We start from the raw sequence: 135,245 nt of genomic DNA, 5'->3' as shown, positions 1-135,245 counted from the left end.
CTTTCTAAACTGATATATTTGTGTGCTTGCACTGTAGCACGTTGAGTTGTCATTTTCACCACTATTAACATTATTGAGAGGGAATGTCGTTGTTTTTCTCAAGTGTCCTTTTTTGTCACTCCTTTCCTGAATCATTACAAATACGTTTCTAAAACATGGAACTGTAAAAAAGAAACCTCCTACCAGTCTAATCTAATAATATCTCTCTGATGGGGCATGGTTCAAGACATTTACAATGACAGAATAAGTGTCACAAGTCAAGACAGGAAGTAATGTGGAACTCCTATCCTATATCCGAATGTATAATCCAAATATTTAGGACTAGGTGGTGTCTTTTCTATATACACTACAGAGTGGGAAATAAATTAATAGCTGCTGTACTTATTTTTCTTTTGATGGGTAGATAATCCCTTAGGGCCTTGCCTGAGCTTGGTAGCCCATAGTCTTGGAGATGACCCCTATATCTGTGACTATAGCTGCTAATGTATGACTGCAATCAATGGAGTCTATAGTAAGTCGATAGTAGGACCACTACTCCCAATTAATCTCCTTCAATGCAGAGGAGTGATGAGTCTTTGGAATGACCAGGAGATGACGGCTAACTAACAATCCCAATACATGCACAATGTTATGTGGGATGTATGCTATTTTGGTGATCTTGTATTAACAACTTTTCATTCACACAATGAGGTTCATTGTAGCCATAAATAATAAAGAATACAATCATATGAAGCAAAGCGGATTTCCAGGCAATACATGAACCATATGCCTACCATATGACATAGTAAAAGAAAGTACTGTGAAAGAACCAGCAGCTGCCCTATTATATTCAAACCTCTACAAAATCAGGAGCACCTTCCATAACCTAGTTAAGAATGGGAAAATTTTGAGACATGATTAGATAAATCCAATTAAATTGCGTGTTGCACACAGACTAAAGGAACAGAGGCAAATCATTCAGATCATTCAATCTCACCAGCCTGATATAAAAGCTTGGAATCTAAATAGGTTTTCCACAAAGGGCATTACAAAAAACTCCTGCAGTGTTTTTGTTTGTTCTGTATATAAACATGCATACATGTATCTCAGTATCACATAAAGACATTATTCAGTTAAATGGTCATGAGTGTTTTCTCATCGGATTCATGAATTAATTCCACTGTTAAGGATTGCAAGAGGACTCCAGAAATCCTTACATATAAGCCCGACTTTTGATAATTGTAATTTTTCCCCATCTAGTGGCCACAAAGAGGAATAACGCTACCAGTCAGCACGTTTTACTGTCGTCAGTCTATTCTCTGCCTTTGCTGAGTGAACAAATATTATGTTCAGTTTTGAAGGGTCTTCTATCAATGCAGTCTGTTTGTAAATCTGAGATCAAGAAGTCAAGTAGCACTGTTGCTGTGTGGCAGCAGGTGTATAATTGCAAAAACCCAACTGTTTACGCTGGTGCACTTTCAGTAGATATCACATCTTCTGTCTCCTTTTGCATCTGTGTGCATAGCTACATTCAGCTGCATCCCTCTGTACACATCTCACAGTACACTTACAACATGGACAACATCATGGCAGTGGAGCACCATGTACACTATATGGCCAAAAGTATGTGGACACCCCTCCTAATTATTGAGCTCAGGTGTTTCAGCCACACCGATTGTTAACACGTGCATAAAATCAAGCACATAGCCATGCAATCTCCATAGACAAACCTTGGAAGTAGAATGGGCTGTACTGGAGAGCTCAGTGACTTTAAATGTGGCACTGTCATAGGATGCCATCTTCGCTAAAAGTCAGTTTGAAGCGAAGCATCTAGGAGCAACAACAGCTCAGCCATGAAGCCGTCACTATGCAAACGTACAGAGCGGGACCGCCGAGTGCTGAAGCGCGTAGCACGTAAAAACCGCCTATCCTCTGTTGAATCACCATCACTACAGAGTTCCAAACTGTCTCTGGCTGCAACATCAGCACAAAAAATGTACGTGGGGAGCTTCATGAAACGGGTTTCCATGGCCAAGCAGCTGCACACAAGCCCAACATCACTATGCGTAACGCCAAGCGATGGCTGGAGTGGTGCAAAGCATGCCGCCACTGGACTCTGGAGCAGTGGAAATGTGTTCTCTGGAGTGATGAATCACGCTTCACTATCTGGCAGTCTGATCGACGAATCTGGGTTTGGCGGATGCCAGGAGAGCACTACCTGTAAAGTTTGGTGGAGGAGGGATAATGGTCTGGGGCTGTTTTTCAGGGTTTGGGCATGGCCCCTTAGTTCCAGTGAAGGGTAACATTAATGCTACAGCAAACAGACATTTTAGACAATTGTATGCTTCCAACTTTGTGGCAACAGTTTGGGGAAGGCCCTTTCCTGCTCCAGCATGACTGTGTCCCTGTGCACAAAGCAATGTCCATAAAGACATGGTTTGACAAGTTTAGTGTGGAAGAGCCCAGACCTCAACCCCATCGAACACCTTTGAGATGAATTAGAACGCCGATTGCGAGCCGGGCCTTCTCGTCCAACATCAGTGCCTGACCTTACAAATGCTCTTTTGGCTGAATGGGCACAAATTCCCACAGACATACTCCAAAATCTTGTGGAAAGCTTTCCCAGAAGAATGGAGGCTATAGGTTATAGCTGCAAAGGGGGGGCAACTCCATATTAATGCCCATGGTTTTGGAATGGGATGTCCAATAAGCTCATATATGTGTGATGGTCAGGTGTCCACATACTTTTGGCCATATAGTGTATGTCTGATTATCTCCTCTGACCTTCAGTACAGACAAGTGATGTTACTCAGAAACACAACAGAGCTGTAGTCTGCCATGATTTTAATGGACCCACAATTTTAAAGATCATCCTCACAACTCACACTGTAGCTCCCCTGCTTTGTAAAAGGAGGCTTGTTAAGTGTACCAACCCAGCTTGTGTGTGTGTATGTATACCTGTGTGTGTGTGTGTTTGTGTGGCAGGGAGGCTATGGGTGTAACCTTGCTTTGTGTCACCTTGTTTGTGTCACTTCTCTCTTGTGTGATGGTATGGATGTACGGAGAGAGCCAGCTGGGGACAGAGAGTCTCTACTGGCCGCAGAAAGGTCGCTGTGAAGGTCACACTGTGCAGACATATTGTATTACACAGCATTCTCAAACGATAGCAGTGGTGTCATCCTGCCTAATGAGCGCTAGCTGGCACAGTGACAGTCACAAGCTGTTAAAATGTGTAATAATTAACTTGTCTGTGGTGTTACGGTATTCATTATTAGATTACTGATAAATAAATCTCTCAATAATTAAATCTTGATTAAGGGTGTGCGTGCGTGTGTGTGTATGTGTGGGTGTGGGTGTGTGTGTGGGTGTGTTGCCTATAAACAGCAGAAGCAGCAACAGGGCACCCACAGCGATGTCCATATAATGTATCAACAAGCCTTTCCCTGCACTGTTTGTGAGGGATGCCTGCCATGTCCCTAACAACAAAGTGGTTGAATTAAATGTCAAATATGCATGATCTCAAGCCCTGTTACACTCTCACAGATTATCACACAGTCGCATGCACTCTCCTACACTCCCGTGCACTCTCTCACACACTTACACTCCTCATTCATCCTGCCATACTCTCACACTCTCTTGTCCTTGCATTCAGCTGCGTATTCTTCTATAAAGCTATAGATATAATACGTGGTACGCATAATTGTTATGTTTATATCAGTAGAATATAATGCAAGGTGCGAGACATTGGTTCTCATTTTACTTAATAAATGTCTTTGCCATGGTGTCCATCCCCCGTACTTTTTCTAGTCAATGTCTGTGAAGGGCTTCATGTTTGTTGGGTAAACATTAACTTCAGTGGTGAAGTGAAAGGCACCCAGCTGGAATCTGCATGGCTGGGTATGTGGGCTGTGTGAGAAGGCTGTGCCCCCGCACCATTTTGTGTCTGCACTGGCCCTACAGCACGGCAGGGCCCTGCATGCATGGCCAATGTCAGTTTTTGGTTGGTAGTTCTTTCAGTAAAGGGGAATACAGAAAGAAAACAGAAGAGTTTTCTTACCTATCCATTTGGTTAGATAGTCATTTCATTGAAAGTCAAATGGAAAAAAAATTTGTGTGACCGTTGGCCGTTTCAGAAACCACCACACATGAGGAGGCAGACCCCTAACGCCCAGATCAAGTGAGTGCTGGTGTAATGCTGAAAGGGTCAAAGAATGAGGCCCAGGGGATAATGGCAAAGAATGCATAATGTGGAAACATTTAAAGAATGGTATCCTGGAATGGACACCATGCTAATGACGTTCTCTGATCTTCCAGAGGGATCATTTAAATGCTAATGAAATTCTTCGCAACATAATTAGGTGAGGTGAGGTATTAGGTGTATCCACCAGTGCTGCACTTGCTACACAGATGTTAAGGATTTGTAAATCAATGACATTTAGAAAAAAGTGTGAAAAGAATTGATTGAACGATCAGACACAAGGACAACTTCAGAGAGGTGTTATTCACAACTGTGTGCACTTGCACATTGTTTTAATGAGCATATTTGATGTATGCATGAATGGAAATGGCACTCGCTTAAACATTGATAAGTAAATTCTCATTGAGAACACAAACATAATTGAATGCGTTGTACGCTATGCAAATTCGGTTCTGAAACACTGCTTTAGTTTATGATGTAATTTTACCCTCGCACCATTGCATACATGTTCAAAATAAGGATTAACTTCACGCAATTAAAAAATAAAGCATCGAACATTCCAGTTTAAGAACAAAGCAGATATTCTTCGTTAATGAAAGCTGAGACGTGTATTTACAGCCGTGTGAATTTCTGTTGCCAGCTTAGACAACAATCATCCAAACTGGTGTTTCACACAACATGCTGAGTGCACGTCAGTGGGCATCTCCTGGTGGCATGAGCTGACACGCAATATGAGGAGCAGAGTGCGGAGCGATGCAAAGCCTATTTAGGACCCAGCAGCCCGCTCTCATACCCTCAGGAAGCGTGCTGTAATCTCACACGGACAGAGGAGGAACTGCCTCGACATCTCACGCGTTCACATACGCACACACCCGGAGACCGCACCCACACACCCCCCGCGTTCTCATACGCCAGGGACCTCGCTGACATCTTTCATTCGAACACACACACACACACACACACACACACACACACACACGCACACACACAAATGTAGGAAGTGCATACGCCCTTCACCCAAGAAACAACACACCCATACATCCAAACACGTACTCGTGGACCAACAGACTGCATCCTGCTCTCACATCTACACACAAGACATGCACATGTGCACGTGTGGAGAGGAATCAACGGCACTGACCTTTGGATAGATGCATTAAGACAGTGACTATCTGGCATTCGAATGGTCCGTCCAGCCAGACGGTATTAAGTCTGCTGGTATCAAAACATGCCACAGGTTTCTCAACAATGAGGTCATTAATTAAATCACGACATAAACTGAAAATGAGTTTGCAGAGGCCAATTCAATTACTTTCCACCATGCGTGCTTACTGCACTTGCGATGCAAACAAGGGAGGGGACCGTTACATGACTGATTGCTGCATACTCCCTTCACACAAGAATCTAATTTGAGACAATTTCAGTGTGCACCCACTATGATAAGACAAATGTACACTGCACCCATTTTCAAAGCAGAATGAAGATAATGATCAATGGTCTGTGTTGTTAGAAATTACAGACAGGAGCTTGCTTGGTCAGTCAATCATTGGGTTAACCTATTTAACCCATTATGAACAGATTTAGCTAAAACCACATAAGCATCATGTTCATCTAACACACTGCAACATTATGCTTCAGTAGTATACACTGCATTTATTTAAGTGCTAAATGAAGTTTTTGGAAAGTTATCTTGCCCCCTCAAAATCTCTAGCTTTCTTCTGATGTCAAATGGGTGTGGGTTTGGATCAACAACCTCATCCTGGCCAGGGCCTTCTTTGAACTCAGAGTCAGTTAAAATTGCAATTATTTCTTTTGTAACTCATTTTGTATGGCATGCCATGAACACAAAACCTTTGTTTGGAAATTCTTTTTACCTGAAGTACTCCTAACATGACGTTAGATGTAAGTAGAAATGCTAGTACGGGGGAAAAAAGCGGTTGAGAGTGCAAGACAACATCCCCCCAACACTCTTCCCTACAGCATTGCATTGTTGTCATCACACAGGGCCACTTCCTGAACATTTTTACTGCAACTTGCCCTCTTAATGACACATGCAGACACATGCGTGTGCACACACAGAGACACACATACACACACACACGCACACACATACACACACACATACACACACACATACACACACACGCACACACATACACACACACATACACACACACGCACACACATACACACATACACACACACATACACATATGCACAAACAAAGAACTTTCAAAGATGTTACTATTATGTTGTTATATCATTTCCTGCTTAAGTCTCACAAAAACATTTCACTCTCTGTAACCCTACACGGGCCCATGCTGCGCTTCTGGCAAATCATGAGCAGTCTTATCAGGGGATGTACCAGACAGGAAACAGCACTGTGAAGTATAAACTATACATATTTCCTATACTCTTGTCGTGTGAAACAGACACTCGCTTCACTCAGGCATGGTACAGTTTACATGCATAAAACGTTATTTTAACAAGAGGTTATATTCTCCTACAGTTGGATTTGTCTGTCATGGCAAACCTGACATTTTCGTTTAGTGTATCTCCTAAAAGACAGTACCTATATGCACGTGAAGTCACATTCAGTGCTGAGAATAAAATTTGTTCTTAGTTTGTATGTCTGTATATGTGTATATACATGTGAGCGTGTGGGATCTTTGTGTGTGTGTGTGTGCCTGCATGCTTGCGTGCGTGTGTGTATGTGTGTGTGTGTATGTGTGTGTGTGAGCGCGTGTTAGAGGCAGGCCCCTGGCAGGTTGTGTTGTTGGTATCTACACAGCAGCGCTTGGTAATGCCGCACGCATGACCAACAGGCCGTTTGCAGCAGCAGTGAATGCAAAACAGGATTTAGTGTCTGAGCCTTAAGAGCTTATTTTTCTCCTTATTGACTCAGGTGACTGACTCCTGCGAGCCTGTTTGCATTCAAAATATCCCACTCACTTCCATGGGGAATGCTGCATCACCCACTATATCATGTCCTATGAAAGCAGGGCTGATCAGCTGATTGGTTAAAAAATGTGATATTTGAACTTCATCTTGCCAATGGCATCTTCACACCATATCTGAAACATGAATGCACACTCAACAATCCAGGCCTCACTGACCTTTTAAGGGCAACCTCAAGGGCATTTTAAGGACACCATCTGACTGATTTTCCACAGCCCGGTGGCCCAGCCATTGAGAGCAAAGCAACAGAGAGGGGTTTCTCTTGAAAATAAGCAGTGCATTGTGAACAGAAGAGTAAGACACTATAGTACAGTATACCAGTGTATCCTAAAAAAAAATTATCCTGAGTTGATAAATATCAACTTTGCCTTTAGTTACCACATATTTTATGCATTCACATTTAATATAAATGGTGTGTTAATATAAATACTGTCATCATATATAGCTACACATTTAAATAAAGCCTTTCATCATCAAGATATTCAACAAGCAACAAAATTGAAATGACTTTTCATGGTATGTTCATTTAGGGTATGGTTTCATGAACTAGTCTCTGAACTCACCCACATTGGACCCTACAGTACATTTCACCTGTACTTCAGAGTAAGACAGTTTACAGCGCTCAATCCATTAAATGTGCTGATCCATCTGGATCACTTCTGAATACGTGCCCATGACAAGCTGTGTTTGTCCCGTGTGTTTTTCTGTACATTGTCCAGTCAAAGTTTGCTTCCTGCATTTTCTCCGGTATGTTTGCCGAAAGCTGCACTATACAAGCTTTTCCTGGATGTGGAGTTTGTGTCCACAGGCTCCCAGACTGCTGGCTCTAACCCATGCCCGGCCCAGTAACTCCCCTTGTGCTGGAATGCTGTCATTTCCTGTTTGCTCCCCCGGGCAGGGGGATGCAGTCAGCTATATAGAGACTCTTCATCACACAAACAGCAGCTGGAGTCCTGACTTTCTCCCCCGTCACAATACCCACTCAGGCAGAGAGGCACACAACTCACAACCCAGCTCACCGGATTCACCTGCAGAGCCAGCCTATCAAAGGTCACTCTGGGTGAGGTCAGTTCAACCTAACCAGGTGTAGAAATAAACTCACAGCCTGAAGACATCTCCTCCATTCTATGTTCTCTTAATGCTCCTGGCTTCTCCCTCACCAAATGCAATGGAAACATATGCTGGGACCTGAGGCATCGCTCTCTAATGAAGCGAGCGATAAAACTTTGTTTATGCTGAAGTAATTAAATATGTGTGCACTATGTGTGTAGGCTGAATGCAAACAAAGCATTTCATTCGCCAGACTGGCTCCATGGGAGTTGAGTTTACCATCGACATACAGTAAGATTGCTGTAGATAGCATCTGAGTCTCAGCGTTCCATGTCAGTCCTTCCAAAAGGTCGAGACAGCATGAGAAGGCACAGCGTATGAACTAACGTTTAGAGCCCCAACTACAACTCACACTAACGAGTAAGTTTTTCTTTACCGTAAGGCAAATAACGTGCATATTTTAAAATCATATTGCTCAGGTGTTAAACTAAGTGCATTTACGGACAACAACGACACGGTATGCAATTATATGAATAAAAAGGATAAATGCATCTTTTAAACAAAAGCTTCCCGTTTCATTAATAACTGAAAATTGTTGTCCTGCACAATACATAAATACATGTTAACTAACATAAATAACTTAGCAGTCTTCTTTCATGAAGGTCACAAGCGCTGTACGAAGTTCTTTCATGCATGAGTAAAAATGGTTTCATCTGGAAACGAGTTGGAATCGATGAATATTACGTAATTAAAGTATGTGTCGTCGATTTATAAATCACTTTTTACAGTAAAGTAATACACTTTTAGATAATGTACTGTATGTGACAGTACGCTGGAGGTCAACGTGCCAGAGAATTCATGTGAATGCGCTTGCGCATACTCTAGAGCTTGTATGTGAGGTTTCCCCATTGATAGGCGCAATTCAGCCGGCCATTGGTTAGCGTCTCGTAGCACTGCCAGAAAGGGGGCTGGCCGAACTTACAGAACCTTCATAGAGAAAGTCAAGACTGACAGATCGCCTAGAGAGGAGAATTGGGACGGGAGTAAGAACAGAACGAACAGAACACCCCACTCACGTCCCGTTTCCATCTCGCAGCACTTGATTGGCTGTAACGCTAAACGCGGTTTTAGTTTGGCTGGTATCACGTCAAACATTCACATCGGTGTTTTATGACGTTTCCTTTGCTCATAATATATTTTTCATCCGTAATTATCCGGTGGAAACAGTAAGATTAGCCGTGGGAAGAAGCTCCCTGGTTGTCCGAGCCAACGACACGGTTAACAGTGGAGGAAACAAAGAACATGGCGAGAGTCGGGATCATCGTGATCACAAACATCTTCTACAAACCCGCTCCTGTCTGTCAAATATGAAATCGTGTGTAAAAGAGCCGACGCTGTAGAGTCGCTGAACAAGAAGTCAATGACTTCGGTGCAGCTCGGAGTAGCGGAAAGTTGATCCGCGCGCTGTTCAGCAGGGGTCATATAGTTTACCCTTCACTTTTCCATTCTCCACGGACACGGCAACTCGGGTGAGTATTTCCACAACAAAGCCTGTATGCATTAAAACGGAATACAGACCACGACAATGTCGTTGCAGTAATGTCGTTTTATTATTAAACATATCACTGAACGGCGCGCGTCTTTAGCATGGTATGATACTGTAGTTTGTGAAAATGTTTCTCGTGTTCTGACAACTCCCAAAATATGTCTTACGTTTGTAAACATGTAACCGTACATTACCTTTCTCCAGCGTGGATATAGTTGGGAAAAATAAATGATGCGGCAAATACGTAAACCCCTTTTAAAATGGATACAGCTTACGTTTTGGACAAGACAGGAAGCCAGTGCTGTAGTCCTTACAGATGTCCAGAGGCCGCTGCTACACCACTACGCAGTGAAACATCTGCTTAGCTACCTAGCTTCTGTGTATCCAGGAGAAGTTGACCGTTGTATAAGTAAGCTACAGCATACATCCTCAGTGCAAAGATGACTTTGTCATTATTCTTAGGTCTCCCTTGTATTTTAAAATTCTCAAAAAGTACAAAATATTCGTTTCTACAACTAATTTGTGCAGGTGTATTGGTTCCATGTGTCCTTGGGATAACATTGTATAGTATTTCCAGTGTATTGGACAAAGTGCTTCATGAAGTTATGAAGGTAAGCTTTTTTAAAATTAATTGGTGGTACTGTTGTCTTAGATATTTTTGAATGGCTTTAAATATTTTAGCATTCAAAGTAGAGTCACCAAAAGGATGATAATTGGTCCTAAACCTGAGGAGGTATCTCCACACTTTAGAGGGATGAAGGACCTTCATGTCACTTTGATGACATGCCAAACCATCATAGCTCAACTCTTTTCCCTCACCTGTGTTTTGCTCCACAGGACCTCAACAATACAGAGTATGTACTCAGTCTTTTGTGCAAGCATCTCTAATACAAAATCTGTGTATTCAGCACAGCTGTTCTGCTTAGATGTGTACAAACATACAGCCACCCCCACTCCCCTGACTCTCTCTCTCTCTCTCTCTCTCTCTCTCTCTCTCTCTCTCTCTCTCTCTCTCTCTCTCTCTCTCTCTCACACACACACACACTCACACACACACACACACACACACACACACACACACACACACACACACACACACACACACCCACCACATTCACATCATATGCACCTGTACAGAATGAATGTAGACTGGCGCGTTAATGCACAGAGGCTACACTGTCTCAGATGTTCTTCAAAATGTTTTGCAGCAAATATGGCGGGGCTCCTTGGCAAAACTTTGACATGCAGTCAACCTTTAGTAGTTTGCAGTGTTAATCAGTGCACCAGCTCTACGGCTCACTGGTCCCCTGCCTTTGCTTTAGATCGTGCCTGGAATATGGCCGCTCCGTTTGACCACTGCTCCAGTGGGCAGGAGCGCGTCCTCGCACAAGGTCAGAGGGTTTGCGTCTCATCTGATCGCCTCTGCACGGTTCTCTGGGATACTCGGAAAAAAAGGGGGGGGGGGGGCGAAGTTGGAATGGAAACGTTTCCTCTTAGGGCGGAGGGAGGAGGGGCCTGTCCCATCTGATAAAGAATGGAAACACATGTGACTAAATAGTTGAGCTTTTACTAAATAAACTGCAGTGGGAAAGGACAAACAGTAGTTGTGAAGGTTATGAGCTACTCAGTAACCTTTGCTGCGGCTCAGAACTGTAGACACAGCAGTCATCATTAGAGAAATTCAATGCTGTATGGAATGTCACTAAAGCGTACACAGGGGCAGTTTAATTGTCGTGTAACGTGCCATGCTAATCATCCAGAAACTCAACAAATTCACTGGTCTTCTAGTGAAGGTAAAACTATAGTTTTACGATAATGGTACAATACCCGAAAGCTACTTTATGTTTATCCTGAGCTGTGCCTTGAAGAAATGTTTTCAGTATATTAAATGCATAAATTAATGGGTACATAACTTAATATATTAAGCCATTAAATGTTTATATTGTACTTTTTAAGTCCATATTTAGGTTCATAGAAGTGCCTTTTGTGTGCTTAGTTGTGTGATCTGAAATGACAAATACTGTACATGGATCTCCCAAAATCAGAAATCCAGACTTGGAATGGTTTTGCAGTCAAAATAATGTAGCCATTTAGAACTGGCAGTTATGAATAAAACTTTGATAATCTGTTAATGGTTTTGAGTTTCACCAAGTTTCACCCATGGCATTAAGTCTTGAGAGAAAATGACCCTGTTTGTGCGCTGTTGAATGGTCTGGGAGATGATACCGTTCAGTGTGTTCCTGTCAGTTTTTTTCCTCCCCCAGAGGTCCGCTGAAGCAAGGGCAGTCATGAGAAATGTGGCTCAAGTTTGATTTCAGGAAGAATGCTTTGATGATTGAGGCCCTTGATCTGAGCAAGATTCTGTGTATTGGGCTGAAAGTGAAAGCATTTTCCAATTTCAGGGAGCGCTTGGAATAACAAGCTGCGGCTCACCCGCTCCTGCGGGGGACACCGCGGAAAGCACCTTACATGTGCCTCCTTGTACTTTCTGTTTGTGCACCTCATTTTTGAAACCCATACGCTTCGCAAAGTGTGAAAACAAGCGACTCCTCAGTGAAAGTCGTGAGAGAAGCGCTTCATTTTGGTTGGCTTTGTGGTGCCGTGACCTTGGCGTGACCTTGTTGTGATGTGCGTTAGGAATCTATGGCGACAGTGACTCCTACAGTGCCTGAATGAAACAGACTAGGAAAGAATATGCTTATAAGTCCAGTCTCCTGCTTTCAAGCATGGGCTTATATGTAACTTGAGATGTGTACATTTGAAGACGTATTACAATGTTTTTGGCACTGGAATAATATTTTGGTCTTTAATTTCATACTGAAATAAAAGTGGAAGTGATTCACAAGTTCCCAAATGTTGGATTTGCTATATGCATTTAACACCAAATCATAATGGTCAAATATTGAATTCCACCCAAAGTTTAGATACCATTTGTTGTCACTGATTGGGGAAATTTGTCTGTCAGCACTCAGAAAAAGAACTGTAGTTATAAGTGAATGATAGTTGCAGCTCTCTTGTAACTTCTCTTTAGAATTTGCTGTTTATTTGAGATTTGGGCCCTCCTGCAGAGAAAGAAGGCTGAAAGTAAATGATCAGGCATCCTCAAGACATTTTGAATATGCCTGGATTTCAGTAACTCATCGTCATACCAGTATTCCACGGGAAATCGCATTAGTTGCTGTTTCCAGGGATTCCAATATTAAATCAAGAGTGATCACAGAGTCAACGCTGTCAGACTGAATCAGGGAATTATGGGATGGTGCAGGGCACCCTTCCCCCTTGCCGCTTTACTGTGCTATATGGTTGCCAAGTGCTAAGAATCTTTGGAATGCAGGATTGCAGTGTTCCGATAAAGTTTGCTTTGTTCCCCCCATGACCTGACCACTGAGGAAAAATACGGGACCCTGGGAATTTCAATAGGACCAAGCCAGGGATTTATGAAATATAGTGCCACGCAGTCTGATGAGGCCTGGGGAGTTTGTTATTATTAGACCATTACATGCTCAGGATTACACGCGGGGTAACGGAAAACCAAGAGGGCTGACAAGAAAATCCGATAATCAACAAACCGGCAGTGCGCTACAGTGGGTGAAGTCCTGCCTGCTTCACATGCAGGGGTAGGTGATCCTCAAGAGAAAAGCTATCACTTGATTGCAGGGCTAATGAGCTGTAATTCACGTCATTGACAGGGGCAGACCCTCCTAAGTGAATGAACCTGCTTGCGTCATCAATAATGCTCCGCCAGCTCCCGGTAGTTGTCCCGCTGCACACTGCAGTTCTGTGCGGCCCAGTCCGCCATACCGTTGTGTCACCTCCCTTCCTCCAACACTCTGCTGTTACTTGTCCCTGAAGCCAGCTGGCTAGGAGCGCAGAAACGCATGCATCAAGGCAGGCAGTGGGTCTGTGTGCTGGCACGGTGAAAGAGCAGCTGGTAGTCCCAGGGTCACTAGTGAAAGGGAGAGGTCACCGCAAGAGTCAAGGTTCACCGCAACGTTTTTCCTGAGGGTTCTGCGGTAGTCCCTCAGCGTCCCTGAACGGAGCACTACAGCAACCCGGCTCCTGCTCAGTGCTGAGTGTGCTGTGAGCGGAGAGAGTAAGGGAGGGAGAGATACAAGGGTGTTGGATCTTATTATATGGCTATAAATACATTAAGGTCTAAAAATACACACGTGCAGATATGGAATCAGGTCTTTGGTGCGCAGTGGGAGATAGGCTGCAGAGTGGGAGTCAGCCCTCTGTGGCTGCTGTGGCCAGCCTGGTGACAGTGACACAGTGCGGGTGAACCGTCCGATGTCACGCAGCCACCATCGTCAGTGTTCTTCCAGGGGGGCTGACAGAAGCAAGATGCACATTGGGGGTAGGACGAGGGGAGGGGGCACAAATCGCTATCTCAGCACCTGCCGCGGGAATTGCACGACTGCAGTTTTTAGGCTAAACACTGCGATGCGGTTGCGTGATTGCGCTGGGGAGGGAAGTGGGTTTCTGCTCTCCAGGCTGCTCCCGGTTGCCGGCGAACCGGTTCTCCTGCGAAGCTTAATCAGATTAGAAGCCTGTGCAAGCGTAGCGGCAAAACAAAACCTGTGTGTACTTCACACCAGGCAGTGTTTCCACTGTAAATGTGACATTTTCAGTTTGTGGCGGTTGTGGGCAATGTCAAACAACGCAGGAGCTCAGACTATCGAACCAGCAACACTAACACACAAACCAGTAGAAGAGACAAAATGGCCATTTCCTTACCAGCCACATTCACAGTTAACATACCAACCAGTGCTACTAACACGCAAACCACTATAAACAAACCAGTCACACTTACACAGAAACCAGTAGTACCATTACTTAAGCCAGTAATGTAAACACGGTAATGTACACGTTACGAAGTGTGAACAAACAGCGTAGTACCATCCAATACACAGGAATCAGGAACACTGGCACCTCGACACAGCTAACACTTAAACACGTAACCCAGCAGAGGGACAAAAAACCCAGCCACTGAAGGGCGGAGCTGGGTGACGTGGATGTCTGGCCATGAGCTGGTGAGTGAGTAGCAGGTGCTCGTGGTGGGCATGGACAGCTGGCAGTAGGGGCAACTGTAAACATCCTTGACTGGAAGCTGGTGCAGTAGAGGGGGCTTTCAGTCGGATGTTTGCAGCCGCCAACTGCTATTCCCTTCGACCAGCCCTGCTGGCACACTGGAGGCCAGGGGCTCCGCAGCCTGAACACGGAGGATTCGGTCTTTATGCTTCGCTGATCCACACCTTCACACTCAAGACTGATTAACTTTCTCATGACAATTCAATTATTTACAGCGCCTGGCTGCGATTGACTGTGACCTGATTTTACAGAGAGCATTTGTTGATTTAAAACTCTGTTTTTGTAATTTTTACGGTGTCTCGGAGTTCTTAGAACAAGTCAGAATGCTCAAATCCACACACCCCCTTGTTTGGGCATGATTAATTCCTTGTAAAAATGTTGTTTGGAATGTTGGCTGAATTGGTTACTATGAAGTAGCTTGTTGCTATGTGACACATGAGGAGGGCAATCATTTATTTTTGGCTGTTATGGAGGAAGCAGCCCCAGGAACGGTGTAGCTCGCTGGCTCGTTGACTGGGTTAGCAGCGATTGTACTAACAATGTTTGACCACCAGAGGGGTGTCCATTGAATAGTTCCTGTTCAATTGTTATTAAGGGAAGCACCATGCACTGACAATTATATCATGTTATGCTGGTGTAAAAAAAGATAATTTGCTCTTCTTTGTATTAGCTATCTACCTTAGCGTTTAAATTGGCTCGCTAGCTAGCCACATTATGAGCTGAATAATTAGGTATGAGGGAGTTAGATGTCAACCTTTTTTTGGCAGGTTAATTTACTTGGCTAACTACCTAGCTCTGTGGCCATGATGGAGAACAGTACAGCACCAAGATTTGAATAGCCTCTGTGTGTGCCCCTTGCTGGTGATCCGGTTCGAGGCCGGGTGGGGTGACTGCTCTCACCCTTCGCTGCAGTCTTTCACATTAAAATCTAACAGGTTTAGAGATTCAAATGCCCTTTGGCACTGAAGGACTAAAGCAAGTGTCCGTACAACTGGAGTGTGGGGTTGCGCATCCTGGTGAAGTTTCATCTCAAGGCATTCGGTTTTTTAGGTCTGCACTTGTCAAAAGCACATGTATTTCCAGATGGTCCACAATGAGATGCATCCACCCTTAAAATGCAAAAGGTAGATGTAAGAAGTAAAACGATGCTTGTTTCTTGCTTTCTTGGAAAATTCTGGGAACACTGGTTGGTGGTTAGTTCAGCTACTTGATAGCTTGTTAGTCACTGAGCTTGAAGCTTGTCGTCTTTGGATAACTGGCTGTCACTCGACAAGTAAGTCAGTTTTACATTCTGTCTGCTTTTCTTGCTGTTAATTCTGTGACCACAGTTTATCTGTGACTAGTGTTGACACTTGATATTAAACAGGATATATAGCAAGCTGAAGACAGTTCTCTGCTGTAGGTGATCATTTGTGTTCTTTCATAAATTGTTGCATTTAGATGTATAATTATCACCTCCGTAGTTCATAAAATATTGATAGACTAAATTAGCTGCTTAAATGAGCTTGGATAGATAGAGCAGATAGTCATATGCACTGTATTCGAAAGCAGCCTGTTCCTCACACATCATGTTCTAAAATTAGGCCAACTCTCAAAATAACCAAGAAAGTGACAACACTTGGGGCACAGCAGGGATGTATAAATAATCTGCCGTCTGCCTTTGGCAACAATGCCAGGTGAGCGGGAAATCAAAATGTGCGTGAACTTAGACAGCATGAGCGTTTCACAGAGTGTGAGGAAGTACTCCTCTGAGTACCTGAAACACTTCCCACCTAAAGGAACTTCTCATGACTAAAACTATCTCCTACTAAGCTTAAAAAAAATGGAATGGTTTAATTCACTTGTTAGCTTCACCTGCTAGTTTGTACCTTGCCTGGCCAACCTTTGGAACTTTGTCATGCAGTGTTTCCAATATTGTTGACTCTATATGGCTTTTCACTTGTGTTGTATTGTACCTCACTTGTAAGTCGCTTTGGATAAAAGCGTCTTCCAAATGAATAAATATAAATGTAAATGTAGTGTTGCTTACTGTTGCTTTTGCCTCCACTAGAAAGTTCAATGACCCCTCGCTCATTCCCACGAGTGCTTTACTGGACAGTGATGAGCGTCTTCTAAGCTCTGGGCATGCTGTAGGAGGGCCAGGGAGGGGGCTTTCTGCCTGCGCTGGCTGCCTGGAAGGGCTCGTCCTGAGCTGTGCTGGAATCTTTGGGTGCCAGCTGAGGTCGGGGGGGTGGGCCCCCTGGGGGCCCTCAGAGGGGGAGGGCGCCGATGCCTGTACGTAAATGTCGAGTCCAGGGGAAATTTTGGACTGCCGTTTCTCTCAGATTACCTCCCCCCGCTTACCGAACAGCCATTCCTCCCCCAGCACCTTGGGGAGAGGCGAGGGGATTAGCGCGGGCCCGAGACGAAGGCTCGGCTCTCTGCGGGCTCTTTGGCGTCATGCGGCGGCCACCTCCGCCATGGTGCCCGTCACCTCGCGGCAGGCACAACGTCTGACTCACGCGAAGGCAAGATCTGGCCGGATCAATAGCAATTGACTCAGCGCGCTCTGGTCGATCCGCAGAATCAGCCTTCACCGATGACCTTCAGTGGGCTCAGAAAGGCGGCTCTGTGTGGCTCAGGCGTACGCATCACCACGGATGCTGCATGTACAGAGATGCCTTGGTCAAAACAGCAGGTTTGATGTAAAAATTACTCTCCCAGAGCTTAAACCCATACAGACACGAAGACCTTAGAATAGAGTGCGGATGTAACACCTCCTGACGCAACATCGCAGACAGCGGCACCCGGCGTCGATTTACGCATTGCAAAACGGCACTTTTTTTTCAGCACTCTGGACAGGTTGCTTTAATCGTGTCATTGTCCACTGCACGGTCATCCACTACATTTGGATCAGGGCTACTGATGTATTTGACACCGGCGGCCGCGGTGGCCTGGACCGTGGCTTGCGTGGTTCATTGGGGGCACACCTGCGGTGAACCGCAGCAGGGCCGAAAGGGTCGGTCGGGCGGCCGCGCGGTCAGCGGGGTTTGCGGGCGACGCAGCTCTGTGCCAGCTCATCCGCAGACTCGGGGAACGGTGTGTGACACGGAGACAGCCTGTCTGACGCCCAGCGCCGCTCTCTCATTGCACGTCAAGGTGAATTAGATGATGACGAACAGGAGGGGTGCCAGGCGAGCTGTGCGGTCAGCACAAGCGCTGGAGTCTGGACTCTGTAAGACTTCATCCGCGCTGTCTTTGTCCCTCTGATAGTCTTTACTATCACACAATTGGTTACTGATGCTAATATCTTGGGCGTCTCAGTCTTTACTGTGTGGTTTTTGTTCAGTGACAGAGTACCAGTCGGTCCTGCCAGTAGGGTTTGGAGGGACTTGTGGGTGGCGTAAGATGGAATGGTCCAAGCAGAGGAGGTGGCAAACAACAATGCATAACAAAGGGAAAAACTGAGTAGCCTACAAGCTAACAGTCAAAACAGTACAAGTGATAGATTAAAGACAGGTTAAATCATAAGTACAGTGATCATCATTGTAGTAACAGCACTGTGAGCAGTATGTCTGTACCTGTAATAACAGTAGTGATAGCAGTAATGTGATTCATTGTAATGACAGACGAACGTGTAGGTGCTTTCTGTGGATCTCTGAGGCTGTGCTGCGCTTATTGTAGCCAGTGTGGCTGTGAGTTGTTTTTGGCTCTCGCACTCACTCTCTCTCTCTGCCTCTCTCTTTCTGCCTGCAGCCCGGCTCCATGTCTCTGTTTTCTCAGGGATTACTAAATGGAGTAGGGGAGCCATCTTCCAATAGAGGATATGTGTCTGAAGAATGTGAAAAGCTCTATTCAGGGTGGCCTGGGCTGGCAGCAGGGAGAGGCAGTACCGGGGGAGAGGCGAGGAGGAGGAAGAGGAGGAGGAGGAGGAAGGGAGGGGCGTAGGAGCTGGGCCTCGGCCATGACTCAGGGCCCGATGACGCTAATCCGTGGGAGCAAGCGCCTCCCTGAGCCCAGCACAGCTGTCATCATGCCCTGCTGTTTATTTACCAGGGCAGGCAAATAAACTCATGCTCGTTCCGACATTTCTTCTCAAGCTCTCCTCTGAGCCCCCGCCATGGGTCCTGGCGTGAAGGAATTTATCGGCTATTAAAAGAGTGTGCCCAATAACCGCTCGGGCAAACAGGCGTCTCGCCTGACTCCTTCAAGGGCCTCTCAGCTCCATGCCTCTTGAGTGTCAGAGAGCCGGGGAGCGTCCCCGCTGTAAACCTGCTCCGCCCTGCAGGTCTCCTTCAGTAGGGGGCAGTGCTCTCAGGGATTCTTCCACAAGTTGGACTTTTTCTGCTTCTCTCACTCTCATTAATCAGCACATGAAATGAGCAATGACCATTCTGTGAGTCCTTCCCACTACATCTCAAAAGACGCACTTCAGCTTGAATGGCAGAAAAGAGACATCTGGTGAGTAATGAGAGATTGCTCAGTGCAGGCTCTCATTACTCACCAGATGAAACTCTCGTCCCCATTTTCATTTGAATGTATCCCCGCAGGTCAAGGAGGTGTGACATTTGTGGATGGACAAAAGACAGTAAACTGGGCAGATGCACCAGGGCTGCTGTTAGAAGGCTCCTCTGGTTGTGTGTCCCACAGCCTCTTTGTCATCAGCGTGACCTTTGACCCCGAAGCCCCTGAGCCCCAGGAAGTGTAAACATCCTACACTCTCAGCTGTGGCAGTGCAGGAGGCTGGGAGCGGGGTGTTTGCGCTCTCTGGCTCGGGATATCAGCAGCCACAGGAGGAAGTGGGCAGGGCACACTGTGTGATTATCTCCCGGGCTCCTCGCTGATTACCCTCGGACTCCGTGCTGACCCTGTTTCAAGAGTCCTGACCGCCCTTTTGAGGAGACATCCACACACCCCGTCATCAGTCCTTCTCTCACCCCGAACAGGAAACACACTCTCCCTTATGGAAATCTGATCATCCCGCCTTCATGTACCATTTGTCAAATATTGTCAATTCATTAGTTAATTTCAATAATTATGTTATATCATTAAGATAAGAACTATAGAATCTATTGGATATCTGTGAATGTAAGTGTAAATTATCTTACCATTTGCACTTGATATTGTAAACATTGTTTCTTCTTGCTCAAAAATAGCACCACACACACACACACACCCACGTTTGCAGTAACCAGCAGACTTTAAATAATGTGTTGAGGCAATTGTTTTTTCCCCATTTTAACACATCTTCTCATCATATTCAGTGGCCGCTGATTTTGTTTAAAATGTAACACTTGCTTACATTTAGTGCTCAAAGTGCATTTTGGGCATCAGACATCAAACAGCATTAGAGGCAGTTTTAAGAGTCAGAATTATTTGATGAGGGATTGTCTTTCAAGCCACTTAAAGGCAGCTTCAGCTTCTTCCTCTGATGCCCATAACTCTTCCTCGCTGAGCACATACTGGCCCCTGAGTGCTCTTTCTCCCCACCTCATTTCCTGTGCTGTGATATTGTGTTTTCTTTGGCAGCTTTGTGGTGATGTGTTTTCTTTGGCTTTGGTGTCAGTACATCATGGTTGTACTATTAACTGACTTATGAGGTCTGAAGCTGGTATTTTAGCAGGTGACTCTGCACACTTGGGATGTGTGATTTCCTCACTGATTTGAGACCATATTTATGGTATAGTAGTATAGTAACTATAGTATCATCTTCATCGACAAGGCATCTGTACTTCTCAGATGCTGTCGAGACAAGAGCTAGAGAAAGAGATTGAGGTTATAAGTCAAAGCTCTGTCCTGACATCCTGCCCACCCTGCCATGGACACATAGTAATTGAATAACTTGCATGGCTTCTGTTTGTTCAAAGTAACACAAATTCATGCAAGAGCTGGATGAACATATCGAGTAGGACAGGATCACAAGCTGTATTCATAGTAAAAGGAAAACCTTTATGTACAGTGTAAGGTTTCAGGCAGCTATGCTGCGTGTACCTTTGTTGAAGATGATTTTTTTGACCAAACTTGCGATTCTTTGTTTTTGCTGAGATGTGTTGGGGAGGAAGGCTGTGTTAGGTGTTAGAGTTACAGGGGGTTAAATCTTCATGTACCTACGCAGCTCAGGAAGAGGTGAGGGCCAAGCCTTAGTGTACAGTAGACCCTTATAGTCAGACGGGCTGCCTTTTAGCACCGGAGAAGGGCATTGTAAACCGCTATTAGCTACTCAGCTCTGTTTAGTTTCTTTTAAATTTAGTACTTTAAATTACTTGACATTTGATATACCATTTTAATGCCATTTAAGTAATTTAAATGAAATAATTTAAGCATCAGACATGGGCATTGTAAGAAGCTATCAGCTGTTCAACTGTAATTGTTTAGTCTCTTTTTAATCTAGTACTAAAATACTTGACATTTGATATTGCGCTTTAATGGCACTTACATAATGTATCCTGTGTGAAAACAGCTCACTTCCTAGATTAGAGTAAGTTCATACAGACTCAGACAGGCACACAAAGAGTTAATGCCTCTCCCCTGGCTGGCTGTCTGTCTTTGGGTTCGACGCCCAGCCCAGAGACGGCATTCCTTTGACGCTACTCGCCCCAGTCCGACAGACTCCAAACCTGCCCATCTGGGGTGAGCTGACATCAGGCTGAAGGAGCTGCTGAAAGGAAGTGCCTATTTATACACTCCCAGAGTCAGAGAGGATCACCCTTCCGATTGTTGTTTGGTTTCCTCCGCGGCAGGGCCGCCGCGTTGAATGCCCCGCTACAAGCCTGTCCCAAACTCCGAGACTCCGCGACTGACGGCGGCTCTGTACGTGTGGACCCGCAGCGGCCAGTTTCCCCCGGCAGTCCGAAGTTTAACGTGAACATAAAGAGCTTAGCGTGGCCTGTTTTTGCGCGAGTATCAACAACAAAAATCCCGTTTTAGACTGAAAAGCCCTTTGTTTTGCATTGAAACTGCGCGTGTTTTTCAGAGCACTAGAGGGCAGCACAGCTCCTCGAATGAAATTGTGCGATTAATCACAAGTCGGGCCTTTCATTGCCAAATAATACAAGAACAGCTTTCATTACATCACACCCAACTATACCCTGCCCAGGTACTGCAGCATTGACATGACTTCACCGCATCCAGTTCTTAGCATTGCTGAGCCTAAATCCCATCTTGAATTCTATTAGTAAAAATTAGGGAAGAAAAACACATGTACTGAACTTTACTTGATGAAATGAGGTTCTCAGCAGGTTAATAACTCTTGTAAGCAGTTGCTTCCAGGGAGCAGCAGCTGTTTTGGTTTGGCTCCAGGTGAAATGAGGAGGGGCTGCTGCTCAGCGCGGAGTGAGAGAAGGGATCTGTTGTGCTCCCCCGGCCCACGTGATGCGGAGGGGCCCCCGTTTCCCAGGAGGCGAGCCACGTCGCCGTCTCCCAGGGAGCACCTCCGGGCAATCTGACAATCTGCACAGACAGAGAGTGAGAGAGAGAAAGGGGTGGGGGTGGGGGTGAGGGTGAGGGCTGGGAGAGCCAGACGCTGCCAAGGAAGTCTACCCAGGGAGGTGTTGTTCAAGGCAAGGCCTGCTATTCTTAGGTTGGTGAGATCACATCAGGGAGGTGTGTGTGTGTGTGTGTGTGTGTGTGTGTGTGTGTGTGGGTGGGTTGGGTGGTGGGGGGGTGTGCATTAGCCTGTATTGATGATGACAAGACAATAGGCCAGGAGAGGGATGTGCCCTGCGGTGAACACCTCTCCAGCAGGTCACCATTCTGTGTGGGAATCGCAGGTATGACCAGGTGAGTTTGAGCTGTGTGTGAATAGAGCTTGACCTTGCAGACAGGACAGGAGTGGGTAGTCTGTTTCAACATCTGACACAAATATATGTACATAGAATAATAATAATACACAATAATAGTATATATTCAAGAATAGTAAGAAATAGGAAGGGCACATAAGTTACTTTATAATTTCCATTGACTTTCTAATCTGTTATAGAACTGAAAATGAGGTAAGTCCTCTCAGTAATTCCTCCATTTTTATTCATGCAGTCCTCAAGCTTCCAAAAAGTCACCTTTATGCGAGTTGTGTTTTTTTTTTTGTTTTTGTTTTTTTTTGTGACATCCCTTGAAGTGTGCTAACTAGGGGTGTAGGGATGTCCTTCTGCCCCCTACATGTGTGTAATGTGTGGTGTGTCAGAAATAAAAGATTCAGTTAAGTTCAGTCTCTCTGAGTGTTGTAATTTTTTTTTGACTTCTGAAGACATGTTATTGTTAAGGCTGATCCTGTTTCCATGGTGATGTAATGGACTCCTCCTGCTCTGTCCAGGCAGCTTCTTTCCACATGGCTAGGAGCCACCCCAGCAACAGAAGGTGCGATGACTGGTGATGGGCCAGGGTAGGGGTCAAGCTGGGATGGGGATTATTACATTACATTACATTACATTGCATTACATGCATTTAGCAGACGCTCTTATCCAGAGCGACTTCCAGCACAATAGAACGAAAGTGTATCCATTTAAGTTAAATGAGCAACAGTGTCAGACCAGGCTAACAACACTCCCAGACCAGGGAGTGTGAGCATAACACCATTCAAGTCCTACCACAAGCTGACTTGTGCAATCTGACTGGGCAATGGAAGCCAGGTGCACTACGATACATCAGTTACTAGAACACAGAATCCAAAATACATCACAATACTACACGTAAAATACACATCAAATGCTAGTGGTAACAGGTGTTGGGGGGCAGAGATTTGAGGTGGAACTGAGATGCAGCCTGAGTCACTATCAAAATAGACTTGGGGAGTCAACCCTCTCAACTAAACAGAATACCTGGTAATGCAATGCCTGCTCAAGAACAAAAGGAGGGGATCCGTGTACTGGCAGACCCTGATGTCAGTCTCATCCACAGTTACCCACTCTGTCCCACAGCACAGAGACAGAATTGCCTGTTCCACGTCAGTCCAGTCTTCTCGTAGTGCTGTAGTCTTGGGTTTAGCGAACTAGCCTGGAAAAGAATACGAAGTAACCTGTACCCAGGTACAGGGTAACCAGGCCCAGGCCTACCCAAGTTCAAGCAGTTTGACAAGTTCAAGCAGCAGGGCATTAGAACACACAAATCCTCAGTGATATCTGAGGCTGATAGACTGTAAACGTTAATGCCTCATGCTTCTCTTAATGCCACCTGGAATGGAAGCTGCTCATAAAAACATGGATATGACTTCATCTTCCAAAGCCCTCCACCTTTATCTGCAAGGCAGTATTTTCACTTTGCGTCATTACTGCTTGGTATTAAGCTATTGAAATGGTTCACCATTCCACATGCATCATTGTATCTGATGTTTTTGCAAGATATGCCAGCATTGCTGCAGAGGGTGTTTGATGGAATAATGTTGAGGTTAATTATGAAGAAAACAGAAACACAGCTTGGGTCCAGGGGTGTAGCCTAAAACAGGTGTTTTTGGAAAGTTGAAAAATATGTAAAAAGCGTCTTGCAAAAAAAAAAAAAAAAAAAACTCCAAGGCAAGCTGTCATTTCAAAAAAATAATTAAAATGCCTTTATTTTGCATGCCAAAAATGGTAACCAACATGTTGCAACCTGCCTCAGTTTTCATCGGGGTCATGATGAACAGTGTGCCATGGAGTTTTTGAAGATACTCGCTTTTGACATTTTTGAAAAACACGTAGGAAAAATATGCAAGCAAAGTGCCCTTCCTTATGTCTCATCTACTTCTGAGATTAATGAGGGTCTGTGTGTTGCACCGTGGTCCGACCAGCAAGCAGCACGTCAGCACTTTTGGGTCATTACTTGGCCTGGTTCATAAACCTGGGACGGGATAATGAACAGCAGGGCCGCGCTGTGCTGACCTCCTTTCGGCCGGTTCCTAAACTGAACACATTTACAAATGCAGGTGTACAAATGCAAGTGGCTGCAATTTAAAAGGCGACTTTCAAAGCTCTTTGTTGAAGTGGGAAGGAGGTCCACCACGGCTTCAAGTGCCACGCTACAGCTGACAAATGTGCCTTCGTGTAAGAAGACAGACACAGCTGACATGCTAAATTCCCCACAAAAGGGAAAATCCACCACATCGCTGTTACTACTTGTGTGTTCATTTGTATAGCTCTGCAGTACCTGTGAAGAATAAATTGGAGTCTGGTAAGTGAGCAAATAGTCCAGCACTGCAGCAAAATTGTTATTTGCCGACATTAACCATTTGAAACCACAGAACAGGCGAAGTGGAGTGAAACCTAAGTCTTAGAGAATCTGCTGCTCTGAAAGCCCCCCCCCCTCTGGAGCACTATAGAGGACAGGCATTACTGTGCTCATCTTAATCTCTGCCCTTCCTCCTATATAGAGGACAGGCATTACTGGGCCCTTCTCTGTGCCTGCCTCCACTGCTCTTGTCTTTCCCCCTCTCCTGGCAGCTGATTCATCTTGCTGTTGATGGTGTCAGGTTATCTGCAGCCCCTGCAGAATGCTTGTCCCGAGCCAGGTTACACCCTGCCAATCTCTCGTCCTGCACTTTATCACCATTGACTTATGTCACTGAGGATGGACAAGGGAGATGCTGCCCACAGCAAGGGAGGAGCAGACAGTTCTGTTGGAGTGACACAGCAGGGCGTGTTTCTGGATGTAGCAGACTGAGCCGTGCATTTGGGCACGGCTGCACAGTGCATGGAGGCATTCCCGTGCACGGAGGCATTCCCGTGCACTGCGTTTCACACTGTGGTGCCCCAGTGGGAGCTGGAAGCTCTCCGAGACTAAGCCCTCTAAGGGCTGTCAGAGTGCATTCAGTATGCAGGTATGCAGAGACCTATGGGAAAAGGGTGATATCACACTCTCAGCACAATCACTTTTACTGGAGACCGATCTGGCAATCATCTCTGTCTTGGGAAATGTGCTGTGGACACAATAGTAAATTAGGCCTACATTCCTTCCAAAGGGGAGATGAGGGGTGACATTATCTGAGGATGAAGCAACTGGAATTTCATAAGGGCTTCATAATTTTTTTTCCTGATATCTAATTCCAGCTCTTTCAATACTCCTGTCAGGGCTCAGGCAAGGACTCAGGCGCGGACCACGGGAGCTTCGGGTTCCAAGCGTCTTTATTGAAATCGTCAGGAAAATCACAAATCAGAAACAGGCAGCGTTGAAAACCGGAAGGCAGTCCGTGGACAGAATCAGGGTCGGGAACTGGAGCAGGCAGGGTCAGGAACCGGGCAGTCAGGCAAGCAGGCAATCGTGGCAAGGCGGCAGGCAAAAAACGAGGTCTGGATCTGGAAAAACACGCAGACAGAAACAACGGCAGGGACATAACAGGTGCTACACACTGTGACAAACTAGCAACAAGACAGAGACACGCAGGGAAGATAGAGGGCTGGGGTGACGAGGACATGGGATGCAGGTGGGCAGGCAGGCAGGTGAAGGCGATGAGGCAATCAGGCGGGCGGAGACCAGGCGGGGAGCGGGGCAGGGCTAGAACACAAGGAAAACAAAAGCACATGGACAGGGAAAAACAAAAACACCACAGCTAAGGGAGCGGAGCACTGACAACTCCAACTCATTTATCCTCTGACAAATTCATCATCCATTGGTGCAAGCACCCTAAGAATGTGAATTGATTCAAGATATAAGGATATTCATTTGCACCTGTTGAAGACAGCCCTCATATAGATTCGGGATTAAAACAGGTTTTAACTGTACGTCTTTCGTGAATGCAAAGAAATGCTACACAGCTAAGGCGTTGTTCTGAAAGGATGTACCACATATTTAGCGGATGCCCCCCATTTAACTCAGTAACGTCTCGTGCGTTACCTCCCTGATTCCTTTCTACTAATGAAACTCTTGGTGAGCAAAAGGTCATGTCTATAAACTGCGAGAAAGTGTTATTAACTCCTATTATGTTTTTATTTATTTTTACACTATGAGATTATCGTGGCCACCACGACTTGCAATCTTTTCTCATGAGTAATGTGTAATGCTTTTAACTCGTTTACCAAAAGTACGTATGTGCATGGATTCCTTTACAACGTTTTGCTCTCAGAAAAAAAGATCTGGCCCAGATACCAATGTAATTACTGTGCAATTGAACTGACAGCGACACAATCGTTTATTTAGCAAGCTTCCATTGTTTTCTCCTCTCTATCCCTCTGGTAGCTCTACCTTATTTCATTTTGTTTCGCCAAAATAATGTTTGCTCACAGGGAAGAGCCCAGCTGTTATTGCAGGGACAGACTGATTACCTTAATCTCCCTTTCCCGGCTGCTGAACGCTCGGCGAATCTGTCTCACGGGTCGGGTCGCATTCCTCAACCGTACTTGGCGTGTACTCTCAGGTACCCATGAGATTTCCCAGTTGATTCTTCATCGCAATTACCACGTCCTTAGTGACCATTTAATCTAGGTACCATCATAAATACGGAAATCTATCTGGCTAGACCGAATAAAAAAACACCGAATATTCAATGACAGTGTGGTGGTTTCCAGAAGAGGCACGGGAACAATGTTAAGACGTCCCTGTCGACTTCAAATGCGCGTCTGTTAAGTTGGAAGAGGAGTGACGACACTGTCGTGCAATTCGTCGGGACCAGAGACAGCTCATTTATTTCGATAAGGCAAAGCCACCAACTGGTTGCGATGTATTTTTAGCAATGAACGCTTTATAGATGATGGCAGAATTATTTTGAGCTAAAAAGCATAAAGCATAGAGCTCCTTATTCATAACAGTGCAGATAATGATGATAAAGTAATATGAAAATGCATGTATAGACATGGAGATGAAGAAATGATCAATTAAAACGTCCAGCATCATACAGTAGAGAGAATAGATCAAAATAAATTGCCCCTGTAATTTTATTTATTAATTCTCTCAGGAAGGTCACAGGGATCATGCGATAGGGGGGTTGTGTCAGAGGGTAATAGTGAAGTAGCTGTTGTGGTGCTTATTACATATATTCATAATTCTGGAAGAAGTTCTGAGAAGAAATTAAGCAGTTTCAGGGTAGTAATTACAGTGCTGCAGTAATCACTGGCTCTATGCCTAGACATTCACAGATACAGCTGGCCAACATACTTGTAATCTCAACCTAGATGTGCTCTAATATGCTAGCTATACTGATACTTTATGTTTGATTCCATCTGTCCTTTACAGTGGAAATATAGAATTAGTCTAAGAATAGAGACCCATATGGACCTTCAAATTAGAAAGGACAGAACTCTCTAGTTTGGCTTTACTATCACCGTACATTGAATGGGTGAATAAAGAGTAATCTTGTATCACAGCAAACTCTTTCTTAGCATCTTAAATGTCATAATTTCTTTATCTTATTTTCCTCTTTGTATAAATATGCATAACAATTGGATGTTGGAATAATTTGTTTTTTCTTTAGGTTTTTTTGTTTGTTTGTTTGTTGTTGTTTTTAGATGCCCTTTATGAAGTTAATGTATAATTATTCTATGTTAATTATTGGGTTGTTGAGTCTACTAAACCTTTGACACCAAAACAAAGGTATTCATTCAATATCCACTTGGTGGCACAGTGAGAAAATTGTAATTAATTAAGGCAGCCACTTCACACTCACACCCACACCTACACACACACACACACACACACACACACACACACACACACACACATTTTAGTACTGGGGTAAGGTGTGTGTGTGTGTGTGTGTATGTGTGTGTGACTGTGTGTGACTGTCTACTCTGCCAACTGACTGAAGCAACACAACGGAACTAATCTCTCCTTTCAACAAGATCGTACCTTAAAAAGTATTTCGCAGAACACTGTGCTTCAAAAACCTGCCACCAGAGGGAAGCAGTCAACGACAAATGATGCCAAACCTTTCCCAGCACGCATCAGTGAGGTAAATCCCACTTTGTTTTTCGCAATGTAGTCTATTGACAAGAAGTCTCATAAGTTTTATCAGATTTTTTGACACATTCACTAAACATTATTAGAAGTAGGAACTAATATCTGGGTCACTGGGCTGTTATCCAAATCACTAAGGAAATAGCTGACAGCCTAAGGTGTCTAAGGCCTGAGGTGAAAATTACTTGCTGCGAGTAAAACAAGTGTAGATAAATCCTCAGCCTTCTCTACTAATCTTCCAATGTCAATTCCAATGTCACAAACACAGACATACATACAGGTATACACCCTTCCCCTTCTACAGCTGCACAAGGAATGTATTTTCACGACCACGGTACTTTAACAGTGTCTCTTAGATACCAGCAGCATTAATAAAACAGTACCACTGATCACTGATAGAGATGACTAAATAAGTCAGTGTAGACCCGTAATTAAGAGTACATAATGCCACCCTCAGGGCTGATATTCCTTACAGAGCTGGGCCCCGATCTGGTGCTCATCTCTCTCACACAAATGGATTTTCATGGCACAAGCTAAATTTAACCCTTCACATGTCAAGCCACCTTCTGCAGCGCAGAGAGAGGGTTTACAGCAGTATCTTGACAGGTCATGTTTTTTATCTGTTAAACTGATCATCATAAAATATACATGTCTAAGACACCTATACTCCATCTAGAAAATAATCAACACATTGTGAGTCATTGTCTTGGATTTTTACAGCCATACATTTCTAACCTTGGAAAACGTTACGGAAAAACGCATCAATGGTAGGGAACACCCGTATGAAAATGAAATATACTGTAATACATTGAGAAATATATTGTTCGACCCAAGTTTTACAAATACATTTAAAATATATTCTGCAACGCAGAAATGTATTGCAAGACACCAAAGTGGAAATAATTTACATATTTTCAATATATTAATTGAGATAAAAAATTCTCTAAAATATATTCTCAATTTATCATTTTTTTGTACGTGTAATCTGGGGGACAGCGAGCTTCAATGCCTTGCCAAAATAGGGATGTCATTATGCTCCTTCTGATGGATGGGAGTAAGTTTGGCTCAGTTGTCTTGAATGATTCTGTAAATAATGAGCACAGTTGTTGTTGTGAATAAATAGCAATGTGCTGATTCAGATTTACAAAACCACAAAGAAGTTTTTCTGTTGATAAGCAGGGCATTATTTTGAGTCATCCTGTTGATTTAAACCTCTGGACTGAACAGTCAGTGGTTTAAATCATCGCCTTAGTTGTGCCAGAGCAAGTCCCCTGACCAATGAGTTGATGTAATGCTTATGCGAACGCCAATGCCTCGGTCAGTCATGAATCATGACTGGTTAACTAAATGACAGCAAAAATATTTAAAATTCAATGTGTATACTTTATTCAAAGGTGTATACAGAGACTGAAAGGACTCTTTTGATTTTTGGTACAGTAAATGATAAAAAAAATCATAAATGCAATACTGTGAGTATCTACCCTTTAAAACATTTTCAGTTGGCTTCCTCAGTTAACACAGCTTGATTATTTATTCAATAGATTGGTGTTGGAGATGAACACCAACCATACTAAACACATACTTGGGGAAACAAACAAAAAAAAAACTTGAGTAATGTATTTGCTTTAATCCTTTTTAGCAGCACAAATACACCTCCAACAACACTTTAAGATCATAAAGGAATTAAAGCAGATTTCTGTCAAAAAATGGCACACCTGTATCAGAGCACAATTAATAATTATACCAAATTAGATTAACTGAGCCCAGCTGTAGCAAACACCAGCAAACACAAATAGTCCCCAAAGCAAGACTGACACCACTGTCATGAAGGCTTCGGTTTTCTGGAGAAATGGAAACGATGAGCTGCCATTGGCCACTAGATGGCAGTGTTTGCTTCACCGTTCTCCTTAAAACTCTAATTGTGCTCTTGTTTTCCGTCCTCATTTGCACTTCTAACCTCTGGCTAAGGTCCCGTACAATATTTCAACAAGATGCACACACAGAGTCCGTTATCAAAACCCTAATTAAATCTACCATTGATTAGGAGCAATATTTTTGTCTACATAGCTATCCTGCAAACAAGACATCAGTCTTAATGACATACATTCAAAGAGATTTCTCTAAAAACAATTGAATAAAGTTTACATTTTCAGTGTGTGTCATCAACACCAAACAATGAGCTAGTAAATCATGAATATAATTCCAAAGGTTAAAATATTTGCTTTTGTGAAAGATGGCATCTATATGACCATAAGAAGTAATTGATTTTTTTTTTTTAATCTGGCAGAGGCACTAGTCCCATTACAGACCCAGTCTGAGCTAAAACTGCCATTTCTTGTATTGCCTGCGGTTTAGTTATAAAGATCTACATCAAGTACTCTTGTAAAGACAGCAAAAGCCAGAAAATCAGCCATTAATATTTTATTGCCTATTTTGCTCAGTATTCATAATTTAACATAAAGCATACCCAAGGGCTTAGATTCTAAAGAACAGTCCATTTATGCTGAAGAAATGATTCACAACTGATTCCACTCCTGCTGTGGTCGGGGCTGCCGGTGATTAACGTAGTTATGAATTAATCAAAGCCGTGGAGGTGATGGCACTAAAAGCGAGCTGAAATTAACGTGGAAGATAATTACCGCAACAACCCTGCAAACCTTCCTGAGGAGTGCTGAATCAGCCGGAGTCCAGCTGGCCCCCCTCAGACCCACCGCTGTTTGTGCAGGATACCAATCATTTAAACGTCTGGGAGCTGAGAAGAGTCATCCATCCGCACTAAGAATGGAGATGAGCGAATTTCCAAAGCGGGCCTCACTAGAAACGCCACACTCTGTCAAGGTAGGGAGGGGGTTGCCCTCGAAGCTCACCATTCCCAAGGTAAGAGCGGAACTAGAGGACGCATTCAAGTCCTGCCACATTCACGCGGTGTTCGCACACTGAATGAAGGCGAGACTGAAGGGCTACGTTGGGGGAATTCAGAAGGATGCTTTAATGGCTTGTGACATTCGTGTTGAGACAGCTGCCATGCAGCTAAACAAAACTGTGATGAACGTTTATTCAGGTGTGAATGGGTATTCAGAAGCATGCAACACGCCAATGACCCCTATGAAATCTAGAGCAGCGCTTCCCAAACCTCTCTTGGAGGACACCTTGTCCTGCATGTTTTAGATCTCTCCCTGCTCCAACACAGCTGATTCAAATGATCAACTAGTTATGAACTCCTGAACATGCAGGACAAGGGGTCCTCCAGGAGAGGTTTGGGAAACGCTGATCTAGAGGATATAAAATCTCATAAAACAAAAGGAATATCTAAGTGGGAGAAATAATGAAGGTTCGACTGAATTGCTAGAAGATTAAACTCATGTATTTTTAATTCTCCTTTTCCTTCGAGACCTCTGCTTTTCGCTGCACATTGTGTCACGGAGCCCATTCTGCGATGCGTGTGGCCGAAAGAAGCCACATTGAACACAGATTACATGGACGCACTCCGGCAGCAGTCCCATGAGGCCGTGCGTTTGAGCTTCCCTGATGCCTGCTCTCCACCTGCACATGGAGGGAAGCTCCATCCTCTCCGGCCGAGCCCTGCCGTGCCACAGCTCCCCTGTCTCCTTGACACTCCTTCCAACAGCGGCTGCTGAACTCTCGACCCCTGAGTCCGGCAGAATGTTCCTCATTCTGTACACCGGAAGAACACGACCAGAGTCGCCGGGCTCCACTCCATCGAGATGAATGAATAGTTATGGCAGGTAGATGTGCTCTACTTCTCACCTGTGTATGATGTCCTATCCTATTGGCTAATGAGCCACACCCTACTAATTGAAGCCTGATTAAATACAGGTGTGGCTGAAGCAGAGCAGGAGGGAAGGCTTGTTTTGTCTCTGCTGTCGGTGTAGGCTGGTTTCTTCGTCTTTGGTTTGTTGTATTTTAAAATAAATTATTGTTTGTTTTAACCTTTTGTTCTTTTCTACTCATTTGTGAGCGAAGTGTCGGCCAGCTTCTCTACAAACACAGCTGCTTTACATGTTAGCAGCAAGCCTACGCTGTGTGCACATATTTAGCATAGCATGTTATCTTGACCAACGCCTTTACCCTGGCCAGCTTACATGATATTCCGCAGACGTTCACCGCGTTGGCATTTAGAAAAGCAGTGCCATGGGTGTGATTCAAAGCCACGATTCTGTGTTCTACGGTCCTGTGGTCTAATCACCGCTGCACACAGCAGCGGGTCTAATGCAGACCTGGCCTATCTTCTGCACGCGCTCAGTCCCCACTCACCACAATTATTCTGCTTCAAAATGGCCCTGCGGGAGCCTGTCTGCAGCAGACAGAGAAAATGAATATGTCCACCTTAATCCATTAGTTCTGTGAGTGTTTACCCTCAGCGTGTGCTGGCTCACTGGAGATTGTTTACCTGTGGGAATATATCAAGAAATGACCTGAACATTAGACATTACATATTGAAAAGTTCACTGACTGGAGTGAAACATAACGTGCTTAAATAAGCACAGAGAAACAGTGTGCTTCGTCTGGTGTCAACATCTCTCTTCACTGTACCTGTCAGATAGAACTTGTTTGTACATAACAAATCTGATGTATTGTAAGCCATGCCATTGGGTAATTTGTGTGTTCATCTACTCAGTCCTATTTCTGATAAAAAGGATTTTTTTTTCTGGGAAAGAAGCTCAGTTTTGTCATTTAATGAACTCCAGAGAAAAAAAATATTGCCTGTGTCTCAAGTTCAATTTAAACCTATCATCTGTTTTCAGCTGCACAACAAATGCACATTTTTCACCTCTGAAATGCTTGTGTGGTTATCAGAGCTAAACAATTGCCCAGTCGTGCTGGCAAATTACCTTTTATGTTCACATTGTATCTACTCCAAACCTAATACAAAATGGTTATAATATGTCATCTTACAATAGCTACTGGAAAACAATTTAGGTAGATTCAACTGAAGGAGTAACTACTTATATTTCATGGATTGCACAAGGATTTTGAAATGTAAAACAATATATAAATAATCTCTAAAACTGTCTTTTGCTCCATGTAGTTTCACAAAGGCATACACACAACCATTTTGCCGGGTCCTTAACAAAAACGGAATAACACCAAATAATGCAAAACAATCTGAAATGAAAACCTGCACACAGGGAGGCCGACACTGGCAGCATAACAGCAGTGTACAGGTTTTCTTTTCTGATTTTGTCTTTTCTGTCTTGATCTATCAGTTGTAGTTTATATATACTATATGCTTAACTACGTTACTTGTATGCCAGACTATATATTTCAGTCGCAAGATGAGTTAAATGGTGCGTATATCTTCATACATGAAAGATATTACATCTGACATAGCATATGTAATTGACATCCTTATTGTCCTACCAAGTGTGCTTGGAATTGACAGCGTGTAAACTTTATCCAGTGTTTTTTTCTTTAAATTGTTCTGAATTAATGGATAAATGACGGGGAAATACGAGGTAATAATCATGTCGCTTCTCCTGGTTCAAATAAATAATTTTTTTCTGGCATTTAGACATAATGGAAAAGACAGAAGTAATAACGTCAGGTGTTATGTATAATAGCAGTCCCTTTGTTTAATATAGAAGAAAAGCGTATGCAATTAACTGAAAATTTGAAATGACTGAGCAAAGGTTAGAGATATATTAGAGCACCTCAACTTCAAGCAATAAATGAAATAAATGGGAAGCAATTTCTGTGCAAATGTTGCACATTGACAAATGCACCTTATATCTCCCTTCCATTGTGAGCGCTTAAATTGTCTCATACTTTTTCAAATTGAAGTCTAAATCATCGCTTAATCTAGTTCAGCTGGGATCCATTTTCGCGGCTATCCTTTAATTTGTTTGTCTTCGTCATCTGCAGAGTTTCCTAAGGGGAGATATTTCTCCATCAATAAACATCAATCATTCCCTCCGTTTTCCTCTCTGGCATCATTATACGTTATTCCCGCCTCTTCGCGCGCATCTGCATTACATTAACTAGATGTAAAAGAACGGAACCCCCAAGGGTTAACACATCCAAATCTCATTTTGGTGCTATTATCTAAGACGTCCAACTCTTGACAGCGCTCATGATTGAATTTTTTCTGCGTCCTCCACTGCATACTATCGGTCAAAGTCACACATATATGAGAAATGGGACGTAATCATTGTACTGTATAGGCCTAATGTCTGTTCGTCATCTTCATTATCAAGTGCTGCAGCTAACAAACTATTGAAGATCCTCTTGCAGAATACACCTCTACTCTACGTATTCTCGTAATATATACACTTATCACTGCCACAGTGATCCAAATTAATGATGTAACCAATGCATTCTCTTACGGAGAATATTTGACGTCACAGGGAATAAAATCATCTAGCTATGCAAACTATTATATGTTGACAAATAAACAGGACGTGTTGAAGTTTATAAAGCGCAAGAAGTCAACCAACATTAAAATATTTTATTAAAATGGCATCATTTGTTCACAACATGCAAATACTTGTTCATGCTGTCCAATAAACCTTAACCTAAGCAAGTAAACTGCGTTCCTTCGGAGAGGTTCATGAAGTTTGCCATGGGGCCATTATTGGACAGTAATTCAGGCACATTTTCAAAAACCGCTATATCAAATAAATAAACAAACAATGGATATGCTCAGCCCCTCATTTACAACCCAAATGCATCATGGTCCGTTTTCTGTCTCACTCTCTTGACAAATGTCATTTTCGGGGGGACAAAAATAAGGGCGCTCCCATGCGGCGCAGTTACTCCTGGCAGCTTCCAACCAGCGCGGACATCCCTAAAAGTCTGCTACAACAGATCTGGAGTAATTCTTCCGTTTATAGCGCCATTACTAACGCATTTGTTTTCTTCGTAATTCGACTTTCGTCTTTGATTATCCAATTGTATAGGACGAGGGAAATCATATTTTTGTGACGTTTTGTTTGCTTGTGACTTCGTTTTTTCCCATCATTTTCACTGATGTACGCCGTTGTGAAATATTCCAACCCCTCTGTGCGATGGCTATAGGTGGAAATAATCGCGAATAAGTGACGTGCGATATGCACGTTCCCAATATGAGGCAACTTGTTCACAGGGACAGCATCTGTAGCGAAGAACAGACCAAACGGGAGCGAGTGGTGAATGGGCTGTATTTATAACACGCGGAACTTCTAAGAAATCAAGAGCGCAAGAAGAGGGACGGCATTTAGGACAAAATAGATGTGGATGGTTTCTTACAACGAAAACCACTTCGTGATCGTTACTTGTCGTGGATGATGTGACAACAGGACAATGCCGAGGAAACGACACGACATCAGATCCGGTTGTAGAAAGAAATAATACTTGAACTCTAGTGGACCTTTGCACCATGAAATCTGTCTTTTACAGCCACTTCTTCATCCTCCTCCCTTGGATTTTGATCGTAATCATCATGATCGACATGGACACCAAGAAGACTGTCCGACGCACAGCCCATTTCTACCTCTCTCACTTTGGCAAGCCGCAGCGCGCCCCTCTGCCAACGATTTATGCCATCACCCCCACGTACGGCAGAGCGGTGCAAAAAGCGGAACTCACGCGTTTGTCGAACACGTTTCGCCTGGTTCCCCAGTTCCACTGGATCGTGGTGGAAGACTCGAGCGCTCGCACAGAGCTGGTGTCGCGCTTCCTCGCTCGCTCGGGGCTGCCGCACACTCACCTGCACGTTCCCACGCCTCGCAGGTATAAGCGGCCGGGGATGCCCCGTGCTACCGAGCAGAGAAACGCAGCTCTGGGCTGGCTGCGGCTGCATCGCTCGCCCAAGGATTCAGGAGTAGTGTTCTTTGCAGATGATGACAACACATACAGCGTGGAGCTATTTGATGAGGTACATATGAAGATACTTTTATTTAAACAAACAAACAAACAAACACGGAACCGTTCTTTCAGATAGATTATATATTATGAATCATTAGCTGCATTAGTTCGCCGCGGCTTATTTCTTGCTGTTTTCACTTTTAATTCAAATCGCATTCCAAATGGATGAATTTCATTAGCACGTTTCCTTTCATTCGTCAGAAATAATTTGAGTATGTTTCAAGCGATGAAAGGGATTTTCTTTTGGTCTGTTTATGATTTCATGTTTATGATTTCCTGTTTTATCCTATGGATTAATATGCTGCAACTGTGCACGACTGTCATCCGATATGAAAACATGAAGGATTTCCCCCGAAAAGCGCGCATATCGTTAATGTCCCCGCAACTCAGATACTCCACGGTTGAAATACTCGCCGGGTTCTTTTTAGCAGACAAAGTTATATTGAGCGATTCCCATTACGCTCTAAATGAACACCCCGAGCCGGGACCGCAGCTAGAAAGAAAGCAGTCTTATCGGATTTTGATGATTGCTAACTGTAGATGAAGTATTACGTTCATGTATTGACAAAACTAATTGCTAACATTGTGCTGGACCGGAAACAATCAATGTGATTTTACTCATTAGACTTTGTATGGAACCTATTATTTACCTAAAAAATTGGCTATACATTATTGTTTAAACGCATTGAGTGATTTCATCAGTTAAACAATAACTCACGATCAGTGACCTTCAGTGAATCTTATTCCTAGATCTGCCTCCCATTCATTCTGTAGATAACCAAATTTATAGTGGGTGACAGCTTAACCAACATACTCGAGAGTGGAATTAAAAAAAGAATCTCCACTTGTCTCTGCTGTCTCTATCTCCACTTCGGGGATGCAGAAATCTCCTTGCATCCACAGCACTGAGTTGAAGATACTTATACGCTAAAAATAAACAAAGTGCAGTCCACTGCTGTAACATTAGGGCTCCTCCCCAAACGCATAAATCTGACACTTTCAAGATGAAGCATATTCAGTGAAGATTTCTGGCGGTGTAGATAATACACGCAGAAAATAGTAGCTGTTCAAGAAATGCAAATGCTGGTAAAAGCCTGGTTATGTTCATGATGTTTCCCCACATTCTGTGAAGGCTACAAATGGTGGAGCAGCATATTTCATGGCATGAGTAAATGGAAGTGGAGGGGGGGGTTAGTGGTCAGCTATTAAATTGTACGGTTGTGCATGTGCATTTGGCCTGGGGCAGCCTTAGTTACAACAGAGGAGTAACGAACGGACACGTGAACAGACTGCCCTTCTCTTCTTTGCCGCAGGGCTGATGCACTGGGTCAGTTTAGGCCAGTCTGTCAATCTGAGCTTTATTCTGCCTCTCCAACACTGTCCAGCCTGCTGCTAGACATGGAGCATCCTTTGCGGGGAGTGGGGGGGGGGGGGGGGCAGTGTGTTGCCTGAAGACTCTTTTTAAGCCCAATCCATTACTGCACCGCAGCGGCAAAAGCCTTCGTTTCATTCCCACTTCATTTCTGATCTAATTCAGCTCTGTTCTGCACCCCCAGCCAGGCGTATTAACAGCACAAAGAAAAGCCTTGATTAGAATAGCGCACAAGATGTTGAGGAATAATGAGCCCACATTTTAATACAAATATCAATAAAGCCTTAGCACCACAGCGGAAATCATGTTTATTATTTGTAATTGAAGATTAGCTTGAATCTATTTAGCCGACCCTCTCCAGATAAGAGCTGAATTGTCCTTTTAAACAGATGAAGTAGATGGCTGTATAAACATATCTGCCTGAAGCTCAAATAGACAGAGTGTGACTATCTCAGACTTGCTACACCTCCAAGGAAATTAAATGCATCTAATATTCTTTTAATTTAATGTATGATCCCTTATCTGCTATTACCACATTGATTCCCATTTAATGTAAGCATTACGGAGGAATGACCTTTGAACTGTGCTTTGCAGATCACTGAGAATGGATCTAAATGGTTTATGCAAATATATGCTTTATGAGTCTTGGTGTTGCTGCAGTTTGTTGTCTTGAGTTTGTGAGGACTACAGACATGGAGTAGTGCGTAGTCAATAGTTACACACCCTGACATTAGCTAACCTTGTGATGAACACCATCATAATTGTATAGGGAAGAAATACGGGCTCTGAAAACATATCTTACAGAAGGGATGTCACAGGATCCCTTGCTAATATATATTAATATATATCAATCATTAACCATACTGTCAATCATGTTGCTCTCTACAGATGCGGTCAACCCGGCGGGTGTCAGTGTGGCCAGTGGGGCTGGTGGGAGGGCGCCGTTATGAGCGCCCCCTGGTGGAGAAGGGCCGAGTGGTGGGCTGGTACACTGGCTGGAAGGCCAACCGGCCTTTCCCAATTGACATGGCAGGTAAGAGCTGGCAGCTGTTGGGCTACAGCAGCATTGCGGATAGGCGAGGCTTAAATCACACAGCGCTGCGCTGTGGATGAACAAGAAACAGAATTTCCTTGACACAGCGACGTAAACTAGAAGATCCTAACAATTAGCCTTGTCGCCGTGAATCTGAATTCTTTGGCCGAGGACAGTCACAGGGTTTATGTTACTAATGACACAGGGCACAGTAAATTATTCAGCAGGATTTTCAACAGAAAATTACGTCCCCTGACAGCCTCACAAAGCGGTTTTCACACTGACAATCCAGGCAGGCTTCTGTGCTTTACAATGTCATAAAGCCCGTCTGAATATTTTATCTACTGGGGACTTTTCAAAAAGGCTATTTAACAGTCCATAAGAGTCAACTGCACAGTACTTAAGGAGGCCCTTTGGAATATAATGTCATTGAGAGATGGGGAAGAAAAAGCAAAACCTCTTAGTATCAAGGTGAGCAGAGATGCGGAGGGCTCCCAGGACCTGAGAGGGAAAAGGCCATGGCTGTCACACCTGACTGGCTTAATTCCTGTCAGATGTGACCATTGTGCTGAAGTACGCAGGGGTCCTTACAGTGTCCTATGATGGACTGCTCGGCCATTTGGCACAGCAGGCTAAACTCTCTTACCAGACTAACTAGAACGGCGTGTTCTGTGGTTCGCAGTAACCACAGTAGCTTAAAGCAAAAGTTTTTGTTGCTTTTTATGTTGGAGACCGTGGGCTTTTTTTTTTTTTTTTCATACTCAGGTAAATGTCCTCACCGGGTGACATGGGGTTGCCTCTGGGACGCATACTGTCCCCCGACACCTGTCTGGATCCCAGCACAGATTGGAATGTAATTAAGCAAATAATCAGCAAGGTATATCAGCGCAGCTTAATATGAGAGAAGGTGGAATAAGATAAGTGTATGAGCCTTTATTCTGTACGTCAGTGTCGCGGAGCTGTGCACCACCAAGCTCCAGACATCCCGGGCCCCGAAGCCAGCCGCAGGATGCTGTTAATAAATGCCTGATAACAGAGGACTGGCTCATCAGCAGCCTCATGTCACCCCGCTTCAACTCCCAACCCCCCCCCCCCCCCCCCCACCCCCCCACCCCCACCCCCCTCCTCCTCCTGCAGAAATTAGAGATCACACTCTCATTAATGGTTCTTACCCACCACTATTACATTGAATGCATTAACTGCCGAGAAGGGGAGATGCACCTTATTCTAGCGTAAGGCTTGCATCGGCTGAAAAAGGGATTTTGTCTCCGGCAACATGATTACCATCCATCTCTTGAATTTTGAGCAAGACCGTATACTTTAGTAGTATTGTGTATTGTTTCCACAAGCCCTGATACAATTCGCCAGGCAGCGGAGAATGAAACAATATACTGTAATTATTTTCGTTCTCAGTGGATCTTTGTAGGGGGCTATATGAGCACAACACAAGGAAACATTCAGAACAGCCTTTTCACTACACAATATCCTTTGTGTCTTCTGACAGTGTCAGAATAAAAACCTCAGTAGCGGTTGCTTATTTAAAGTATTTCTAGCACAGAAACTGCAGCCTCTGTAAACAGCCTCCACAGCCACATCTGAACCACATGAACAAACCATGCAAGGAGCACAGCACTGACCGATCAAAGAAATGGTTGATGCAAGTGACACATAAAGCAAATGGCCGTGCAGGTTATGAAATGACTAATAGGTACAACATCGCTGATCACAGCAGAACCATTCCAGAGCTCTGACGTTTGTGAGACAGTCATGCTTTGACGTGCCAGGATATATACTACCAACACAAACTACGCTTCTCATCCAGACTAGGCTCGGTCACCACAAGGATGGGAGTTTGACCTCCAAAAGATTTCGGCCTTATCATCACCAGCCATTATCCTCATTGCGATTTTGCAGTCACACAGACAACTAAAGCACTTGAAAGAGGATTTCAAGGGTCCTTGAAAACACACCACCCTAGCTCAAGCTAAAAGAAATGCCTTTCTCATGGCAACATTGATAATCCCTGAAGCATCATTACAGTTTCACAGGCAAGACAGTCAATTTGAAAGAATGTAAAAGAAAGTGTGAAGGATAGACTCCAGCAGAGTGTGTCTTTATCTTAAATACTAAGCTACGATAGTGGTCTCACTGGTTAGCCCCTGTCATTGAACAGCTGGCTTTTTAGTTTCTGTTGCAGCCGATTGGTCCATTGGCCAGACTGTGGATTGAAAACAGACGGCGGATTCCCGGGGGTTTGAGCAGATAGCCACAGCAGGCGAAAGGGAAAGAAACTGAATCCCTTTAACTGTGTTCTGTAGGCTTTGCCGTGAACCTCCAGGTGGTGTTGGAGAACCCCAGGGCCCTGTTCAAGCGCCTGGGATCAAAGCCCGGCATGCAGGAATCGGATTTCCTCAAGCAGATCGCCAAGGTGGAGGACCTGGAGCCCAAGGCGGACAACTGCACCCGGGTCAGCCTTCGCGCCTCTGCTCCCATCACGGCGTCCGCCTCTTGTCCCTGTGTGTTTGTGTGGTCGTTACCATCGCCGCTGCTCTTTCTCCTCCTTTCGTCACCGTCATCGTCACTGTCGACGTCGTCATCGCTCACTGTCACAACGATCATCGGTTGTTTTCATCTCTCAGGGACGAATTTGATGGGCTGGATCGGATCACAGGCCACAGTACATCAAACTGACACAGAATTACATGGCAATCTCACACAGAAAAGATAAATAACTGTACGCCAGTCCTTAAACTATACCTCACCATACCAGGTACCTATCGTATTCGGTGGATGAGTGTAGCTGTATACCACTTGTATTTATTTATCAACAATATTATCCGCTACAATAATCACCAGTAACCGTGCAAGTGACAAATGCAGATCAGGTTTTTTTTTTTGTGTGCAGCTTCTTCCAGAAGTACTTGCCACTTGAAAAGTGCAATTGATAACCAGCATTAAAACTACATTTGAGAGATGGACATGGCCTTTTCATAGTGGGTGGGACTGCAGGAGAGAGTGTAGAACAGGTGTTCATTGAGAGATTTGTGGTCCCTTGGCTCCCAGATTAAACTCCAGCACAAAGATTGGAGGACTCAGGGAAACCATCTGAGCGGAGCTGATAAGTGCAGGGTGCAGTCTAGCCCTTTCACACAGAATAAATTACACTTAAACCCAGCTCAATGTGTTTAATATTATAGAACCAATTATTTAAACATTACATGACACTGATTTGACAGAGTAAATAATTAGTCACGTAGAGTGGGAGACCATCAACCACAAATTGGTGCACACACATACACCCACACTCTTCCCTTTCTGCCACGGATTTTGAACTTCGTCTGTGGTTAAATGCTGGTGAGAGCCGGGCCTCCCTTAAAGCGCTGCTCACGGCGGCGTCAGGCGCTGCAGCGGCACGATGCCGCTCGTCATTAGGCCTGCAGACGTCAGCGGCGTTGGGCGCGGGAGAGCGGGAGCAGCTGGGCTCGGGTTTGCCTCTGGGCCCACGGCGGATGAGCCGGTGCTTATTAACGTCAATCTGCCACGCTCCCCTCCGCGGCCCGGTGTGCGCGCACGCGCATGGGAAGCCTCCGCGCTGGTCGGTGCCGCCGCAGAGAGCTGTCGGAATGCGTTTGTCTCCGCGCGCCAGTCTTTCACACCGCATTCTGCTCCCCTTCCTAGAAAGTTCTCTGCCCCGATCCGCTTACCCGCAGCACTGCTGCCGACATCCTAAAGGCTGTCCTCTTCTCCCGCTGCCAGAAACTGCCAGTGGCCTTCCACATTCTCCTGTGTTATAAGAGAGGGCGTAGATATATATACGGGATGTATAGGAAGGCTACAACAACTGACAGCGTGAGCCCCAAGTATGTCTCACGTCCCACATGATTAGCACAGAACCTGAGGTGAGCGCGCAGCCCTGGCACTGCATCCAGTAATTACCAGCAGGGGGACACCCTTCAGTGCTGCAGACCACGTTACGCAAGGAGGGTATTCCTTTTTCACAGCTCAGTGTGTGTTTGGGATATAACAATTCATAGCTGAATGAGGAGAGGCGAAAGGACAGAATTAGAATACATAGGAAATTGTGGCTATTTTTCCAGCCTATTCTTTTTGTGAGGTTCCTATTTCTGGGAGTTCCTCGAGAAGCATCACAGCTGGGATGAGAGCTACCATTGTGCTTATTGCAATACGGAAGAAAAATCTGACAGAAACGTGCACCCAAATCTAGCTAACTGTTCGCCTGTGGTGGAAACTGACCGCGAACTGATCAGGATACATTCACAGGCTGGCGTGCCCTGGTGTCTTCTAGTGTCTGGGTTTTTACCGCTGTGGTCACCTGATCTCTGTAGGAGTGTTCTGACCCCTCCTCTGCGCTGGTTTAGATTTGTAACTCTGCTCTCCTTTCCCCCCCGCAGGTCCTGGTGTGGCACACCCGCACGGAGAAAGTGAACCTGGGAAACGAGCCCAAGCACTGGCAAGACTCGGTCCAGATCGAGGTTTAGCGGGCTGAGCCAGTCCTGCCGTACCCCTTCGGGACGCCATATCCTCACCGTTCCACGTTTGCCAAAAGAGGAGGGAGGTCAGAGAGTTCTTCTTGTCTTCATTCGAGTGTTCACGTGGTGTGCAGAACAGTCCTCGCCGCTCTTCTGAAACGAACGACACCTTCGACTTCGACTTCATTTCGGTGGCACAGGGGAGGAGCCGCGGCACTGCGCATCTTTATTTCGGCAGATTCTGTGCCGGTCGCTACGCCCAGGGTGGAGGGCTGCGCTGTCAGTTTTACATACAGTGAATAAACCTGAGAACAGTTACAGCTGTCTTTATTCTGAACGACCCTCCTTTAAAATAATGAAAAAAAAAACAGAACAGGGACAAAGGAAGCTTTACGAGACGTCAGAGGAAAGGATCACGCGATATTTCATGGCTATTCACTGTTTAATGCACAGAAATAACATTTTTTTATCTGTACTAGGCACCAGAAAATGTAAACACATTACAGAAATAAACCTGGAGGACGAGGTATGAAACCTTTCCTTACTGACGGGCAGAGAGACCCTGTCTATGTTCGTAGAAACTCTGCTGCAGCATTTAATCTAAAGTTCGCCTGGATGTGTGTTCGTTGCTTTCCTTTCCCTCCCAGATTTCCAATTCACACCCGGCAATGCCCTGTCTCCCAGTCTTCAGTCATCCAGGTTTATTTTGACCTTGCTAACTGTGCTTCTCTGTAATGCGCACAATAAACAATCACAATAAGATGAACTAATTGTTTCAACTGAAGAGGTGGTCAGTGGAACAAAGCAATGGTCACAGCTTCCTTGGATATCTCTATTTATGGTAACATACAGTACATTTTCTCATATGATATCATCAAGGGGGATTGCCGGGGCACGGGAGCTTATACACATGAGAGAGGAATTCACAGACATGATAGCCATTTCTCTTCCATTTAAATACTATTATTCACTATTGATTTGGTAATGATATATTAGACGCCTTTATAATTGGTCCAGCAGCTTCTTCGCTGATATGCTTAAAAAAACAAAAGAAAAAAGAAAAGAAAAGAAAAAAGAAAAAAAAGTTGTTTTTAAATAAGATGGACAATGCTGCCAGTCTGTATACAGCTTCACGCTCCGGCCACTCAATCAATACACACCGACCGGGCGGAGCCAATATTCTCCCGAGCATTAACGGTTGGAAACGAGAAAAAAAACGCGTGTCAGTACGTGGATAAAACTCGGGCTTGTGGACGGCGTGGGAGGGGCTGACGGGCCCGGGGCTCCACCCACTGCCGGCACCCCGCCCGGCCCCCCGACGTTCACTTCCACAGCTGCGTGCTGAGGGTCTGGCCCGAGGGCGGCCCCGCCCAGCCTCCCATGGCGGCGCCTGGCTGTCCAAAGCCCATGGCCCCGCCCGCGCCGTTCAGGCTCATTCCAGACATCTGCTGGTTCATCTGAAACACACACACAGGGCCTCAGCATCAGAGCAGCCCCCTGGCATCAGAGCAGCCCCCTGGGCTGTGATGTTACTTCCATCTTAACAAGTACGTTTATTAGCTGTTTAAAAAAATGCTGGTGCTGTAGCTGGCTTTACGCAGACAAATTGCTCAGATCTGTTAATGACCTCTGCCGCCCGCCTTCACGCTTGATATGCAAGTCCGTAAAAACCATAACAACAACAACGCTCAGCTCTTTTGAGACAAGGGGAGCAATGCTAATAAGCCACTTAATTTCTTCCTTAGTGTGGGGCTATTATGAGCATGCATTAATATTTGAAATTTTCACACAAGATCCTATTCACCAGCAGAGGAAGAACATATCGGTCGAGGAACTCTTGGTAAGACTCCAGGTTTTTAACTCTGCTCAAGTGTTAAAATGATGAATGACGTGCCTCTGCTGATGTGATTCACCTAGCATTGAAAGATACACCATATGGACAAAAGTATTTGGCCACACCTGTTTTTCAGGGTTTGGGCTAGGCCCTTTATCTCCAGTGAAGGGCAATCTTAATGCTTCAGCATACCAAGACATGCTATGCTTGCTTCCAACTTTGTGGCAACGGTTTGGGGAAGGCCCTTTTCTATTCCAACATGATTGTGCCCCAGTGCACAAAGCAAGGGCTATAAAGACATGGTTTGGTGAGTTCGGTGTCGAAGAACTTGACTGGCCCACACAGAGCCCTGACCTCAACCCCATCGAGCACCTTTGGGATGAACTAGAACGGAGATTGCGAGTCAGTCAGGCCTTCTCGTCTAACGTCATTGCCTGGCCTCATAAATGCTCTACAGATTGAATGGGCATAAATTCCCACAGAAACACTTCTTGTGGAAAGCCTTCCAAGAAGAGCGGAAGCTGATATAGTTGCAAAACCAACTCCATGTTAAAGTATATGTATTTGAATACAATGTCATTACAATGTAATGGTCAGGCGTCTGAATACTTTTGTCCGTATAGTGTATCAGACTCTCTGTGCTGGTGTTGAATCTGTGGCAGAGGAGAGCCGGGCGTTTGGGGACACCCACCTGGCTGATGTTCCACTGGCCCTGCTGGCCGGGCTGCATGGCATACATGTTCTGCGCGGGCACCACTCCCGCTGGCATGCCGCCCGCCTGCGGCCCCATCACCCCGGGGGCCAGTCCCATCACCCCCGTCTGCGCGCCTCCCATGAAGCCGTTGGGCATCGTCATGCCGACCATCATGCCCGCGTTCTGGCCCATCATGGCCCCGCCCTGGCCCATGACGGCACCCATCATGGTGGTGGGGGGCATGGCGGCGCCCATGGCTGGGAAGGCCTGGAAGTTGGAGGGGGGCTGGGCGGGGAACTGCATCTGAGAGGGTCCCATGAACATGGCAGCTGGAAGAAACGAACAGCAGCAAAAAGAACAACAACAACAACGTTGGACGTCCGCTCCGCGGCTTTCTCCTGCAAGCGAACTACTTCTTCAAAGTTACAGAGGAAGCCAACAAAACAGGACCGGCTGAAAGTGCTCATTAAAGTCCAGCCGGGAGGAAAAGCAGCGGACTGCATCTATAAATGGCAACACTTTCATTTCATTTTGTGAGCCTGTGAGAATGTCTGCTTTTAAGTGTGACGGTAAAGGTGAGGACTCCCGGCAGACTCAAATCCTGTTCAGCAGAACCAAAGTGCAGAGACGAGCGGCACTTAAATAATTGATCCGTCCAAATTTGAAGACTTTTAATTTGACAGCGTCACAAAGCGTTTCCCTGCTCAATATTACTGTCTGTGTGGACTGTGGAAATTCCACCGCCTGTTAGAGGATGTGACGCACGTCTGATAATGACAGCCAATTGTTTTATCATTATGTTATTCAGCTGGTGCTAGAAAGTGCTCCCCAGGACAACTTTACAGCATGCAGCTCATGTGCACAAATTAATAAATAAGTGTGAACAGTGGTAAAGTAAGAGCTGATCATTAGTCAACATATGTAACTCCACAAAACAATATTTAATCACACACAAACACACACACACATACTATATATGTAATATACCCATAAAACATGTCTATAAATATGTCTATGTGCATTTGTATATGCATGTGTGCATATAGGGGCTTTTCTGTGTATGTCTGTCTGAGTGTGTGTGTGTGTGTGTGTGTGCACATGTAAGCGTGTGAGTGTGTGTCTGTGTGCATTTGTGTGTGTGAGTAAACACACGTCTGTGTTTGTATATGAGTGTGTGTCTGTCTGTGTCTGCGTTTCTGTGTATGCAAGTGATCGTGTCTGTTTGCATATGTGCAAGTGAGCGTGTCTGTATGAGTAACCCTGTGTGTAGGTATGTGTGTGTGTGTGTGTGTGTGTGTCTGTGTTTGTGCCTGTGTGTCGGTCAGTGAGCGGTTGTCTGTGAGTGCTCGTGTGTGTGTGTCCGCAGAGTCAATCGTATCTATATGACTATATGACATTTCTATATCATATATATATATATAGTCACAGTACCAGGGGCGGGCTGCTGGCCCATGCTGCTGGTGCTGTACAAAGACAGGATGGAGTCCTTGGAGAGGGGCTTCTTGGCCGAGTCTTCCGCTTTCGAGCCGCTCTCGCTGAAAAGGTCCAGGTCTCCCTGGGCGGGGGCTGAACTTCCAGCTCCTGCTGTTGCCGGGGCAGCCGGGGCTTTACTGGAGCTGGCCTGAGGGCGGAGGGGACAAAGCCAAAACGTGGCACCGTCACGCGTGTGTCACCGCGGAAACACCCGGGACTGCTGCATCACTGGCTGCGCACCTGTCAAAACCCATTCCCTTCTTCGAGAAATCACCTGTCAGCTGGCAGAGCATTTCTGAAATGCAGGCCCTTACTGCGTGACACGGGCATTTGGAAAAAACAAACAGCGCATAAGCAATGAGGCCCAGTAAGCGTCTTGAAAAAATGCATCAATTATACCGCGATTGTGACGAGCTGTCTGGGTTGAACAGCAACACAAAATCTCCCACTTAATGAGTGAATTGGGCAGGAATCAGACAGCAGGCACGCAGCTGCTGCAGTTAGGTTCATTACAGAGGCATGATGGGACACGAGAACAGCGGAGTCCAGGGAAAGCTGCCATTCAGCACCAGGTTCTTAGACAGCCTCTCCTCCGTGTGACATCATAGACTGGGAGGTGCTCTTATATTTTAGATTCTTCAAAGTGGCCAAAAAATGCTTTTTTAATTAAAAAAAAAAAAGAAATTCATACATAGACAAATATAAATATTTAAACTGATGCCTAAGAAACAAATTTTAAGCATTTAAGTCTTTCTCTTATAGATCAAAATGTCTTTGACTGCATGTTTTCCATTATTTCACGTGTGTCCAAACTTTGGACTGACTGGTACTGCATGCATCTGCAGAAATGCTTATTAGTGTGCACTGTCCCTGTCAAGTAACTATAATGAATAAAAATGACTACTTTATGAAAATAAAAAGGTAATGGTGCAATGAATTGTTACTGCTTCAGTTCGTTGGTAATAGAGTGCTGTGGGGCAGGCCACGAACGGACCTGCTGTCACTTCCCCGGGGACTGATGGTACCCTACCTCTTCCCGGCTGGCTTCACATTTATACTGGACCCGGACTCGGGAATGCTCCACCACACCTGGCGTGAGCTGCCAGTTCACTCTGTGGGAGCTCAGAATCTTATAATGGAAGGCAGCAAGGCAAAGACCCATAATGCAGTCTGATAAGGGACATGCAGAAAGGAAACAGCATGTTTAAAAGCTTAGGTACAGCAGATGTGCAAAGTGAGGTTTAAAATACATGTATGCGCCACATGTCAAATACGCAAGACAGGGTATGACAGGCCAGGCATTATACTGACGCGATGAAAACCAATTCACGTCAACGTGCGTGTGCGTTACTCTGGCGATGGTGACAAACAGAGGAACACTGAAAGGGGTCCCGACAGAACGATTTCCCGCGATGACATGTGTGTCTCTCTCTATCTCTCTCTCTCTCTCTCTCTCTCTTTCTGTCTCAGCGTCTAATAGAATGTGATCTTTAAGGCTGCTCAGGGGGAGGTAAAAATCTCTCAGTATGAATAATGGAGAGGGGAGGGGAGGTGATGACAGATAGAACAAAACCTAAGCTTTACACTTAGAGCAAAGCTCATCCCAGCTGAGGAAGGTGGAGTATTTCCCATAATCCCTGTGCACTGCCTACCTGGTGCCCCAAGTCTCCACTGGAACATGGGTGCAACATCCAAAGGAATGATGTCATCAGAAAATTTGAATTTTCATTTAAAAAAAAAAAAAAATCTGAGTGGAAATACAGCCTACTTTCAATCTGTAAATAAGCGGGATCTGAGTTAAATCAATGGACCCAGTTTCCCTTATTCAGTCGTGATGATATGATAACTGAAGTAGACAACACGCCTGTTCAGAGTGGGCTGTGAATCACTCTCTCATAGCTGACTGCATGCTCTGCAGGCCAATCCAAGCACGGCTACACCTACCCATTAACCCCCTGCCACCCAGAGTCACCAGAGGGGATGGAGTGAGGAGACTGGGTGATGTGCAAAAATTCAGCTTATTGTAACAGATATTGACTACGTCACACAGCCACACCTTGCACATCCCACACTGAGTCCTGACCTTCCTGTCAGCAACGTCCTCTCTCCTCCTTTTGACCCAGCGGCCATGACTCTGTACGTGCAGTCGCCCCACGCCATTTTACAGCTAGCTTCCTCCATCTGCTCGGTGGCAAGGGCCGGCCGCCTCTGATTCCTCACTACAAACGAGGTGCAAATTGCCGAGAGACTCTGGACGTCTCTCCCCTCCTGCAAGACGGATGAAGGCGGCCCGTCTCGCAACCGGGCCACGGCTGGGGGGGTGGGGGGGGGACTGGGGAGGGATCCACTGAGGCAAGGACCCGGGAGGGGGGGGCGGAAGGCTGGTAATTAACTGGACGGGACACACTGGGGGAGAGGCATTAAGACCTTTCCAGCAGACGCTGAAAACAAACTGAGGCGAGGCCTGGTGCATATAAGGTTGCTTCAAGCTGCGCATAATGCGCAGTTTACCATCCTGCGAACGGACCAGCTGTGACATCTCATTCCTCATTCCAAATCTCACCGGCGCATCATTAGCTGTCGCGGGAGTCTATTTAAAGCCCTCCTGTTTAATGCCTCTGGTAGCAGGGAAAGCCAGGGCATCTGTGACGGCGTTAGTCGTGAAGAAAAGTTTACAGGTAAGGAGAGGAGAGGGATCCTGGAGAGTCAGGATGTACTTATGGGCTTACTAATGTGTCAGGAATGCACCAGGCTGCCACTGAAGTCACTGGCTAAGCAAAACTGGGGAAGAGAGGGAGAGAGAGAGAGAGACTTCCCTTAGCTGTCCAGCTCCCCAGCACAGTGCGCTGTGTTATGTGATCATGCCACAAGGGACAGAGGATGAGTCTACATTCCAGTGAAATATCCATCACTGCCACAGACATCGGCCATTTCGCCCACTGCCTTTTGCTCACTGGTTTCAGTAAAACATTAGTTTATGTGGCAAGTGCTTTTCGCTGGCGGAGCTCCACGGTAGCACTCTCCCGCCGGCGGGCGCGGAGGCCCGGGCAGGGGCGCGGCGGTCCAGCTCCTCAGGCCTTCGCTGTTCTTTAATGCTCAATCTCTCACGTGTCCCACACGGGTCTTTAGAGCGCAGGATTGGGGTCTCTACTGACATGTGCTATTTCGGCCCGCAGTGTAGCGCAGTGGTAAGGAGTAGGTCTTGTAACCAAAAGGTTGCTGGTTCGATTCTGCTGTTGTACCCTTGGGCAAGGTACTTAACCCAGAACTGCCTCACTAAATATCCAGTTGTATAAATGGATAACACCTAAAGAAAAAACGTAACCTGTGTAAGTCGCTCCAGACAAGATCTTCTGCTAAATGCCAATAATGTAAAAAATAATGTAATGCGCTGCCTGCGTGTGGTAGGACTAGGCTGGGCGTAGGGCTCGGCCTTCAGGCAGGAAGCGCTCTCTGTCCTTGGCTCTGCCCCTTCCCACATCAGCGGCACAAAATCTGCAGCCCTGTGCTACTTGTGAAAAGCAGCTTCTGAAATGCAATTTGAGCTCCACTGTAAAGTCTGGTCTGAGGCAGGGTAATGCATATGTGCTATTGACTCTGTGTTCTTTCATACTGGGGCACTTACGAGCCAGGTCTGACGGTTTTAGCCAAAACTGTAAACTTAGAGCATCGATTTACAGAGGAAAAATAAGCTGTAGCTCTTTCCACTGCATCCTTTAGATATGGTGGGGAGGGGATGGGGAAAATGATTCCTGTTTTCTGGGCTCTGGGCTGCGTCCCCCGCTCGGGCTACGGGGGAGGGGGGGGCGCGGCGTTACTGCAGCGAGGCCGAGGCGATCCGCAGATGGCCGAGGGGGGCTGAGACGTATGGCGGCCGCTGATAGGACGCTACAATGAGCCGTTGTCTCCCCCTCACAAAGGCTGCCTGTGTCTGTCCTCGGCGGGGGTGAATCAGCGGCCATGCCGTGCCCGAGCGCTGAGAGAGGTGTGTGTCTGCGGTGCCCAGAGAGGTGCGCGGACTGAATACTGAGAGGAGTGGGCTGGCGGTGGAGGGGGAACGCGTGTGGAGCGCGGAGAGGCCCCGGGACGGTGTGCCGTCACAGAGAAGCGTGGACAAAGCGCCATCACGGGGAAGTGCGTACGAATCACAGAGTGGTGTGAAGAGGATGTACTATCGCAGGGAAGTGTGGATAAAGAACTGACAGAGAAGTGTGGTGTGCTAATAGGGGACGGGGTGGACGGTGTGGTACGAGACACAAGCGCATATGGACCAGAGCTGTGTGTGGAGGACGTGACAGCAGAGAGATTTGGTTAACGACCTGGTAGCAGAAAGCAGTGTATGGATAGCGTAGCTATGAAGGATATGAGTAGACGGTGTGCTAACGGAGAGGTGTGTAGATGGTGTGGTATGAGACAAATGTGTATGAAGCACAGACAGAGAGCACCGGACGACCCATCAGTTTACCTGAGAGAACTGTGCGCCGGACGACGGGAGGGGGTTAGAGACCATGGGGCCGAAGATATCCAGGTCATCACTGAGGGGGGCCGTGCTGGCTGCTCCGTTGCCACCATTAGCAGCACCGACCGCTGGGGTGTCTGGGAAAGAGAAATGGATAAAAACTAATCGTCGCACAGCTCAAACCTCCGAATGTCCCACCGCCAACAGCACCGCTGCATAGGCCAGAGCACAGGTCTGGTTATGCAATGTAAATGTTTTTGCTTCCAAAGTACTGCCTTTCAGTGCCGTTCCTGTGGATTTATGTAATGATTTCACCTTTTAAAAATGATTCACCCCTCATTCCCGGCTCGGACCGCTCTCAGTGATTGCTATGTACACGCTTTAGCAAATAGAAACCTATTCGTTGTGCCAGTGAAGTCACTTGAATTGAGTGAGGTGCAGCTCCAGCGGCGTGCCGTGCACTGCCTCCCTCCCGCTCTCTGTGCCCGGGCGCCCCGCCACGTCCGCCTGCGCTCTGGGACAGCGACGCCCAGCCGAGCGTACGCGGCTGCCGGCACTTCCGGGCCAGGTCGGGGCCGGCCGAAAAGGTTAGCGGGAACCCGCCGGGCAGCTCCCTACAGGCCCGGGGACGCGATCTGTCCGAACACGGCCGCTCGCCCGCTGTGGAAAAGTTCACGCGGCCGGCGGCGACGATCAAGCCACCTTTTCTCGCTTGCTGGCAGAGACCAGAGGTGGCAAACAACTGCCGCTGCGCTGACCGGTCCCTGCAGCTGGAGCACTGAGCTAAGCAGGACAAAACACACAGTTGCTGCTAGGCGTGGGGGAGGACGGGAGACAGCAACAGCACGGCGATGCTGCAGAATCCCCGACAAACACGACTGGCCTTATCTTCAGCTGCCTTGATGGTGGTGGATAGTGTTTGGATCAAATTCATTTCACAGAAATGGATGGAGCCTAGCATGCGACTGGTTCCATCAAAGTGCTTTCTGACTGCCGGCCAGATTCTGCAGTGATTACCTGAGCTTGTGACCTGTGCTGTGACAACATCAGAGGGGCTTGAAGAAAAATCCTTGAAAAGTCGGTGCTGTGCTCAGAAATTTATGCTCTGTTCAAATGCTCCTTTATTTCGTAGGGGTCTGCACAAACAGCAGGAATAACCAGTCTGAACTGGTGGAGGGGAAAAGGGGGTGAGAGGAACAGGGCAGAGAGAACAAAAGAGGTAAAGAAAAATACAGGGGAAAAGCAAGGAAAAAAGAAAAGTAAGTTGGGTGAAGGACAACAAAAGGGACAGGAAAAAAAGGAGCGCGAAAACAAGAAGGTGCGAGTGTGAGAGAGACAGAGCGAGACAACGAAAAAAAGAGAGAGAGGGAGAGAAAGAGAGAGAGGCGCCCCATTAACACCCCTGCCATGCTCCTGCCTGCTCTCTGACAACGGTCCCTGTTGCTATGGCATTGCTCGGGAAAAGGTCATTTTCTCAGCCTCTTTCATCTCCGGCGACGGCGTGATGGGCCACTTGTGGCGCTGGCTCTGCCTGGACTGGGAAAGCGCATCGCGGAGATGAAATCTGGGGCCCATCATCTCCTGACCTCTCCATCAGCACTCGCCTCTGGCCAGGGCTCCAGCCATAAATCCCCCCCCTCCCCCTCCCCACGCCGCTCTGTCCCCAGGCTCCCGAGGGCACTCGCTGTCTAAATAATACATCTGCTCACATCCGTCCCTGAAGCTCTTCGTGTCATCCCTTGTGTCATCTCGCCCCGAAATGTCATCGTGAATTAGCCCAACAATGACAGAATGGCCGGGCGGATGATGAGCGCGCGGCGGCGGGCCTTGGAGCTCAAAACCTTTCATTTGCGAACAGGATGGGCCCCCTCTCTTCTCTCATCCTTAACCAACGCCGCTCCGACCAGATGCTGGCTGGTGAAGCCAGACAGATCAATGGGCTAATGTGTGCGACCGAGAGCTCCCTGCTGCTCCCCCTACTCAGTCTGCAGCCATTAGAAAGGACCGGGAACCTTAGATTGCCGCGTACTAAAAGGGTGGAAGGAGGAACTTAAGCGGCCGTTCCTGAAACAGGTTATTAAAGCAGTCAATCACCTGGGCCTCCGGTCTCAGAGAGGCTCTTCTCATATAAATGCACCCCTAATGCCGACTTCTCTGTCGATGTGATCTGCACTCAATGCGTCTGAAGTGCCAGTAACTTTAAACGTGTGTAAAGTAACAAACACACACACACACACACACACACACACAGACACACACAGACACACACACACCGCTTCAGGCTCCACTCATTGACCATTCAGGCAAATTCATGTCAACCATGTGGCTCAGTTCTTCCTGATGTAGTCAGGGGGAAGGCAGGAGGACCGCAGTCTCTGGGCCTTGTTATTTCAGACCTACCCAGGCCTAGCAGGTCGATGGCTGGCTCTGAGCTTTTCATGGGGCTGGCTTTGGACTCTGGCTGGCTCTCGTCTCTCTTCTGGGGCTGCAAGAAAACAAAAACAAAAAAAAAACACAAAAAGTTGAGAGGAAGTGCTTGGTGGGTGTTTTTTCTTTTCCGGAGAGCGGCGGTGAGAAGCTGTCGGTGCCGGGAGAGAGGATATGTGACAGAATGGTGCTGGGTGAGGGCCCCCGCGGTTCGGCAGTCTCCGCCTCTCGGCGTCCCAGAGCAGGGGGCTGCGGAGGAGCTCGTCTGAGGGCTGCCGCATGGCAGAGCCGCGCCCCTCTGAGACGCGCGCCGCGCAGCCCAGCTTGTTAGCGGTGCTCTCGTGCGCACGGGGTCACTTCCAACCCTGTGAGATTACACGTCAGACTGAGAACGAGGGTAAAGATGTCCCACTGACACAAGCACACAGGTGGACATGGCCATCAACTCTGACCCTCCCTGAGGCAAGGACGCGAGGTGGTTCAACCTCTCTAACGATCTGAGCGCCGGGTGTCAGTCACACCCCCACAATGGCTTAGGACCGAAAAGCATGACACTTTATCTGAAGAACGAAAACAGGACAGCATGAAATTACATGAAATTACACCTGCGTATCTTGCCTGTTCTCGACCTGTATATGTGCACCGCTAGGCTTTTCTCCACCTGTACACCTGCATATCTTTGCTTACCCGCCTATGCACATGCAAATCAGGCCTCCTCTCCACCTACACGCCCAGCCTCCCTGTAACTTGAAATACCAAGCGCCACGCTGCCTTTCTGCTGCTTATTGACTAAGACGCTTTGGTCCGGTGCTTCAAAAGCACTTCAGAGACCTTCTGATTCCCGATTGGCCACGTGGACCGTGCAAACTGCAGCCTTCTGAGTGAAACGCAGATCCCTAATCCGTGCTGAAAAAAAAAAACCTGATGATTTTCTTGGCAGCACAAAGGAACAAAGTGGAGACGGATCTTACGACAGCATGGTGCATAACCAAACCCAGTGTCACAAGAGAGAGAGGGGAAAGTGGACAGTTTGTTCTTCCACTTTGGACACGCAAGATGGTCGCGCGGTCTTATTTGCATCAAACGCCGCTTTTTTTTTGGCATCTGCCTTCCTGGCACAATAGACGGCAATAATAAAGACAATTCCGTCAGGCGCCTGCGGAATCCAGCCGAAGAGAGAGTAGCTGCTCTAATGAGCTCGTTTGCCATCTGCTCCTTAAGTTTCTGTGGCTGGGAACGAGTGTGAAGGATGCAGCACACCTTGACGGTAGAGCAGAACACAATATGTGACATCGGCACCTCGGCTCCAGGCCATCGATCGAGGGCACATCCGGTCCGCACAAGTTTATCTGCATCTGGCGGCGTCCATCAGACGCGGGGACGTCTCACGTCTCCTATTTACACTTCAAGGTCTGTTACTGTCACACCTCTTCCTATTCGTGAGTGAACGACTTCCTCTGAAGTAAAACTACCCTCCGGAGAAGGTGAAGCCACGACTTCAGTCTTTCAGACGGAGTGAATCTGACAAAAGTACGCATTCCCCGCAAATCGTTTCACTTTATTGAATAATACATGAATGCTATGATCTTGTTTTGTTTTCTTCTACTGTTGAAGTGGAAGAAATGCAAACCGCAGAAACGTCTGCTAAACTGACTTCCAAAATCTGAACACCCTCTGTCCTTGCCACAACCCCCCCCCCCCCCCCCCACCCCCGTCCTCAATTCCCCTTCTCTGTCATTCTCAATCCAATTTTCTTTCTCTGCCTCTCAGAGCTCAATTCGAACATCTTTACTGGCGTGACACAGAGCACATCTGTGGAGTCTAAACATTTCGGACACGCAGAGTGTAAGAACGGCGATATAAAGACAAGCAAACGTAATGAAAATGCTTTCTCTCTCCTTTTCTATCTGCCCTCATATTTCCTTCTCCCCCGTCTCTTTCCACAAATCTACATCTCTCTCCCCCAGGTCCCCCACTCTCTGTCTAGCCCATCTCAGACTCCTTCTCGTCATCTCAGGGGGCATGAAGCTGCTCAGGAAGAAAGCCATGTCTCTGGAGTGGCTTCCATCAAGGTCACCCCTAATTCCCATCTCTTTGATGCGGGGGTGCTTTGATTTAGGTCACTGGAAGAACCGGATTGGTTCTGCCCTGAGAGTCAGCTCAGCTTCTTCACCCTAACACAAACAACAAGCATTCTCAATCCAAGTAAACAAGTATATAAAATATATCAACAAAAAACAAACAACAGCAATATGAAAAACAAGGCTTCCCTTTTTTCTGTCCCATTTATAATAAAGTCCAATGTATTATTAAAGGTTCCTGACTGTAAAAAGACACTTGATTCCATACCCACCTGTCCCTGCAATTGAGGTACCAAAATATCCTATCACCAAAACTCATTAACAACTTAAACAGAGAGTAAGGCTCTTAACTCGAGTTGGGACAGACTGCAGAATGCAGTTTCCTTTGTGATTAATGGTCTCCGACATTATGGAGAACCGAGAACAAAAAATTCGATTATTCATTCGTGACAGCAGTATCCAGTCAAATATATCAGCCAGAGGCGGAAAGCGGCTACTCTTTCCCCCATGTACACACATATGCAAGGCAACACACACCTTGGACAAGTGTGAGCCCCACACCTTGTGCCCCTAGCACCTGCCACACACATGCCTAACGGTACAAAGTCAAAGCAAAACGAAATTTGCTTTCCTATTACAGATGAGAAAACACCTCGCTGCAGTTATCCACTTGTCTCCTCCTTCCCTTTTAATGGGAGCAGGAAGCTTTGTGAATGATGGGTGGAACCATCTACTATCAATCACTTATCTGAACGAATGAAAACACTTTGCTCTCCACCACAAGGCCCTTGGACTGGTTAAAATCAGTGAGTCACTGAAAACACATGGTGACTCCATCCATTTTGGGGTTCAGGAAGCCCTTCCACTTGAAGACTCGCTTCCTCATAACTACATCTTCAGCAAAAAGCTCCTTTGCCTCGCGCTTGGGCATGGTGGCACATACATTAGCTTGCTCATGGACAGAACCGGTACAATTGTGCTGCAGGCTGGTGGTGGAAAAAGAACATTGTGTGAGTCTGAATTACATTTAATATCTGCAATTTGGCTAGTTTGTAACTGTCGTCAGACTGAACTACCCCTCAGTATTGTCCGAGAAGTGCATTTATCGTAGAGCTATCGGCATTTGCACTCTGGAAGGCAATGCAGCCTGCTAATCCCAAACTGCTGCAGGCACAGAAGCAAATTACCACAGAGTGTTAGCAAAACTACATTCAGACAAAGGGAACTAGCAACAGAGCCCAACAGACAAAATATTAAAACGCTGACCATGCAATCTGATTGGTCAACTTGGCGCTCCAGCCATGCTGTTATTCATAATAACAGAACGGCTAGCCGTATATATTTTAAATTACCTAATCACTTTACATATTAATCCGTAATCAATAACAAACTGTCATTCACTCAAATGCCATGGTAATGGCTGCCTGGTGTGGTTAGGTAGCAGCACCTGAAACAGAACACCGATTTTTAAAAATATCACAGTACCTTCACTTACAGCAGTTACCATACATACTATGAATAGTACTGAACATGTGCTGCTAGCTACACAGAACTAGAGTATGTGTTGCTTTTCCTTCCCCGACCACTAATATTAACTAAGATAACGTACATTCCTGAATTTGAAGAATCAGTGCTTTAAAGTCTCCCTATATCATTACAGTCAAGCTCGCTTTTGCTTCATGGGGCTGTATGCCCCAAAAAGTCATTTTGTAGCCTATGGGGTGTCAGGGCTGTGGGTGCACAAATTCTGCATCTCTGCAATTTCCCAGCCAGAGATTTAAAAGTCACTCATTTGAGCCAGTTAATGTGTCACTGTTAGCAAGCTATACAGGTTATTGTTTCAGTGTTTTACAAATGCCAGTTAAGGCTACTACACAAAGTGAGATCATATCACTGAGTGACCACATGCCAGAGTGCTCCCTTAAGAGCTACTGGAAACCATCCCTCGAGAACAGGAAACAGTGGAACAAGGAAGCCAGGAAATGGACCCGCATTTCAGGAAATGTACCTTTACTGTTAGTGGGCAAATCAGCTTGTATAAAAATGAGAGGTAACCTGGGTAATTAAGTTAGCGGCACCACTTGCTAGCAGCTCTCGATGAAGTAGGAGGTATGTCTTGTTTACCCAGCCACTACCTAGCTAGCTGACTAGCTAGCTACTTTGGCTACTTTGGCAGCCTACTGCTTACATATCCACTCTTTATAAAAAGCTCACAATAGAATAAATATAACTGGAAATGACCTTTAACCTTAGTACATTACATCAGTTATTTACTGGTCTCATTTTAATTAGCCAGGTAGCAATGTAATGCAGCTAAATGAGAATGTAGCTAACTAATTTCTTTGGTGTAATGAAGACAATTTATTCAATAAAACTTATAGTTAATTATGTCTCTCTTCTCATATGATATTTAGGTATTTGATGTCCATTTAAAATAACCATGTGGATCCTTTTCATAAAAGCAACAATACACTCAAGGGTGTGTGTTATTGCAATTGCTGGCTTTCAGTGATGCAGCTTCACCTCATACCTAGCAAATGAATCACCGTTGTGCCAATGATTACAATACTGCACACCCACAAGTGTACTACTGCTTTAATATCAAACATCTGTGCCTTAGTCAAAACCGCATTAATGCAACTGGAACTTGCAACATAATCTGAGAAACAACAACATCAACACAAAATCAACATGCACCAGGCTCTGAGACCAGGCTCAACAATATCAGCACAATATCAACAGTCTAAATCACTTTTGGCATCAAGCAAAAAGGCCAGCTTGTGGTACTTTTTACCTCTCGTATAAAAGTGAAAGCACAGTTGAATTGCTTGCATATATACAAAATGTACAAAATGGACATCTAGATGTTTAAAGCGTGTTGTTTTTTTTGGCAAGGGGGGGGGAGGGGGGGCTGACATCATTCTCCACTCTTCTGATGACTCTGCTTTCACCTACAAACCTTTCTGTATGAATGTCAACTCTTATATTTTGTCAAAGAAATTAAGAGTTAAATAAGAGCATAAGAGCTTCAAAGGTAATCATTTCTCTCCATTCTCGCCTCTGACATTAGGTGACACTTGCCACACCTTGTTTTGTGTTGCCTTTATGTTATTTTTTATGTCACTGCAACAGACAGAGATTGATCATTATATTGCTTTGGCCAACGTGATTTTATTCCGGGTTATTTGCAGTCCTGCTCACGCATACAGATCTCCTGCAGTATCTGTGGCAATCCCCATGACTGAAACAGGACTGAAAGCAACAGAATAAAAACCCAGAACCCATATTCATCTGAGGCAAATCATTCAGAATGGTTTTCAGTTTGAATGCATCTCACATCTCCGTGTCTGTCTGGAAGATAGCGAGTCAAACACAATACCAAACACGAGGCAGAGTCTCGGCACTCTGTGCTGTGACAAGCTGACTGATGTAGACCACAAACCACACAGTTATTCAGCTGGGCAGAACCAACATTTTGCACCATACACAAACAGTTTAATCAAACCTTAAATCAGGCTGTGGTGGAACCGTGCTGCACATTTGTTAGATTAAAATACGTGGACAAGCAGGCGCACACATTGGGCTGCTAGCTGGAAAGCATGCATTACTGGGCACATGTGACACTTTCCTATTGTCCCTGTAGCACTGACTAACAGAATCAGTTCGTGAATAGCATGTCATTGCCTCCCCAAAATTCACAAACACAAGCAGATACAGCAGGCTGCTTTGCTGCTATTAGGCAATGACGTGACTGGGAGACTACGGCTCAATGACGAGGTGAAGGAAAGCTTCAGCAGGCGAAGTTACACCGCACATAACACTGTAATAATTACAATGCCACAGAGACAACAGCCTGGTGGAAAACTAAGCATCGGACTCTGTGACTCATCTGATGTCACTGAATATTTTAGCAGGGACTCCATGTGACAGTCTAATCTCCCTATCTGCAGCTGAACTACTGCTTAAATAGCCCGCTGAGCTTCGGAGAGATGGCGCTCAGTATCAGTATGTCATTCTGGATGCGTCACAGACCTCCGGAGTGTCGGAAGGCTTACTATACCATTAGAATATTTCACTTTTGGGAACCTGCAAAGCTTGATTATATGTGGCTAAATCAAGTTCTTGGGTATCTCAATTTAACCACCTATCCCTCGTGAAATCTTTCCTCAGCTGAAACCAACCTCTTCTCGGTCCCTGCGCGGGGAGATGCCGAAGTGCACCTCTACCTCATCTCTCTGAAGTCATTAAAAGGCAACCAGACTGCATAGGGGGTTCTGCATGGTGACTGTAATCACGCTCGGTCCCCGAGCAATCCTCCCTTCACACATTCTCGGCTCCCCAGACAAGCTGCATTTTGTCATAGGAGCGGAGCCTCAGTGCCTCAGCCACGGAAGAGTGCACTTCTCATTTCCTGGCGCTAGATTCATCCGACGGCTGTGGAAGCGGAGAAGATGCGAGCGAGAGTCTGGGGCAGCTCTCTCCCATTTACACACGCCGGCGTGCATATTCCCCTCTCTGCTCACTGATGCAGGCCGGGGTGGCGAGCGAGCCGTTGAGCTTAAGAGCGCGGCTATGTCACAGGTGCCCGCCCCGATACGGCTTTATCTGTCTGGGGGAACAGCGAGCCAATCCACAGTGCCGAGTAATCAAAACCTGTTTGCTTTGATTACTAAACGGTCTTAAAAAGGAATTTAAAAACGACGCGTCTGCCCCAAAAGCGAGTTTCAAAGATCCAGAGAAGCTGAGCGGGGCACAGACGCACGGACACGCCGATGTGAGAGAACGCAGGTCTCTATGTGCGCGCGCCCGGCCGCAGACGCTCACCAGCCGCTCTGACAGCAGGGAGCCAGGGAGCTGCACTCAACCTGCTTTCTCATTTCATTCCAGATGACTGATGGGTACACAAGGGACGCCGGACAGTGAGGTTAATGACAGACTTCACAACGCAGTGCTGACAGAGGTCTGAAACTGTAAGCAGCCGCAATTCGCTCCTTGGTAATCCTTCAAAGATGCGGGAATGTCATTAGACAGCATTGCAGAGCTTGCTCAGTTAAGCCCTTGCAGGTCCCCAGCTCAGGCAGACCCACACACGGTCTCAGCCTAGACCACCGCAGGACTACCACAGCACACCCCGCTTCTGGGACTTCACTGCGCCTCAGACTCTGCTGTGTTGGGATTCTGCTTGCCTTGTCTGTGTACGAGTGAGATGAGACGGAACTGCTGTAAAGTGAAAAATACATTGGTTGACAACCCCCCCCCCCTCCCCTCCCCCCCGGTTAGGAGAGACAGCAATCAGATCTTGTCTTTCATTTCCAAGGAGAGCTGTGCGACTCTCTCTCCCCAACACGGCAAGAGGAGCTGCCAGCACCGACATCAGTAAGGGCTCTCAGAAGCTGCTCCTTTGATGTCCTGGGTTTTGTAATATAAGACAAAAACAGTGAGGTAACTCATTCACAGTGAAACATTTAAATGTAGGAGCTGACAGAATATGACAGAAAATAAAAACTGCTTTTCAAAGGAAATATGCTGCATCGCTTTCCTGCATTTTGTACCAGCAGGACGGCTCTTACAAAGCAGCCTTTTCTCACTGACATCTAATTAATATGTTGTTTGTTCACAAGGCGTTGTTAAAAGCAGCCAACTCAGAATCTGTTTTGTTCTTATTACAACTGAACTGCAGACACTTCACCCAGAGTAGCAGTAATTGGATTTATGTCCTATTACCGGTGTGTGTGTGTCTGCACGATGCACGGGCTGAATTACCCAGAGGGAGGGCTGCGAAAACTTCAATACAGCCTCGAATCAAAGCAGCTTTGGTCTATCAATGTGCATTTACACAGTGAAGATGGCTTACAGGTCTGAAAGATCCGATATTCTCTTGTCTACCTTCTCTAACGGTGTTATAAAAAAAGAAAACTGGCTTGTTACCTTCTGTGATGAACTCATTGATCAATTTCATTTGGCTCCACCCCAAGTAGCATACATAGTACATCTATATTTTTATATTAAGCCGATCTCATTATAATTCCTAACCCAAACCTTGCTGCATTGTTGGGAAAGCAGTGCTACAACTCTGACCTTCAGTTTAAGGACAGGACTCAAGTGGAACAACAAGCTGTGCCTCAGACAGATCCTAAACTGAACAGACTACAACACAGAACCAAAGTGCTTCAGTGCCTCTCAGTCAAGGCAGAGTGGTGCTGATAGGAACTTCCAGGGAGTAATTATTGTAGGGAGCATTCTTAGAATTATCTCTGAGATTTCACAGAACTTCGTCTGGTCTCATAGAGCTCACAATTCAGATACTATTATTGACTCTCAGGGCCATCAATCATCTGTTTAGAGATGCCAAGCGCTGGCTTCCTGCTCTGAGGGAGGGCTCCATTTAATGTGAACGATGTTCGGAGGATGCTGGTCACGTGGTGTGCCCTTCACTAAAGCAGCTTCCTCCTCCACTGACTCCCTGCTGCCTGCCTGTGAATGAGCATAAACTGGAAACAACTTCACAGTCGGTTTCAGGGCAAGGCTGCATGTGCAAAATGTATGTATGTATGTATACGTATGTATATGTATGTGTATGTGCATGCGCATGTGAACGTATGCGTGTTTATACCGTACATTAAAAATTCCACTGGAGACAATTAGGCAGCGCATTGTCCTCTATTCTACAACACAACATCACAATAGGAGACGCGACACAAAGAATTACTGATCAGAGATTCAGAGACTGTGTTCAGCGACCCGGCCAATCAGAAACCACGCCGGCGTTTAGAATGGTAATGACGTCACATGGGGCGATTCCTCACTGGGTGCCGGGCAGGTGTCGAAGGTCACGGAGCTGGCTCCGCTGACGCAGCTGTAATGGAGTGCCTCGGAGGGAGGATTACTCATGCGCCGCGGGCACACAAAGGACCACAGGAAGGCATCCCACTGTTCCCTGGCTTTGGTATGCCCACCGCATTCGAGGGTCTCGGCGGCAGACAATGAGAAATAAACAACACCGGAGACAACCTTGAGAGGCATCTCTACCTGCATCAGACAGTTTGTGCGGGTGACAGCAGGGGGAAGAAAGTGCTGCGAAACCCTGGTCAGCCCTTGCCGAATGTGTTGACTGCAAACTTCATGCCCTTTGTTTCCCCACAGCTTTTCCCCTGATGGCTGTGATGTCAGCAGGGGTCTGAGACAACGAGACGGTAAGGGGGTGGGGGGGAGGAAAGGGACCGTTCTCGTCGCCCGCTCGCTCCGTCTGGCCAAAACAGCTTATTAAACTCACACCGTGCTTCTGAGGCAGGAGTCGATTCAGCTGCCCCCGCCGCGTGCCACATTACTCAGCCGCCCGCCGCCTCCCCCCTCACCCCCACACCGCCAGTATGCACTTCACTCCATTAATTACCTGCTGTGCCTCCGGTCTCGGCTGCCGCACGCCACCGAGCCACTTAGACAAACTCGCACTGTCCTCGTGGGGGTTCGTTTGACTGACGCGCACAGGGCGGAATGACGCGTCTCACCCAGAACACACAGGAGACCGTGGGGGAAAGCCGCAGCACTCCCTGCCCGCCAAACGCTCCCTGTCCAACAGACGCTCTCCCCTTTCCAAAGCAATACCCCAGCCATTCCAACCACGCGTTTTCGTAAACGTGCAGAGTGCCCTTTTCCAGAACATTCTACAAGAAGCACAGGCAACTTCGTTCTTCTGCAGCTTTTGTCGTTGAGGCCCATAAGCTGGCTGACCCCGGAGGGCCCCAGCTACGGCTGCGCAGCCAGAACAGGGCTCACCCATCTGGACAGTCGCTACACCGAGCTGAGTCTGGAAAATGACCAGAGATGAAGAGGGTAAGAATCCCATTTCCCACATGAGCGCCTAGGTGAGCCCAACACTGCCCCCCTGCCCCCCAACACCACGCAGATGATGTGGGTCCCTAACACACGGACATGCCCCAGCTGTGCAGTCGACCCCCCCCCCCCCCCACAGACACACTCACACACACACACACACACACACACACACACACACCATCCATCCCCAATCCCATCACAGCAGCACGCGCCCCAAGGTCATCATTAGCTTACATCGGACAGGGGAGAGCCAATGATGAACAGAGACACAGATGTCCATTACGTTATCCCGCAGTGCCGTTGCAAGCATTGAGCATCTGACGCGACCAGACAAAAAAAAAAAATGCACCATGCAGGCGCCCGTAATACAAACACGCAAGAAACATGCACGCTTGACCAAAAGCACACCTTTTACCGAATCTAAAGAGTGACCAAAGCCCTTCTCCCCTGGTGGTATCTTTAAGTTCGAGATGTCTCAGTTCTACCCAAGGCAAACACATTGACTGCAGATGACGTCACCCACGCATGAACTCAAATGCAACCACATACGACTTCCAAGCACTTCCCTGTTCAGGATTGGTCTGTGCTGTGGCACAGGCCTGGGTAATGCCACGCTGCTAGGGGAGGAAGCCTCCACGATTTACCCCCACCTATTTATAAGAGAACGACGCAGGTTTACTCAACAGACACTCCAATAAAAAACATTACAACTAAACCTTTCCACAAGTGCTGAGAAGAAAAAAAATGATCCAAGGCCCAAGTCCTAAATATCTCATCAGCATTAAATATGCATTGGACCTTGGAGAAGCTTCAAAAGGAAAATATCACCTGCCAGCGGTATACATACATTATGAAAAGGGCGAGAAGAGACACGGGCCTTGTGCAATGAAAAGGGCAAGAAAGAGTTGTTCCCCTACAACCGCCAGCCCTCCCTGAGGTGAGAGCTCTCTGTGTATTTACCGCTAACAGCAACAGGGTCCCCGGCCAAAACACAAGAAGCCCGCAGGCCTGTGGAGGAGGGCTCTTACGCTCCGTGCTCATATAGGTAAGCCTGAGGACCATTCTCCTCTCCGCATTCATCAAGTCATTAGCGCTTTTACACACTCAAAGCCATTCAGCCAACAGTGCCTGCGTGAAGAGGTTGTAATATTCCACGTTCCGGTTTCCCGCCTGTGAACCATACGTTACAAAGGCAGTTGTCAGTCTATAGCGGGTTTGTAAGTGAGCAAGGTCTCCTCTGCTGTGGGTTTGTTAGTGGATGGTTTCCACTCTGTGGGCTTGGTAGTCCAGTTTCCACTCAGTGTGGGTTTGTTAGTTAGCAAGTAGTTTCAACTCCGTGGTGGGGTAATTAGTGGGTAGTTCCGACTCTGCTGTGGGTTTGTTAGTGGGCAGTTTCTATTCAGCAGTGACATTTTACACAGGACGAATACAGCCACTTCTGCCCCGCTCAGCCTGGCATCAAAGGCCAGGCTGGCATACTGCGAACAGGTTGTTTTAATGTGGAAACGCCTCAAGCCCGCCTCAAGTTCAGCTGACCTACAGCGCGGTGTGGGTCATTAGAAACACACGCCTTTGGCTGCAGGGTGCTGGGGAACACAGCCTCAGGTTGATAAAAACAGAAGTGCGACTTTAGCCGCCAGCGTGAGTCCCTCAGCTGGCCTCTCCGGCCCGACGGGTCGCTCCCAGTGGCACAGCGGGGAGGCCGCTTCTCGCGCGTCTCGTGGCCTGAGGCGAGTGCATTGCCGCTTTCCCATGCAGGCGGCAGCTCTTCCTGATAACTAATTCAGGCTGAGACTTGGGCTTCCTTTCGGAAAGGCTGCCGAGAAGATGACCCGAGGACAAGCCTGGGTGTTTAAGCATGAAGAGGCTCTGCAGAGGCACGCCTTCTCTCCTCTCCAGAGAGTTCCATCTGCCGCGCCAGACGATACGGAGCAAGGCACCACACACACACACACACACACACACACACACACACCTGGTGGCACACCGTGTGTGTGGGAGACATTTCTTGGAGGAAAACAGCACCATATGAGAGATCGTCTGGCTTACTAATTTGTACTGCAAATTCGAGCAAAGAAAAATTTCCGTCGCACCATGCTTAACCATAATATTTTATGATTAAGGTGTCAAATGAGGATTCCACTTCAAACCCACAAAAAGAAAACGTGACTAGGGTGCACTGTAGACTGGTGAAACAGATCAGAGAATCCACACAAGAGATGGAAATCCTTGAGGGCAAAGCTCACTGCTGGATACAACTGGGCTTTAGAGGCCGCTGGTCACAAACATCCACCTGAACAACTTCCCCTGTGCGAAGTCACAACAATCCAAATCATTCTTGTGTAACGATACCCGATTTGTCACACAAACATATACGTGTAATCTCAGATGAGACAGTAGCTTAATGGGTCCTTAACCTGCTTGGCTGTTGTGTTCATGTGAGTGTTTAGGCTTTTACCAAACCGGGGGGGGGGTGGGGTGGGGGCGGATGGGGGGGTGACATCATCTCCACCGGCAGGGCCAATGACTTTCCATCATCTGCCTCTGCGAACGCAATTATTTTAAAAGCTCTCCCTCCCGCTGAAGTGCCACGCGACAGGACGACGGCGTGGGCGTCCACACCTGCGCAGATGTCTGAAAGCCGGGGAGAGGGCGGCCTGACTTGTGACCATTTTTTCCATTTGGAGGACCGCTGGAGTGAGCGCGAAATCGGTGGGAGCGACATTTATCCGCCGTTTCTGATGCGAGCTGCCTGTCTGGACGTGGCACGAGGGGCTACGGCGTTGCAGCACAGACAGCATCAGCCAAGAGAGATTTCTCTCTCACGACCTTTTGGTGAAAGTGGGATCCAACCGTGAGTAAACCAGAGCACTGCAAGATGACCAACAGATACACCTCTCTGCTTCAGTATAACTTCACTTGAACCCACTCTGAAAGGTTTGGCAATGACACAGTAGTGGTGGCATAACATACTCACATGTACATTTGGTTGATGCTTTGCACATCAGTAGTTTACCTCATCATACAATGATATGCAGATCCACAAATACAACGCAGACTTTCAAATTATAAAAAGTACAATTTTCACAACTGCCAATAACATATTTGTGAAAGACATTCCCATTTTAATAAATGTTAAAAAAAAGTTTTACTGCTGTTCTACAGCAGTGTTTCTCAAACCTACTCTTGGAGGCCCCCTGTCCTGCATATCTTCTGTCTATCCTTGCTACTTGATTAAATCAGGTGTGCTCAGCTAATCGAAAGTGCCACTGATGAGTTCAGTCAGGTCGGTAGAGCAGGGAAGGATGGAAAACGTACGTAGCAGGGGGCCTCCAGGAGCAGGATTGAGAAACACTGTTCTACAGTATAGCCCATGCTGTTTCAGGGGATACTGGTCCCTGTTCATCAGATTTATTCACTGCATACATCTCACGTATTAAATCTGAATGTCTGGCCATCTGGATGTCTAGCCATCTATTTCACAGACGTAAATAACACCTCTTTAGCAAAACTGACAGAATGGAGCATTTAGCCGGTTCCCTTGATGTAAACTGACCTCTTGAATTCAAGAGTAGTCTTATTCAACACAGAGGAAATGCTAACCTCTTCTATCTCCTCAGACAGATCAGATGCTGAATATAATCTCATATCCATTCACTGAAAATATGGCCACAAAAAGTAGTTACATCAGGCAGAGAATACATATTATACACACGCGCACATGTGCACACGCGCGCACACACACACACGCGCGCGCACACACACGCACACACGCGCACACATGCACACACACGCACACACACGCTCATCTTCTTGCTCCCAGCTCCTTCCTTCAGTGGTTCAGGACATCACTGCTCTGTCTCTGTCCCTCCATCTCGCCTTCCCGCTCGACATTCCACTCACACCCCCCCCCCCCCCCCCCCCCACGGCCCCGAACATGCCGCCTTAATCAATCCGCCATCCGACTCCAGGTCAGCAATCAGGGCACATCTGCTTATCCTCCTCATTCCCAGCATGCCTTTCCCGATGCGCGAGGCTCTGATGGGGTCAGGCGGAAGGGTGGCCGTCACCACCGTTCCCATCTCCCCCCCCGAAGTCCCCCACCCCCCCCCCCGCTGGGGAAGCACGAGGCTGAAACAAACGCTATGAATATCATTGCAGGTGGGCCGCACCCCCCTCGCAGATTACATATGCCAACCGCGGTTTGATTTGCATAGAAATCTGTGCTGACATTAGCCAGCGACGACAGGAAGAGTGAAAGCAGTCCGGGAGGAAATGGGCGCCAAAACCAGACGTGGCTGAGATTCCTGTTGACAGGAGCCGAGTTAACAGAGGCACATCAGGAGCAATTTCACCATGACATTTATGATGCGCTTAAGGATGGCTTGGAAGCACTTTCCTGGCCTGCCGGTCGGCAATATTTCAGCCTGGAACGTGCGTGGAAAAGGGTATTGGAGGATTTGCCCTTTTAGAGCCAGGGGACGCAGTTGTTGCGCTTTACAGATGCGTATACACACATGCGCACATGCACACACGATCACACATAAACCGCTGCCATCAATCTCTTGGAAAGGCGCTCAAGGTGAGAATAAATCCTGGGGGAAAGTTTCTGGTTGGACGTTCCAGGCGTTTGTGCGTTTAAGCATTTACCAGCCGTTTACTTTGTGCGTGGCGCACATGCGCTTCATAAGCGCAAACAAACCTTCTCCCTGGGGCTGACTTTCAAACACTTCCAGTTAGACATTCGCCTTCACTTTTAATGAAGACTAGGGGGGGTGAGCTAGGGGGGGTGATCATTTATCAGAGAACGACCTTGGGCGCCCTGTGCGGCTCCCCGTCACAGCTTTAAATGAGCCAGTGGGGGCCCACAGAATGTAATGCAAAAGGTGCAATGTAAAAAGGATACCAGTGAGGTAACATTTTCGAACCCGACTCCACCAGAGTGCTTGCCATGCATGGGCGTGCTGGTCCATGACTGACCTCTTCCCTGCACCCCCCTCCCCCCACACTCTGCCCCCACCAGAGCAGGAAGTCCGCCATACATCAAGCACAGTAAAAGAGGGGGCCGTTCGCTACAGAAGGTTATTCGTAATAGGGAAAATGAGTCCGGCAGTTAGCGGCAGTCACAGTTTATGAGCAACCTAATTATAACTTATTTCATAGCGGCCGGCCTTTGCACATTCTTTTTCCCTGTACGCTTTATAAGCCAGTATGTTGGGTAGGGCACATATGGCACTGTGTGGGTTTATAATATTCTATAGTAGTTCATGTGGGGACAACCATACAATTGTTCTAATGCTATGAATAAGTGCCCAAGAGGAAAAAAGGCCTGATAATTACACAGTGTCTTGAAATCCAGAAGACATGCAATTAATCTGCATTATTCAGAATCACTCAGGAAAAAAATTCAACTTGTCTACTGCATAGAGGCAAGCCCTGCAGTGCACTCTGAAAAGAACGGAGGATGTGAACTGAAACGCATCAATGGATCAAGTGTTCTGTGGCCAGAAATGCACATACTTGGACGTAAACATGCACTGGTGTTCTCTTTCATTGTATCTCTTTCTCTCTCTGTTTGGCATAGACACACACTCACTTTACACACACACACACACACACACACACACATTCACAGACAGAGAGAGAAAGAGCACCACAACAAGACAAACTGAAGAAACTTCCATCATTCAGTAGTGCGTGTCTTTGTTTTTGGCCCACTGCAGGACCAAAGATCAGAGAGGTCTGTATAAAAGAAGGAACCCATTCAGAAAGGGCACCTGCTGGTGAAAACATCTGACATTCTAGATTCGCACATTCATTCATTTCAATAATCTGGATTTAACGCCCCATCTGACATGCAAGGCAACATTCTTATTGAACTCTCTCACAGACTGGCACAGAAAGACACATCAACTGCACACAGGAATCTGAAAGTAAGACAGTTTGTCATGTTGTCATATATTCATTTTCAAAAAAAACAGCACAGTTGTGGGTAGCATTTATAGTTCTTACTTTGTCATAAGATGCGGGTTTGTTCCCTTTGTCTACGTCCTTTTCTCTCTTCCTCTCCTCCTTCTTCTCCCTCTCCTTCTGTTGGGAACCAGAAACGGTTGCATTTCAGTTGACGCATGGAAACTCACATCAGATAAGGGAAGAAAAATGTTGATCTTATTTAGAATTAGCCCAATTGAAATTGTACGAAACAAATCTTTGTGAATAAGTGAGGGCTGTGCTGTTCTCGTTATAAAGGTTCTCGACGCGTAACAAATACCTATTCTGTGGGGACATGAGGAGTCAAATTAGGCCTCTTAAAATGGATGCGTAATTATGAATAATGAAAACCTCATTAAAAGTTCAAACACTGTTATCAAACCAGCAGCCTTTTCTTATCCAGTGACAGCAAATTAAATTTTAGAGCCCAAACAATGGAATGTAATGGGAAGAAAATAATCTATTAACATTTCCTTGCCAACCGAACACAAATTAGAAAACTCAGAGACAACAAACACAAACCCGTTATATAAGGATACCATTTGCGCACTTGACACTCGAGATTTAATGGGGATTTTCACAATCCTATTTCCCTCAACTCTTACAGGGATTAGGCGCTAACAAAACCCAACCGGTGCCATTTCTGCCCAATCCCCCCACAGCAGGATGGACAGGGAAGCACACAGAACTGGGCAGGCAAAGCAGGCCCTCACTTACAGCCTTTGGCTGGTCTGAAAGGCCAGAGTTAATTCAACAGAAAGTGAATGCTTGACAGAAGTGAATCAACTGGCGGCCTCAGGTCTCAGAAGGACACTCCCCCTGTAGATCAGCACCGTCGGCACCATTCCTTCCCTGCTTCTCTGCTAGCAAGGTGCTTCGCCGTTGGGGGGAGAGCAAAGCATTGTGGGGTTGGAGGCCTCCACAAAAGCCTCCAACATGAGAAACATGAGAAACCTTGGACTGCACTGTTGTTCATTCCCCCACAGAATCCTCTCAGATCTTTGCAGATCAGGCATTTAAACAAGCCTGGTTTCACTTCCGTGAGTAATATCGGGCGGATAGGTCCTCTGGGTCCTGGGCCTGCTCTCTGAGCCGAAGTGCATCCCATTACTTTAGACAGGGGTCCTCACGTCTCCCAGTGAAACATACAGGAAGAGATCTGAGGAGAAATGAAGGAGCAGCCTAACCCGGGGGGGGGGCGTCTTTATTCAATGGAACTTTGTCAACTCCATGTGATGTTTAGCAGGAATCAATTCCCACTTCAGGGCAGACATGGAGTGGGTTACTTTGACTATTTTGATAGTGAAACTTGGTTTAAAAATCCAACTTAGATTTAAAACATTACATCATCTCCCCTGTCAAGTATTCAGAGAGAAAAATCCATAAGATACGTGCAACTGTTGTTAAAATACTCCACAGATTCTTGAAAAACTTTTAAGCATGCCGATACATCGATGTACCCTCCACCAGAGGAGACAATCAAGGAAATGTCTTGTCTGCTACGGAATTGGAATAGTCCTTAAGGTGGCAACTAGTTATCGATTTCTGAGTCATGGAGGATGTGGGGATGTAGGAATCATATAAATTACGCAATTTAGCATTTTTGGAATGCAGCCCTGGTATCACTGATGCTTCTGTGCTCTGTCCGACTGGCCCTCCGTGACATGTTCCTTTAAGAGGTGAGCCCTGCCCACAGCACATGCTGGTCTTGGTTAACGGGTATCTGGACAGGATGTAGACAAGGCTGTTGTGGCAGCCCTACTCACTGTGACCCAATGGTCTCCTGGCTGAAGAGCTGCCAGGCAGCCACAGAGGACAGGACAGCCGGCCAAAAACCAAAAGGGAAGTATGGTGCATAGGCTCAGGGTAGACGCTACGACGCCAGAGCTGCACAGTATGGTACAGCACGGCACAGCAAAGCACAGCACAATATGGTACAGCACGGCAAAGCACAGCACAATATGGTACAGCACAGCACAGCACAGCACAGCAAAGCACAGTACCTCCAGCTTGCTTTTCTCTGCTGCTTGCGAGGAGGGAGAGGACACAGGGGCTGCGGCAGCATCAGAGGACTTCTGAGCAGTCAGGAGGGGGGAGAAACAGAGACAGAGAGAGGAGTAGAGGGAGCTGAAGCACATGAAGAGAAATCCGAATTTAAAAAGGCAGAGGTGACAGAGCCCTCGCGGTGCCTCTTTGTTCAGCCGGCGAGAGCTCTGGGAGCAGGGAGTGTGGCACGCTGGAAACCCTCGAAAGACACAGCAGCAAAAGAACACCAAACACATTATTCACCCCAGCAGATAGGAAATAAACTCTGCTGCCTCGCAAAGGAAACAGGCTTTTCTGTGCGAGGCGTTTAGACTGATGTTGGTATTTGGTCTGCGCAGAGCTGATCGCGTATCAGACGCGTGCGCATCTGGCCCCACAAGGCCAAGTGAGCGGTGGCCGGACACAGGTAGAGACAGCCACCGGGTCGTCTCTCAGTTGTGGCACTGTGCGTGTGTCTCCAGGGCAAGACGTCTCTCTGCCCCGAAACCTGGCAGGGGAAGCGTGGTTCACTTAATGAAACAAATCCCCTTCCCACTGGGCCAGGCGGCACCAGTGGGGGGGTCTAAATCTGAGCTAAAGCAGCCCTTTGCCATCTTCTCAAAAAAGAAATAAAGCAACGCAAACTGCCCACCCCATTGGCATGTGTCTGCCCAGGGCACAGAGTGACAGCCAACCAATGGCAGGGGCCAGTCCGGTGTGTCGAAGGTCATTACTCTACATTATGGATTCTCTCATCTGCCTGCATATGCTAGGTTATCCTGAGATTTTTCATTCATTAGAGGCCTGGACTCCCTGGGGGAGCACTAAGTAATACCCTTCAAACTCCCCCCGCCATCTTTCTCACTGATAACACAGGATGGCATCGACTGTATCAGGGCAATGACCGCAGTAAGATGGGAACACTGGTGCATCCCAGGGAGCCCAATGCTAATATGATGAGAGAGGGGACAGCTGGGCCTTAAACCTCGTTAAATCTGCAACCTGGTGATATAGCAGCTTGCACAGAGTGCTTTCCAACTGACACACAAAGGCATCGCTCGATTTTTCTTTTTGGTCAACTTTCATGTTAGCAGGCCAAAAACTCAATATAACTAAGTATTTAAACTCTGCGCTCCACAATTTCCCCTGCTGAAGCCCTCATCAACGGACCTCAACGAGGAACACGAACAATATGAAATGTCTCCACATCAAAAATGACTGAACACATTGACGAATGCTCGATAATTCCTTACCGCCTTCTTCAGGCAACTGAAGTAATAAGGTAATGAGAGAGGTCCCCACTGGAGACGCACACCCGGGCCTCGCTGAATGCATTAACGTTTGACACATTTTACAGTTTGAAACATCAAGCTTAATTTACTTATTAGCAAATCTTCAGAGAAGGTTTTTCTTTCATCATCATTTAAGTGGCCGCCAGAGTTTACTTTGATCTTTTTGTCAGCTTTCCAAATAAATGAGAACTTCATGCTTGAGCTCCGAAATAAAGAATTTCAGTTTTTCTGGTGCTGTCCTTTAAGTGATTTTCCTTCATGTACAGCCATGATATATAAACAAATAAGGCAAGCCTGACAGCAAATATCCCAGGGCACTGGGCTTCTAGGGTCCGCGCTTGCTGCACAAGGTGCTCAAACTAATGTATTCTGGAGTATTAAAAAAAGACAGGACAAAACACTCCACCTTACAATGAAGCAAATTTTCAGGACACTTATGACTAGTCTGAAGTAGCATAAAACTTGAAGCGAGGAAGTTTCCAAACACTATTCACATTCGAGGCCTGCAGAAGTCAGAGGCCACTCTCGGTTCCATTCCTCGGCTCCCTGCAGAAGCAAACATGAAATCTTTTTTCAAGTGCCTTTTTTTATCACTCTGGCTGGAAGTGGAATGCCCGCTCTCGCAGGCCCACATTTCAAGCTTGGTGCCAGATCTATAACTGAGACACGGTGCTGACTGGACTTCAGACGCTCCTTTGTAATTGGGCTGAGAGAGGTACACCAAGGGAGAGTAGCAGAACGCAGACAAACACAGGTCTGAAGGAGCAGTGGGCTGATGCCCTGCTTGGCGGTGTCTTCTAAAATCTGAGAGCCCCCGCTGGTTGATACCTGAAGTTGTTCCCTGTAAGAGATACAATGAGATGCACTGCTACGGCACTGTCTCCAGCAGCTGTGACTGTAGCAGAATGTTTGGTGGTGTCACTGAACTAACGGACACTCGAGCAGAGACAGACTCCAGCTAACATATCTGAGTCAATTCCCCTCAAACAAAGGTGCCTGGTGGAGGACAGGTGACATGGGCGCACTCCACACTCCGTCAGTCCTGGAAGGCTGGAGGACTGTGCCTTACCTCTTGGAGGCTCAACTAAAATCAGTGTGTGGATGATTCATTTCATCTTCATGCTGTAAGTCATTTGCCAGCAGAAAGATGAACTGAAACCTGCAGGGCTCCGGTCATACAGGAACAGGAGCTGCTGATCCCGGCTGTACAGAGAGCAGGTCTGACACAGGGCACGAGTGCCACGCAAATCAAGACGCAGATGACAGCCGTTTGACTTTCCTGCAGAGATTCGGGTGGGCTGACAGCTTTTCTTAAACGGTTGAGACCCACCCAGCTCTGATCCCCCCCGCCCACCCCCTCCCCCAAAACCACCAGAGCTGTCTCCCCGGGTGTGAAATGAGTTCTCCAGGGTCCTTTGCTTTTGAGCCCCTGTGAGGCCCTGATCCGTGACCACATGGGGAGCCTCATAACCCACCTGAGCGACCCCGCGTGAAGCCATCTCCCCATCAAAGACGGGCGCCGGCAGCGTTCGGAGCGGTTCTCGCGCCGCCACCCGCAGAACAGGAAGCACATTTGCATAAACAATATCACACATGGCCACATCCAGCTCCCCCTTCCCCACTCAGACGCCTCAGCCGCGCATTTAAAGGTCAGGTGCGGTACTTACGCTGGTGCCGTTGGCGGCATTCTTGTCGTAGTACTTCTTCCGCTCGTACTTGTCCCTGATGAAGAACTCGACCGCCCTGGTGACCGTGTTAAGGAGAGAGGACACTGGAGGGGATAGCAGGGAGGTCTGCTACACTAGCGAGCAACGCGGCCATGTGGCTTGGGTTGGGGGCTGGGTTTTCAGCGTAGCTGAGAGGAAAAGCCCGGGTTCGCGCTTCGAGCTCCATCAAGAAAGTTGCTCTGCAGTTGGGGTGTGAGTCAGAAACTGGCTGCACGGAAGACACCTTTTTTTTTTTCTTCTTCTTTTTATAAAAACCCTGCAGTTGAAAGCTTAATGACATCCAGTGCTACCTGGGCCTGCCAATGACAGCTTAAATCCGGCCCTCTTCCCTACCCAGCTTAATTGGAAACTGTGTTCTCCCTCAGCTGTCAGATAAACTGTCAACTGATCTGGGGTCAGCAGTCGTGAAGGCCAGCGCCGCGTGATTAGTGCTGTGCCGTGCCTGTATCCCTGACGTGAGGAGAAGGTAGATAGGTGGCCGCGGTTTGCGGGACATGCTCCAATTGCCGACCACCTGCATCGCGCGCGCACGCACACACACACACACACACACACACACACACACACACACACACACACACACACACACACACACACACACACACACACACGCTGCACGCTCCAGCAGCATTATTGGATTTGCACCTCCATGAAACTTTAATCACAGCTCCCTTGTTCAACTAATAAAAAATGTATAACTTGGAAGGGCTGTGGGAGACCATGCAGAGACACGTCTCCTCCAGCAACAATATTCAATAAATTGGCAGACATCTGTGAGGACTAGGGGGGTTGGGGGGGGGCTTTGTCACAGAGCGGAATAAACTGTAAAATTATAACCGCATGTGCCGAAAAAAACAGATTAGCAGCCAAGCATCCAGCACCATTCAGACCCTATGCAACAACGTTTAGGGAGCGTTTGCTTTACCAGGCCGGAATTAATTTCACTGATGTTATTCTGAGGCGTGAAAGAATGGCTCTGGCAAACATCTTTACGTATGCTGCCGATTTGCATCAAGAGGCTTCAAAAACGGGGCGCTGGGGCAGTGATTTACATGGGAGCAGAAGAATCAGACTAGAGGGGATGGCTTCACATCTCTCTCTTTCCGGGGGACCTGAAGACAGAAACGTGGCTGAAATGAAATGGAATTCATGCAGGACGGGATTGGCAGGAAATTGAGCTAGTTAATGGCTAAAGGCCGGGAGCGGACCGTGGCGCCGGCTTTACCAGCTTCGATTCTACGGCACATTGTTGTTTTTCTCTCCTTGTGATCCTCACATCAACGTGGTGATCCTCACTCTGGCCAGATAATCAAAATTCAATCCCGGGGAGGATCAGGCAGCGCCGCGAAGCATGCTGGGTACTGACAAAAGAACCTTCATTAGGGAAATTCCGTGCCAAACTACGCGGGGCCGAAACAATGAAATTTCATTACGAGTCTGCTGAGGTGAGCTCAAACTGCCAGCGTCCGGGAGACTCTGTTGTGATGCTTATGAATATTTTGCCACGGCGCTCGGAATACAAATGAACCCTGTTTATGTAACCGCGCTAAACAGTGAAGCGAAGTTAAAAGCGTCTTTCTGGAAAAAAAAAAGAAAAAAAAAAAACACAATTACAGCTTTTCGGAGGCAAAGACGGGGTGACATCAGCAGGACTGCCACAAAGCCCCAATTAAAACAACACTGAAAGCCAGGTGGCACAACGCTTCCGAGAAGAGCGGGAAACGGAAGATCCCGGGTCCCCGCGGGAAGCCGAGGTGAGAGGAGTGAGCTTGCGGCGCTCTCTCTCTCTCTCTCAGCCCCTCATGACCGCACACAGCGCATGAGAAAGGCTGAAGGGCTTCCTCACGCACTGATCTCCCTCAAGTCAGGACTGCTGCCAACCCTGCCAATCACCTTGTAACTAAACTCATCACTACTCTCTCCTGATACAACTGTAAGCGCACACTCATTCGATCAAGGCTACTTTCTCCTGATACTAATCTAACTGCATACTAATTCAAGGCTACTTTTTCCTGTTACAGCTGTAACCACACACATATTCAGTCAGTGCTGCTTTCTCCCGCTACTACTGCAGCTATACACTGATTTAGACAGCACTAGTTTCTCTTTTGGAATAACTACTGGAACAACACACTCATTCAACATAACACTGTCCTTTTATTTTTGGAGCCACAACACTAATTTCCTTTCTGACTACCATATAACAAACTACTTTCCATTGCAACTACACAAGCTGACACAGAGGTCTCCCCGGTAACTAGCCTTGCAATCAGAATCTTGAGGACGAGAGACAACCACCTGTGTGTGAGCCCGGCTCCTTTCCGAGTGTCAGAGGTGGTGTGGAGATGCTGAATACTGCAGGAGCCTGAGAGCTCAGAGGGGGATCAGAGCACAACCGCCCTGACTGTCTCTGCAGCTCTACTGCGGCAGCATGTCAAAGGTCTGCCTGCAACACGGCTCCGGGCGGGAATCACGAATTCAACAATAAAAACTTAGTAAAAACCCAGTAAAAACTTTTGTTTGCACTCTTCAAGCCTATAACTACAGAAGCAGTGAAGCTCAATGGGATCTCCCCTTAATAATAGCCATAAATAACCAAACTGGGTGGCAGCCGAAAAAGGGAATGTTTCGCCACAGCACTGTCAGGTACGCGGGGCGGTGTGGAGCGGGGCAGGATACTGGTCTGTCTGAGGTCGTCTGAAGTTGTCTGGAAGGTTGGCCTCGTAGAGCTGCCGCGCTCTGGTGTTGCCCATCTCCTGCACACTCTGCGGGACGAGACGGCAGGCAGAAAGCAATGAGACAGCAGTCACAAAGCAAAATAAATAAAAAGACACTTCCAGGACAGAACCGGAGAGAACAGGACCGAGGGAAACACTTTTGGTCCATGCGTCACAATTTCTTCACATTAAATGTTAAAAAAATAAAGAAATAATTCATTAATTTTAAAAGGTTGGGCTTATCTTTAGCTCAAAGTAAGTAGCCTGGAAAATGCACACTTCTATTTTTGACTGCAAACGGTCTTTGAAAGAAGATCACCTGAGTCAACGCTGTCAGGTCGACACAGGAGAATGGGACTGTGCAGGAAGATAAAATGGAACTTGAAACGCTCCCTTTCTTACAACACTCCTGACAGCTCCTTCTCGTTCTATTACTGACGCTAAATGAGACTCGCAGTGCAGCTCCATAGGCAGAAATGCAAACGCACACACATGCGGACACTGAATTGCGGGGCTACTGTACCTGGATCTGTTCTGGGGTCCACTGGTCCAGGTTGACGGATTTGACACGCGATATGTGCACCCCCAGGTTGCGGTGGATCCCGGCACACCGGATGCATATGAACACTCCCAGGTTCCAGGACGCCCATCGTGGACCTGTGAGGAAGAAGCCAGAATCAGGCCCTGCTGTACGCATCCACATCAGCAGTCCCCTCCGGACAGTATGACTGCACAGTCTCCTCCAGACCATACATCTGCACAGTCTCCTCCAGACCCTACACCCTGAGTAGTCTGCTCCAGACCCAAACAATCCTTTCCAACCCCTACACTCACACAGTCTTACACCTGTCCAGTCCCTTCCAACCCCTACATCTGCACCATTTTCTGTAGTCAATACAGCCATACTGGCTACTCCATACCCTACAGCTGTAGAGTAATCAGTTTCCCTGTGCAGTCTGCTCCAGCCCCCGACACCCGTTGGCACCTCAGTGGTGCTGGGTGCACTTCGCCCCGCGTGAAGCTCCTGACAGACTGCACTGTTCCGACACCCGCTGTTCTGCAGACGCCTTAAATCCGGACTCGATCGATGACCCGGCTGAGTTCAAGAGTGACAAAACTCCCACAACAAAAAAACAAAGTTGCGGTGCACCAACAGAAGTAATTACCCGGAGGCGAGCTGAAGTGGGGAACTTTTCTGAAAGGTTTGCGGGCCAGCCAGGCTTACAGCGTCGGGGACTAAACACTCCGTCAATACTGTTTGCACAGGCGGGGGATGGTGGGGGGGGAGCAGGAGGGAAAATGACAGCTCGCTGTTTGCCGGCTGACGGGCAATAGATCAGCGCGTCGAGGGGAAATGGATTTCTGCAGCTCCTGTACCCTGTCGCTTTATCTACAGTTGTCAGCCATATTGGGACAGATTGGATCGTGAGTGCGCCTTCTGCCGGCGGAACCGGGGCGGCAGCGCAGACGGGGCCTCCTCGGCGCTTTCGGCGAGCCGTGGCGTCCGTGCTGAGGCCCCGGTGCAGTGCTCACTGTCGGGGGGTCCACGCCGGGCAGCAAATGATCCTCACACATGACCACGTTCACTAGAATAGATAGCTTATACAGACAAAGCAGCTCTTCATCAACATAGGCCGGCGCATATAGCAAGCTGCACCGATCTCGTTAAGAAATTCCTAGGGGAATGTCGCTCAGCTCCGACATGTTGAATCGATAACCCCCGAGAGTCTGTCTGCAGTTCACAAAGTCCCTGCAGTAATGTTGAGACTCACTTTCCCCTCTTAGCTTTGGAGTAGTTAGTTATGGAACTAGAATGGCTGCCACAATATTGCAGCTTTCAGATACTGGGAGGGGCGCTACTGTTATACCCTTGAGCAAGGTGCTTACTGAAATGTGAGTGGGCAAACTGCCAGCTCGATTAATGGCTATGCAAAAAACAAAACAAAACAAACAAAAAACAGTATTAACTACCCTTCAAGCTTAGCCCTGAGGACAAAGAGTTTACTCCATTCCTGTCGATTCCAAACATGTCGTCAGTTTAAGTCAGTACCCACTTCATCATCGATCCCGAATCTTAGAATAAACGATAATAGCTTTTTTGTTTAATGACCATCCATGTGTTTATTCCTTGGTGGCAACCCCATTTGGGCAGGCTCGTTTGATACCCGCAGAGCACCGAAAACCGCCGTCACCCCTCCGCTAAGGGGGGAGACCGGTCCCAGGGCTCCGCGGGGCCTCCCGGGGCCCGGTCCGCCGCCAGCTGCCGGTGTCACCTTGCTTCCTGCGCCGCTCCAGTGCCAGCGAGCTTCGAGGGCGCCTATCCATCACCAGCGAGATCCCAGCATCTGCTCCGCTGTCAGTATCGATTCGCCAGATCAGTTATAACAGACAGGTGACAGAGGCGGCCCGTCCCGGCATTAATCACACATCTTTGTGAAGGTTATACACAAGAGGGCCCTGCGCACACAGACGCGCCTTCAGTGAGAAAGGCTCCTCTGATGAAAGAGGCACTGTCTGCGGAGTGCAGAACGGTAACTTCAAGGATGGCTGTCAAAGTCAGCACGCCGCCTGCTTCGCTCCCCTTTGCTCTGGGGTTTACGCTGCAGTGCGAACCTCGAATACAGCAGGAACCCGATGCTAACAAACTCCCACGCAGGGGCGACTGATTAATATAAGAACTGATAACGTCTACCCAAGACTACCGTGACTGGCCAAAACCCTGCCATCGCTTGCTGTCGTTTCCATTGCAGTAACATAAACGGTTTCACGAAGGCACACAAAATGATGCTACGTAATGTAATGTGTGGAGCACGTATTGAAAGCCCGGCGACTCAACACCCCCAGGCTTCGCTCACACACGCCTCATCAGTAGTAGCGAATAATCCTCGCTGTCATCGCGCGCTCTCTCGCACACGTGTGTGTGTGTGTTACAGGAGCGAGGACACTCTCCGTGTGATGGAGAAACAGGCTTCACTCCACAGCTGCGCTGACGCAGCAGCTCTCCTTACAGGCTGGTTTCGATGAACACATTCACTGTAGACTGCAGATAATCGAGGGCGGGGTCTTCTTCTGTAGATATGTTGCTAACGGGTAAAAGACTCTCCACTTTGTCACTCCATTCCACCATTAATGTTGCCTTTACAGATAAATTTTATAGACAAATTGTTTTTTTTTTCAAAGTTTTTTTTCCCCCCATTGTAGCCTCTGGGCTGAAACGCCAACCTTTGGTTGAAAGATAGCTGGCCAGAAAACCAGTTCCATCATCATCTGTTCACTTCTCTACTTCACAACTACCAGCAGTGAACTACATGTCCGAGTCACACACAAGTTAATGCTCACTGGCTTATTACGCGATACTAACAATAGCTGCCATCACTTGTTACCAGTGTATGTGAATGTGACCTTATTCCAAGCAATAAGGGACACCTGCGTCTGTATATGGGCGCTGGGTAAAAAAAAGGGCTCATGGTTCAATTCAAAACGGGGCGGCAGTGTAGCATAGTGGTTAAGGAGAAGGACTCGTAACCGAAAGGTTTGCTGGTTCGATCCCCGCTGGGACGCTGCTGCTGTACCCTTGGGCAAGGTACTTAACCCACAGTTGCCTCAGTAAATATCCAGCTGTATAAATGGATAACATTGTAAAACAACTGTAACCTATGTATGTCACTTTGGATAAAAGCGTCTGCCAAATGAATAAATAAATAAATGTAAATGTAAAATACACCTTGTTCCCGTTAAGCCTGCTGCACTGTTTTGCCCCAATGACTTTTGAGTCAACCTCAGTGCCTCAGCCAGAAACGAAAGATTAAGAGTGCTGAAGGTTGCTCTGGACTGGCCTGTCCAGCAGGGGTCGCTGACACCTACATGCCCCATTCATCTCATCTGACTCTCTCACCCAGGGCTGAATGGAGGCTCGGTGTCTTGCTCAACAGCGGTTGTCCACCTGGGAGACGAACCCACGGCCTGGGCTGTCTGAAGTCCCCGCAATCAACTGAGCTGCCGCCGTGCTGAAATGTGATCGGAAGCAACACTCTGCTGTTGAACAACACTGAACAAGTGTCACCTCTGGCTCCCGCATAGTTGATATTAGGTAAGCATACCTCTAGAATCAACAGTGTCTGTTCTCCCCCACCCCCCCCCCCCCTCTTCAGAGGAGAGCAGCAGATATCCACAGCCATATCCAAATGCGCGCACACACACACACACACACACACAAATTTACAAATTAATAATTCAAATATGAGATGATTATAATTATCTTCCGTGCAAACAGAGGGGAGTAAAGAGCAGATGATTAAGGGGCCGCAGTGAGGGGTTTTAATAAAACGTACCGTATCACTGCAGGAAGCAGCATGTGGAAAAGGAGGCGTACCAGCAGTACACCTGCGAGTACACACAATAAGGAGTTTAACAAACTGAAATGAATGAGTTTGTTAAGGATGAATTGGGTACTGCGGGCAGATGGGAGGACGGCCATGTAGAGGTAATGGGCCCTGACATCGGCTGTAATGAGAGGACATTGCTGGTGCTCTTACTGAGCAGAGGGCTGGGGGGCTACGAGGGGGGAGTGTGTGTGTGTGTGTGTGTGTGTGTGTGTGTGTGTGTGTTCATTCCTTTGCATCATAGTGTCTGGTGTTTCACACATTAATTTAACTTCCAGACGCCTGTGGCAATGATGGAATACATAATATTACATTATGAAAAGCAAATATATTATGGAAAGTTTAGAGAGAGAAAAAAAAGATTTTTATTTTCTAAAAAACAACTTGTCTTTGTCCTATCACACACTTGTGCATACCCTCCATGGGCAGCTATGCCAAACCTTACAGGTTATCCACACTATTAAAACATATTTCACATAAAAACAAAACACTTGCAGATCCAAATGCTTTCCGCTCTCAGCGAGCTCCAAATATGGCTATGCTGATTAATCACCCTAATGATGGACGTACGTTATCATCCAGGACATCCTCCCCATTCTCAGTCACCCTGTCCTAAAGGTTTCAGACCTTCATATTGTATGCATCTGTGTGTGTGTGTGTGTGTGTGTGTGTGTGTGTGTGTGTGTGTGTGTGTGCACAGCGTCTAGTGTTTCACTCATTAACTTCACTTACAGAAGCTTGTAGCAATGATGGAATACATAATATTAAATCACACAAAAACAAATACAATATGGAAACAAAAGTTCTGATTTTTATTTTTTTAGAAAGTTGTAACCCACATAAAAAAAAAAAAACAAAAGTCTCTGCTCTCCATGTTGTGTGCATCTGTGTGCTTGTGGGGGTGCATCTGGCGCATGTACGGTTGCGTCGAAGATTAGAATTATCATCTCGTATTTGAATTATTAACATGTGAATATTTGTGTGCGTGTACGTGTCTGGCTGCATTGGGTGCACACCTGTGTTGCAGTGTGCAGCGTGGGTCAGCGAGGTAATACCCCCCCCCTCCCCCCCCCCACAGAGGTGGAGGATGCTTCGGTAAGCAGGAAGCAAAGCGGCAGGAAGCAGGGCAGCAGGAAATGAAGCAGCGGGGCTTCCTGCCCCGCACGGTTCATCACCCCTCAGAGGGCCCGTCCGACATTCAATGAAAGTCACCAAAATGAACCGTCACCAAGCCCTCAGGAAAGACTCGATGTATTTCTTCTGTACGTAAACCTAAAGCGCCTGCCGTGTCTCCGGCGGCGCGGTTTACACTTTGTACGATCAGTCCGGGAATAAAAAGGGAGGACGGTGCGTTATTTTAAAGCAAACTTCAAACAAAGGATCCACAATCCTTCTTGTCCTTCACATATTCAGCTACCTGAACAGAAGGGTCGCATGTTTTATTCATTTATTTATCTACTTATTTATTTATTTGGCAAATGCTTTTATCCAGAGTGACTTACGAGGCTATCACAGCAAGATGTAACTGAATATGATATACTGAATATAAATATCACAGAACGAAAAAAAAAACCATCCACAAAAAAGAGCTGGTAACGGCAAATAAGCATAAGACAGTTCTAAAGTATAGCATATAAAAAAAACAGTTTAAGCATATATATATATATATATATATATATATATATATATATACATAGTGACCGCCTACTCACTAACTTGCACATATGGCTCAACAACGATCTACAACAGCAACACTGACTCACGTAATTGTGCCAAACAGTGCATTGAGAGGAATAAAGTGATCCTTCAGCGTCTGTCTTTGAGCTGTGCTAATGTGCAATCTGAGAGCTAGCTGTGTGCATTAGTGTTGTTAATTGCTATTGGTGGGGGTCTAATGTATTGTAACGCTATGGTTCTGCCCCCTGCCTGTGCCAGCGAGGTCTCATCTAACACCGCTCTGCGGAAAGGGGCGGCTGCAGCGCGCGCACACTGACCTCAGAACAGCCCGCTGTACTCAAAGAGGAGGAGATTACGGCGGATGGGCTGCCACGGTGAGTGAGGGCCAGGGGAGTGCTGCTGCCGGGCTGCAGAGAGGAGGCTGGGAGACGTTCGCCGATTCTCATTTGTCACTGTGTCTACTGCTGTTGAGACGCATGCACACAGCGCCCCCTAGAGCCATGAGGGTGGAGCAGCAGGGACTGATGAGCTTGCCCATGAGGAATACAGGGTAATGTTAGCTCTGTGATATTGCTGAGCAAACTGCAGGGTTTAGGACAACGTATTTGCAAAACATGCCATCGTCCGCGCAGCAGAAGTAGACCTGGGAATGCGCGAACTCTTTCGCGTTCGGACAGTGGCTAAGCCAAGCTGCAGGCATCTAGCTCAGACTGAAGAAAGTACAGGAGCCTGCGGCTGACCGTGAAGGGGCGAAACATTCACTATCTACTTCTGAAGGGGTGCCACCCATCTGCCACGCCAGCACGCCAGCACATAACCACAACCATCACTGTCCGCTTACTTAGCACTGCACTCAGTACAGCACTCTTCACTCAGCACTCTTCTTTGTTGAGGCCTCAACAAAGCCCTCTTAGCACACTGAACTCAGTACTATCATCTTAGAACGCAGGCTTCAGGATAGTACTGTCAGCACAAAGACGTTAGTGCAACACTCTCAGTACAGACAATTCAGTACAGTGTTCTTAGCACAAGGGCCCCAGTAACTATTCTGGGACAGAGCTCTTAGCATACAGGCCTCAATACAGTACAAACTGAGTCCATTAAAAAAAATCAATACTAATATTTTATTCATTGACGCATCAAATGATTGATGCATTTGTTCCCATCCTAATTTCATATCTTAACGACGCGGTGTTAGACATTTCTTAAGGAAGAACAAATGATGAGTCCCCTTCGCTCTACTGTTACTGTGAGAGCACATGACCCTCCCCATGGGCACAGCTTTCCCATGTGCCTGCCATGTGGGGCGCGCCAGTAATGTGCCGAGAGGTCATGTGTGATGAGCGGCTCGCACATGTGCAGCTCTCCTCCTGAACACAGTCTGGGTGTTGTGGCTATAGGGCTGAGAAACCAGGATGGTAAAAAGGTCAGAAAAAGCCTCATCTCTGCTACAGCGGAACAGGGAGTCTTCCAATCTGTCTTCCAGGAATGTCTTGTGAAGAAGTCAGGCAACGATGCCTTAGCGATTTGTGCTGGATTTCTTGCATGACGCTGACATGCGGGATTCTTTCCCTGGATTGTTTCTGAAAAATGACAAATCACAGAAAACCGTGTTCCTCTTAAACTAAGCTTTGGCTCTCTGCCTCCACCTAGTGGTTATAGCAAAAAGTACACCAAGGTTGTGGTTGTGGGTAAAGATGCTGAGAGTGAGAGGAACTCCTGTGGGTAAAGATGTGCTATGAACCTAAACAAAGTTTGACAGGAGAAAGTACGGACAACAAAAGCACAGACAAGACAGAAAAGGAGGACAAAAAGTCAAAAACTCAGAAGACAGCAAACACCAACACTTAACATGTACTGTATAATATACTGTAGATTGTGGTGTGCCTCTCACAACCTGAATGGGTTGCAAAATTTGAGGTCACAGGGCAGCAGTACTTTTACATTCAGGTCGCTGTCCTCTCTGTCCCCAAAAACATTGCTCAGCAGACTATGGCAGTAATGTTCACAACACTGCAGCTCCCTCACCCCTTATCAGTCTCCAGCGGAAACCGTTCTCACTGACGGAAACAGGATGAGGCATTTTCCTGAGTGCATACGCACGGGTTCACGTTGCGCATTCTGACGAGACTGCATTCTCCCTGCTCTGTGTGCCTCTCCACTGGTAACACACAGACGCCTGACCGTGACACTCCAGAAAACAGCCAAAAGGCCCTGAGCAGCTCTATGGAGGAGTGCACCATGTTCCCAGATAAATGCGGTTTAACTGCAATTTCACTTCTGGGTCGTGCTTTAGTGAAACATCAAAGGAGATCAAATCCTCAACTTTATATTTAACAGAATGTTCAGTAAAAAAGAGAGAGTATTTCAATAAAACACAAGCACAGCCAGGCCTAAATCCTCATACTCTGGCACAAAAACAGTCTCAAACTCTCAACTACTTCACCTTACCAGTGCCAAATCTTTGGCGATGCCAGGTTTTTGTTTAATTCAATGCGAGATTTTTTTAAGAGGGAAAAAAGCAATAAGGCTCGAACAGCAGCGTTGGAAAGAAAAAAAAACGACATGAAGAGTTCACCTTGAACGACACTGACCTTCACTGCAGTGACTCTGACAGAGAGCCTTATTCACCCACCGAGCTCAGCGCCAAAAGAACGGCGCTTGAAAGGTGACGGCACCGAGAATGTTTGTCAAAAGGGCCTCTGACAGGATTCTGAGAGGTGGGCCCCGGCAGTGACGCACTCATTGGACAGGAGGCCATCCTGAGCCACCGAGAGAATAACGCCGCACCGCTGTACGCCGGCGCACAGCAGGGCCGTGAATGGGAGGAAATCAGGAACAAACGATGAGTCACCTCGCCTCGGCCGTCAGAAGAGCTCCCGGCCTCTCGAGAGGGAACGATGTAACGTTACCACAAGGCTCTTCTTACAAAGTCACCGAGGATGAAAGCGGCACAGAGATTAAGCACAGTACAGGAGAGGGACCCATGTATGAAGGACCGCACACACAAAAGCCACCTGCTTTCATGAATTTATGAAAATCAGAGATAAAGCGAACCTCTTTAAGTGGCGTAACCTATTCTTTTATGTTTGCCATGTCATAGGTTTTTGTTGTAAAGCTGAAATAGAGCATAAACAATCAGCAAAACATTTAGGGACGATTCAAACACCACAAAGGCACTAGTATTCACACAATACACTGAAATATCACTGACACTCAGCAAGCCAATTACCAATACAAATCCAAAAGCCTTCTGTGATTGTTTGTCCACTTTATAGGACAAAAAAACAAAACAAAATGCAAACTTGCTAAATGTGTTCACTTTTGTAATGGCTGATGGTTCGATGTTTTGTTCGAAAAAAGGAAGCCCTGTTGTAGCGGAAGAACTGGATCCCCATAGCGCTGTACAGAACACGTTTCAACAGAACCCTCAATGCCAGACAGCACGGGGCGACAACAGCGGCGATCGATTTCTTTCCGCTGCCCGTAGCGCAGTGGAAAATCATGATGGAACGGCCGGGGTGGAATTACACCTCTCAGGTGCGCGCGTCTGCCCTGCGCTGAGCCTGTCCAAGGAGAAGTCAGAGCAAAATGACTGACCCTAGGCCTGTCTCCCACACTCAAAAGACCATCAAATCCACAGGCGAGGTCACAACTGGCTGTGCCAGCTTCACTTCCACAATGGGATTCCACAGGATTTAAACAGAACAAGGATCTGTGGCACATAAACTAATAAAAATGCTGCCGCTTCCTCTATGGAGGCCAGCTTTTGCTCTGACTGTGAGTTAGGAATCACGATCCCGTCCTCGGAGAAAATGAAAGCAAGTGGTGCTTTGACGTAAGAAAAAAAAGGGGGGGGGAGATAAAAAGCCCTTTCCGCACGCCCTCGGCGCATGTCTGACTCAGCTCCGCCATGCCTACACATCCTTGAAGACGGGAACCAGGATTAAATGCGCCTGCATCATGGTTCCGATCCCCCCGGGGTCGCTTTCGCGCATTTCGCGTGCCCCTCCCCACTTTCAGATCCGGACGGGCAGGACAATGTGAGATCAGCCACTGCAGGAGACAGCCAGCCAGTCTGAGAGATTTGGTCTGGCTGGTGTTCAGTTGTTTGGGGTGGGTTAGGATAATCTGAACACCTGGCTCTCCACATGAGCACCATTATGCAAACGCTACTGGAATACGGGATATTGGCGTATTCGCTAATTGGGTCACATGCACATTGGACTCGTTTCCTAGGACGATTGTTAGAGACATAATCTCTTTATTTTCCCTAGAAAAGAGGGCTTTTTCCCATATTGTGTTTATGTCCCATCATCTGACTACTGCTGGACTGAAATCAGAAGCTCCTGTTACTTTCTGCCCTTGACAAGAGATCTAAGATGAGCCTGTCCATAGCCAATCTGCACCCCAACCGTTTAGTGGAAAATTCTGAGTCTGACCTTGGATGTTATGGGCAGGAAGTACCTACACAAACTGCAGTACCCACATTCAACTATTCAACTGTTGCCTAATTTAGAAAGGGGTTGTTCAGAGAAACAAAAATGCAGCTATGTAGTACACACACCAGCATGGAAGAATTGATTTAAGGTGATCTGTGATTTCCAGTCAGGGCATCCTTCTGCCATGTAAACAGGCAAAGCCATCTAGATACATGGCTGGCTACCTTCGGGGACTGTACTTCCATTTTGGAAATATAAGAAGTACTAAAAATGGCTGACACTAGCTGTGGACGTCTGCGTCAGGAAATCAACTGCTGCATCATGCCGAAATATGAACACTTAAACACATCGCTTCGCCCTAGCTGCTAACATATAAAGAGGCTAATTATTATTAACTGTAACAGCAACAAGACAAAAAAGGAACACAACCACAGAGAATTACACTTCAGAATGTTTTTTTATTTTCAAGGAATACTTGATAATACATTTTCATTCCCTTTTGAGTCTTCAGATACTAAAATTACTCAAAATGCCCAGCCTAGTGTAATTCCCAGAGTAGGGTTTTCTGTTCTGCAGTCTACAGTTCTACTGAAATGTACCACGCTCCCCCAACACAACAAACCCACACTTCTGAAGCAGGAGCACAGCACGACCAGACAAGCAAGTACTCACATAGCGGGGAGGTGTTATCAGTGACAGAGCAGAGAGCAGTGGGGCAGAAAGTGAGAGGAACTCCTGTGAATCACATGCCCGTCACATGACACTGAGGTGCCCCTTCCCTAGTTGGTTCACAGTGACAATGCAGTCTGGCTTTCTATCCTTTCTGCCCCTCGACTGCACCTTTGTCATAATAGGAAGCAGACCTGTGTAGGTACCCATTTCAGAGTGGCTTCCCCACAAAGCTACTTCAGCCCTCCCCCTCTGCCACAGTCTAACCTGTCTTGCATAATTGTACAAAATGCTGAAGTGTCTTGCACAAACTAACCTGCTATCCTATCCCTGTAGGGCAAAATTCTGCACAGCGTATATGTGGTGGAATGTGGCCACAAACAGAGGTGTGTTGGTACGCGTACGTCAGACCGAAAGAGACAGAGAGAGATATAAAGAGGGAAAGGTATGTGTGAGATGTGTGTGTGTGTGTGTGCATGGCATGCTGCGTGAGTCTGTGTGTGTGTGTGTGTGTGTGTGTGTGTGTGTGTGTGTGTGTGTGTGTGTGTGTGTGTGTGAGAGAGAGAGAGACAGGAGGAGGGTTATGCGAGACTATGTACATATTGTGCTGCGTGAGCATATTTCTGTGTGTGAGAGAGAAACACATGTGTGACGTGTGTGGCTGTGCGCACACTCGTATGCGTATGTGCGTGTGCACATCAGGCCTACAGACCATCGGGCCCGCTGCAGCCGGGCCCCAGGGCACATCTACGTCAGCAACGCTAAAGCCTGAAGGAATGTGAAACATGTGAGCGGTGAGACACTGCAGGCGACATGGGCGATAATGGAGGTTTGTGTGTTGTGCACACATCCCTATGGCTTTACACATAGGTGCACCACCCTACCCACTGACAGGAGAGATAGGGCTTACCACAGAGATAGGGCTTACCACAGCCCAGCTCTGCGCCTCCTCATTCCTGGAGACAGGGCTCTCCTTGAAGCTGTTTTGTGCATTAGCTGATTAACGTAATATTTGCGGATCAGCGGGCACAGACTGCCCTTTCACTCGACTGGACGGGCTTCAGGAAAGTGCCCTTGGGAAATCCTGTGTAAAAACTGCCCAGCAGCAGCGGATCTCTCAATGCTGACACACCAGCATGCAACACATCACCTGACATACTGAAAAACACCTGCGTGGACATTAGGACAAAGGAGCAACATCTCTGTTCAGTGCCTTGCCTTCAGTCGCTGTTTCTTTTCACCCCAAGAATCGCACCACATGAACGTGTTTTCCCTCCTGACCAGCCATGGACTGTCCATCAGCTTCGCTGTCAGAGTGACAGAGCCCTGCCTAAGAGCCACCTGTGGTGCGACTTCTGATCACAGGTATAGGAAAACTAGATTTGTCTGCCACACTGCTGGATTTACACAGAACTATATATCCCAATCAAAAGGCAGGTCTAAATAGACAGGTTGACATTCTGGAATCATAGCAGACTTTTTCTCCCTAAAGAACTACTTTTGAATTTAAACAATGATTCTGAATCTATCCTATCCATCCTGGCAGACAACCTCTTAGTTACATGTGACTGTTTGCTTACAGAACCTCTGTAGTTGTTCTATGCTGCATCTCATCCTGACAGGGACAACCGATGCTTCAGAGCCATAAGCATGCCAGATTCTGGCAATAATCTCTATTAGCCTTCTCTAAACATATTTGTGTGGACCTGTCTTTCTCCCTCTCTGTGTGAGAGCACATAGAGCATATGAATAAGGTCATATCTTGTTTATTCCCGGGTCTCTTCACAATAGAACGCATGCCGCCTTCCAAAGTATCACCTTATTTCAACCCAATGCTGAAAGCAAGCTTGACCAGTGCAGCACTGTTTAACAAACAAGACCACAAGGTGTGGATGCTGACAGTTCAAGGAGAAGCAATACAACCAACAAATACCAGAGAGGGGAATCTCCTGCCGTGCAGTCTACCACGACACCGCGTGTGTCCGGAAAACATTTTGCTTGGACAACAAGTCATCTCTCAAAGCAATGAGGACACAGTTTGAGGCAGACAAGTCAGGCAGCCTTTCCTTTCCGCACTCAGAGTCGGGCACCACTGCCCACTCAACTGGACACGTTCAGTGCAATAACGCTGGCATGGCCTTGGCTTAGCGACACACTGCACACCAACCCTGCCATTCCTTGAAACTCATGTGAAAGACCTGAAGTACTGTCCTGGTTATTCTGCTTACATGAACATGGTGGGACTGTTCTACCATTCTCTGTGTTACAATACACCCAATAACGGGGAAACATCCACCACGGGTCACAAGCAAGGTTCTTCTTTCTTCTTCCACCTTTCTTTCATGACAACCTGATATTTACTTTCTAGTGTACCAAAGGGTGGATGATGAAGAGACAGACGTTATGTACTTTATGCACAGCGCATTTTGCAGCATGTGCCTGCCACATTCTCTAAGAGAAGAGCAAGGTCAACCAAGCTACTAATCAGCCTGGGGTGAGTGCAGTGTGGTAAATCAGCTGAACTCACAAGGGGCAGACTGCTGTCTGGAGTGCCTCGCTCCAGCAAATCGCTGGCCAGCTTGTTCATTCTAAACTTGCCATAGCCGCAACCTACACAGTCATCTTCACTGACCTTCGTTCTTCTCCTGCTGGATAGTAAGGACCCCATGTCTTTGGGAGGACTGACCGAAAAAATGCATCTTATGAGCAGTCATTCAGCCTCTGATAAGTAGGCTGAAGTAACAGCCCAGGGCCAGATGTACACAGTAATACAGACAAATAGCAATACGGTCAGTCATCCTCATGTGTAGTTAAAAATGCTTGAGCAACACCTGCAATACAAGCCATAAATCCTGATGTTGTGCTACCAATTTCAAACAGTTCTAAATTCCACCGCAATGTGTCCAAATGGCCCTCTATAACATGAGTGGTAGGATTCTTGGCAATCTGACAGTACAAACATGCATCCACTTGAAACACATGGCACATGACACACCCTCCCATTGCATCACACATCCCCTGTTAACTCCCAAGCCAAGAGGCATTTGGGAAGCAACAGCGCTCAAAAAGAGGTGTAAAATGTTGTGTGCCAATCATCTGTAACTACCATGGACACGGGTCCATACTTATAAATTTTAACTCGTGAAAGTTCACCCTAACCCTAACTGACACTCCAAAGCACAGAGAACTGAGACTAGACCTCAAACTAGAGTGGACTGGCAAGGATTTAACGTTAAATAACGGTCATACATGCCTGATTCCTTTAATGATGAATTCACAGCCTGACTTTAAATCACAAAATGGAGGCACATTGATTGGGAGGCACACAAATATTTCAAAAAGTGGACTTGATAGTGGGATTGGCTAATTTTCCCGATATAGACAACCACAGGAGGCAAATGAATGAATCTGACAGGGTGGCAGGAAAGCTATCTAGACAGCTAACCTGCAAACTCTCTCGGGTTCCAGATACTAACTAGCCAACTTACTGTATTTGCCCTTGTGAAAACCAGAAACATCGAAGGCAAAAAACACACTAAAAGGACTAGCTAGCGAGCTAACTGGACAGCCCATTTCAGTCATCATATATCTAACAGATGTATGCTAGCTAGAGCAAACTATAGTATATAATACAGCTAGCTACATAATTAGCCAAAGTCTTCCTATCAATAGCAAGCATCTAGCCGGCAGCCCGTGACAGACACGGGGACCCAGGGGTGGGTAGCTTACAATCTACCATCCTAACTGAACATCTCATATGTCCACACTGTTCAGTGACAACGATCGCGCCTCTGCTATCGTTACTCAAGCATTCCACAGATAATTTCAACGACTACAGAGAGCTAGCAGGCGATGTATTTTTCACTTCAAATAAAAAACAGATGTGAAACCAATGACGATCTTCCTATCCACATAAAGCAGCTAGCGAGTTAGCTTTCAGCTGCTGGTAGCAGTACATTCCAATAGCTGATTTGTCGATAAATAATTCAAATCGCTTTTTTCACTTGTTGCTGTTGACACAGACATACGTGAAATGTATCATTTTAACGACGGGGTACTGTCAGTTCAGTCGTACCTTTTGCTTCACAGTCGGCGCAGTATTTGTTATCCTCTTCCCTCAGCATTTTGGACAGGATGGCCTGGTGTTGTTCATTGAGTTTTTGGGCCTTTTCCCTTTCTGATCTCGTAGTCATCTTTCTACCAATATTGACCGCTTCTGTAACGAAACACTAATCTTTCCCTTAATGACCGTGGCTCAGAAGAGGTGTTACAAACAAGACCATTCCCCGGGGCACCGTAACTACAGTACAAACCCGTGAAGCCAGAATCAGCACTAAATATGGCAGAAATCGGGAAGTACCCGGAACCGGAATCTGCTTGTACTTGCAGAAGCTTACTAGCTAGGCTGCGTTCCAATCCGCATTTTTGCTCACTTGCCCTAAGAACTTCCCCTCAAAATGGCGCCGGGTCACGTGATTGAGAGTATCCCAATTCATAAAAGGTTTCACTTTCCGTCGCTTGCTCCCTTTGAGTGTACATGCTTGTACCCTTTATGTTTGGCGTGATATCCCAAGATCCATAATCGTCCTCTGTGTCAGAATGTGCGTTTGCGCGGACATCTTTTGCGAATTTTAAGACTTCTTTTCTAACGCAGCTGTACTGACAAACTCATTATTGTGAAGACAATTTACCACTGATGATACAGAGTTTTACTGTATGCATGATTTTTTTTTGTTTCACAGTCACAAACGGTGGTAACATTGGATCGAAGGTTTTATTTCGTTTTAATGAGAAGTGAACTTTGTGACAAACGACATTGCATTTGCGTGTATTCATTTATCAGACGGTCTTGGACCTATTTACAAAAGGTTTGCGGCTGGATTTCATGGCTCAGACAAAGCTGGATCACGTGATCTGGATTAGTCTGTCACGTTAGGGTTAATCAACAGAGGTGCGATACCTGGTCGTTTCGCGCGGGCTCTGGGTTGAAGACGCAGTGTGGGGACATGGCCAGGTTCAAGTGTTGTACATTATATCAGTGCCACAATATCAATACTGACAACAGTCTTGCGCAACTCTGATGTTGACAAGTGCGTGCAACCCACCCCATTGACACAGCTGTATCCATCGATGATAGCAAGAGGCGTGTGCGCTTCTCTGATAAAGTTTTATTTTGTTTGAACGGGACAGATTGGAACGCCCATTCTGTAATTATATAGAGACTATACAGTTTTGGACTGATTAAAACTTTATTCCAAGTACAAACTAAAAGGGGAAACAGTAGATGTGAAAGATAATTAAATATGATTTCCGTATCTCTTCTCTCGTGTTCATAACCCAATATATTTTATAGAAAATTTCACAAGATAAAAATATATATACATACAACAAAACCAACAAAAAGACACGATTCATCTATACTGACCTTTAAGATTTCGGGCTTTGCCATCGTTGAATTATAAAAACAAAAAATCCTCACAAATCTTTCAACTATTAAATCTTTATGAGATTTTTATGATCTCCCTATGGCTGCTATGCTATTGGCAGGATTTGTTCTGTTGTAATTTGGACAACGTGCTGCATCATGAGATCAGCTTCCAATCTGAAGGTGATTAAAAAGAGGGAATGGCAGGTATTCCACCTGCAAAATTATGGGCTGGCCAGGCATATCCTATATATAAACCATGAAGAGTTATGCTTGTTTGTCTCACAATAACACTGAGACTTGGCTCATTACATTTAAGCATGTACATTCTAACATCTCTTGAATGGAAATAATTCAGATATTGTTGAATAGGGCTACACAATATCCAAACTTGAACCTTTTGCACACTTGAACTTTTTGCACTTTCTTTCTAATCTTCTCCTGTCTCCTGTGTAATTTTTGCCACATTTTATTAGTGCAGTTTCTCCAATATCCTAATAATACTTATATGTCTGTTCACCTCTTTCAACAAAGTCTACAGCTACGTCTGTTCATTATATCCTATTGCATTGTGGGTGAAGCTAATTACAAACACATGCATTGTGAATGTGATAGGCCACAATATCCCATTTGAGTCTTTTGCTTTCAACCAGACCATGGAAAAAACTGTTCTGTTGAATACTCTTTGTGTTTAAAGAAATCCAATGTATCGTTAACAATACTGTGCTGACAAAGTTGTAAATCTTTTCTTGTTGTTGATATTTTAATGGTCAACAGGAAATGTGTTGGTTATTTGGGGGCATATTGATGATCAATGCCTTGAGTGGCAGAGCTAATTTTGCACATTGTTTATGTACTTGGAGAATGGAGAAGGGAGAATATATCATTTGTACCTATGAGAAACTTGGAATGGTTGTGCATCAAAAAATGTTTTGCTAGAGATATCACAACCCTGAGTTGTATGTTTGTTTTTGAAAATGTGTATACTGACATGATCTGAGTGACTAATGATCTGAGTGAAAATGATTTTAAAGACGTTTTTTGTCATGCAGATAACATCAGGGATTCTTTTGCTATCCCCTGATGTAGTCATAAGGTTATCTGACAGGGTCATGACTGTGCAGTCCTCAGGGCCAGTCACACATGCCAATGTGCACACATTCAGAGCAAATGATACGCATTTCCGCTGAGAAAATCTCTATATCATAAAGTCATAAAATACATCATAATGTATTTGAAATGTTTACATATCACCCTCTGCTGGGAAAGAGAAGCCTTGCAGTTCAGAGCTCACAACTTTCCCATGTACATTTCTGTACATGGGAAGGCACAGAAATGTACATTTCTGTACACTTTCTTCAAGGTGGAATACCTGCCATTCCTTCTTTTTAATCACCTTCAGATAAGAAGCTGATCTCATGACGCAGCATGTTGTCCACATTATAACAGAACAATCCTACCAACAGCATAGCAGCCATAGGGAGATCATAAAACCCATTCCCACAGCCCCCACTTCAAAACAGGTGGGAAAGTCAGCTAAATGTCTTCCATTCTTCCACAAAGAAAATGAAAATCACTCTTCCACTTCCTTCATTGTGTTGTAAATTTTTTATTAATATTACTTCATTGTTATCATGCTATTTTTATTGAATATTTTTGCACGGAATATACAATTACTGCTTTTCATAACTGTGTATTATAAAGTGTGGCCATAAAAAATGCTCTGTGCACAATACTGTGTCCAAGCTTCTGAAAAAGCTTTGAAATTGTTTAATTTCACACTTCATGCTCCAAGTTTATAACAAGAGGCCAGATGTCTCCGTTCTCATACTGTACAGTAAAATATAATCTGAGAGGAAGTTCAACTGCCATTCTGCATAATTTACGTGGTAATGAATACCCCCTTAGGAGAGTATAACAAACACCAATAACACAATGAAAAAAATGGATCTAATATGATAATGTAACTGTTTTGTAACACCTCTATTTTTTTATTTGAAATTGGCTCGACGTAGTGTCAGGTCCTTTGGGGAAGCAGCACATCACTGTGGCTGTAGGACAGCCAGAGTTGGCGTCGGGGGTGGGGGAGGGGGGTCATTCGCCGGCCATGCCCCCCCAAATGAGTTATTGTGCCCCCCCTCGCAGGCCAGGCCTTTGGCACCAAACTTTGCATTTTATTAATTGATTTATATTTATCATATTAAAAGTAGAAACCTTTTCGCTAAGTGAAATAAAATAAAAACAAAAAATAAGAAAAGAAAAAAACACACCCTATTGGTCATATTTGCATAAGGTCACATTTGGGGAAGTAGTATGCTCATTTGTCTGGTGCTTTTGTGCTGCTGGTTTGATTTATTTCATTTTTTGATTTGTTGTCATGTCAAGATAAGTGCGCTCAGAATGTACACCGAGCATTAGCAAGTCAGACGGCCCTTGACGCTAATATGTTACAGTGAAAGCAAGCAACTATCAGACTGCACTTTGAACAGAAATGGATATATATAGTCTATTTCAAATGATGGTCTAATGACGCGCACAGTGCAGTGTGTGTGTGTGAGAGAGAGAGACAGAGAGAGAGAGAGAGAGAGAGAGAGAGAGAGAGAGAGAAAGAGAGAAAGACATGGCTTGCATGTAGATTATATTTTGTGCAGTGTGTGTATGTGTGTGTGTGAAAGGGAGAGACTTTGCAGCATGTTTTGAAAATGTAACTGGGTTGGTGTGTTGGCTGTTGATGGCAAACTCATATTATCAAGCATTTACGTCATAGATTGAGTTCTCGAAAGGCAATTTGTGCCCCCCCACGGTTACCCTAATGCCCCCCTGTTAGATTTGTTCTGGCACCGATTCTGTGGACAGCACTGCAAGGCACCCTCTTTGGACCTTCTGGAGCAGAGGAGACCAGTCTTGGCTTTTCCAGGCTATTTTTTTTAACTTTGTTTGGCTAGACTTCAATATCGAAGCCCCTTCTTCAGCTCTTCAGGTCTGGAGCTCTTCACCAGGCTTCACTGAGACATGTAACTGTGTGTGTCATTAGCATAAAAATAAAAATGTATTCCTTATTTGCAGCTGAGTTAATTTGTTCAACAACATAACAGTATTGTTGTCACAAGGACTGAAGATGTGGAAGTGTTTTGCTCACGAAACACTGAATAAATGTCAAGGTCCAGTGTAAATATTTAAATAATTGACTGTTAATTGTTATTAGAGAATTAAAAACAAATATTTCAAATTACATGCACAGTACCATCTTGCACTAAATGGGATGATGGAAAAAACAAAAGAAGACTGTTTAGATTTCCCTTTGATGTAAAGAACCAAATATCATGGGCTGCGGTGGTTAGAGGAGCAGGGTTCCCACGTGTTTCCACTCCTAGTAACCAGTTTACAAACATTGTCTTGTGTTTTAATTTTTATTGGGAATGTAACGTATCACCAAGCTTTAGGACCTTAAAGACAAATTTATTTAACCCATTTTAATGGAATTCAGTTGGGCTTAAGTCAGCTTGAAAGCATGGGTTAGGTTGTATAGATTAGAAACAGTATCAGAATTTCATGTTATGACACAAAGTAATAAAAATAAGTGTGGATGTGAGCCATCATCTGCTCCCAAAAACAGCTTGTTGTGTTTAGTAACTGTATCTGTGTGATTGACAACTGTAACTGACAAATGTTGTCTAAATACGTGCTTGAGGGTCCTAAACCTAAATTGTCTTTCTATCTGCCACTATAACAATAGACAGATCTCACTTCATCAACTTCATTGCAGATCAGGTTAATTATGATTGTCATTGTCTGTGTATGTTTAATTGTCTATGTAAATTAGCTCTTTGGTTAATGAGCCACACTTGCCCTAATTGCATGAATTATAAATAGGTGTGTAGCTGGAGTACAGTTTGATCTTTGAGCAGTTTGGCTGTGCTTAAGGCTGGTTTGATATGTATTTTTCAAAACTTGCTTTTTGTAAATTTATGCTCCCTTTTTTGAAAAGTGTTGGTCAACTTGTCAATAATAAATAATAAAAGTATATCTGGGAAGAACAAAATAATCATTGATCAGAACAGTCCTACTTATTTTGTGTGTTGGAACAATACTATTGTGGCCCTCCAGGGACCTGTATGTAAAGCTTCACAGTGTAGGTGTGTTTACCTAGCAACAGTGTTACCTTTTATATCATTCTCGAATAAGGTCAGGGTACAGACAGGGGAACCCTGATCCTACATTACCCTAAAAAGTTTTATATAGGCTGGCTATTTCAGGTAGAACCATGCAGTCCTGGACAACTGGGAAGACCAAATGGGATCCTTGGAGGGCATGCTATATCCTAAAGAGACAGGGCATGGAATCATCTTCTTAAGTACGGATTGCAACAAGGTTTAATGAAGACAAATACTTCAGCAATGGTAGTTGATTTACTTCATTTAAAATACCTTCACAATTTACAATACCTGCATTTAAAATACTTTATAACACAACTACCTTAAAAGATTTATTTTGGGCCTTCTCCCCATTTTTTGGGAAATAAGACATTGAGGATATTTCTTGACAGCTGAAAGTAATACTTCCATAATTTATTTTAATGAAAAGCTTCAGTTTGTATCCTCTCATTTCTCAAATGGGATATTCAGTACCATCATATCATACCATGAGCAGGAGATTTGAGGCTTTTGGATTTGCTTCTGGTATCCAAGAGGATATGCTGAATTTAATGGAATTGAAGTTGGAGTCCAACCCTGTCATGCCTGTCTTGCTGTGTTTAAGGTGTGTCGAATATTTCACACTGAAGAAAGTTTAGACAACCTAGACAACCTGTACAACCTCCTAAAACAGATTGATGAAATGGCTGTTCATTCTAACACACGACGAACAGGGCATTACTTTGCTGACTTGCATGATTAGTGGAATGACAATTAAATATAAGCAGGTTGTAGTATTTGAATTCACAGGCCCATCTGTGTCAGACATGGACCTGTGGGAAAAGATAAAATAGATCATAATGGCTTGTGGGGCAAGGGACATCAGTTTTTGTTGTGGTAAGTTTTAAAACTGCAAAATTAAGATGCAGCACTAAGTGACAGACAACATCTGCTTGTCAATGACAGACCTCTCAGCAAATTAAGGAATGTGGAGACCAGCAAGCCTGGGGGGTGGTCAGACAATGACCAAATCATGCATTGACCTCCCTTTTTTCTTGCCATTTCAAGGAAATAAAAACAGCAATGTGCAATCATGATTTTGTCATTTTAAAATGTGGTTTTAGAAGACAGCCTGCCCAGAAATACGGTGAGTGTTAAAATGCAATTTACAAAATAATATCCATTCAAATAAACTAGCTATTCTTTAACTCTAATTTTTTCTCTATCCAACCGATCACATTTTTTCAAAGCTGCTTGCAGTTAAAAGGTGATTACAGTGCAGGAAACTTGTTCTGGACCTCACTATAACCCCATTTCAACAAGGTACAGTACAACGAGGTACAGTACATTAACCTAGTATTCTGTCATTGCAACCTCAGGTGAAAGTTTTGCATTGGTTTGGTCAATCTCCTACCAGTGCTCCCTCTATTCAACTAGTCTAAATGTACAGAGCTATCCCCTAATTTCTTTTGGCAGTCTTTTAGCAACTCTCTATCCTTCCCTCTTTGACCTGCTGGTTAGCACTGAATGGATATTAGCAACTCTGTGTATAAAATTTATTGATAAAGTCCCTCTGGGTATACTGATATTGGACCTACTGATTGACGCCTGTTAAAGATTGATAACTGCAGTAGCAAGAAGCTACTTACCTAGCTAGCTAGTAAGCCCTCTGGCCCCAGTAGCAATTCACTCTAGTGACCAAATTATTAAAATGAATTTACACAATTACGTTAGCAATGGAATATTGATATTCCAATAGCCCATGCTGAGCTGTTACTAAGTATTTTCATGTAAGCAATATTTACCATTCCTCAAGAATGCATGCATGCCATTCTCCTTCTGCTCCCATTTCCTCAGCATTACGAGCTCAGCATGAGCAATAATAATCACTTCCCCTTTGTCATCATCAAAAATTCATATGTTCAACCTAAGTTTACAGATGATGTCCCTGAGCGGCAGCATGCAAAGCAAAAAAAGAGCAAGGGCCTAGGGACCAAGACTTGTGGGATGCTGTGAAAGATATGAGCTGCCTTCATTTAGTTATACAAACTGAAATCTGTCAGATATGTATGACCTGAACGAGGACAGTGCATTTTCCTTCAGACCAAGTCTATTCACAAGGGTCTGGTGATCTACTATGTCAGAGTCGGCACTCAAGTTAAGAAGCAATTGTAAGTGCAGAGAGGCAGTTACAGTCAGAAGACAGAAGTATATCATTAACAACCGTAACGGAATCTGTCTCAGTGCTGTGACCAGATCTAAAATCTGACTGAAGAGTTCCAAAGATATCACTAGAGTGTAGAAAGACTACAAACTGTTCAGCTATAGCTTTCCCCAGTATTTTTTCCAAGGATATTTAATACAGGCCAGGAGTTTCTAAGATTTTTTGAATCTATATTTAGTTTTAGATAATATATTGTTAGAGATAATTTTAGGGAATTTAGTATGTAGACATATAAAAGGCATGTTAACAACATTTAACATGGGCAGATAAAGCACAGGGAGATCTTTCATAAGTTTGTATGGGATCAAGTGAACAGGTTAATGGATTAGATAACATAGTTAGTCTGCCCATTTCATTTTGCTCAATGGGAGTAAAGCATGACGATTTTGAATGGTTTTAGATGAGATACAAGGCCCTTGTATAAGTAAATTGGTAGAGGTGAGAGTCTAAGTGAATATATCAGTTCATGAAGTTGTTTCCACTTCAATCTGGGACAGCTACAAACTGGCCATTAGTTAATTTAGAAATGTTGAAGAATCAGCCTGAGATAAAACATTGCAATATGGAATTTCATGAAAAACAGAAAATGATTAAATGTTTCGTGTCACTGAGAACATGATGCAAAATCAAATTAGCACATAACTTAGATTAAAATAGTCTAGAATGTAATATGAGAATGTAATGCATACTTTCCCCCTCAGAAAAATCATGTCTGTGGAATTTTTCCTACTTTACCTGTCCTGTCCACTACCACATTTGAACTCGAGTTTCAGTTGTTTCTCAGACCCACCAGTTTCTCCTGTGTTCCGTGTTTCAGACAGGTGCTGTTCCAGTTTACTCATAGTGTCATTCTTCTTAGCCTTATCATACGCTATGGAGTCCCAGAACTCTAGATTGTTGTTTTCTTCTCATTGAGTGCCTGCATTTTGCCAAGCACATCCTGCAACCTTATTCACTTCCTGCCTCACAACTTTTAGCATTTACCAGAACGGTGCCCAGCTGTTGGCTGTCATTTTCCAACTCCTCCTGCTACTCCTCCAGGACTTTTTTGCAGCTTCCTGACCACTTTTTCCCCATTCAACTGTTCTGCCTCTCTCACCGTTATTTGGACCTGTGCAATTTGAACCTACAAACGTTGCCTGTGGAGCTCCTGATAGAGCTTGTCCTCCGGATTTTTACGGTCAATTGCATCCTCTTTGGCCTTATCCTGTAGCTCTGTAGCTCTTTTCTCCTGCTGTTCTTCTGCAACCTTCAGTGTGGAGTTCTGCATATTTTCTTTCTGCTGGAAGAAGACACTGTCCTCAATCTCCCTTTTGTCCTGGGGATTCTTCAGTCTCTGGATGTGATTCTCCGATTGAAAGTACTTGTACTTGCATCAGGTTCTCCTCAGATCTGTTGCTATTCCTCTGCATATGCGGTTTTTCTCTTTGTAAGATTGCTGCACTGGCGAGTCTTGACTTCCAGCTGTTCCTCATACATCAACAGTTTCATCTTTGTGTCAGCCAGCTCTTGCTGCATTTGTGACGGAGCGCTCTCATCTTCTTTCATTTCATCATCTGTGGGACCCCTGAGTTGTGCCATCTGCTTCTTACATCCAAAATAGGTCAGAATCTTCATCTTGATCGTTCCTTCCTCCCCCTTTTGAATTATGGACCCATGCTCCAAGAGGTCGGAAGGACCTTCTGTACTTTCTCGGAGAAAGTGGAGGTTTCTGCTGCTGCAGCAACTCCTTAGGCAAAGCCTTTGATGTGCCTTTTCCTTGCTGGTTTTCTCTCTCATCAATCTGTGCAAGCTCCATTGCCTCCACTTGGACACAGGACTGCCTGGATTTCAGCAAAAAAAAAAGCAGCTGGATGCTATAAGGCAGTGGAGCTGGTTAGTTGTTTGGTTAGTTGCAGTGGTAGCAACCCCCTGCCCCCTCTAGAAGAAAGCTTGCTTGTTTACACCAAACAGGAAGCCAAACTGATGTGACACCAGCCAGGTGAATTTACATGTTTGTGTTTTGTGCAAAGTGAGAGGTGCTACAGTATTTGAATTTCATGTTATTTTAAATTTGTCACAGCATCTTCCTTTAACACTTTTACCCATGGCTTTTACCTACTGAAACAAGCATTTATCCTCCATTCAGATCCCATTCCCCTTCAGTTGCTGCACAAGATAAAGGGTACCAACTACCCAGATGACTTGGTAGTATTTAGACTTACATCCATTTCACTTCTAGGTTTTGAGGGTAAATCCAAGAAACCCGCAGGTGCCTGATGACTCACAGGGGTGCCTGAGAGCAATGAGATAAGGATACCCCGGCGAACCGACCCACCCCTATCCACATATCATAATTCTTGATATCATAACTCTTGCAGAAACATGGTTCTGTGCAAACTACAAAGAATCCATACTACCATCAATCAAACTCAGAGCAGTGAAGCATGGCAGAAGGAATCATAGTGTGGTACACAGCTAAAGTTAATGTTTGGATAGTAATGTGACAGTACTGTATACTTCTGCACAGCCTACTTTTGCTGTTCAATCTCCACACTATGGAGACCTTCAGAAACCTTCCGCACAGGAAATCGGCCATTTCCAAGTCAAGGGAAATGTGCTGCTGAGTGGAGATTATAAAGCCGCAACAGGCATGGAGTTTGCCCTTTACATTGCAGTCGCTTAGCAGAGAATGTTATCCAGAGCAATACATTGCATTGCTCACAATTTCCACACGTTGTCCTTTTATACAGCTGGATAATTTACTGAGGCTAGTCAAGTTAAGTACAGTGCTAAAACGGGGATTCAAATTAGAAGCCATCCCTGAGCAACCAGTGTTATAGATATTTCATTGCTTGCCTTCTTTTACATAAACAGGTAAAGAACTGGTTACTGTTCATGTGCATGAAAACACTCACAGGTGCAGAAAAGAAACACCAGTCTGATCTGCTCAAAAATCAGACCTGCTCAAGGCCCCTACGAGTACATTTATAATGCAGTGTAACAGATTCATATTTGTACAAGACCGCAGCTATTTTGTTAACTATTTCACAAAAATCAATTGAAAACATTCCTTTAGATTTTCATTGAGCACAGCAGCCTTCCAAATGCTGCACTCTGTGTGTTTTGAATAAATATTTTTATTAGGTTATTAGGTACCAATCTGGTCTCTCAAAATTGTTTAGCATACAAATCTGGACCCTAAGGCCAAGACTTAACACAGTGGTTTTTTGGGTCACAGACCCAACCACCCCCACCCCCCCCCCCCCCACCCCCCCGCGAAAATGCACATGAAAACATATACACACACACACACACACACACACACACAGTGATGTAACTGATATATCTGAGGCACGGTTTCCATTATATCTCCCAAATCAGCTACTTGTCACACACCAACTTTGATTTCTTTATATTTCACTGCAAAAGCATGCCATTTCCTCTTTCCTACATAACATCCAAGCGCCCACAAGTGTTACTATTGTAAAAACTAGTCTGGAATGAAAAATTACAATAAACACTTGAATAGACTAAAGAGAGGTCTAATTTCTTTCATTCCCAACTATTTTAGAAGCCATAGCATGACGACTTTGATTGTACATTACCTGACCTTGTACAGTAACATCCCACACCACCCTACCCTTTTTGGACTAAAAAATGCCTTAAAATGTTTTTTCCATAGATTATTTTCAAATTATCTGGAAGACAGAATCGAAGACATAATTTTATACATGCAGTTCACGGACCCTGTGAAGCCTATCCAGGGACCCCTAAGTAGTCCATGGAGCACAGGTTAAGAACCAATGACTTAAGGGTACATTATCAGGTATCAATTTTTTTCAGATGAAACTGCATGGTATTTCATTCTGCATTCTGCCAGCCTGGAACTGACAAAATGGGAAATATAATGAATCTAACCAAAAATGACAAGTTTACGCAGGACCCTGCACAGCGCTGAGGGACTGCTTTCATAGCTTATTTTTATTTGTTAACAAAAGATTATATGAAATGGGTCATTGCAAGTATTCCTGGAAATGGATACTGACATGACAAGTCAACAAAAGCTTCAGATCACAAGCTTTTGAATGCAGCTTTTTTCTTCCATTTCACCCTGGCTTTGGAGTCTGGAACTGAGCACAGCAAGCTTACCTAGCTGCCACACCCCTTGCTCTTGTGCAGGAGCATGACGGATGCCACCCTCCAATACTCTTATTCAGCTGGCAGACACTTTTCGCACTTCAAGTCCCACAGTACTTCACAGGAGAACAAATAACGAAATGAAGGTAGACACAGCCTCTTCTGAGGTCATTGTGTCTGATGAGTCACTAAATGGCACCTCTACATTATTTTTAATATTAAAAATTAAATCAAACATCTGCTAGCTATGGAAAACATGCATCCAGTTCTCCATGTTGGATCTTTCTCAGATTACATTAATCAATCCAAGACAGTGTTTTGTAGCCATAATATTGACTATCAAAACTGACCACATTTAATGAAATAATTTTTTTATGACATGAAAACACATCACATGTAAATAAGGTAACTTTTTCCATTGTTTTATTAAACATTCATTCACAAACAGATATTCATTTATTAACAAAAATACACATCTTAATACCAAATAAAACAAATTAAACAGTAAATACATTTGTAAATTACTTTACAAATGGTTCTCCCTAAAATCCCCTCCCTATATTTCAGCATAAACTGCACCCCACCTTCAACTGCATGATTATGAAAAGACAAATAATATTGTAGTCATAGAATCAAACTAGACTTTCTGTATAAAGAGGTGCTGCTTGTACTAGTAAAAAGCTTCCAAACGAATTTTAAAGCAGTCTTCTGGGTGTCTTGATGCAATTCCATGTCGAAGCAGCATCTCAATGTACGGAGGCCAAAATGTCTCATTGAGCACAACATAAGGCTCATGAGGGGTCTCAACAAATTTGTTCATGAGCAGCTGTTGGAAAAACAAAAAAAGGAAAAGCTCATCACTGCTCACCAACACATTCACATGCATAAAGCTCAGCACATCTGGGTAAGTTGCACATGTAAGTTACATTGATTTTTTTTTGGTAGACAGTGCACAAATATACTGTATTTTTGTTGTGCAGACAATGCCTAAACAAGTAAATACACATAATATGTGAATACACACACACACACTTTTGTACCTCAAGAATATCGTGCAGTGAAATGAGATCCGCTCTTGGTTCTGTGGTAATGCCCTAAAAGAAGAAGTCATTTTTAATTGAAGCATCGTAACCTCATATGAACTGGCTCCTGCACAATCACTACACTACACAGAACCCACCTTCTTTTTCTTGTTAGCATTTCCTTCCTGTACAGGAAGCGGAAAGTGTTCAGCCAGGATGTCGCTTAGCGTTTCCAGAAGAGTATCCTGGTAATCTTTCACCTTCTGGACTTTCTTCTTCATGTCCTCTAACACACTGTTGGGCAACAGCACTTTTACAAGTTAATGGATGTTATTACCCTATAACAGGTTTGTATTTTAACAGTTGCCAAAGGCAGTGCTAACAAATGCTCTGTCGCTGTACTGTTCACATGCAAATGTTTTATACAGCTTTTTGAAAACGTAAAGCGAAGTGCTGAAAATCTTACTTTTACAGCATTACTGCTTCCTGTCATTCACTGTAAATCATCTAGTCATCTAGTTTCAACACCTGAACACATACCCCTTTTCAGATAACCTGTCGTTTTCCTGTTGCAGGGCAATTACTTGTTCAGTAGCCGCCTTCAGCACGTCATTTTTCTCTTCTAACCACTTCTGCTCACTGCAACAGAAAATAATACATGCACACAACACTCTCTACATAAAAATAATATCGCTTTCAAATATCTGCGTGCCTTAATGGAATAACTTTCACTTAGAATATGTGAAACGTCATTTTTCTTAAATGTATTATAGTTCACCATAAAAATGATCATATTAAATATGTGATACCTTTTTAAAACTTCCTTGAGTTTGTCCCTCTTTGCCTGAGAGCAGGACAGCACCATTTCAAGTTGTTTGTTCAGCCGGGGCAACTACAATGAACCATAAAAATGTTAGAATAAACCACGGTAAGCAGAACATGAATTATGATGAGGGAATGCCATTTTACACAGGTAGTTCTCTGACACCATGATGGTAAAGCAAACACTTAGTCCTGACGGAAGACCAAATCAAACCTGATCTGGCATATTGGCAAATCCTAGAAAAGGGTTCATCAGGGTCTTTGAAAGAACCCAGTTTCACAACACAAGTGCAATGAAAACTACGGCACACTTCGCTGTCCAAAGGTGAATGTATACTTGCTTTTGCATTTAAAAACGATATGACTTACCCAATAAACCTGTGGATGTGGAACACCCACATAAGAAGAAAGTCTTATGATCATAGGACGGAGAGCAACAGATGTTGTGTTGTGAGGAGAGGGCTGTGAAACCTAGACTCAAAGCCATTTAGCATCAACCTACCTCCTCCTTGCCAACAGCAAGCAAGACGTCAGGATTTGAAGACAGCACTGGAAATAAACAAGATAAAACGGCACACGTTGGTGTGCGATTATGTGACTACGTTTTACATCTTACAGATGCCATAAGTTGACAATGTCAGAGAAATTAAAGTTTGTTGAGACTGCTCTTTTTAACTGACAGATGAAAGACAATGTTTTTACTGTGTGCACTTACGGTTAGGCTGTATTTCCAGCCACTCTTTAAGCTCTGCTCTAAGAGTGTTCACTCGATCCGCGGCCTAAACGACAGCAGAAAATCAAAATGAACAAACTACTCCCGGATGTCGAAAGCCCTATCCTTCCATTAAGTTACACGCCTAAGAAGCAAATAATTTTAATATACAACAAATCGATGGTAATGGTACAAAAGATATCCCAAACTGGCAGTATAGCGTCAGCGAACATAAATAAATCAAGCAGTAATTGCCTCATGTTCACTGACCTGATTGGGCGGGTTTTGAAGTGACTCACTGTCTGCCAAGGCGATCTCGTTCTGCAGCTGCAAAATAATGGGGAATGTGTCTTTAGGACACACAGACACTGTTCTCACCACAACCAGCACTTTATAGACATTTACATGTATTCATTTGGCAGACACTTTTATCCAAACTGACTTACATAGGTTACAGTTCTTTACAATGTTATCCATTTATACAGACGACAAGCATTGCTTCGCAATTACTAGTTACGTACAAACACTTCTGATAGGAAACATGTACCTGACGGCTGCGTTGATGTTGGCCACCGATGTCAGGAATTCTGTTTATATGAAGGAGACACCCACCTGCTGCAGCTGACACAGCTGCTCCTCACACTCATCCAGCAGCTCCGTTAGCGCAGCCTCGGGGAACCCCGCGTCGTCCGGTGTATCTGGGGGCAGGTTATGCTGGTAGTCCGACATAGTACTGGCTACAGCCTTAGCCTTGTATGTAATTAATACAAAAAGAATGAGAATATTTAGAAATAACAACGACAAGCTTTCAAGCGACAACACACCAGCATATTCAAATGCGAAATTCTGAAAGTTGACGGGCAACTGCTAGACGACAGTGGTACTTACATTCTTCAGAAGTTCATCTGCATCCTGCAAAACAAGAAAATGGAAGTGCATGCATTCATGTTAGCTGATACAATAGTTAGCTTGCACGCAACAAGCCATAATGTTAGCGAGCTAGCATGCTAACGTTGACTGAGTACAGTAGGTAGCTCGCTAGCTTGCGTTCCAGTTTACGGGAACCCTAACTTGGCAAACTTATTTCGCTAAGACAGTTCAACTCATACTTTTTATTATTTTAATGCAGCCTAAGTTAGACTGTGACTTATGTTATTTATACTTACCATAACTAAAGTAATACCAACAAGCGATAAAAGGTTTGAGCAGTACGTTTAGCTTGCTTTGTTTTGTTTGACGTCGCCAGTTCAACAACCGAAACTGCCGCCAGTGTTAACCAACATGACGTCAGGCAGGAAGAGGAAACATACCACTGCCACCTTGGAAACGTCAAGCGCCGATGAAACGTTTTCAATTATGATTGGCTCATAAAATCCACCTACTTTTCGCTAGCCAATCCAAGCTCAGCGGTCGTAGCGGATTGATGAAAATAACGTGCATGGCGCACTCCACAGGAATTTGTACTACGGTTTGGAAGAGTTGATTTTGTTTCCAAAAGCATTGATACACAGTAATTAAAATTCGTGTTATCCTGTAAAAATGACCGTAGTAAAAGCCAGTGATATTTTTATTCCTAGAGCAAGGTTTATTTTTTTCCCACTTGAATAAATCGAAGACTCGATTAATTACATTTAGCTTTATTGCTAAATGCATTTAATGTAATGCATGTAAATGCATGCAACGGTTAATTAGGAGGTTGAATAATATATGGAATGAATAATATACGGAATGCCAAAGAGAATGAACAATGACATTTTTTTATGAAATGAATAAAAAGAACATAAAGATGGCAAATGTAGCCATCTAGTGGACACATTGTATAAAGTAGTGGTGTGTGATTATGAAGTAGGATATGTTTAGGTGCCAGTGTGTCTCAACAGCGCATCTGTTTGATAGATATTGATGTTGTGCGCTCCATGCAATAATGTCCTGAAAATCATACGTCCTGTCCTCTTCACATTCAGATGCTTACCATGCCTGAGCTCATACAGTAGGCTGGATCACGTACTTGTAATTCTCTTGTAATATACCAGATGCAATATTTTGTGTCATTATACGCTAGTTGCACACCATTATCTTGGTATTGGTGGAACTTGGCTGGTAATGTTTTTTTTTTCCTCCTAAAACTTCTCTTTTCTTACATTCTCATTTGGAAAGTAGAACAACCCTATGGCCCCACTGGAGTTTTCCAGATTCCCTCCTAAAAACTTCGTGCAAACTTCTTCCTTCCTTTCCACGACACACATCAGTTGCCTGCAGCGGAATTGTCCTTTGCTCTCATGCTTTGGGCAGTATCCATAATTCCCCATTGCATTACCACATATTTAATGGTTTTGATGCCCCGTACTGCATGTCTGTGGTTCACGCAGCCTCTTTTCCTGACCCAGATTTTTACTGTTTACGAGCTGCTCCTCCTCTCTATATGAAAGACTGCAGTATGTCTCTGGCTAACATAGTTTTCACTGTTACCATGAAACCAGTTGAGAGTTAGGTATCGTGTTTGTTTGCTTCGTTTCATTTCGTTTTGTGTTCCCTCAGATCTTTTTAGTTTAGAAAAAGTAAACAAATGTGTAGAAGTGCATAGTAGACCTAAGTTTCCATCACAAATTTGAAAATGTTTTATTTTTTATAATTATCTGCACAACTCCTTGATAAATGGTCTTAGGTGAATGGGAAAAATGCACTGTATTTTTTGAAAAAGCAGCTGTATTTTTAAACAAACTGTTGCAGTTTTTGTTTAGTTTAGCTCCCTTGTATTAATCAATCACATGGCTAAAGTTATGCAGGCACTTAATATATAATGTGAATAAAGTCCAAAATTCTGTCAAAAATTGAAATTGTGGTGGTGGCTTCCTCAAGCAGCTTTGTCATATTTTAAGACATGTAAATAATCATAATTCAATTGAAATTTTGCCCAAGTGTTTTTTTTTACAGAGGCTTTTTCATTAGAATTGAATATAAATTTAATTGAATATAAATGGAATGAAATTGAATTGAATTGAATTGAACTGAATTGAATTGAATGCACTTGACAGACACACTTCAAATGGTATTTTTGAAGTAAAGGGCTTTGGAAAACACTCAAAAGAACTTCCTTAAAACATGTGAAGTAGATGATGGACATAAACACTGAAATGCATAAGTGATCTGGTCTGTCTCAAGCTTATTTTTTCATGTAGTGCAAGTAATCACTGTTGACAAAAGGTTGCAATTTCTCCTAATAACACAGCAGAGAAGAACACCACAGATCACACCCTTTAAATTATTTCAGAATATATATATTTTTAGAAATAATACATTTTTTATTATTTTGCTAACTGAAATTAGTGTTTGTAAATACTTACTAGTGGAGTTTGAATAATAGTTTGAGATAAGAGTTTCGTTACATATGCGCTCTTGAGAAGAACAGTTCAAAAGATGTGAAATGTTATAAAATTTCATGAGCGACAAAATAATCTTTTGAGGGAGATGCAATTACTGCAACACTGGTGATGTATTTTTAATGTATGTATTATTCAGGTTGTGCACAAACATTTTTTTTTCCATTTCTTGTAAAATTATGACATGAAGGCACAGCAGTAAAAGTGACATTTCCTTCCCTCTTAAGCAACTGTTTAAGTGTTATTGCATGGGAACATGTGGAAAAGCATGATAAAAGTAGATCAGGTCAGTTGATTCCATTGTTTTTCATTGCAGGATGAGGGAAAATTTGAATAGACCATCATTTTCCATGACATAAGTTGGAGTCTCCCTTGAGACTAAAATGATAGTAGTGGAGAACATTCACTGTCATCCAATTTGTCACAATAAAGCTCAAACTTCAAACTGCATCTTTGTAAAAACTCCTTTCACATAAGGTTTCTCTGATTTCACAGACTGATAACAATCTTGGTATGAATTGCTATTTGTAATAGAGAAATATAAACAATATTTCAAGCATAAACAATATCATTATAAATGGAAAAAAACCTTTTTTGATAAATGTTTTGAATTTGGCATCACTCATTGAAAATATAGAAACTGCAGAGATTTCTAATCCACTTGTTTTGTAGTCTTTCCAGAATTTTGCCAAATTGAGGCAGATATTACTTTCCGCATTTCTTGCACAATATTATATTTTTTTGTTTACTGAAGAATAATGAAAGCAAGTTCAACTAATTTACATTTATTTATCAAAAATAAAGAGCAATCACAAATAAGGTTGGATAAATGATCATTGAGATAGCAATTAAAGGTGTGAAATGGATGAATTATATTAATGGTATTGCCACAACACAAAGGTATTTAACTGTTAAAACTAGAAGGCTGAACCTTGAAAACTGAAAATGTTTAATTGTGAATATCTTCCAAATGTACTCTTTTGTATTTGTGACACATATATTAAATATATAGGCTCTAAAGAGAGACGAAATGTCTACAGACATTTTATTTATTATTTCCCTGTATTTCCACCCCATTGCACAAAAGTAAAGAAACGTTTTAAAAAGAACTGTGAAAATACAAAAAGTGCAAAAGCAATTCAGTTTTATAATGTATAGCCCAGGGTTTATACCTTAAAGTGTCCCTGCCCCTCACGGTATATTTGTCTTGCCTTATTGCCACTGATTATAGCAGTCAGGTGTGTGGTGTGTTTGATGACTACATGACTTTCACATACTAAGAGGTAAGGCTGCTCCCAAAAAAAATCGTTGTATGGGTGGAATTAACTGCAATAATGTTTCCTCACTCATATGATTCCTCCAACACATTTCCGGTTGCTTGTAGTCCTTTGTCTGAGGTGTCTGTTGTGGTATACGTTTGAAGTTGTGTACTCATAATTTGTGTTATATGATGTGTTTTGGTGTTATATGTTGTTTTTTACAAATCATATGAAGAATTTACATACGTTTTGGCTACGGAGGAATGACTAGTCATAAGAAGCTAAATTGCTCATTTTTCCTGGGTTTTCAGTCCAAGGCTGAAGATTCTGAAGAGCGAACAAAGATGTGTTGTGAAGGCAAACTGGGTCCGGGTTCACGGGCTGGTTCAACGTCTTTTGAAAAGCTTCTTGTTGGAGCTGCATGAGGATACGATTGGCTTGCTGTCGCTCTGCTTCCCGTTCCTCTGCCGTCTGTCGTCTAAAGTGAAACACAGGAGATAATTTGTGACAGCTGTGACAAATCCTATACTAAGTTGCGTTGTGTGGACATAATAAAGACAATACATATCTGCTGAATACTTTTCACAGGTTTAGTAACTAAATAAATGCATAGATATAAAATGAATGTTATCAAATATAGTATTGGTTTATAGTTTAAAGATAATACTTTACTTTTAAAATCCTAACATTTATGTAGCGGGTCAAATGGAAATTGGAAAATGGAAATTCAATGCATGGGCAGCAAGACAAACAACCAATGTTTTAGGTTGGATGGAGAAATTTGAATCATTTGGTCGTTTCCCATTCGAACAGACTAAGCACACAGGATCCCGCAGACTGTTAATCATTAAAATGTAATAATACGGCCACATTTTAAGAGCTTTAACGCACATTAAGAACAAGAGTAATCAATAAGCCAAGAACACGAAAAGAATTTTCTTCAGAGAATTTGAAGATGATGTGGTTGTTTATGTTTATCACATGTATTCCAATAATATTAACATTATTATTATTATTATTATTATTATTATTATTATTATTATTATTATTATTATTGTTATTATTATTACTACTACGACTACTACTAGTGCTACTACTACTGCTACTACTAGTACTACTGGCAATAGCAGTAGTAGTGAGAGCAGTAAAGATGAAGTATAAAATCAGATCAGCGTGAAAATTCAAATGGAGTAACGCATTTCAAATTTTAAAAAATCTATTTTTGTGGCTCACCAGCAACCGAGGAAACCATTTTCTTCAGAGAGATTTTAAAATGATAAAGCTGTGTTAATTTTCCTGCACATAAATGCCTTGTATTTTTATCACTATTATTCTTTTCATTGGTCGTAGCAATAACAACAGCAACGACTAATTGAAAAAAAAGCTTGACATAACTTCCTAAAACTAAATACTAAACAATAAACAGAGAAAAAAATATTATATATATTACATTACAATCCAAAGACCCTTTTTTCAATCGTCCATGCGCAATAATCTTCTCGTAGATTGGAGAGGTGATGGTTGGTTACAAGCCGATATCAGTGAGTATGATCAAAATGAACTCCTTTATGACTTCATTTCAGTCACCATTTCTGTTTTCGCCAATATCAAAAAAGCATCGCCAATGTTTTTTTTATTATAGTTGTATGAAAATATATTTTCTCACATAAAAGCCTTAAATTAAATAATTCCACGTACAACCTCGAATACAACCTTGATCTATATGGTGGTGTGAGAGGATGTTAAATCACTCTAAATCGGGAAATACGTAGGGCTAGTTTACATGTAAATTGCAGTTAAAACATTTAAAGCTTTTAAATGTTGTCACCTACAGCTCGAACCATGCATTCGTCTTCAGATTCATAAACAAGTCGAACTTCGTCTTCAATTTTTGTTTCAACGAGCAAGAGAGAGATGGAGAAAATTGTCCCTGCAGACCTTGGTTTCCGCTGTGACGTTTCGGATGATATATTGACATGAGAGTTGAGAGGTTGTCTTAGTTTTCACATTAAACAGTTGTTAGAATTGGCCAATTGGTTAATTATTTTAAGAGTGCACATAAACAAACACGTTTACGAATCCTGGAAAAAACCCTCAATGCAGACTATTTGGGCTGTAAGGAGTTTGGGAATATCCCCAATGAATTTCATGAGAGCAACGGGCCTATGCAACTAAAACATCCATCAATAAAATTAAGAACAAACTACATGTGCCTGAATGACATTTCAGAAACAAAGTTAAATTATGATACTCCCGTCACACAAACATATTTTCTTTGGGCAAGAAACAAAATGGTGCCTGCTTAAATATTCATTTATTTGTGTAATTATTCAATTTTTCACACACAACTTGTTGTTTTTCAGCTGAAGCTGAGGGTAAATTTTAAAGAAGGTCGACTAAAGTCAGCTAGGCATCTCAAGACTTACCTCCATTTAGTTCTCCTGTTTTGGAACCATGTTTTGACTTGTGCGTCAGTCATTTTTAGAGCTTTCGCCAAGCTCGCCCTTTCTGTAGACGCCAGGTACTTCTGCCGGTGAAACCTTTTCTCCAGTTCACAAATCTGAAGTCTTGTGAACGAAGTTCTAGGCTTTTTCTTTTTGGGCGGTGTCCGATTCTGATACGGATGACCTATTCGACGGGTTACAGTGAATGGTGAGAGGGCCGCTGGATTGGGAGACAGCAACAGCAGAAGCAAGTGGCAAAAATCAGCACGACAACAGCAAATCACATCAGAAGCAAATGGTTATCAATCTACAGTATTAGGTTATACCTTTAAAAAAGTATCTTGTCTTTGAAAACTCCTTTAAAGATAGAAACACGCGTTGCAAGTACAATTGACGACAGAAGATTATTCAACACCTATTAGTACTATATGTATACAATCTAATTCCACGTTATGTAGACAACATATTCCAATTTACAATGAAATTGAATCCATCCCAGTAAGGAGCCTTTAAACGATTTTGTGATGTACTGTGTCTCAGCACACAATTGGACCATGTAGACTATTGATGTAACACAATTTCCAAACCTGTTTCTGGTCTGTTTTCTTGATGTTTTTCTCATGTAGACTACCATATTACAGAAAGGAAACCACGTCCCCAAAGACATAAATAATATATCGCACAGCACCGAACAGTTTAAAACCATGATACATAATTGAAAAGTCTGTTCCTCGATAATATAGTATCATGGCATTTTAATATATATGTCGTGTACAGTTAGTATAATTGAGTTCATACTCCGAAGGTAACTTTTGCATGGAGATTTTACACAACATAAAATGAGCTTTACGAAACAAAGAAATCACTATCAAAAATAACTTGCGACTATTAACAATAGCAAGAAAATAAACAGTTTAAATGGTATAAATTATTCTGTAGCACAAATACATATGCACTTTTATTCTTCTTTCACTGCAACGCTACAGTTGTTTCAACACATATTAAATGAATTTTAAGTGATTTAGTCCTAATAAATAAAAAAAAAAATGTTTAAATGTATTTTAAATTTGTAAGAATTATAACTATTACATTTCTTAAATGAATACATATGAGACAAATCAACCCCTTTTTTGTTTAGTTATAGTATTGTTTAATTAGTCTAAAAATCATTAAAATATCTAAATACCGTTAAGTTTATTTTGGTAACTTTTAATATTATTGCAATGTTACTGGTGTAGACAGATCTCTTTTTTGTCCGATTTACTATGAGTGCTAATATCCATATATTGTTCTTTCGCTGCTTTATGCCTGCAAAACTAAGTAATGCTTTAATGGAGATTGTGTCATATGATAAGGTATGTATCATAATTTAACACCTGGAGTTAAGGCGCACGATCATCACCTTAATTTCAGCAAACCTCTTGATAAACCAAATGGAATTTACCCAGATTAACACAATGTACCATTGCAATGTTCCCACCTTTTCAAGACTACCACTAGAAAACGTCTGTGATTTCTGCAGTTAAAATGCCATATCTTGATATTATTTCATATGAATTCAGAATAGGAATAGCTACTCTCGAAAGGTCTTTGTGGAACATGCTTGTCCTACCAATCTAAATCTCCAACCCATCAAAACACAACGGTTTCAGGCAAATTCACAAAACATACATTCTGATAAAGCCACAATGTTACCTGAAAATCTATCTTTTGTAAACCTCCTGTTACTCTCCATCCAAGGAAACGTTAATCCCGTTAGATTATTCATGGTGCTCATAGTTCCAATATTTTGCACCGTGGTCATACTGGTTGGAATTGATGAATGAGCGCTGTTCAGTGGTCGATGAGCTGGCACGCGTATCACTCCCGCGGAACTGAGATTATTCCCATTAATGTTCATACCCATGTTAACACTGTAAGAGCCATTCAAAGGTACACCACTACACGGATTGCTGTTGCATCCTCCAGAATTGCTGATGTTATAGTTGCCCGCCATCGTTTGGTAAGCACTACCGACAATGAATCCTAAACCACAGTCGGACTCCGGGAACCTGGAGTTCGGAATCATGCAACTCCCCTGATCTGCATTGTTCAAGATTTGATCAATCCCAAAATTTATGGGCTCTGTGTGAGTCTGGTGCAGATGCCCTCCTATCCCGCCATCCATGGTCACCTGGAACCTCTGGAACAATGTACAGGACCTCCACCGCGTTCGCTTTTAAAGAAACACGTAAAACACGTGTAGTGTTGGTATAGCCGCTGTAGTTCTCAGATATGCGTCAGTGTTCCACATGTGAGCTGGTCTGCGATGAACTCAGTCTGTTCGTCATCTTCCTCGCTTTTTGCCTGCTGGAGCCACGAGAGCATCAATCAAACGCTAAACAGACAGGACGACAGTAAAACTCCAATTTTATATTTCGCTACCCAATTGGTCGAAATCTACAAGAGCCTGGTATTTACAGAGAAATATTGCTCAGAGTCCACGGGAGCCACAGCTTCAGTATACCGTTAAATATAGGTAAAGCATAACTAGGTCTGTGAAGTGTGAACAAGACATTTATTATCATGTATGGTCTCCTCAATAATTTCTTGCGTTGCCACTAATAGGTGACGATTTACTGATTAGCCTATTTATCACCATATTTGCTTTCATTCCCTAAGGCAAATGCTATGTTTCTAACAGTTGTAGAAACGTTCCTAAAGCGGAAAACTCATAAATAAATAAATAAATAAGGACTTGGGATGGAACGTTAGTTGTTGTTCGTTTGCAGTTTTCATTAGCGGCAATTAATGCATAAGTCAAATAAGCTAATATAAAAGAAAACTATCCTGTCTGGGAAATTGCGTTTTTACGCACAACCCCAAACATCTGCCATGCATTCTGTAGGCTACCGGCAGCGCGTGTTAATAAGAACCTATGAATGGATCACATTTACAAAGTTGCATTGATTAAATATTGAACTGTGGGTAAACCATGATCTTGTAGCGTCTGCTAAATGGGCTGCATGTGGCATTTTTGCTCCTCACATTATGATGCATTATGGATATTTACATGTTAAGCCGATCGTTTATATGTAAAGACTAATGGAGATTGATATCAATCGTAGAGTAAAAACACATACATATGTTTATAGAATCCTGAAATATGCAAGGGAGTTTACTTGTAAAATGTATAAACCGTAGAGTATTGTGCTTCGTTGCTGGAAACGACACCTTTGTTATGACCAAATCATAGGTTTGCGCTATCTTTTACAGTCTGTTAAGTCAAGATAGAGATTTGTTCGTCGGTGATGTGAGCTTTGGGGTCATTTGTGCATGATCTTTTAGAGGCGGTTCTGGCGTTGACAGATTGTTGACTCATGAGCACGTGCTCATTGTTTCGCCAGAGTAAGACACTTCATTGTTCTCAGACTTTCATCGTGCAGCTGGGTTTGGAAGTCATGCACATAACAATCGACAACGCAGTCCGTTCTGGGCATCATTTATACAAAGTAATAACGTACAAAAATTAAATTTCTTGAAAAAAGAAAAAATCCTTAAACAGACATCACGTTTCACTCAGCTTCTTTGGAGGCATCACCTTTCCGTAATCACCTGTCCAGGCAACTCATTGTCCTTGGCCAGCTTTTTCAACAAATGAGTTTTATTTAGGTTTATGTAGGTTTTATAAACCTCATTGGTTTGACTCACCCTGACTCACCCTGCAAAGTTCAGCTTCATCTGAAATGGGTTCAGTTCATATCACCCCGTGTATTATATTTCACCTGTAACAAATGTGTTCTTTTGTGCACGCGTTATGCTCATTTAGCCCTGTATTAAAATAGTGAACGATTAAACAAAGAATGAAGCGATACGTGAACAAATGGGCAAACAAGGAATATAATCTCACACTGTGCCTTGTAACAAGGACGTTCATCACTGAATAATGCTCCAGTAATGATATAAAGCTCACTTCATTCATTTAATTATTTCTAATTAACCTTTATAATTTTTCATTCATTTATTTTTGTATTTATTTTTCATAGTTTTATATACCTACAGCTGTATAGGTTCCTGTGTCTTGGTTATACTACGTCCTGGGCATGTGTATGACAAATTAATTTGGCCCTGTCGTTTTTAAAGAGGACAAACAACCACCAAATACAAAACAGCTCTGACATAATGATTAATGTCGGCACCAGCAAAAGCGAAGAGGATGGGCACACCAAAGAGAAAAGTTCCCTCAGCTGCCTCGTCTGTCAGAACTGGGCTTTGTGTATGCCAAGCCCAGCGACCCTCTACATTATGCAGTGTTTCAGGCGAACTATGGATGATAATAGTGGTAATTCAGAACAATAATGACAGGCCACTGTTTTGGCTGTCAGCCTTGCCATTGTAATCTGAATTTGCTGAGCAGGTTGGAGTTTTTATCGGTCAGGAGGCAGATTTTCCCAAATAAACTGAAATCTGCAACCACACAGTTTGCTTGAGATACCTGTGATACCACTTGTCTTTAACAACCTCACACAATGACCAACACTGGGATGTCACCAAAGATAAAAAAATGCAAAAATAAACATTTAGGAAAAACAAATTTCCTACAATAATTTCCTACTTTCAATAGGATATTCATGACATGTGGAACCTGAAGTGTGTATTGTTTAACACCAGTAAAGTAAAGCAATCCATCACAGACAATTTTGGCTTGTTGTTAGAACTGCTTGACAAAGAGGTAAACAAAAATGTCTGCACTCCATATTAAATAGAAAATACACCAACACCTATAAAATTAAATTCAAGTTACTGTGTATTGTGTGACGACTAGAAATATAGTATAATGATTATGCAGGTACAAAATGTGAAGTAACTTATATTTAAAGTGTTTTTATATTTTTATTTGAACATCACAGCTCAGTTATGTGTATTCCATTGAATTTCATATGAAGTACTGGCAATGTAATTCTCATCTCATGTATGTATCACAGGGAATTTAGAAAATTCTACACAAGTATGTGTGTTTATTTATTAAAATTGCATACAATATCTGTATGGAGTGCGGCTCTGTAAAATCTGGGGTAAAATGACAGAAGCAGCAGCGGGTAGGAGGGTATGTGTGAGTTTTATATTTGTTTTATACCTGGAAAAGTGGTTAAGTGGATTCGACTAACTACTGGCTTGCCTCTGGTCCACTGAAAACCACTTCTAGAGAATCTCAGATGATGAAAATCCTATCTTGCTGAAACGAAAAGTGACAGGGACATTCTTTCCTGAGATCCTTTACGAACATATGGGAAACATCCTTGTCCCTACCAGCATGTGGAATTGCTCTCTCGCAAATAGACAGCCTCACTTTCTGACAGCAGAAGCTCCCTGCTTCTATTGCCATTGGATCCTCATTGCCTCAGTTTGAAGTGCGGCAGCATCCTGTCGCCTGAGTTTTATTTTAAGAACACAAGACCCGCTTCCCTGTCCCCTTCTGTCAGCATGAACCCGGCTGGGAAACGCTCAGTTCAGATCAAACTGATGGGCCAAGCATGCTCACTGCTGCTTATTTTCTGTACATCTAAACCAAGCGGGTGGCAGTGTAGCATAGTTGTTAAGGAGCAGGACTCGTAACCGAAAGTTTGCCGGTTCGATCCCCGCTGGGACACTGCTGCTGTACCCTTGGGCAAGGTACCTAACCCACAATTGCCTCAGTAAATATCCAGCTGTATAAATGGATAACATTGTAAAACAACTGTAACCTATGTAAGTCGCTTTGGATACAAGCGTCTGCCAAATGAATAAATGTAAAAGTATGAATTAAGAGTGTGCATTTGCCGGTTTGGAGTCTAACCAAAGAAATCTGAAAATTAAATCAAAATTTATTTGTTTTGTCTGGGAAGGTCATTTTACAATCCACAGTATAGATATATGCATATAATAATCATAATCAGTCAGCGGCACATTTTACCTGCTCCTTTTCTGAGAATAACTGGATTATCCACTTCATAAACATGGAAAAATGGAATGAAAGTGATAATCATGTCATCAGTTGCTACATCATGGAGATGGTCTGTATTGTTATCTGCTCTTCCAATGTGATGTATGATCATAAAACACATATCCTTCGTACATAGAAACTATTGCGGCTATCTCTCTGGATATTCACAGTTTTAATCATGACGTGAACACATTGTCAACCTGTGGAATCTGTCATGTAAGAGTAATGCTGACAGGCTACAACTCTGAGAGAAGGTGAGTGTTTTTTTGGATTGTCTCATTTCAAACATTAGCACCCACGAGACTGAATGATAACTTCCTTTTAAATGTAATCTCATCATTTTAATTTGATTTCCTGACTGATATGACATACTAGATAGGGTATGTTAAGCATTTATTCATTTTATACTACCATGGTTGATAATTGTATTGCATAGTGCCTATCCTGAAACACAAGCCACTCATAACTTCAGACATATTTGTGGTGGTTCAAAATTATGACCTTATCTTTTGAAAACTTTACTAAACAAGGCCAAACAGTGTATCTCTGACACAAAGATGAGCTGTAGAAATTGCTGGGGTAAATTTGACACATTAATAGAACACACAAACCTATTGTCATGTACCATGGGTAAGCTTTTTCAATGATCAAGACTAATATCTGTTTGTCCTCCATTTCCTGCCAGCAGTACTCATACCTGACTTGATACCAATGCTAGAAGTGTGTTTACCTGTGAGGAGTCCATATTGTAGGTCAGCAAGCCTATTATAACAACTCTAGACATGCACCTACTGTTGTTCCAGAATAGACTGACTCCTCATTGAACACCACTTTTGTCTATTTACATTTGACACTTTCTTTTGGAAGGTCTGTGTGCCCAGGCGCAATGTATTGCTTTATGATAACTAGTCGCAGCCAAAGGAATGTGTGGACGGATAATCAAGCTGTCTTCACCCTGGCTAGAATGGAACCAGATCTGGCCATGATGAAAATTTAGATACCTCTGTGACAAGTTGGTATTCAAGAAAATATTGATCCCAAAGATGGCTAAATGTGAAATTTGCTACAATTACATCCACACTTTCACATCTGCAAACCGCTGAACCATATATCCCGTGTTTCAGATATGCAACTGATTGGTTAGATTGTTATGAAAAGAAGTATTTTGAAGATCATTAGTGAAGATATATTTAGGGGAGCCAAATCTGGAGCCAAAATCTCAGAGCCAAATTCGTTTAATGCCCCTCAATATACATTGAATTGAGGTCTGGATAATGTCCATTCTTCTGTCAAGTCTGCACTTCTTGTTGAAATTCATAACTCCCTGTCTCCAAACAAGGGCAGCAGAACCTATAGATGCAAAACAAAGTACACCCCTCCCACATAGACACCATATCTCACAGTGTGCATAGGTTCTTTCTGAATGTAAGCTCCACGTTTTCATGCAAGTCTTTTCATGCCAGGTGATTATCATCTCCAAAAATCTCAGTTTTATCTCACAATGAGACATAGTATAAGATAATTGCTTTGTTCATAAGGTGTAATAATAGACAAAACAGTGGAAATTGGTAAATTCAGCTCCATGTGAATTTGTTTATAGTCATCTTCAAACCTGTGGTGGTCAATAATCCTTTACCTGCACTCTTAGGAGTGCTCTCTAATCTTAACCAGAATAACACATGCTGCTGATGAGTCTCTTCTGTGTTTTGCCACAGTTTTACCACAGTGAAACCTCTGTCTAGTCCCAGAAACTCATTAGTCCATTAAACTTCCAATAATCAGAATATTAATGTAGATCTGTTTTGTCAGATTTTATTTTAATGATTACTTACAGTCATGAATAAACATAACCCACTTTTTTTCTGGGTTAATTGTGAATTGGATAATTTGTGAACAATCTGAATTTATTCCAGGCAATAGTTCTACAGTTAAAGTATGAATTGTTTTAAATATTTTAAGGAGAAAAAATATCATATCCATACATTTTATAGCATGTTTTTGTTAACATTTAGTGCTATTTAGAAAAACAGAGGGCATTATATGTACGAGCCCACCTTCCTCTGTCAGCCTTTTTTGAAAGCATGGTGTTGGCAGCTCAGGCTAAGTGAGTCTGAGCCTGAGAACGAATGTCTGAAAATTCTGTTGCTTCTCACTGCAAGCATCAGTAAAATAACTGATGCAATAAGATATCCTTGCAAATAAAAAACAAAACAGGATATTGCAGAACAATATTACACGGTAAAATCAAGTCACTTCTTGTAAGGGCATTAGCTCAGTGAATGAATAACAACACAAATTAACTAAGCCACAATACAATAATGCATCTGTAAGTCATAAAGTTCTCTGTGCATGTGAGTAATTGCCTCCATGCATTCTAAGATGTGGTGACATTAATCAAAGCATCCCTTTGTGTTGGGCCTAATTTGTCTTTTTTAATTATTTGTTACACTCCTCTTTCATCCCAGGTTTTATTCATGGTGCAAAACTTGCTTTTCATAAATATATTCATGATCACACTATAATAAATTGAAGTAATACCTTGCCATTAAACATATGTTACACAGCTCCAGTATAAACAAAGACAAAAAGAGTGGGTCAGGATAATTGGCTCCTATTGCTACCCTTTCCCCAACAGCAGCCCAGCATCAGACTCAGAAATTCTGTCATCATGGTGCCTTTAAAAGGTGTTCTTCCCTGCTTTTCTATCACCCCAGCCCTCCTGTCCTCTCCAATTATGCAGTAACTCAGACCAAAATAACCCTGTACTTCAGCACAGACACAGACTGCCTGGTGCCAAAGATGGCCCCAGAGGCCTATAGTTGGACCTAATCTGATCGACTAGGGCTGTAGATATGAGTTAAGTGTCTCCACTGCCAGTTAGACTCAGTATAAAGAATATCTCTAACAGATCATTTGTGTATATTTCAGCCCACTGTATGAAAATCTTTTGTTACAGATACACGTAAGAGCACCAAGGATGTCCTCTCTGTGATTTTATTTACGGTCAGTGTGTATATACCTACACCTGTATATGACACTTGCTGTAAATTAGCCCCAGTGTGATTATGTGTCACAATTTGAAGAAAAAACAAAAAACAAAAAAAACAAAATCCAAAACACGGACACCATTCTGTCTAAATTTGGTGATTATTAAAAATATTTGCCAATGGAAGGGAAATACTTTATACAGTCGCTTACAAACAGCAGAATATATCAATGTGTAACTAGATAATACATCAACGTTTGTTAATTAACTATACAAAATTAATTGTAGGAAAATTTAAACTACCATGGAGAGTTCTTTCTGCATAAAAGTGCATGATCTGCATTGAAGTTTTTATTTTTCTCATAGATTTTATTATAGATTCCAAAACATAAAAAACTAAATACAATTTTACTACATTGGTCAATTTAGTTATATATTTTCTTCAAACGAAATTTTAATAGATATCTGCAGCAGTTTTATGTGTGTGTATCAGTGTCTTGCCATGAAAGTATTATGGTATTACTGCATCTTTTCAATACTGAAATAAATAAATAAACATTGCTTTTACCTGTGCCTTTAAAGGAAAACTACATTTCTAGTGGTTTCAAAAAAAATTGAGATTTGCTTCATCTCAGTCTATGGAAACTTGTTTGGTAAAAAAAGATGAACAAATGTCCAAGAACAATGTTTATGCTTGCTGCCATTGTGTGAGCTTAAACCTGTAACGCGACAGACCTTTAAATTCTTGTGATCACACTACACTCTCTAGTGAAGGTACTGGTTTTGCTGGGAGCATCCTCTCTTCAGCAATGAACAATACACATACGTGAACAAGCTGAAGGATGAATTGGGGGTTTTAATTTGGCAGTGAAGCCTTGAAGCCAACACATCCAAAGATATGTCACATCATTTTATAATTAACAGCTCAATCAAACTTAATTAAGCAGGCTGTGTACACAGTGTATATACAACACATGCGCAATCACAGTGGGTCTCCAGGACAAGGACTGAGAAATAGCATTCCACTTGACACATCTGTGTAGACTTGCCTTCATCTGTGTTTTGAGTCTTCTAACATCATCTTGAAGCTCTGACTAGCACTTTCTTCCAGTTAGTAGTAAAATTACGACCCACTGCTACTTGTGTAATTCCAATCATTCTTGGTGCCTGCTGGACACAGCCATGCTTGACAAGTGGATTTTAAGAAACACAAGCTAAATAAACCAGAGTTTAAAGCTACAGAAATTTTAAAGGGTGTTTGCAGGTTTTAATCACTTATTTTTGACCTACCCTTAAATTAAATTGGTACCATCAGAACAATAGCTGAACTTTCACACTAATTCTAATTATTGATCTTTGGAGCAAGTTCTCCTTTCCCACCATTGGCTTGAAGATATAAAGGGTTAGCATCTGTTTCCTAATGAGAGCTGGCGTTTTTGCAGATGAGGTATGTTTGATACCTTGTGCAAAATTGTCTTGTGCTAGGGTGAAAACTGTATGAAAAATGTTTATGAGCTCTTTAGCACTAGTATATATGTAGACACAGTAGTGGTGAAACAACTGCTCTAGCCCCTAAATATAAATCAGAATGGCAATATTTCATTTTAACTATGTCATGTTACCAAAATTGTTACAGTGGGCCTTTAAGGGATGGTTTGTGTGTGGGAGAGAACAATGTTAAGATGGAATATATGAATGTGAGCATATATACTGAAGAATGAGAACATTCTTGGCAGCAAGATACTGTAATGATGGACGGTGAATAAACTGTCTGTGCAGCTTCTCTTTCCACATGTGAGTTCATGACATGGAAGCACTTGCACCATAAATATCCATGAGAGAATAAATGAGCTGAAACCGTTTGGGAACCCTCTATATAGGGTAGAATGTGAAGGAACGTGCAGTACTACGAAGAGCTTGAAGTGCTCGGGGAATGAAAACCGGCAGCTGTTCCAGGATGAGGTACTTGAGTTTTAGAGTTTTGAGTTTTAGTCTTTTATTGCAGGTCATATGATTGCTCCCCTCTTTCCTTGAACTGTGATCCAGATATAGTCAGATCTTTCCCAGGAAAGAAAACATTGTAATTACTTGGACACAACATTGTTTGAAATAGAAATCAGATCTTTTGTGCTTATTCAAAGTAAACATCATGTATATTTTGCCCAAAATGTGAAATATAATAACTTCCTGAAATATTAAAGTACCCCAAGTGATATTTTATTTGAAAAACCAGCTTATTGGTTATATTTTAGCAGAGGTGCAGGTGGGTAGACCCATTAAGACAAACTAGATGTATTTGTAAATGGATTTCCGAATATCCCCACCAGGTCACATTTAAGAATGTAGAATGTAATAAACCATCTATGTCTCTATCTAAAATAGAGAGCCATCACCCATAGCCATGCCAATGCCAGATGTGAAGTTAATATCCTTACATTACCCCAGACAATTGCGTGTAATGATGGGCTAGTCATTAAGGTACTTGACCAAGACTCATTCTTTTCAAGTTCATTCCTCTTGTGTGAGTCATTTTTGTAATTAAAAAGCACTCCAGTCTTGAATGATGAGCAATTAGAATAACATGAAACGCATTTTTCTCTTTTTACATTTCCTGTGAAATGCCGCAATCTCAGCAACTTAATTGGTAATACCACTACCACTGTATAGTTCCCTGAAGCAGAATCACCTCTCACACAATGAGCTGAACCAACAGGGGTTGTACTAATATTTAGAGCTAATCTAGAGTAAAATCATCGAATATCATTTTTATTCAGAGATGTGTTGCAAAACACAACTTGAAACTTGTAATCCTGTCAATGCACATATAATGATACAATTTTATTCATCATAACTTTCAAGCCATGTAACTGAACCACTATGCAAACTCATTAAATTTTGAGACAGCCAAATGAACCACAGTACAACCCACCATCTCAAGGCCAATCTTACTGCAACTCACCTTCCTGTCATTCATGTAAGAAGCACCCTTTTCATCATATGTAAGACTACTACATGCAGCTCTACTGTATGAAGTTATCCACGATATCTGGCCACAACTTATATGATTAGGAAAACAGCCAGATATCTTTCAACCAGTATTGATTATTAGAATACACCAGCTACCATTTTCTGTAAAACTGACTAACTCAGCTGTAAATTTCAATTTAAACTCACCCATCTAGTTTCAGCTACCTAGTAATGCATAGTTATTTAGTAGGCTGACAGTTTTATCTCCTGTTCTCAGAAATGGTTGTAGCACTTCACCATACATGAAATGCAAAAAGCACCTCAGTGGCTAGCTTGACATGCTATTATAATGTATAGCAACAATTGCTGTTGCTCACAAATGGTGAATTCAGTGAAGCTGAAGTACTCATGATGGCTGCAGCATTTTCCCCTCACACCCCAGACTCTGCTTCCAGTCAAACTGCTGTGCATAGTTCTAGCATAAGAGGACTTATCTATCCTGATATCACCCCATAAAAAAACACTCTCTGTTCCTAACACAATGCACTCTCTCTCCTTTTAGGGAAAAGCAGTCACATGTGATGTGCAATGATGGCACACACTGCCAAATGCCTACGATTCTCCCCATGGGAGGGCATCCTTTATTGGGTTTAATTGAACACCATGTTTGTAAGACATCGCTGAAACATGAAAGCAGTCAATTTGGAGGAAATTGAGATAGCCTCGCTATGGGCAGTCTCCCTTGCTTAAGATGACTGCCTGTCTGGCTGACAGGCTGAAGATTGATTACCTTGCCTTGGTTGTGTTTATAACTTGATCAGCCAAATTAAACCCTTGACTGTGGGGACCCGTCCAAAGTAAATTCAATTTAAGCACTTGTTTTCGCCTTCCCTCTCACCCGTTCCCTCTTTGTTCTTGTCTCATAGACTAAAAAACTCCAACTCAGAAAACGCAAGAGAGGGTAACATACGGCCCGTGATCCTTCAGACAATTCTTTGGAGGACTACGTGTCAGGTGACTCCAGGGCAGCCAATGGCAGAAGGACATTAAGTGAGACACATTAACGTACTAAAGACTTAATGAAGTTCAGGAAAACATGCAGCGGGAAACGTTGCTTCTGTTATTAGTTTACAGCAGATTAATGGGGATAATCATTCAAGCGATGGAGATAGATTACCCCGCTCAAGCTGGTCTTTCCTCTTGCTCACCAAACAAGAGACAACGTGTGGTCTGGCTGCTGGCATTCACTGACTTCATTAAGAGGCCTTAACCCTGCCCAATCAAAGACGAATGAATAGGACGTACAAATTGCATCACCAAGGCAAAGTGCCTGCAGATTAGATTTAGGAGAGTTGACAGTTATGCCACTGCTTGTTATGGTACAAGGTTGAGAAAACCAATATTCTCCCTCTGATTCATTTTTCTGCCGTGTGAAGAAAGCATTACACATCACAATACATGAATAATGTAAAGGCAATCATTTTTCTGTCGAGGTGTACCACGTGCATGCAGGAGGATAAGTTGCTTTAGCAACAAACGAACTTACATTGGCAACAAATGAACTTGCATTAGCTACTGACTCAAAATTTACAAATAAGGACCGGCTCTTTTGTATTTTATGCAACATTTATTCATCGTTTCGTAACCTAACAGAACTGGCAGAGCAGAATAGATGAAAGAAGAAATTCTGCAGGATTACACGGAAGACAACACAAGTCACAATCCTCTTCAAGCTTGTGGCAGGGGCTCAGTGGAACCAGACCCTCGTAAACTTATGAACACAGTCAAAGGTGGAGGTGATCCAGTTGTGTCAGAGACTCATCTGTTGGCTTACCCACAGTTTACCCTGATTTATGATACAGCCGGACATGTGAAACCCCTTGACAAGGCAGCGCCCCTTGTAATCCCCTGATATAAGGGCAGGTACAAAGCCTGCTGCGGTGGTACAGGGTGGTGCAGGGTTGAACAAAATGCTTCACTTCTCACGCTTTCACTGAAGGACCAGGGTTGGACAGGCCTGCCTGCACCCCCCCCTCCCCCCCCCCCCCCCCAAGACAGGATTAAGTCATTGTAATTTGGGTTTCCTCATTTTGCCTCGCTGTGGTGCCCTCTAGTGGCCCTTAATGTGCCTCAGAGGGGCCATCCTTCAATCGGTGTTTGCTCCACTGTAGTGGGCTGAGGGACCTGTAGTGTAAAAAATAGGTCTTGGCTATGTGCAAGTGTATCAGAGTAGGCGTTGCAGTAAGATGAGCTTGTTAACCTCTCCACATTTGGTAAAAAGTGGGGAAAAACCATAAAGAAAACATGTCAAAAACAAAAATTACAAATGTTAAGTAAACTGTAGTCATGACCTCTAACAATAACTTAACATTTCAATACCATGGGTAATGATTTCCTAGATACTGCATTGTATAGCATTGCTTGCAGTAGAAGATGATAACACAGAGGGAAATAAATGAAAGGAATATTGACACATATTGCTTCAGGGCCCTCTTTGCTCCTTCAGGCTAAGGGCTTTTCCTGGCTTTGACTACCTTTAATTGCACACAATATCTAAGAAAAGTTGGTTTCCCCTCATGGCAGTGCCATGGTGTGTTTGTTATACTGTACCACCAGTGATCCTTATTTTTGGACATGGCTTTGCTGGAACATCTTTAGTACTAGCATTCTCTGTTTCACAATGAGCTAAACGATCCTGCTTGATATCTATAGTAATGCTACTCTTAATTGTTTACCTTAAAACACAAAATCCTGACACGGGAAGAGGCTGGGAGGAAAGAACAATATCAAGACAAACTTTCAGCAAATGCTATGAAGTAAAAAAAAATTATGAACAGTTTAAAAAGATCTTTTTTTTCCCCCATTGGTCATGTTTTGCTGTCTGTCATATTTTAGTTGTTTCTGAGTCAGCGTACCCATGGGGGGAATCTGAAGGAGATTTGTTTCTTACATCCTTGGGTGTACGTGCTGTCTCACTCGCTCTGTAAATTAACAACACGTCTGAACACTGTGAGTGGCATCTTGCTTTTCTCTGTGTCATTCCCAAAGAGTCATGCGAATGCATGTCACAATGCTGAATATTTACACTGTACTTCATATACATAAGTATATTGAAATAGACCAGTAGAAGTATTTCTACAGCATTAATATATTTTGAATATGTGTCTTAATCCCTTATCTGTCTTGTATGTCTTAATACTTTCTTATAATTTCTGTGAAAAAATCAGTTTCTAACCTGTGTTCAGGTTCAAGCCTCTCACTTACATAACATTGCCTCAATGGGAATATAGGATTCAATTCCTGACAATCTAGATTTTTGACAGTTTCCGGGGACACACTGTATTGTAAAAAACCTGTCAGTGTTTCCTGGCAGATCCCCCATGAGGATGCTTACATGGGTGCACAACCTCCTTGGTTTTGTGATGAACGTAAAATCTATTTGGATGTCACGGCGCAAAAGCTCATGTACTTCCACTGGCCTGACGGACTCCCACTAAATTATTATAACTTCAAAACAGTCTGTGAAACGTACCAAAGCGGACATAGCCCTGGTGTGTAACAAAATGAGCATATGCAAGCAGCCTTTCAATACTGTGACAGTACTCTCTTGGATTTGAGAATCAGGAGTCTCTGTTTCAAAGACTATCGGCCAGCTGCTCAGGCAGGATATTGCATCTCGGAGATGGCAATAAAAGTGCCAGTGTCTGATGGCCGGGGCCGCGGCTCTCGCGTCCGACGCAGTCCGCTGAGAGGCTTAATCACTGTCTGCCTTCCCCCTGCCCGCTTGGAAATGGATCTCCCTGTCGCGGGCCGTGACAGATGAAGACAAAGGGCAGGTGCGGCTCTGCACGCTCTTCCTGGCTCTCGTGCCCCTCTCCATTGCCGACAGGGGCTGAATACTAATTCGGATCAAAATGGAGACGAATGAGCCGTACATCAGAGAGTTTGGAGGATTCACATTTAGACCGAAAGGACGGACGGAGATGAACCACCGAATGTGAACCGTAGTATGGTCACGCATGGATGGACTGCGTGAAAGCTGATGTTAATCGCCCTAAAAGCGACGTACAGAATGATGAAATACTCCTGCTGCCATTCATATTTAATATTTAAATGCTGCATAAGAAGCTGAAATCATCATTATCTTTACAATCTCCATTGACTTTCATATGTCAGCTTAACCACTGACCAGCTGCACCAAAGACCTTTGATACAGTGGACCATTCACTTTTGGCTAAGATTTGTGAAGTCTGGTCTGGCAGCCCTTACGTTTTGTGTTTTACAGACTGCACTCATCAAAACAAATCAAAAATCCAATTTCCCAGTATTACACTGTTCAAGGCTCGAGGCCCCACTCTCTTTTGTGTATAAAGTATGCATGTTTTGGTTTTCAATCCACAGTAACTTCAACAGCATTCAACATGACTTTCGAAACACTATACACTAGACAACAGTATAATTTTCAGTATCGACACTATTGCATACCAAAACAGAAATTAATGGGTACTCACTGCAACTAATGACATTTCTATTGAACAAGTCTCCTCTTACTGAGTCTAATCTGCTCAAGTCTACTCTCACTTAGCACCTAATTGACATCTCCCTTTGTTTCAGTATTCACATTTAAACTTTAGTAAATAAAGTATTCTGCAGATGAATAGGCCTGTTGTATGTGAGAGTATTCCATTGACATAGCTCTCAAAAAAACATAGTCACCTTCCCAAACTATGGTGCATACTTTACCACTGCTTCTGTTTGATCTTTTGAGAGTTTGAACCAATTAAGATGAGTAGTGTGCTAGTGTCCTGTGTGCTAAGCTGACTGGCAATAGAATCTTTGAAGGAAATTCCAAGGTTGCAGGTCATAAATTGCTCAGGAGCCTAATCCAAACTCCATCACAGTTTATGAAGGCTTAGCTCAATTAAAACAATTTTCCCAACTGTGCATGCACCCCAAAGACATGTTACTGGGACTCAAAGAGACAGTCACATTAGAAATATCAAGTATGCAGCTGGCTTTGATATTGTGGGAGGGGGATCCAAGTTAAAGATTTCTGTAATTCTTCCAGTCATTTTCATGCTGATTGTGTCACTCCATAACAATCCAAAATTTCAGATCGTTACTCTTCTAACTTTTGGAACAGTAAAGGGTGCTGAGTATCAAGGGTATCAAGGATATATGCAGGGGGTTGCATACGTGTTGTGCCACCAGGGTTACTAACCTTTGGGAATGAGCTTCTTAGACCACATGTAGTCGGTGTGGTACTACATAAAGTAGCTGATCCTGCAATATTTGATAATGTTAATTTAACTCTGTAAGCCAAATTCCACCTGGTGAAAATACAAACCAATATAACCTCTAGATGGAGCCAGAGGGACATGGATGTTGACATGCTGATTTTGTCTGTAGAATTGCTTGATGGTGCAGTAGACTTGCTGTAAACAGACCAATCACAAAATTTATCAACCAGCTGGAATGGAAGATTAGGTGCATTAAATGAGTCCATGGTCTCAATCCATGTTTTTTTTTAGGGAAGAAGGTAGCTTAGCTTTCTGAAATATTGTTGGGAGAGCCATTTCCTGACCCGTCTAATGAGGAACCAGGACTAGAGTCTCATCCACAGAGCACTGTCCCTGCTTAAAAGAGGACTATGCATTTTTGAAGTGTCTGTTATTGACTCACTGGTATTATTTATTCACTGGTTATTGTCACTATTATTCACTCATGAATAAATAGTATTGTACAAGTAATACACAGCTGCATGTTTTGTTTGGGTTTGGCATGACTTCATTGTATTTTGAAATTTCTGTATAATTGCTAAGTATGTTTACATATTTTCATGTACATTTATCTTCTACAGATTGTCATCAGTCATCAGATCATTCAGGCGCATGGCTTCTCCTAACACCCAGCTCTACCTCTTGTTCCAGCCTGATGACCTCACAGTCTCAGCACAGATCTCTACCTGTCTCTCAGACATCTCAGCCTGGATGAAGGAGCACCACCTTCAGCTCAACCTATCCAAGACAGAGCTCCTAGTCATCCCAGCCAGCCCGTCAATCTACCGTATAGCTTGGCTCAATGACACTAACTGCAAGGAACCTGGGGGTAGTGATTGATGACCAGCTAAAATTTACCGACCACACTGTGATGACTGCCAGATCATGAAGATTTGCGCTGTTCAACATCAGGAAAATCAGGCCCTACCTATCTGAGTATGCTGCGCAGCTCCTTGTCCAGGCTCTTGTCATCTCAGGACTGGACTACTGAAATGCTCTCTCGGCTGGCCTACCTGCATGCACTATTAAACCTCTGTAGGTGATACAGAACACAGCTGCGCGTCTGGTTTTCAACCCACCAAAGAGAGCTAACGTTACACTTCTCTTTGTCTCACTCCCTGTGGCTGCCCACATCATGTTCAAGGCCTTGATGCTTGCATTCAGCACACCCAAAAAAAACTGCACCTACCTACCTGAGCTCACTACTACAAGCCTATGTTGCCCACCGACCCCCCCACTCTGTTATCCAAAGTCTGGTGGTCCCGTTGCAATGCAGTACAAAATCACTATCTAGAACCTTTTCCGCCGTTGTCCCCTGATGGTGGAATGAACTTCCACACTTCATCCATTCTGCCAAGTCCCGCTCTGTCTTCAAGAAACATCAGAAGACACAGCTCTTCCGCTCTCACCTGAGCAGCTGAAACACTACCACCTAAAGGAATTTCTCAGGTCTCAAAGCTGTTTATTAAAAAAGTAATCTAAAATGTAAGGTAATGGTTTAACGCACTCATTATCTCTACCAGCTAGCTTGTACCTTGTCTGGCTAACCATTGAAAGCTGGTCATGCAGCGCTTCTAATATTGTTGACTCCTTATAGTTTTTTGCTTGTGTACTTTGCATCACTTGTAAGTCAATTTGGATAAAAGTGTCTGCCAAATGAATAATTGTAAATGTAAATGTTATGGCCTCTTGTTAATCGAAAGATGTCATTTCAGAACTTCACCACAAGATGGCAGTTGCACCACATCAATGTGATGATAACGGACTCCAGAAGAAACATGTGAAGTGCACCTCGCAGTCAAAAGATGGCAATTGCAGTATGTGGTTTTGTTCAATGAGCAAGAAGAATGTGCAATTGAATCTTTGTATGCTTGTATTTTTTGCTGAGTTTGTGTCACACGACTTCTCTCACTCTCAATTTTATAGATATCTTTTATCTATTATTTACATTACATCATATTACATGCATTTTGCAGATGATCTTATACACAGTGACTTCTAGCACAATAAAACATAGGTGTATCCATTCCATTTCACCAGCAACAGTGTCAGACCAGGCTAACAACACTCCCAGACCAGTGAGTGTGAGCATAACACTATTACTAGCCCTACCACAACTTAACTACGACACAACAGTCCCAGAACACAGAATCCAAAATACATCACAATACTACACGCAAAATAAGTATCAAATGCTGGAGGTATCAGGTGTTAGGGGGCGTGGATTGAAGTGAGATGCAGTCTGAAGAGGTGGGTCCTCAGTCTGTGTTGGAGGATGGCCAGTGATTCCGTTGTCTTAACCGCCGTGGGGAGTTCATTCCACCATGCAGGGACCAGTACAGACAAGGATTACGTCTGAGAAGAGCGACCCCATCGAGTTGGAACAGCCAGTTGCCCAGTAGATGCAGAGCACAGAAATCTTGAGGGAACACAGGGTTTGAAGAGCGGTTGTAGTTATTCTTGAATCAATCATTTCAAGAAAATGCAGGTGCAAATCTTTGCTGTCTCCAATTGGTTTTCAATTGGAAATTTTTGATTTTTCATAATTCCCTTCTTATCCGGTTATTATATTATATTAATATGGCCTGACATTGTGCATATGAAGTAAAAGTGCAAACATGGATAACTAAAACATAGCCAGGATGTCATGGGAGTGATGTTAAAATGAGATATAGTAGTATGACATGTGAAGAGAAATGGGATATTGTGCAAGGTGATGCAAACAAACACACACAATTTATGCATGCATGACTTCATGTGTTTCATGTATGTCTTATTCGTGTGAGTCTATGGGTGTGAATGCTTCTGTAGCACTACATGGCAAAGGCTTTGTCAGAGTAAATGATACTTTGCTGAGACATATCTACCTTTGTGTTGGACGACAATTATGAATCATTTTCCAGGTAGTCTCCAGCTGCAATGTAGTCTTGAACAAGAGAAAAGTGCAACATACAGTCATTGCTCTTCTTCTATTCATGTTTTTACCTGAATGCCTTTCCAGTTCTCTAGTTATTAAATATTATTCTAGGAGGATTTTGATAGACTACCCACTTTTCTGTGAGTCAGCACTTAGCCACCGTCTAATATCAGCCAATCAAGTAATTCGATCTTGAGGACAGTCATCAGTGGTCAAGTTTTGGTCTGACTTGACCAGCTCCATAAATTACTGCCTCTAATTGCCTCTGTTTGAACCTATTGAGACTGCAGAAAATCTATAGTGGAATGGAAGCATGATATAGGCAACAAAGTACCAACAGTGTAGTTAATGGTGTTTTTGTAATGGTTTTGCAACACGTTGGGTAAGGATGGCTAGATTCACACTGCAGTCCCTATGTCAAAATTTGTAAAGATCATGCAATTATTTCATGTGATTGT

The 135,245-nt window shown here is 44.2% G+C and overlaps 4 protein-coding genes and 1 long non-coding RNA gene across 7 annotated transcripts; 1 reads left to right on the top strand and 4 right to left on the bottom strand.

Moving 5' to 3' along the window:
• Positions 1-35,600: 35,600 nt before the first annotated feature.
• Positions 35,601-43,419, top strand: LOC118774131 (galactosylgalactosylxylosylprotein 3-beta-glucuronosyltransferase 2-like). The gene is made up of 4 exons (XM_036523292.1): positions 35,601-36,525; positions 38,776-38,920; positions 41,239-41,387; positions 43,333-43,419. The coding sequence occupies exons 1-4, from the start codon at positions 36,028-36,030 to the stop codon at positions 43,417-43,419; spliced, it is 879 nt and encodes a 292-aa protein (XP_036379185.1). The 5' UTR covers positions 35,601-36,027.
• Positions 43,420-43,451: 32 nt separating this feature from the next.
• On the bottom strand, positions 43,452-93,484 carry LOC118774108 (stromal membrane-associated protein 1-like). Of its 3 annotated transcripts, none has more exons than XM_036523266.1 (11): positions 93,212-93,484; positions 78,490-78,623; positions 77,929-78,014; positions 75,190-75,265; positions 72,209-72,280; positions 70,227-70,304; positions 54,271-54,355; positions 51,877-52,007; positions 47,370-47,559; positions 45,936-46,267; positions 43,452-44,867 (listed from the first exon to the last, which is right to left on the bottom strand). In XM_036523266.1, exons 1-11 carry the CDS (start codon positions 93,327-93,329, stop codon positions 44,733-44,735), a joined length of 1,437 nt encoding a protein of 478 aa, XP_036379159.1. In that variant the 5' UTR covers positions 93,330-93,484; the 3' UTR covers positions 43,452-44,732. The 3 variants fall into 3 exon arrangements, with proteins under 3 accessions (XP_036379159.1, XP_036379166.1, XP_036379173.1); XM_036523273.1 differs by having other exon boundaries at positions 72,209-72,277; XM_036523280.1 differs by lacking the exon at positions 72,209-72,280.
• Positions 93,485-105,707: 12,223 nt separating this feature from the next.
• Positions 105,708-108,268, bottom strand: cenpk (centromere protein K; the record flags this gene model as incomplete). The annotated part of the gene is made up of 9 exons (XM_036551695.1): positions 105,708-105,863; positions 106,078-106,131; positions 106,218-106,353; positions 106,600-106,698; positions 106,869-106,951; positions 107,384-107,430; positions 107,597-107,660; positions 107,864-107,920; positions 108,206-108,268. Coding segments are annotated over 9 exons (759 nt in total), but the record flags the coding sequence as incomplete, so codon positions are not given.
• On the bottom strand, positions 108,269-108,848 carry LOC118769944. Its single transcript, XR_005004531.1, has 3 exons — positions 108,760-108,848; positions 108,482-108,505; positions 108,269-108,343 (listed from the first exon to the last, which is right to left on the bottom strand). It is a non-coding gene; the product is annotated as an uncharacterized LOC118769944 (long non-coding RNA).
• Positions 108,849-112,499: 3,651 nt separating this feature from the next.
• LOC118793376 (T-cell leukemia homeobox protein 1-like) lies at positions 112,500-116,582 on the bottom strand. The gene is made up of 3 exons (XM_036551575.1): positions 116,372-116,582; positions 114,659-114,860; positions 112,500-112,710 (listed from the first exon to the last, which is right to left on the bottom strand). Exons 1-3 carry the CDS (start codon positions 116,580-116,582, stop codon positions 112,500-112,502), a joined length of 624 nt encoding a protein of 207 aa, XP_036407468.1.
• Between the last annotated feature and the right edge of the window lie 18,663 nt (positions 116,583-135,245).

This window comes from Megalops cyprinoides, chromosome 1 (genome assembly GCF_013368585.1).
Source record: "Megalops cyprinoides isolate fMegCyp1 chromosome 1, fMegCyp1.pri, whole genome shotgun sequence".
Classification (NCBI taxonomy): Eukaryota; Metazoa; Chordata; class Actinopteri; order Elopiformes; family Megalopidae; genus Megalops; species Megalops cyprinoides.
Note: the sequence above shows the minus strand (reverse complement) of the source record. Positions and strands in the feature narration are given on the sequence as shown.

Bases quoted from the DNA above. Each gene is read 5' to 3' on its own strand.
- LOC118793376 (XM_036551575.1), bottom strand. From the start codon at position 116,582: ATGGGTATGAACATTAATGGGAATAATCTCAGTTCCGCGGGAGTGATA. The intron at 114,861-116,371 runs GTAACATTGTGG...CCCGTCGAATAG, and splicing joins TACAAAAGATAGATTTTCAG to GTCATCCGTATCAGAATCGG. The intron at 112,711-114,658 runs GTAAGTCTTGAG...GTTTCACTTTAG, and splicing joins AACAGGAGAACTAAATGGAG to ACGACAGACGGCAGAGGAAC.
- LOC118774131 (XM_036523292.1), top strand. From the start codon at position 36,028: ATGAAATCTGTCTTTTACAGCCACTTCTTCATCCTCCTCCCTTGGATT. The intron at 38,921-41,238 runs GTAAGAGCTGGC...TGTGTTCTGTAG, and splicing joins TTTCCCAATTGACATGGCAG to GCTTTGCCGTGAACCTCCAG. The intron at 41,388-43,332 runs GTCAGCCTTCGC...TCCCCCCCGCAG, and splicing joins AGGCGGACAACTGCACCCGG to GTCCTGGTGTGGCACACCCG.
- LOC118774108 (XM_036523266.1), bottom strand. From the start codon at position 93,329: ATGACTACGAGATCAGAAAGGGAAAAGGCCCAAAAACTCAATGAACAA. The intron at 78,624-93,211 runs GTACGACTGAAC...TCTTCCTCACAG, and splicing joins CGCCGACTGTGAAGCAAAAG to GTCCACGATGGGCGTCCTGG. The intron at 52,008-54,270 runs GTAGGTCTGAAA...TCTCTTTCCCAG, and splicing joins CATCGACCTGCTAGGCCTGG to ACACCCCAGCGGTCGGTGCT.